The 136,308-nt window shown below is 44.2% G+C and overlaps 3 protein-coding genes across 4 annotated transcripts; 1 reads left to right on the top strand and 2 right to left on the bottom strand.

The window, feature by feature from the left end:
• Positions 1-3,363: 3,363 nt before the first annotated feature.
• Positions 3,364-5,300, bottom strand: ANKRD34B (ankyrin repeat domain 34B). The gene has a single exon (XM_063180038.1). The coding sequence runs from the start codon at positions 5,298-5,300 to the stop codon at positions 3,816-3,818; it is 1,485 nt and encodes a 494-aa protein (XP_063036108.1). The 3' UTR covers positions 3,364-3,815.
• Positions 5,301-19,948: 14,648 nt separating this feature from the next.
• On the bottom strand, positions 19,949-31,202 carry DHFR (dihydrofolate reductase). The gene is made up of 6 exons (XM_063179909.1): positions 31,080-31,202; positions 30,609-30,658; positions 29,078-29,183; positions 28,023-28,149; positions 21,754-21,869; positions 19,949-20,132 (listed from the first exon to the last, which is right to left on the bottom strand). Exons 1-6 carry the CDS (start codon positions 31,163-31,165, stop codon positions 20,045-20,047), a joined length of 573 nt encoding a protein of 190 aa, XP_063035979.1. The 5' UTR covers positions 31,166-31,202; the 3' UTR covers positions 19,949-20,044.
• A 71-nt stretch (positions 31,203-31,273) lies between these two features.
• On the top strand, positions 31,274-124,749 carry MSH3 (mutS homolog 3). 2 transcript variants are annotated; one of them, XM_063181035.1, is made up of 24 exons: positions 31,274-31,375; positions 33,551-33,674; positions 34,289-34,497; positions 36,840-37,052; positions 38,405-38,521; positions 39,265-39,384; positions 39,907-40,050; positions 41,044-41,210; positions 63,471-63,583; positions 65,213-65,327; positions 71,564-71,648; positions 72,213-72,322; positions 82,369-82,501; positions 91,910-92,097; positions 94,445-94,613; positions 97,200-97,264; positions 99,223-99,339; positions 100,884-100,991; positions 102,141-102,255; positions 104,704-104,861; positions 119,089-119,275; positions 120,798-120,927; positions 122,704-122,878; positions 124,350-124,749. In XM_063181035.1, the coding sequence occupies exons 1-24, from the start codon at positions 31,274-31,276 to the stop codon at positions 124,456-124,458; spliced, it is 3,273 nt and encodes a 1,090-aa protein (XP_063037105.1). In that variant the 3' UTR covers positions 124,459-124,749. The 2 variants fall into 2 exon arrangements, with proteins under 2 accessions (XP_063037105.1, XP_063037106.1); XM_063181036.1 differs by lacking the exon at positions 99,223-99,339.
• Positions 124,750-136,308: the final 11,559 nt, after the last annotated feature.

Below are 136,308 nucleotides of genomic sequence, written 5' to 3'. Positions count from 1 at the left end.
GTCATCAGTCCAGGAGACGCCTGGCTCAGGTAATGGGTGCTGCTGAGAAACAGGAATTTTGCATATTTATACATATACATATATATGTGTGTATATATATCTGTATGTTGGGAAGCTTTTTCACAGAAAAGGTCAACTTGTGTGCAGGAGTAAAAGAAGCATTGTCCTTCCAAGAGGGTTGACAGCTGGGTGTTTTATGGGAATATTTAGTGATGACAACTGTAATTTTATCCTTTTGACACTGAAACACCCCCACCCCCCAAGCTTTCTTAAGGTGTTTCATTATGAAACCTGATTTCCTTGAAGTTCTTGCAGTGGCAGTAGTACTTTACAGTGAAAATGTAAGAAAATCTGTAAATCCCTTGCTTTAGTTGGGAAAGTAGTTAGTTCTGCTGTATATGGCACGCAGAGAGATAAAGGTCTTACATGGGATTGATGAGAAGAAAAAAGAGAATTTAGTGTCTACTGTTTTTCTTGTATAGCTGCATCAAATTATGGCAATATTCTTTTGGAAGTGCTGTGTAGTTGTAAAAGACAAAGATCACAACAGAGCAATTACTCCCTAAAAGCAAAACCAAATTAAATGTGCAGGGAAAGATATTTTGAAGCCTATATTTTGAACATTGCACCTTAAACACAACCTGCTAGTTTACGACATTTTTGTGTAGTGACTTGCTGCTCTCAAATCTCTTAAACCAAAATAATGGGAGCTCTTATATAATCACTGCTTTTTGTGAAGCCTCCACTGTTTGTTTTGAAGTTACTTTCATGGTATGGTGGCACAGCATTTTCTGCAGAGAACACGGAGGGGAGAAGGGAGAAACGCGAAGCGTTTCCCAAGCCCTTCCCGAGGCGGCAGCGGGGTTTGAGGCGCTGCGGGCCCCGGGGTGCGCGGCCGTGGCTCGGGGCGGTGTCCCCGCAGCGCCTCGGGGCAGCCAGGGACACCCAAAGGCTTGTTTGTCAGCCAGGCTCTAACAGCAGGCTCCCGGGTCGCGCTGACCGCGCTCGGCTGAAAGGAACATCGGCGCGCCTGGGAAATGGCATGGACTCGGGCTCCAAAGACAACGCATCTCTGCTCCACAAGTGGAGCCGCAGGAAGCTTCCGGCAGCTGAGAGAGCCTCTCTCGCACCGCGCTCTGGACAAATTTAGCTGTATTGGATTAAATCGAAGTAACTGTTCCCATTTTCTTGTACAGAGGCAGCCTGAGAAACACTTCTGAATGAGTACCTTTTGCAATGACTCATCATTTCCTGAGTAGTGAATAAAAGCATGTGCTTATTTCCATGTTCCCTCTGAGGGGGAAAAATAACTTTTATTTATTCAGCATAACAACAGCAAGAGAACAAAGCTTTTTCCTTTGAAGGTCACTTGTAACAGTAACACAAACAATTATATCAACACTTCACGCTACTTTGCATCACAATTAATCACACAATACTGGTAATACTACCAAAAAACTTCCATTTTCAAGACACTTGCCACTTCCCTCCATTGTCTGAGCATTTAATAGAAAAATTAGGGTTTTATTTAAGGGAGCCATAGTCCCATATACATAATTAATTTTAAAATCAAAACAGCAGAAATTGGGCTTTATACCCTTATCAAAGCTACCGGTTGGCATACCTGGTGATAGGCAATTTCTTCTAAGAAATAATTTTTATTTTTTAAAGATCTATTTTCCCTTTCAAATATTTAACTTCACTATGAGATGGACAGTTGAGAACTTGGCATTTCCTTTTGTATTATCATAAAAACATTAGGAAAGTGTAATCAGTGTAGGGACTAATTTGTACTCAGTTAATACTGACATATGTTTTTCCATATAATTTCTGTATCTTAAAAATATGTCCACATAATCTTTTTTTGTACCTGGTGTACAGAGGGCCTGATCCAGGAAAATTTCCGGAAGGAAAAGGCAGAACCTGAATGGAAACAAATACTCCCAAAAAGTAATTTACAGAGAGTATATGTTGATAATCCCCTTTAAATGCTTTAATGTTTAGAATCCCCATTAAATTGTTTTATGGTGATGATCCCCATTAAATATTTGTATGTTTGTGATCCCCTTCTAATTGTTTTATGTCTCCGATCCTCCTTAAATTGGTTTGTTTAAGATCCCCTTACCACTGTTTTTTGGTTAAGATCCCCGTAACATTGTCTCCTACTAAGTGCAAAGCTAAATAACATCACAGGCTTCTTTTATGCAATGTCAGATTTGGTGAACTTTGACTGAAGCTGCAACATACCCACTGAGTATTTTCAGGAAATAAATACCTAATTTCCGTATATTGAATTTCACATTACACAGACACAATTTCAACACAACTAATTTCTGTAAATTACAACAAAACAGAACACATTCACTTTTTCTCAAAATTTAGAAGATGAGATCTAAATGCAATACCAGAATCCCAGCATCTATGGGATGCACACAAAGACAAGGGAGATACCTGGAATCACAAGACACCAAAGGAAAGAAAGATTTTTAGATAGAGATACTTCAAAATACACAGTAGCTCGGAGGCTGCAGAGGACTGCTTTCCACGTGTGGGAAATTCAGCCCTCTGTTTCAAATTAGGCAGATTGTGGGTTTCCATCTCCCAGGTGAGTTTGATAATTAGACTCACAGGATCACAGAGTGTTTTGGGTTGGAAACCATCTGAAGTAAAAGCCCATCTCACTGCAAGGCCCCTGCCATGGCAGGGACACCTTCCACTAGACCAGGCGGCTCCAAGCCCCTGGAATGGGGATGGGGCAGCCGCAGCTTCTCTGGGGAAGCTGTGCCAGGGCCTCCCCGTCCCTGAATCTGTCGGGTTGTGTGTTTTGGGTCTGTCTGAGCAGGGGGACAGAGCTCCTTCCCGCTCCCCAGCGTGTGTGTGTGCAGTGCCCCTGCCCGGGCAGACACCCCGGGTGTGTCCCGGTGTCCGTGCCCGGTGAGGAGCGCCGTCACTGGGGCGCATGGCCCCAGCCTGCCGGGCAGGTCTCCTTCTGGGGGCTCCACAACTGCGGGAGGCTACAGAGCCTGTTCCAGGTGCAGGCTCTGCCCCCCGCACCCTCGCTTCTCCCAAATAAAAGCGCTTTTCCTCGCTTTCCTGAATAAAAGAAATCCCTCTGGAGCGGATTCCAGAGGCTGCGGCCGCGGTGCCCGCGGTGCCCGGGACAGCCTGAGCGGGGCTGGCGTGTGGCACACCCCGGGCAGGGCGTGCTGGCTCCCGGCAGCGCTGCAGAGCCCCGGCGCTGCCACCGCCGGCTGCGGGGCCAGCCGGGCTCCGGGGCGCGCTGCCAGCCCTGCGACACCAGGGTCACCAGCGGCGACGTTCTGCGAGGCTGCCGCGGCCGGGAGGCACGGCGCGCCGCTGTCTGGGGGCTGTGTGCGTATATACAACCGGGACACGGGCACTCCGGTCCGGCATCGCAGTCAAACGCTCCGGGGGCCCACGCTCCGTGTGCAGCGCCGCTCTGGGTGCCGCAAGGGCGTGTGCTCGGGGAAAGCCTGGAGGGGTAGCATTTACAACCTGCAATGAGAACTGCAACACTTAAGGACTGCTGTGGGTTGTCCGTCACAGGCAAGCCGAAAACTTTACAAAACCAGCAAAATAAACACTGCTTAGATTGCAGAGGACAGCCTCATTAGATGTCTTTTCATTTAGTTTCTGGGCTGTACCACTACTCCTGAGGCAGACATTACTTTACATCACAGACCTGCTCTATTTTGTGATACATACCATTACAGTTAAGGACTGCAGTGAATATTTACATATCATTAAGATCCCCTTTGCTCTCCTGTTAAAGATTCAGTGACTGCTGAATCTGGTCAGACTGTGATCTGCTCATAGGGCCTCCTCCGCATCAGATTCGTCTCTTTGGTCCCCTTAGGGAAAGCAGATCCTGGGGGGGCTAAGTGAGTTTGTCCATAAGAAATCATTCCAGACACTGTGTTTATGACAGTGAGCTCTGGAACCGGGGGGCGGGGGCTCGCATTCAGTGGAGGCAGAAAACCTGGCCTCGTCGGATCCAGCACTGAGGCTCCTGAGGCCTCTTCCTCTAGAGGAGCCTGATTTCTGCCTCTTGGGGAAAGAGGAGGCATCTCTAGACCTCTTCTTGGACTTGGTAACAAAGTCTGGTACGTAGGAAGAATCTCTCTATTTCCTTTTGGTGACTTACTACCTTTGGTATCAGCAGCAGGAATTAGACTGTTGGTTAACTGAGAACCGGAGATGTTGTAATTTGCTTCTCCACTTCCTTTCTTGATAATATTGCCAAGGTTTGAAAGTAAGCTGATTTGTCCCAGACTGGCATCCATGCCCATGGGAATCTCACTGGGGTTGTGTTTCTCTTCAACAAAAGGAGGCTGATAGTTTATTGCATCACGTAGTGCTTTCCTTGACATGGTTTGATCAGAGGTTCTCAGTACCTGAGCAGTGTCCTTCCTGTCTCTACTTTCATGACTGGAGGCGACACTCTTGCATAAGTCAAGGCCACCGACTTTACAGGAGAGCTCTTCCATGGGACTGATACTCTGGAGTTCTTGTGGAGAAGCAAGTTTCCTCTGCTGGAACACTGCTGGGCAGCACTTTAGCCACGGGTCACACTGCAGCACCTGTGTCAGCTTGAACCGCGCTGGTGCGGAGCTGGATTTGGTCATCAGTGGCACTCTTTCAGAGGAGCTGTCCCCCTGCTGCCCACCATACAGCTCTTTAAAGCTGAATGGGTCTTCTGGACCCTCATCTGGTTCTATCTCTGACGGGGAGGTGCAGTCGGCTGGAGAAGCGCATTCCTCGAGGTCTGGAGGAGGCACGTTCAGGTACTGTTTTGTCTTCTGCCTGCCCGAGGCGGACTTGTCGGTGGTGATGATGATGACCTCTTTGCCTCGCGCCTTGCAGGCCTTCAGCAGCAGCTCCAGGGTGTCTCTGTCGGCAGCGTTGATGGCGTACACCAGCGCAGAGCAGTTGGAGTGGTCCGGCAGGCTGGGGTCAGCGCCGCTCAGCAGCAGCAGCGACACCACCTCGGGGCCTGCCTTCTCCAGGCAGGCGTGCATCAGCGCCGTCTTGCCCGACTTGTCCTGGATGTTGGGGTCAGCCTTGTTGTCCAGCAGGTACTTGACCATCCGGGCCTTGCTGGCGCTCTGCAGGTCGGCGTGCGGGGTCATGCAGGCCACCATGAGCGGGGTCTCGCCGCGGCTGTTGCTCTCGTTGACGTAGGCGCCGCCGTCGATGAGCAGCCGCGTCAGCCGCAGCCGCCGCTGGTACACGGCCTTGATGAGCGAGTAGCCCTCGGGCGGCACGTCCGCTGCCTCCATGGCCCTGCTCTGCCCTCGGCACCTGCCCTGCCCTCGCAGCCTCGCCGGGCTGCCCCAGAAAGCGCACGGTCCCCGGGGAAGGAGGAGGAAATGGGGAGAAAATAACAGAGGGTTTAACTGCGCTAATTGCGCCTGGAAACGCCCTTGTATTTTGTAAAAAAAATACGAAGGGAAGAAAAGAAGAAAGGTTTTCCCACCCTTTAGACTTACAACAAATGCGTTGAAAACTTAAAAAAACCCTTCAATATAATTAGAGTGTTTATATAAGATTAAAGCATGACTGTCACCTTCTTACTTTTTGACTGTCCTTTACGCAGTCCTCTGCCTGAGTAGACAGTATCAGCTCTACAACAAAAGAAACATGTGACAACATCAAAGAGAACCAGGAGGTTTCACACAAAAAATTAAGAGTTTAAATAACATTAAGCATAAATAACATACATAGCAATATACATTCGTAAATAACAATATACAGTCATATAAGAATGTATACCTCCAGACATGCAACCTAAAGTTCTTTGTCTTGTATGTGCTTGTTTACCTGTGTCTAGGAAAAACCTTTAGAGAGAAAAAAAAAAAAAAGTCTTTAATAATTGGCAGAGCAATATTACTCCAATACAAGTTTAGATATGCATTAAATTATTACATGAATTTATTTAAAATGTCTTTCTAGAGAAATAAAAATGTTTAACTGGTTTAACTGTAAAGGCAATTAATTAATCATTTTTATTCACCACTGAAAACACTAGTAATGGTGATTTACTGAAAAGCAGTAATTTAATTCTGTTTTACTGTGAATACCAAAATCGCAGGATGATCTCAATATACTTTGTTCCAAAAGTCCAACAAGCTAAAAAAATGAGAGTCAGATTTACTCCCTGGAAATCTGGGGAGGAAATCTGACTTTGACTGGTGGCTTGTTTTTTTCACCCCTCTATCTTGATAAAACATTTTTAAAAGGTAATTGCATTGAAATTACTTTAGGGATTCACTCCATTATAATAAAAGTACAGGACTCAGTACTGTCTATTCCAGCTTTCATTGAAGTGCAAATCATTATTATGATTTTCATGTGTACTTTTGACAAGTAATATATTCATGATTATTGTAAAGTCTTTTATAAATGTATCAAATCAATTTGTGCTTTTAGATTTCCAGAAGGAAACTGCAGAGAAATACCTGGTAGATAACACACATGTTGGAATTCTGGTTGTGTTCTCCCCTAGGTTTTGACCTACCTGGAAGTTGTTGGTGATTTTACATTTCTTTCCTATTTATCTAAAGCTCCTCTGATACTTAACTGCTCACTTTACTTAAGTGACCACATATAGCTTTTATTACATAAGCCTTTCCATCTGTAGAAATCCCTTGTATGACCAAAAGAACATTAAATATTAAACAGGCATGGAGAGAGAATAATGCTACCTGAAGTGGTGCAGCAGGTCAGGGCTGAAGGTGAGGCTGCCTCTGTGGCATCTCCTCTAACCCCTCCTGTTGCTGAAATTCGCTGTTTCTGCCGACTTCACCAGGTCTGAGGCGGGGAAGGCTGACCTAAGACAACAGCTGAAGTTGGAAAGTTACAGTAAATGGGGTTGGCAGGTATGAGCTTGCCTGGAGAAAGCCTGAGATGTTTCTGTGCAGAGAAAAGTGAAGATTCATGAAATGGGGAAGAGAACACACAAATTCTTCAGAATCAGATACTCTACCATCAAAAGAAAGTGTTACAGGTTCACAACTGGAACAACACAATGCAGAACACACTCCCGAGGGCTGGGTGACAGCCACAGCTTCGTCTGTTAATCATATCACACCTGGACTGGCTACAACCTGCTCCAAAACCCCCACAGCTGGCTTCTTGGAAGTGAAAGACCGCTGGCCAAGCAGATTCCCTAAAATAGTAATTCATTGGATAATTCATTGCAGATTGGGACTATACAGCATTCCTAAATTTAATTAACTGCCATGTCAGAGGCACTCCATGAGTTCCTGAGCTATCCGGACTGACACAGGTGCCTCTCACCCGTGGAGGTAAACTTTGAAAGCAGCTTCAAGCTTTAAAGCAGTTTGAGGAATGAGGAACTTAGGGAACTCAGTGTGTGACACTGAATCATGAGCTGGTCTGTCAAATCACCCACAAATTCCTCTTATTCTTGTGCAAATAATATTTCTGCACTGTGCTGTTTAGAAAGGGCTTAGCTTTGTTTTCAAACAGCAATATTGTCCTGGAAAGTACTCTGAGACAAAACAGCACCAGGCACCTCATAGTATGAAAACCTGGTTCTGAATCTAATAGTCTAATCACAGCACTGAGGAGGAAAGAGCCCATCGACTCTTTCCCCCTCATAACAAATAAACAAATGAAGGCAACAGTGTCATGAATGCGTGATAGGAATGAAGGAGTCCTTGCAAACTATTCCTCACCTGTTTAATGTGAGAGCCAGATTTCCCTCACTGCCCTCGGAGCCTCAGCACCCTTACTGTTAAACAAGCTCTCACAGATGTGTTTAGAGAGTCTAGAATCATTCCAGTGAAATTGTCATTGATTCTCATCTCGGAAAAAAGCTTTCACACTCAAAGACCATGAGGACTTCGGTATTTTTATGATTCTTCATATACACATTAAACCTGGCAAATTCAGTCAGGGTAGCAAAAACTTGTTTTGCTACTTTAAATTTACCACGTACGAGTTACTTTTGACTTACAAAAATTCCCATTCCAACGCTGCCAAAACTGCTCCGCCACCAGCACCCCAAAGTTTCCACCACAGCTCGCAACCCGACGGCTCTAAAGGGCTCCCCGAGCGGAGCCGGGAAAGAGCAGGGACCGCAAACTTCTCGGCAGCGACAAGCACACACAGCAGCAACAGGCAGACACCACGAGCACGAGAAGAAGGCTGCGAGAATTAGTTTAAATACTTTACCGCGCTGTCGGCGGCGAGGCGGCAGCGCCGTTCCCTGAGCGCTCGGCTCGGCTGCGGGCGGGCGGACGGGACGGAGCCGCCGCTCCTGGCGCTCCCGGCGGCGCCAGCGACACCGGGACACTCGGCAGCGCCGGGACACCGAGCACCGCCCCCGGCACCGCCCTCGGCCTCGGCGGGGCTGCGCTGCCCCTCCACAGCCGCTGCCCCGCGCAGCCCCCACCCCCGGGCCCACCCCCGCGGGCCCGCCCTGTGCCCCACGGCCGCTGCCCAGCCCCACAGCCGGCCCCACAGCCCCTCACACCCGGCTGCGCCCCGGCCCCAGAGCCGGCCCCACAGCCCCTCACACCCGGCTGTGCCCCGGCCCCAGAGCCCGACCCACAGCCCCTCACACCCGGCTGTGCCCCAGCCCCAGAGCCGGCCCCACAGCCCCTCACACCCGGCTGTGCCCCCTCACACCCGGCTGTGCCCCAGCCCCAGAGCCGGCCCCACAGCCCCTCACACCCGGCTGTGCCCCCTCACACCCGGCTGTGCCCCAGCCCCAGAGCCGGCCCCACAGCCCCTCACACCCGGCTGTGCCCCCTCACACCCGGCTGTGCCCCAGCCCCAGAGCCGGCCCCACAGCCCCTCACACCCGGCTGTGCCCCCTCACACCCGGCTGTGCCCCAGCCCCAGAGCCGGCCCCACAGCCCCTCACACCCGGCTGTGCCCCCTCACACCCGGCTGTGCCCCAGCCCCAGAGCCGGACCCACAGCCCCTCACACCCGGCTGTGCTCCCTCACACCCTCAGCACCCCACGGCTGCCCGCACCTGCTGCTCCTCAGCCCCCCCACATCCACACCTGAACACCCCAGACACCCCAGATACCCCTCACACCCCAAATATCCTTCACACCCCAGATACCCCTCTCACCCCTCACACCCCTCAGACGCCTTGAAACCTCTCCCATGCCAAATATCCTTCACAACCCCCCACACCACTCACACCCCTCACCTTCCTCGTCCCCCACACACCCCTCAGATCTGTCAGACGCCACACACCCCTCACACCCCTCACACCCCTCAAACCCACACATCCCTCAGACCCCATACACCGCTCAGATCTGTCAGACGCCACACACCCCTCACACCCCTCACTACCCTCAGACCCCACACACCCGTCAGCCCTGACAGACCCTACACACCCCACACCACCCTGCTCTTGCCCACCCCTCACCCCTCCTGTCACTCCCCACACCCTCACACCTGCACCCCCCATGCTCTCACATCATCCCACATCCCACAGCCCCACACACCCTGTCACCCCACAGCTCCTGACCCCCGGCCTGGTCCCCTGTCCGCCCCCAGCCCACAGCACCTCCGGGGATCACCCTGGCGCGGGTGGCTGCTCCGGACAGAGGGAGCACCAAAGGGTCCCTGGCCGTGCTTTGTGATCTCCTGTCAGTGCAGCCAATGGAGGAACGACACAGCAAACTACCTCCTCACCACCACACTGCTTCCAGCCACCCAGGCAGGATTTAACAGGGCTGAGAGGAAGCTGAGCCCAAGGAGAAGCTTCCCTCAGGTGTGACCAAGTTTGACTTTGAAGTAATTCCTGGTTAGTTTCACAGGCTAGAATCTTGTGAAATTTCAAAGCACAAAGACACTTCTTGGTTTCCAGGCAAGCTTAGGACACCTCCACAACAACACAGACTGGCTGAGGCTGGAGGGGATCTCTGGAGGTCATCCAGTCCAAGACTCCTGATCGCCCAGGAACACCCTGCCACCATTTGTTTAATGCCTCCAAGGGCAGAGACTCCACGGCCTTCCTGGGCAGCCTGTGCTGGTGCTCAACAACCCTCACAGGCTTCCCTGGGTTCAGAGCCTTAGCTCTGTGCCTGTTGGGTCTTTCCCTGTCACGCAGCACTGCTGGAAGGATGTAGCTCTGTGTGTGTGCATTCTCCTCTGGTGTACGGCAGTGAGACCCCTTCTGGGCATTGTTTCTTCCAGGCTATCCAGGAGCAGCTGCCTGAGCCTCTTAGCTTCTGACAGAGAGCCTGTGGGCATCTTCTGGGACACAGAGCAAGGATGTTCTCTGCAGAAATCCAGGCGGGCCCTGTCCACGCTTTCCTTGCTCATGGCAGGAGGTCTGCAGATCGCCCAAGCACGGCTGCCCGGGAGCAGCCAGCCTGACCCTTGCCATCCCTGTGCTGCGCTCTGCTCTCTGCAGTTGCTGTGTGCCTCTGGTGGTGCTCACGGTGTGTTCTCCCACGCATCCGTGCGCCACAGGCCCTGCTGATGGTCCCCAGAGGCTCCAGGGGGCTTTCCTTGGAGGGCACCTGGCAGAGCATCCTTGCTGCTCACATGGGCTGTGTGAGACCCCATGACAGCTCCCTCGCCGAGCTGTGCGAGCACAGGTGAGTGCAGCAGGGCAGGCGAGGGTGAGCTGGCAGCCAGAGGAGCCACCATGGCCGGACAACAAGCAGCTAGCCACAGCACCCAGCTGCACAGCACTGAGCTCAGCATCACAGGGAGAGAAGGTTCCAGGAGCAGTGTGAAGGGGATTTGTGCCTTGCTATTTTTTAAAAGTGCACGTCAGGATCAATGAGAAGCCGTCATGACTAAGAGCTGGATAAATGGTATGAATAAGCCACTAAGACAAACAACATTCCAAGGGCAGGTTCCTCAGTTGCTCTTTAACCTTCTCTTTCAAAAACTGAGTTGGGAGAATGTCCACAGATGTTTTGGGGCTTTTTCTGCCCATGGTAAGATTCTAACAATTGTTGTTTTCTTTTCTCCCCTACCTCATCCACATTCTTCATACTCAGTCTTTGCCATGCAGCCTCAGAAAAGCTTGTGTACTGAGCACCCACTCTTGAGGAGTTTACTGCTCTTCACAGTCCTGTTGTTGGGTTAGTTCTGTGAGATGGAGAGGCACTGTACACTTGTGTATATACCAGCACTCCTGCTGCTGAAACAGTACCACTTCTGTAGTTCTTGCAGCTCTAAATGTCCCCTGTCTTATTCTTCTTTCCATCCTTGCCTGCATTGTGCTGTTGAGCTTGATAGCCAACATGAATCATTGACCAAAAAAAACCCCAAAAACCCCCGTGTATCAAACCAGCTCTTGGAAGAACACTTTTATGAAGATAATTAGATTTTTTTCCTATAAACATCACCATGGATACTCTTGGTTGGATAGAAAAACAACTGTGGAATCAAGAAGTTCCTGCTAAAAATGAAGGAGACTGGAGAGCCAGAGCAGGCAACACATCCATGAAGCACAAATTTTATTATAAAACACAGAAGATGTTTGCATATGCACATGGCATATTTGTTTATCATACTTCTTGATAACCCTCTCCTGTATTTCACCAACAGTTGGGCTACCTGGATATGTACCAGGAGAAAGTTCCATGGTTGCAGAATTCTAATAACAATTTTAATTAACTAAAAATGTTTGTCACAAACAGATATTTTTAGGTTGCTCAAAGAATCACTGGAAAAGGTATTGCCAAATCAGGTTTAACATAAAAGTGAAGGTGCAGCACAGTTCATTGACATGTTTCACTCTCCTACTCATAGTTCAAGTGCAGAGAGTCAATCAATCTAAAATAAAAATCAAATGAAAGTGATATATGTGGAGGCTGAGAACAGGAGAAAGAGTAAGAATGGGAAAGGGTGAGGATGCAAAGGGATAAGGGGACCCTGTCACTGAGTCACAGGGTTCAGAATGGACCTCCCTGCAAAACGTAGCCTCAGACTTTACCCAAGATTTAGGCCTAAAGATTTAACAGCACTTAAACATAGTGGCACTGAATTAATACCCTAATTCAAAGAAATTAACAAAGGACTCTGTAGAATTTACTAGAAGGATGACAGTAACTCACAGGCCTGACTTACGGATCTAGTGCATTTAGGAATCAGAGAGCAACATTCCTACTCCATTTGCTGTAGCACATTCACCGTCACACACTCATGGAGCCAGAGCCTGCTCAGGTGTGCACAATCCTTGAACCTACAGGTTCATCCTTGTGGGAAACGCCCCCCAGCTCAGGGAAGGACTCACTTAGGACCAACGTTTGTAGGGTCACAATGTCAGGACCAATCTTTGTAGGTTCACAGTGTCAGTCACAGTAACGTCCCGTCCAGATTGCAATTCTGCTCGGCAACTTTCTCGGAATGTTCAACAAGGAAAATGTTCATCCACTTGCACTTGCTCATCAGCCAGCACCAGACCCTGGGAGCAGGCAGTGTCTCTGGTAGCTCAGGAGGAGCTCAGCCCCTGAGGTGCTGCTCGTCAAGGCCACAACCTGATGAGCATTTCTGAGATCACAGCATGGCCCCAGGTGGATGATTCTGGATTAACTGTGCCCAAATATGGGGAGGTAGGCAGGAAAATGACATATTTAGTTTTCTGGATGCCAGTTGCCAGCAAGCTGCAGGAAGCCCAGTGCTGGACTGCAGCCTGGAGCCCAGGAGCGTGCTTTGGGAAGGCAGTCTCAGAGCTGAAAGGGCTGGCTTGGCACCTGGCAGTCAAGGCACACCTGTGGGGCCCAAGTGTCATCAGCCACAGTCGGGCCTTTCCTGTGTCTTGGGGATCCTGGCAATCAGCCAAGTCAGCTGCTCCACTTTGTTCACAGGAAGATAAAAGAAAGGAAAGGAATGGAAATAGTTAAATTCAATCTGACATCCTCACCCCCTGCCCTAGTTTTGGATTTTGCTTCCCATGAGAAATTGTAAACACTCTATCGTGTCTGTTTGGTACTGGCCAGCCTCAGCCTACACCAGCAAGAACTCATTCAAGGGAAGGAGCCATGATTGCTTACATATGTAATGACTTATATATTATTTCATTGCCCTGTAAATTGTTGAACCTGATATGATGTAACATACACCATTCTAGTAATTCAGTTACTTTATTAGGTATTAGTGCATAGAATTATTTTCAAAATGGTGAATGAATGGAAAAATATAGAAGCCAAATTAACTTGGTTTAGTTGGGATGACTGAAAAAAACCCCAGAACCTGAAACCATTTTTATTATATACTAATTTGGTATATCATAAAAATAAATGCATTAAATACTTAAATACATTCTAAACCATTGGGTACAGAGGCAGATGTTTATTGTAGTAGAACTGTTTGCTGAGAGGAACGTGCTTATGTTGTAAACAACAGTGTTCTTAAAAATATATAAAAAATGTAACAGGCACAGCTGCTTGCTTGTTCAAATTCTTGAAAGGGGATTATGGTAGTGATGTAGAGACATCATTTGAGAGGTCTAAGAGAGAAGTGGAGTGCTATGTTTTGTGCTTCAAAAATAATGACCAAAACCAAACAGAAGGAATTAGGAGTCTATGAAGTGTCTCACAAAAGCCCCATGTGTGCGGTGTAAAATCTGGAGAAGAGCCTTGTTATGTTATTGGTTTGTTTCCCAGGCAATCTGGAGGCACACGTGGCACTGCACTATCCCTGCTCCGTGGGCCCGCCAGGCTCTGGTGTGACCCTCTGCCTCCAGCAGATCATGCCAGTGCCCAGGTATCTCCTGGTTTCCATCAAGCATGCTTTGATTAGCTATTTAGGACGTGGAGCTTTCTGCCTGGATAAATAATCTCTCTGAAGTGTTTGGTGGTTTATTGCCAAGTACTTCGATTAAAAAACTGAGCGTGTGTGGGAACTGCACTTGTGACACTTGCAGGAATAATTGTGGCTGGTGACGGAAGCAGGGCTCCCTCTAACAGCTTTAGAGAATATATTGCAATAAATGTCTTGTTCCACAGGCACCAGCCTTTGCAAGGCTGCACAATTCAAGTGCTACCTTCCTGTCTGCTATAAATCAGCAGGCTCAGGGGATAACTATCTTTTGCCAGCTCCCACAGTCTGTGAACATCCTTAGAGCAGAACCTTTCTCATGCATACGTTTATAAATGGTTGTTTAGATTGCAGCAGAACGTCGGCTGTACTTCTATGTCTGGAGCAGTTTCTAAAAGAATCTGAATTTCATACTACAAAAGAAATATAGTGAACTGTGCAGAAAAAAAGGTGAAACTGGTCTGCAACAAAAGGAACAGAATTTACAAGATTCCATTGGAAAGATAACCATAATGTCATGAGAGCCACTGAGAATCAACACTAAAGAAATCAATTTTGACTGGCCTGAAATAGCAATATGCACAAAAATACTCAGTGAGTAAAGAACTCCAGTCAAATGCATTGCCTTTTACCATGATAAACAACTGAACAGACACGAGAAAAAAAGGATTTAAAATTAATTAGAAAAAAAAAATTCTAAACTTAGATATGTTATATTAATGAGGTTTTCCACCTAGGACTGCTGATGGGACCAGATCTAAATTTTAATCTTTTTAAGCAAAACCTACCAAGAGGAGGTATAGTGATTAAAAGTGCTCTTGTGAAAATGAAGCTCTTTTTCCAGCTGTTTTCACAAGAAATAATTTCCAGGAGCTTTTTTGGACATGTTCAATGAGCTACTGATACAGAACTAAAAAGACTAAATGCTTCTAAAGTGCTCCTTAGTACAACTGAACAAGCTTTACTGCAATTAAGTGGCCCAATCCATTTTAAGTTATTGAGGTGAAGCAGGGATGTCCAGAGAAGGGCTGGTAATCCATCCACTGGGACAGCTGTCCAAAACCAATGTGAGTATTCCCAGCAGGGTTTTGTGTGGAAAACTCCATTTGGAGGAAGCATGAACCTCAAAATATTCTGTTTTTATGCAAGTGTCCATCTCAATTAAATCAATTCCATAATTTATAAATGATTTTGTGGCTTTGAATAATGGCTTGCTTACTGAAGAAGATTCTGCTTGGTGTTAGGAACTTGTTAAACTGAACTATTCAAGGAAGGAAAAGAGATTGATTTAGGGCTCCATGGGTAATGGTGTATCATTCATTTCTTGCCCTCTCAGGTTCTGTTTATTCTGCATTTACTTTTCCTTTTTTTTTTCCACAGCAGACATCACTTAACAAAAAATTTATTTTCATACCTACAGCTTTGTTAGCTTAGGCAAATATAAGTCCCAATTAAAAAAAAAAAAAAACACTTCACCACCACTTAATCAGAAATAAGCACATACTTAAGAGACATCTATTTGAAATACCTAGGTCTCTTGATCAACTCAATTCTCTGAATTTCTGTAAATTTTCAATGCAGCATCCAATGGGACAACTGAAGAGATAAGGAACGGAATGGTGAGGACTACAGCTCAGGGACTGAAGAGGATATAGAAATGCTGTAGCTAAACCATCAAATGATAAAAAGAGCAAAACAACATATATGAGAAAAGATAATCTACTTTAACCCATGCAATTTAATTGGAGATGAACAGACAACTTTTGCAATGTAACCCGTTGTCTAAGTCACTCGAAAAAAAGTCCTGAAAATGTAATCAGAATAGACCTCTGCTTAAAAGCTCATCTATTCTTTTTCCAACCATGTCAATTAATCTAACAAAAGGCTTCTTTATATGAATTTTGCTTTGAGATTAGAGAAAGGAGACACAACGATCTGCAGAAAGCAGAGAGCAGAGTAACCCAGGATCACCCCAAAGCCAGCCAAAAACAAGTGAATGCAGGGAAAAGAGCAGGTTTGGCACATGCAGTCCCAGAAGCGACGGAAGCAGAAGAGCACGGGGCTGGGCACAGCGACGGCCCCTGGGCACGGGAGGCTCTGGCACGGGACTCTTGCTCCCGGGTGCACGGCAGGCACCTCCGGAGAGCAGCTCCGGATGAGGATTTCTGTGGAGCTGACAAAGGCAGCCACACAAACGCCCAAATCCTGAAAATCCCTCTCTAGTGACATTCTTTGTCACAGCATCTTCAAGGCGCTAAACCCCGCAGCACTCTTAAAGTGTTTTCTTAGTAATTATAGCTACAGGGCAAACTAACACCATAAACCATGAATCCTTCTAAGAAACATCAATTTCCTCTTCTCAGCTCTCTTTCTCCTCTTCCACTTTTCTGTTTCAGGACCTGGCTCTTCAGATTTTTCAGCCAGCCTTACCCTAACTTGGTTGGCTTTATTCCTACAGCCCTCCAGGGCAAGCAGAAACAGCTAATGCACACCTGAATAACAAGGGAGGCATCTCCCAGTTTTGTACTTTACCAGGCTTTGTCACCTCATCTGTCACCGAAAATTTTCTATCCTGATTAAAGAACAATCCTTCCCTCCAAGTCAGCTGCTGCCTCTGCCTGCTCCCACCGTCTTCTGCTAGCAACATTTTCTAAGTATGGCTAAGTTTGGGTTTAGGTTTAAGTCCCCAGCAAATTAGCTGTTGTCAGATGAAGTCAACACAATTGTCTGTTCCCCATTAAGATGTCAAGTCAAGTGCTACCAGTGCTCTCCTCAGATAACCTGAATAAGGTAATCATTGCCATTCTCCCCTTCCTGTTTTTCCCCTGCTCTTCTGTATAAATACTAATAGTATTTTATTTGCTAAATTAGCTAACTTATTTTTCAGAGCGTACCTTTCTTTTCCACGGATTGCTGTCCACAATAGAGATTTGTTGTTGGTATGTTCCCAGCTCTGACCTTGAATACACCGTGGCTCTAACACTACTGAAAACACCAGCTTTCTACAGCCAAATGGAAATCGCTGTCCACTGTCAGATAAGAGATAATGAGTAATAGACAAGCAATAAAAACATTTATGTTTGTTTTTGACTTTTTATGCAAACCCTCTGGTTTTAGCTATCTTGTTAAATCTAGTATTATCTTTGAAAATTAAGATTTTAATATGTTTGGAACAGTTTGTTCCTGGTAAAGCATGAATGAGGGGGATTAAATTATACCTGTATAGACTTTTCTTGGTGATTGGTAATTACACTGTCACTCATGATGCTGTTCATTGCACTTAGCTGCATGCAACTGGGTAAAAACATGACATTTCCCCCTGTACTGGACATAATGAGAATCTATGGCTTTTCAAGGAATCATTCATCAATGAGGTGGAGTAAACAAAACATGGGGAAGACGCATTTGGAACACAGGTTTTTTTCTCTTCAAGCCACAGTATGAGGGACTTATTTTTACCCTGGGCAAGTAACAGGGGCCAAGTAACCACCCTCACAATACAGCGAGAGCAAACAGCATGCATGTTCTTGCTGAGCACACAGGCTCACACCCTTCTGCCCACCCACCCTGAGAGAGCAAGCCTTTCACCGTGGTGTGGGTACAGAGTGGTGCCTGGGCTCTCCGTCTGTGGGGTGAACATGATTTTGGGTTCAGCTTCACTGCAGTCAAATGCATCCTCCTAGCTCTCGACAGGGCTCTGTATATTGAAAAGCTGTGGTACAAAGGGTGCTGTCCCAATGCAGTGCTTCTGCTGAAAATCACACCAAACAAAAACGGATCTTTGTGGCAGAGAGCCACACTAAATGAACAGCATTATGTTCTGAAAAGTTTCAAGTAGGAGACAGAAGTTCGCATTTCCACGAAACGTCAATTAACTTAATTTGTTGTTGTATCTGACAAAGGACATGGTTAAATCTGGAGAGGACTGAGTGAGTCCACAAAGAATCAAGAGTAACCACTTATGTTCTCAGCAGGCTTGTTTTTGCACCCAAGGTAAAAGTTCTTTGAAATGATGCTACAAAACATCCTGGCCTCAGTGAACCCTATCTCTGCACTTAGGCACAAAGTTTCTAATGTATGTTGGCCTCAGCCAACATTGCATGAAGTCTTTTCTCCCACTTTTAATAAATGTCAGCTGTCCTAAACACAGTACTTTGCAAACTGTCAGAGCTTTTAACACTGACCTATAACAGGTATGTTTTAAACACTTTCGGGAGGTTATTCTCTTGCCAGGGTCACTGTGACTCGTATTTTAAAAAAAACAAATGACATCTCCCTGGCAGCAGTCTCTTTCCTCCCCTTCAACAATGTGCTGTCAATTTCAAACTCTGGAGACTACTTGCTGCATTATGTAAGCATAAACATGTTTTTATCGATTGATGTAACATCAGCACATGGAACAAGAACATCAATACAGGGAAGTGCTTACAGTTTCAAAGGAAACAGAGAAAACTGAGACAACTCAGAGCAGGTGCTGCAACAAATAGGTTTTTTATCAGCTAGGTGTTGTAGTAAAGTGCCATGGGAAATTCAAGGGGTGCTCACAGCTGATATTCTAAGGGAACATCACTGTATATTATACCAGTTTATTTAATATTTTCAGTATTTTTGTATTTAACTATATCTAATATTTAAAGATGAAAGAGAACTACTCCACTATTGCTCATACTCCACATTTGTCACATAGATCATTCAAAATTACACTGATAAACACACTGTATCTTTACTGTTAATGCTTGACAGGAACACAGGAACACAGATTTTTAAATCAATGTATATTTTCTTCCACTTTGAAGGGGCTGGAGTCAAACTGACAGTGACTTTTTCTGAGAGCAGCAAAGCTTTCACACAACTGTGAACCCAGGGAAATATTAAAGCATCTTTACCAGATTTTGCTGGGTTTGTGTGGCCAGGTGTGGGGAGCAGGGAGGCTGCAGGGGTGGCTGCTGTGAGAAGCTGCTGAAGCTTCTTTCCCCGTGTCCCGTGGGGCCAATGCCACTGGCTCCAGGGCAGAGCCAAGGCTGAGCCCACCTGTGGCACTGGCACCTTTGGGACAAGAGTTAAGGTGGTGGGGAAAACCCTGTGGGGAACAACAGCTGGGGCAAGAGGTGCTGGGAGGGGAGAGGAGAAGAGCCCTGCAGGGCATGTCAGGCTGCCCTCAGCCCACACTGCAGCAGCAGATGCAGCAAGGAGGCTGTGATCCCGTGGGCAGCCCCTGCTGCAGAGGCTCCTGGCAGGTAAAGGAGCCCACCTGGAGCAGGTTCGGCAGCAGGACAGGTGATCCTGTGGGACGCACCCTGGAGTGACAGTATAAGGATGAAATGTTTCTAAAATCATGGAATATTCAGGGGAGTTAGAAAGGAAGGACAGGCCTGGTAGGCCCTGGGAAAATGTTAGGCTGCACCTGTATAATCATTTAATGACTGTGATAAATGATATGATTGTTAGATGTGATGACTGTTTCTTAACTGGATATAATTATTGTTTAATCATAACAAAAATAATGAGAAATTATGTTGGGGGGGCTTGATGGAAATTACAGAATCCATGCTCAGATGAAATCAATGCATACAATAGAACAATATAAGCTGAATAATTAATATATAGTTATGTAATGATAAGGGCATAAAAACGCGTTCATCTCAAACCCACATCGGAGTCAGATTTGGGTCTGTACTCTGACACCCAGAGCTCTTCAATAAAAGCACCTGCCTATAATCATTCTGTGACTGTGTGCTCCTGAACACTAACAACAGGTCCTGGATCAGTGCACCCCTCAACTGCTGCATGAGACTTCCTGATCCCCCTTCCCCTGCTGGGCTTGCTTACCTTGACCCCTACACCAATAAGGCTGTTATCAATGTATACAGCACCCCAGTCAAACTTGGGAGGATTGGTGCTTTCTCAGTGCAGCATGTTTTCAACAAGGAAAGAGATACTAAAAGTCTTTGATTCAGCAAAAAAGCTTTAACACAGTCTAATGCCTTTCCTTATCTGTGGAATTGTCAGGGATGCTGCCATGGATTGCAGGATCAGTGCAAGGTCTCCTGCAACCTTTGTCACAGAATTGCTCAAACCCCCTTCTGCAGGGTGTACCTTCAAAGTGTGGGGTTTGGTTTTTGGAACCATTCACTACTGAGGTATTTTACCATCAGGCGTGATTTTCTTCAAAATTTTAATTTTAAATCTTTACACTCAGTACAACTTCATGGTTTAAAATACCTGCCCTTACACAGAAGTACAAAATGCCTCCCTTATTGTGCCATGACAGTTTTTTCATACACTTCAAATTTGTACTGGATCCCATTCTCTTCTTGGATATCAGCAGGGACACCTGGGTACCTAGGGAGAGAGGAGAAGAAAAAGCAAAAGCCAACAAGCAGGTAAGAATATCATCACGATTCACCTGTAATTTATCCAATCAACCAGAAAAGCAAGTTATTTGGAAAAAAAAAATGAAAACATTGCTTTTTAGAACAGGTACACCATTTTCAGGACTCATATTAACTACTATCCATGATTTATATGCACATCTTTTAGACCAAGAAGGCATACTCTGACACAAAACAACAACACCCCTATTTTTGGCTTAAAGAAATACCCAACATTTTTTATTAAAGCCTCCAGTATGTTATTCAAAATGTCAGCCAAGGAAGACAAGATTATGGAACATTTTGGTTTCTCTCCTTGCCTTGCTTTTCCTAGTTGGTTTAGAGGAAATGCTAAGGACAAGGCTTTTTACAAGTTTGCAAGAGATTACTAAACAGGTGACTGCTACCACAGAAAGAGTTCCTCTATATTCCAGGTTTTCTAAGCCACTTCTTATTAATAGATGCTTTCAAAAATCTTTTCATCTCCCCGCAAAAGAAGCAGGATTTTGTATGAGTAATACTGACTTTGAGGGAGAGATAATTTTAAATTTATTTGCTAAGGTTTGGCATCGTCAGGTTTCCACTTCAGTGAGGAAATTACCTGTTATTTTACAAAATCATGTTCTAACACCAATGTTCATTTCAGTACATTGGCCAAAAACAACGTATAGCTAGGAACAGCCGAGAGGGAGCGTTGGGGTCAGATCTCAGGACACTCAAATGAGCACAGAGTAGTTCACAATATATTGGAGCTGGAGAAGATGACTCATCCTCCCCACCCACCCTGTCTGTCCTGCATCCCTCTTCCCTGCCCCTGCCTATCCTCCCCCAGAGCTGTGCTAATCCATTCCTGTGCCCCCCGAGGAGAGGTTCACTCCTTGTACTTTCTATTTCTTCCATTGCTGCTCTGTAACCAGCGGACAGCCAAAACAGGAGCAGCAGGAGGAAAACAGGTCTGGTCCTTCTGGTTTTGAGGCAAAAATTCAGGGGTCTGAATTTTTGCTGCTCCTCAGTGCCTGTTGGGTGTAATCTTGTTGGAGAGAACATAAAAGCACAACAGAAAGATGACAAAGATAATATAGAAGAAACCACAGAGAATGGCAGAAATGGTAAGTTTTTGTACACCTTTTCCTACTGCATTTATTAGGAAGAAGGAATTTTCTCAAGAGGGAAGGAATAACCTTAGAAATACATAAACTCAAGCCTCTACGCCTAAGTCCATTTAATTTGTCTTTGGCAATTTTATAAAAGACATTCAGAGGCCAAATACAATTTACTAACAACATACTGAGAGTTACAAAGCTTAGTAAATATTTGAGTAATTCTAAACCAGGAAACAATATGAAAAAGCTATTTTTGCAGCAAACTGACATAGACTATTCTTTACTGTGAAGATCATAGGAAAGGTGAAAAACACAGCAAGTTCCAAGAGAACCAGTGTAGAGCGTGGTGCCATTCCAGGTTGTAAGTGAAGTATGATTCTGGGGAAAAATTCACCTCAAACTCAAACCAACATGGCCTTTAATATGACCCTTAAAACATTCAAATTAGATTACTCTGAAGACAAGCCTGGTACTCATTTTGGTACTTACTCTGTTAGAAGCTTGTAGTCTTTATGGTCAATTTCTGGAAAAAATGTGTCACTTTCAAACTCTTTCAAGATTCTTGTCACAAACAATCGATGATGAATTGGCTTCTCCATTGCTGCCTTTAGAAACAACACAAACTCAGTCACAATTTTATGTATCACAGGCTTTTAGCAAAGCCGCGGAAATTACACTCTGAATCTCCTCTTTTAGACTCTGCTGAAGAGCACTTTCTAAAGGGGTAATTTCACCCTGTGTCAGTTCCACCTGGTAAGTGGCAGCAATACCCTATTCTCGGAGCCTGGGGTATCTGACAGAAGTTAAGAACAAAATTTGAATAGCCCTGTGAGAAGAAAGGAACAGTAGGCCCAGTAGCAACAAGCAATTTCTGAATCACACCTCTTTGGGAGACAGGAAGGTTTAAGTGGTGAGAGATGCCCACACCACAAGGTAACTTGTTCTGATGCTTAATATCACTGCTAGGGATTTGTGCTGTATTTTTTGGAATTCCAGATATCAATCTACCCCTTGGTTTAACTCCAAAGTTGAATCTGTTGCTCTTCTCTGGAAATGCTGCAGCACCTCAAGGCCTTTCTTGCTGTGAGGGGCTTAAAACTGATGACAGCATTCGAGGTGCAGCATCTCTGGATATTTCCAGAGATATTTATATTTCCAAGGTCCTTGGATGAAAATGTTCTAAGATAATGTTTGTTAGGTGAGGCTTTCACCAACAAATTCAGAAGTTAGGAATATATATTTTGTTTTGAGATTGAAAATGGCAACTCTTTCAGACCTTGTGGGCATTACAATAACCCATGAAAAGCTACTCTAGGGCTGGTTACAATACATTTTTGAAAAGCTTGTAGCTGTTCCTCTCTTTCGAGCAGTGCTTTTTGTGGAAGATGACTCACCATGCAGCAGGCTATTAGCTACTACTTCAACAAGCACAGGAACCAAGTAATAACAAATGGAATCCAATAAAATTAATTAACCACTGTTGAGAGGCTAATTTGTAGAAAAGCTGCTCTACTAGAGAACAGTTAGAAATGAAAGAGCTAAGTCACAGCACACAAGCATCGAACAGCACTGAACTGGTGTCCATCCAGTTTGTACACATATACTAGTATTTTTCTTTGTTTAGGGATAGGGAGGTAAGAAGAGTCACACTCGCAAAATGACAGAACAATAATCTGTTTCACAAATAAAAACAGGTGTTCTGTAAACAGAGACACTTCTGCTTTGTAGTAGAAGAACAAACCAACTTCCTATCCAACCCTGTGGGGAATTCAGCTCTATCAAGAACTCTCTACCACCACAACAGGCCAGGGAGGAGCACAGGGAGGGACCGACCACAGGCGGTGCAAAGAAAGTTAAATTATCACAGCTTAACTGTAATTTAGAAGGCATTTTAAATTAAAAACCTGAAATTTCACAATGTGTTTTTGAAAAAGTGTAACTGAGAAATTTATATAAGATAAAGACACAATCTATAAACTAAATCACTATAATAGATGACTAAACACATATAATCAAGAAATAAGATGTAGATTTTGATTTGAATTTCAGAACGTTAATATTTCATTCAACAAAACCAGCTGAAAAGCCAATATTCTCACATAATCACCCGCAGGCCAGACCCTGCCCCATGGACCTGTCCCACCACCCTGAGCCCTGCCACTCCAGTTACTGCCCATGGGGACAGCTCCTGTTCCCTTGGGAACACCTGCTCCCCCCTGTTCTCCAGAGACAACTTCAGAGAAATAAATTCTGTGTCAAACACGAAGCTTTCCACAGGTGGAGCCTCCAAAGGAGCCTGTTCAGGGAGGCCTGGATTCTGACACTGCCTCAGTGAAATACTGCTGAGGACATGGCAGGGTGGCAAAGGAGTTTTGTCATAGTTCTGTCCGTTCCACAAGGAATAAAATAGGTCCTCACTGATATTCAATTCTGTCTTGCCCTGTCCAGCCCACTCCATCGGTTTCACCATTTTTTTGGGACCAAATAGAAATTAGAGGAGGCACAGAGCTGAGCTGCTGGAATGCTGATATACTCACTCAACATCATAAAACCATACCATACACATAAAGAAATTGACACTCACGTCTGTTGGTTTTTGTGGATTTGTATGTGTGTGTTTTTGTTGTTGTTGGTTTTGTTTGTTTTCTTAACATCCTATTTAATATTTAAGGATGTGATGGACTTACAAGTCTTACTCCCAGCAAAACCTCAATGTTGTTTTTGACCCACACAGTTTAAATGTAGTTACAAGAGACTGATACAATTCATACTGAGTGGACTCAGAGTAATCTAGTCCAGTGGAAGGTGTCCACGCCCATGACAAGAGGTTTGGAATGACAAGGGCCTTTAAACCCTTTCCAGCCTGAACCCTTCCGTGGGCCTCTGACCCGCCCAGGGTGTGCAGAGAGCACTGTTTTTCAGAGTCGAGGCCAAGACCTGAGCCTCTCAAGAGACAGTATCTCCACAGAGGTGCAGCAGCGTCTTGACTCAGAACAGAAACCTGGTTTTGAAATCACAGGACTGTAGAATCTCCAAGGTTGGAAGAGACTTCCAAGACCACTGAGCCCAACTGCTACTGATTCTTCCAACTCTCCCCACTCACCATGCTTGAGGTGTAGGTGGGAGCAGCTTTGATATCCACGAATGAAATGTCTAGGGGATGAAGCAGAGCCAGAAGCTGTGCTCCAGTACATCTGATGACCTCTAACAGCTGTGGGGGACTCCAGGGCCAGCACCAAAGAGTGAGCCAGCACCACAAGCCCCCAGCACACAAGAAGCACTCACAAGCCAGCACACAGCCCTCCAAACATGAAGTGCTCACACAAAATCACAGAGCGCCTTCCATGAGGTGTAACAGCTTCACAACTGCTGTAACCTACTGCTGGGCTCCTCCTTCCTCATCCAGGCAAACAACAGCAACCCCAGCTCCTCCTGGAGCTCAGGAGATCCACAACAGTGCACAGGGGATCCAGACAGCATTGCACTAATATCCAAGCAAATTTACCAGGTAAGCCTGTGCTGTCAGAAGGCCAAAAGCTTCCCTGGGGGCATTGCTACTGCCCTGCAGCTACATTAGGAGATAATAAACCTGATGAGGGATCAGTGTCCGGTCAAATTCAAGAAGATGACACCCACATGAGTTTTCCTGAACCATCACCGAACTGACAGAGCTGTTTTCAATCTTTCCTGATCTCACTTGCCAATACCAACACCGCATCCAGCCTCTCCCTGTCCCCACTGCTCCCCCTTTCCCTGCTGCAGAGGTCAGGTCAGTTTCCAGACTGTGTGAGCACAGCATCAGTGTGACCTACATGAGGGCTTGGATGGCCACCACAGCTCACAGAGGGCCTGAGGCAGCTGATGCCAATCCTCCCATGCCCTGGAGAGAACCGTGTCCTTGAGAACCTAGGAGCAGTGGGAGAGATGGCCAGAACCAACAGAGGGATGCTCTGTGTCCTTGCAAGTGTTCACAGCTTTGGCCCTCTCTCTCCTGCGGTCTGAGGAGGAAAAGGACGTGAACAGCAGCAAACCCCTCCCTCCATCCCACTCCTGACAGGCAGCATCCTCTCCCAAAATGCCATCCTGGAGCACATGCTGTAGTACCTTGGCTTGGCTCAGTTCCTAAAGGCTGGGCAGGGCACTGCAGCCACCTGCACCTGAGACTGAGTGGACACCCGTGTCCCAAAGGTGCGCTCAGACAGCCGGGCAGCTGAGGCCCCTTGGCCCAGCCCCATGCATGAGGGCAGGCCGGGCTGGTGCTCCAGCACGGGGTCTGGGCCGAGCAGAGGCCACTGCAGCCCAGACATCCTCAACAGCCCAGGGCACCCCCAGGGGTGCGGCAAACAGAAACCAGCAGGCCCTGGAAGGTCATGGCACACTCCCTGCTCACACCATCCACACAAACAGGCCTGCAGCATTGTTCCCAGAGCTTGGCTACAACAGCTCTGATGGGGTGGAGCTCCCCAAGGCAAACTGATTGACTGATGATACTGTGCTATGGCTAGGAGCTGTGTTAAAAAGCTCCACAGGACAGTAAGCCATTGTCTGAAATAACGATGTGGGACGATGTGGGACCTGGAGGCGCTGTCTGGCAATGGCAAAGCTGACATCCTCACATCCTGTGCACTCTGTGTCAGCTTCCTGCTCCCCGGAATCCCACTCCAATGGAATGCCACCAGACTGAGCTCATGGCCCAGGAGCACAGGCCAACCTGGGCACAGCAGCTGCAGTGCTGTCCTGAGGATTCCTACATCTTCCTTCTCCTCCTCGGGCACGCACAGCAGCCCTGACAGGCTGTCAGAGCACACGGCTGCCTGTGGTTCCACTCCATAGCGATCCTGATGGAAAACCACTGTGCCCCAAGGAGTTAGCAACCCACAGAACAATTACCCTGCTCACACCATGCTCCTTGCACACAACATGGCAGGGTCACGCAGAAAACCATTACCAGAGAGCCTGGAGGCAGATCCCACTGGGAACCTGTAAATCTGCCACCTGCAAGAGCTTCCCCTGGTCTAAAAGGGCAGCAAGGAACCCCCATGGGAACATTCTTCCTGTTTTGACGGTAGAAAGCATAAACAGACTTGGTTTTCTCCTGTAAGAGAGTCCTGTCACAGCCCGAACAATCAAAATGGGGTAGGTCTTTCTATGGACAAGAACAGACTGTATTAATGAACAAAAGCAGGTCTCAACCTTTGAGCCACACCAACTAGTGAAATCAAAGTAACGCTTTAAAACCAAATACCTACAACTACTGAGCAAAATTATTCTCTTTAATTACCAATTGCTATTTTATTTCCCACACATTTCTACACAGTATAACGGAAATATTCCTGTAAAATCCTTTGTGCATCTTTAATACAGGCACTAAAAATATTACTTGTAGGGAGCCTTCCCTTCTTCACGCTGGACATTCCCATCTCTCTCAATGCTTGTCCATGTCCAGGATAGCCAGGTCTCCTATTACTTTGCACATTCCCTTGTACTGATCAGTACAAATAGTACTTTCCAATTTATTCTCGATCAAAACTGCCAATTTATAATGTGAGTATTGGTGAGTCACGGTCTAAAAAAAGGCATTATTTTCTCCCGAATATCAGAAGCCTCCAGGACAGATGCTCTTGGAAGAAGCAGCAGAAGCAACAAGTCTTTACAGCTGAGCCTGTGGCAGGGAAGGGGCCAGTGCTGCTGCTCACAGCTGGCTGTGGCTCTGCCCTCTGTGAGGAGAAGCCCTCTCCAGAAACCCTCTGCATGGCACAGGCACTGTCACGGCAGAGAGCCAAGGACATTTCTCCTGTAGGATAACATCTGGTTATAGGCTGAATGCATCTGCACAGGGAGCACACGGTGGACTTCACCACGAGGAACAACAGTGCTACTTCACCTCATCTTACAATCTTAGCAATCCCTAACTACTTCATTCCTTTACTGTCAAAGATGCATTTCCTCAGTCACAGAGGTTCATGAAAAGCACACAAGGCAAGAAGTACCAGAAAAATGCATTTTCCTACCCTGTACACAGGGCACAGTATCAGCCCTGACTCCCCACCAGGTGCATTATGGCACTGTCACCACACATCTCACGTCTGAGTGCCCAGCAACAACTGCAGTCCATCTCCCAGCATGCCTGTAATGACTACAGGGCAGCAGCACTGTTCCTTTTACTGTTAAACAGAATTTGCTTCACAATTCTTGACCCAGGGACTGGGAGCAGCAGGAACACTGCTGGATGGGAAAGCAGAGTGAGTGCGACCTTTTGTTGTGTGGTTATCTCCTGTTATTGCAACACCATGACCTGTCAGCTCTCTCTAAATCCTATTTGCTTCTCCATTTACATGTACAAAGTGTCATACTCTGGGCTAAACACGCTGGAGCACTTTTCCTTTTTTCGTCTTTTCATACCCTTTGCAGGGTCAGTCAGCAATCTCAGTAAAATAAACACAAAAACACGGGCTCAGTAAAATAAACATAATAATATGGGCTTTTTCTGAAGAATCCAGCAATTTAGGTATTTATGAAAAGCTCTCAAAAGCACAATAACAGTGTGACACTTGCCCACTGGCAAGAGCAATGTTCAGCTTCTAGACAGGTATTCTGAGCTTGAGAGTTGAGATCCTACTCTCTGAGACCTGTTCTGTGGCAATCTCTGCAGTTTGCTGGGAATGTGAAGGGAAAGCACCCCCTAAAGCAGCAGTAACAGGAACTTCATCCTCATCCCATCACAGAAAATGAGTAATTTAGGAGGAGGCTAAATGTACCTTGTACACTGAAGTGCCTCCCACGATCCAAACCATGTCTACTTTACTTTTCAGCTCTGGTGAATCCAAAAGAGCTAGAGCATCATCCAGACTTTTGGAAAGATAATGTGCTCCTTTTGGGGCTTCCCTAGAAAAAACAAAGCTCTGTTACTAAATACATCAAGGACAATTGATCATGATCATCAATACACTCTAGACACAAAATGTGCTTTGCTGAATTAACAAATAACCACATGCAGCATGTCAGTTAATTATTTTGAAGTGCCTGTTATTGCTGAATTATGTTTGAAGTCTCATCTGACTGTGGGATTGCTCAACAGATCACAGCATAACTGTAATTTAGAAGGCATTCTAAATAAAGAATCTGGAATTTCACAGCATATTTCTGAAAAAGTGTGACTGAGAAATTTACATATCTGTAAGATAAAGACAATCTATAAATTAAACATAGATCATTCAATACAGATAATCAAGAAATAAAATGTAGATTTTGAACTGAATTTCAGAACGTTAATATTTCATTCAACAAAACCAGCTGAAAAGCCAATATTCTCACATAACCACCTGCAAATCAACCTACATCCTCCAAAGCAATAAAGCACTACAAATGGACATTTGTGTTTAAAAATATTTGTGTGACTGTGGGTGATGCATTCAAGAAGTGAGTTCTGAAAAAGGACAGTTCATCTCATCCACAAATCCTAATAAAAATGAACTTCAAAAAATGAACTCTGGGCCACCAGTATATGCAGGGACTAGAGAAATACAGTTAAATACATGAGTCAGAAATACTACTGAAAATTGTCAAATGGTTTGTGAGTAGAGTGAAAAGCAGTACTCATGAAGCAAAGTAATGACAATTACCTTGTGAATGAATTTTTAAATATTCAAAATTAAGAGTAAGGTAGTCATAACACTCAGAAACAACAGCAGAAATGCTTTCTAAACAGCTATCAAAAATGCTACATTTGGGACTACTGTATGGTGTAGCACTACAGACATTTTTTGGTGCAGGTTTTTATTTGTTTTACGGGGCCCTTATTTATCATACTTACTTGAGCTCCCTGCTGAGCACGATATTAATCCTGTCTTTTAAAGGACGGTTCTTCTCCGGGATGGAGAACCACGTCTTTTTACCCATTATCACGGCATTCTGTTTACCTGAGCAGGAGAGAATGAATTTGAAATGTTTAGAGACACCGATGGACTTCCCCTGCCTTTCCAAGCCCCTCTGCAGCAGTTAGCAAAAGCACAAGCTCAGGCCCCAGTTCTCAAATGAGAACTGATTTATAAAGCCACAACAATTTCCAGCAGAAGAACCACTCAAATTAAACCCAAAGCCAAAGTGCTACAGGTGATCAATCATACCCTAATATTCACACATAAATATGATTTCTGACCAAACCCAAACATTCATAACCTGATTACCTCTCATATGTAAAACTGCTAAGGAAAAAAATATTTCTCTTCATGAGGAAAAGGAGTTATCAGACAAAAAAACCCACAATGCCAACATGGTCACTCTTTCCATGTTGTTTCCAGGATGAGACACAACAGAGGCAAAGGTGACATCCCTGGTGTGAAGATTTATGGCAGCACAATCCATTGAGAAGTCTGGTTATGAAGCACTTTACCTGCCCAGCATCTGAGATCGCAGCTTATCAAAAGATCTGCAGGCAGGACAGAGCAAAATGTTTCTTTGTAATTATATTTCAAACATCTTTTTTCTTGATCACAGCTTATTTCTGCCAGGTAAGATGCAACTTGCAGACATCTAAAAAGACTGACAACTGTCGGTGGTGTTCTGCCCTTTTTTAGTACGCACAGGGTTGCAAAGGGTTGAACCAGGTCCTCTAAACATACGTAAAGTTTTTCACTCAGTACTGTTTCAAAATGAGATCAGGGATTCCTTGTGGATTATGGAACATTCGAATCAGACAATTTGAGTAAGTCTCCTAATCAAAACAGACTTTCAAGGCAGAAAATGGAGTATGGCACATAATCAAAATATAGGAATATACGAAGCTGACCAAAAGTGAGTTTTTACCAAACAAGTGAATTTTAACAGCATTAAAAAACGCCTAAACAAACCATGAAAAAGTGACCGTGTTGACAAACAACTGAAGTATTTCTGCTCTGTGGTTTGGACTTTATGGTGCGTGGATTTGGCTCAGCACTCAGAAAACTCAGCAAAATTAGACACAAGGGTCAGAAGGGTGGGTCCAATGGCCAAGGCTGAGCCACAGCAAACCAGCGAGATAAGCTAATGCGGACTGAAAAAAACCAAACCACCTGTGCTAATTAAGCAACTTGTGAAAACCTTCCCATTTTAACTTGGAGTTTCATGTAAAGGTTTGTTAGATAAACTTTAGATGAAGTTTTCTATTCTTCTGGTGAAAGAAGGGACTTGAAAATTGCTCCCTAAGAGGACCAATCTGAAACTCCTCTGAAATACCTGCTTCATCCTCTTTCCTCACCTAGCCCGGGCGATTGAAAGGGTTGAAATACAGGCGGGACTTGTGAGGGCAGGCAGGGCAGAGGGCCGAGGCAGGGAAAGGCCGGAGCACCACACGCCCAACACCTTACCTTCCACACAGGCCGTGCTCGTCATTCTCTGGAAGTACTTGTACTCATTCCTGCCGAGGAAGCACGGACTGCGTTACAACGTGCCTTAAGAATAAGTTCTCTAATTTATATATATTTCTTTTCTGCAAGTTCTTTAATTTCAATGAAAAATCCCCCCGTGATGGATGTGTTGCTGGAGGCCGGGGAGAGGCGGTTGGGCAGAGCTGACGAGACCTTTGTCCCCCAGCTGTGCTTGCTCGCATGAGCGATAACCTGCGGCCACCGCATGAGAGAGAGCCCACGCAAAAAACAGCCCCACAGTCGCGCTCCGGCCACGCCGCCGTTTCCCCGCCTCACACAGCATCCCCTCAAGCACTACAGCTCCCAGCGAGCCCCGCGCGGCCCCGCCGCGCCCGCCCGCTGCCGCGCGGCGCGGGGCACACTGGGGGCTGTAGTGCGGGCGGGGGGCGCAGCGGCGGCGGGCCGCGGTACCTGAGCGGCGGCCAGGGTAGCCGCCCGTCCTTGCCGATGCCCATGTTCTGGCTGACGGCCACGATGGAGTTGAGCGAGCGCGCCATGGCCGGGCCGCTCCGCGCCGCGCCGGGGCCGTGCCGTGCTGGGGCGGGCCGGGGCGGGCCGAGCGGGCGCATCCGGCGGGAGGCGGTGCCGCGGCGCGGGGCCCGGCCATGCCGCGGGGCCGGCGGGGCGCCGGGGCCGCGGGGCAGCCGGTGCTGAGCAGGTTCTTCGGGGCGGCGGCGAGCGGCGGCGAGAGCGGGCCCCGCTACACGGTGCGCGGGGCGGGTTGGGGCGGGCTCGGCCCGCTATCCCGGTGTCCATCCCGGTGTCCATCCCGGTGTCCATCCCGGTGTCCCTGACCGCGCCACGGACACTGCAGGACAGGCTGCCAGCTCCCAGCTCTACGATCTGTGTGGGCACCGGTGCCCGGGTCCTCAGGGCCAGCCGGGCAGGAAGGACACAGAGCTGCTGGACAGGGCCCAGGGCAGGCCCCAGAGAGGATTTGAGCTGTGCAGCATCTGTGGGGTGGGCAGAGCCTGCGGGAGCTGGGCTGGGCAGGCTGCAGAAGGGAACGCTGCCAGGGATGCCATCAACGCGGCCCAACATGTGCTGGGGCTGCCAGAGCACGGGCCGGGCTCTGCTCGGCGCTGCCAGTGCCAGCAGCAGCAGCAGCGGCCATCGAAGAAAGGGCAGCGAGGGGCAGGGCAGCAGGAGGGAGAACTTGTGTGCATGGAGGGACAGCAGAGCCCTGGAACAGCTGCCCAGGGAGGGCCGGGAGTGTCCCTGTGTGGAGCCATCCCAGCCCCAGCTGGGCACCTTCCTGTGGGATGCACCGGGGCGCCCTGCCTGGCCAGGGCTGGGCTGGGGGCTCCAGAGGGACATTTCTGCCCCAAATCCCCTGGGATTCTGTAATACAGGATGTGCCTGTTATAGGGGAGCTGGGGCTTGGCCCAGGTTTGGTGATCTGGGCAAGGCCAGCATGTTGGTCCATGCCACTGTTGCTTCACACCAGTGTTGAACCCCTGTGCCTTCCAGTTTTGCAAAGTGTGGAATAATATCAAGGTTATCATAAGTCAGGATGTTCTCTGGGGTTTGATCTTTGTGTACTTTGAAGCCTGATCGGCCAGAAATGAGACCTGACCAGTGGGACAGGCAGCAGCTGCATCCCTTAGTCTAGGGCTCCTGCAATTAGCAAGTTTTAGGGATGTAAATGAGGATGTCGGTGTAGGTCCCTGCATGCCCGGCAGACTCGGGGAAGGCTCGGGGCCCCGTGTGCCGCAGCTGCCCCCGCTCAGGGCAGTGCCAGGCTCAGCCCTGCGCTCACACACACCCGGCTGGGCTCACCCGCCCCGGTGCCCCTGGGGCTGTTCCAGCACGGCCCTGCCCCGGCCCGCGGGGCAATCGGGGCACCGCGGGGCAGGGCTGGGGCAGCCCCGGCTCCGTGCGTGCGTGTGAGGAACGGCAGGGATGGCACGGAGAGGGCAGGGCTGTGCTGGGACAGCCCGGGGCACCCAGGCCTGCCCAGCCCCATGGGGGTCTCTCTCTGCACGGTGTCACTGGCACGCTGAGGAATGAATCCCATTTTTGGGCAGCTCTGGCGTGCAGTGAGGGAGCTGTGCTCCTGTCCCAGGTGCTGGAGCTCAGGTGACTTGGGGCCTGAGCGCTGGTAGGTGCAAGGCCAAAAGAGCCTGCAGTGATGCAGATACTCCCTGTGTCACCACTGGGGAAAAGGGGCTGTGTCTCTGCAGGTGGATTTCATTCTGGGTTTGTATTTTCCAGTCTCCCTGTAGTTACTGTTTCCAGCCCCTTCTGGCCCTGGAAGGGTGTTTGCCTTTTTTACCTGTGACTCAAGTCAGCTACTTGGGTTGCCTTTGGTCCAAATATATGTTAAAAGGTGTGGTTACGTCTTTCTGCCCTTGTAGAATAAGCTTCCTAATTAGTGTTAATTTGGTGGTATTTTACAGTGGGCTTGAAAACTGCTACTCATGTGGGCTGTGGTTATATGGAGGTTTTGGGTTTAGTTGGTGAGGTTGTAGTTCCTGCTTAGTTCCAAGGAAATTTAAATTCCATGGTTAAACCATCTGAGGTCACGATATGAAATGTGGATGCAAGCTGCTGAAAGCACCTGTTGTGTGCTTCTGTGAGAAGTGTTTATGTTCTGCTGGATTTACAAGTTACTTCTTCATATTTAGTAAAGGTTCTTGCAAAAGGTCAATGATGAAGCAGCAAAATTGGTGAATTTTCTGTTTACATAGTGTTCTAAATGCATGTTTCAAAATACGTCTAAGGAGCAGGATGCTCCAAGCTCCTCCAATCTGGCCTTGAGCAATACCAGGGATGGGAGGTTGGACAATTTTGCCTTAACTTATTGTGAAGCTGTTTGTTCTCTTTCAGAGAAGAGCAAACAGAAAAGGTAACTGAACTTATTAGCTTAATTTGCTTTTCAGGCTTCTAAATGTGGCACAAAAAGGAGCACATCTACTGAAAGCAATGAACCATGTGAAAAGAAGACCAAGGCACGGCAGATTACTCTGGAAGAGATCTGTAACCCACTGAAGACTCAGGATAAAAGTGAGTTGACTGTTATCAAACCCTCAAGCGTTGGCAGCCAGTAAATAAGTTTTTCATTGTCAGCTGCTCTGTTGCCTCAGAAATGCCTGAGTTCCATCTGGCTTTGAGCAGAGAATTTAATAAGGTAATGCTGGTATGAAAACCAGTGAATGTAAAGTTCATTACGTTTCAATAGGAAGAATTAGCCTCTTGAGTTTCAAAGTGGGAATGGTATTAAATTTGTTGGTGTGATGCTTTGAAGTATCACTAGTACACCCTCAAGAGGCAATACTGTCTGCGTAAAGAAGCGTGTGGAAAGAAAATCTGCTTGATTCCCAGTCTTCTTAGCTAACTTTATGGCTGTGCAGTTGTCAGTCCTAAAAATAATCTCTTCCCACTTACAGAGAAGCACACATGTGAGGAATATTGGTTTTCCAGGGAAGGTAACCAAGCTGTTTAAGTGCATGGTTCTGTCAGGCTGGCAGAAATACTGCAGTGGGAGAGGAGAGGGAGCACAGGGAAAAGAGATGTGGAGCAAAATGGTTGTGTCTCTGCTTACTGATGTTCTTCTAATAGATGTTCTCTTTTATAAAATAAGTTGCCAATGTGTTTTTGTTGTGAATTTTCACCAAAAGAAGAATCTCAGAAGTGTGAGAAGTCCCGTATCTGTTTGGAAACTCTGGGCAGGCTGAGAGAGTTCTGCAGTGATTCGAACCAGCAGTGCACCAGTCTCCGGGAGGATGGCTTTCAGGAGAAAGAGAAATGTCCCAGTGTTACTGGGAGGAGCTCAGAACTGAAAAATCCTCTCCCATCTTGGGACAGTGGCCCAAAGGTGGCACAGAAGGTATGCAGAGCTTTGCCCCTGTGGGGCGTGTGGATTGCTTGTTATGAGTTAAACCAGCAAACTCTGGCACAGGCTGCCCTTTGTGCTCCTGTGCTGTGATGTGGAATGGTGCAGCAGAACCCCACAGACCTGTATTTGTGTGCAGATGTCTTTCTGAAGCTCCTTGCATGCTGAGCAGGTTGGCTGCTCTGGCTCCTCAGTGATACCATTGCACAGCAGCATCCTGAGGGAACAGAAGCCCTGTTGGTGTCACCTGTGCCTGTGAAGGGAGCTGTAACACCTAACAATTAACACATGTTCAGAGAGGCACTTTGCTCAGCTTCCTTTCAGTTCCAGGTTTGGGCTCTTAAACTTCCAGCAGGCATTCTTTGCAGAAACATCGTGTAGGGTTGTCACTGAGATGTGGCTTAATCTAGTTGCTGGTAAATCTAACTAGTAAAGGTATCACTGCTTTTTCATCTGCAGAAGGTGGGGGTAGCTCACACAAAAAATTGTCATGATGATATCTGTGGTGCAAGTGAAGAGACTTGAATGGAGTAATGGTATTTTGCCCTTCACTTATGGGAGTAGTTAACATTAGTTAATTGGGGGGTTTGGGGGTCAGCTGCTCAGGTCCTAGAATGCATCTCATGGCTTACTGTGGTGGCTGCTCTTTGGTGGAGTTCTCCATCTGGCTTTGTGGGGGAAGGAGCTTGTATGAAAAGCTGATTTTAACCTTCCCTGTCTGAGGGCTGTGGCCTTTACCTGGGAGGGGTTCTGCTTTGTGTGGATGTGGGGTCCAAATGCTGAAGTGAACAGCTTGTGGCAAGATAATTCTGCTGTGGTAAGGGCTTGAGGTTCTGGGGATGTGGTCAGTTGGAGAACCGAGAAAACTTGATTTTCCTTGCCTTCCTTGGAAGGGATCCTTTTAGCTGCTTGTGTCCTGCTTTTCACTTTGTAATCTTCCTCCAGCTGGTAACTTAGACCGTCTCACCAAGTCGGCTTTTGTGTTTGTTTCTACTCCTCTTGCCTGGTTCCATGCCCTTATTTCACATGGTTTGTCATGACAGTTTCCTGTAAAATGAGACGAGGTCACCCTGTTTGGCTGGCACAGACCTTGGGCCAAAGAGTGCTGAGTTTGTGAGCTGAGGATTTTGCAGCAGGGACATCTGAGCTCCTGAGGCCACCCAAGTTCTGGGTGCAGGGCAGCTTTATTTGAGCTAGGCTGGGTTCTCTTACTTAGTGGTGTGCAGTTGTGAGGATTTTGCAGTTACAGCTAAGTCTAAGTGCTGTTTTTCCCCACTTGTTCTCTGACTGCACACTTTGTACATTCCCATGACCCAAAATATATAAGATTTAAGCCATCTGTTTCTTTTTTTTGTTTGTTTTTGTTTGTTTGTTTTTTTCTGAATTACCATTGCTGCTAAACAGTCTGTTCACTTTGTTTCTTGTAATCTGAATGGGACCCTTGGTAGAAATGGAAGTTTATTTGATTTGTTTGCAGATGCAGAAGTTTATAGCACAACCTGATTGTGTTTTGAATAGTCATATGCTTTAAAAAATTCTGGAGGGTTGTCTTTGTATTTTTTAAACCAATACTATCTGTATTTGATCTTGTGGTGTAAGTGAGGAGGAATTTTGCTGTAAGTGAAAGACTTCTCAGCATTTTTCTCTGCACTTCTGAACCCATCACTGCTGACAATACAGAACAGCTCAGCATGGTAGAGCTGAAGTTGCTTGGCAAGAATAGGCTACATAATGTCATTGCAAATGATAAACTGCAGACAGAGTGAGCTCAAAGCATTTCACATTTGAGGTTTTAGAAACTGTAGTGCTGATTTTCTGTGTTTAAGTTGTTGTGAGAGGTTTGCTGAACTGGAGGAAGTGCGAACTGGAGAAGGAGTACGATTATGGTGGCTGAGACAGGGAACTGAGACTCAGATTGGTTTGTTCCTTGGTTTACTGTGGATGTTTGGAACATCATTTATCTCTTCGTGCTGGAGTTTCTCACCTCTAAACTGGAGCAGCAACTCATCCTTATTTCAATATATGGGCCTGTTTGGACTGCCCAGTCTCTGCAGCCTGCATTGTCTTGGTCTGTGCTTTGGGAGCTTATGATACAATAGGGTTCTGATTTCCCCCCAGGTGTCTGAGGACTAACTAACTTTGACTTTCAGGACTTTTTAATTAATTTTCATTCCAAATATACTGTGTTCTGTACATCCTGCTGCAATAGTTGTGCTGCAGCTTGGGGCTCTTCAATGCAAGAGCAATCTTTTCCTCTGTGGTCAGTGCAAACAAAGGAGGGGCAACTGATTTGTTTGATGATTCATAATTTCCACTTTCCCACCTTTTATTTACAGGAGGAGTTTCAATGTAATCTTAGTCAGTTTTCTGCGTCTCTTAAGTCCTATGAAAATTCTCAAAATTCTTCAGAGACAAATCTTAATAAAAGAACCAAAAGCATTTACACTCCACTAGAGCTCCAGTTTATAGAAATGAAGAAAAAGTATAAAGATGCTGTTTTGTGTGTGGAATGTGGATACAAATACCGGTTCTTTGGACAAGATGCAGAGGTAATTTTTTCCAAGATTATGGAAAGATACTTGGATTATGCTGGTGTCATCCTGGGTCTGGGGCCAGTTCTGGAAAGGAGATTTCATTGGGGGCATAAGAGGGTGTTTTGTTTTGTTTTGTTACTTGAAATCAGGTTGAAAAATCTCTGTGCCCTGTAATTCAAAACTATCCATTATGCACACCTTTTTTTTTGTTTTGGGTCAAAATTGCATTTATTACTTTGTAATCACGTGGTAGTGCTTGCTGTCTTGTATATTAAGAATTTAAAGTGAGTTCCTAGAATAATGTTTTGTGAGAGTTAAAGTTGAAAAACTTTCTGAGATGAATTGCATGTCATGGCTCAGAACTCTACTGTAATATATATATATAATACATAACTGTAGTGTTATGTATGACATTAGGAATCTTTCAGACGGAAAGGCAATGGAGCAAGTGGTGTTAGAAAAGATGAATATAGCAGGTATAGCCTGGGTGCAGAGAGTACCCTGAATGCATGCCTGGATGTGACACCTACACATGGCAGATCTGCAGGAACTGGAAAGGACTATATAACAAACATAATGTTAAAGTGGTGGTTTGTAAATGTTTCATAATGTTTTCTCTTGTGAGCTGTCCCAAAGTCGTTGCTACCAGCCTTTGTTTGGTGCTGTTTTCACACTTGAGACCAGTGAGAAATGTTGCTTGGTTACTGGGAATTCATTTTCCCCATCATATTTGTGCTGTGTAATTTGTCTGCTCATTTGCTGGTGTACTTACAGCCCAGAAATAGAAATATGCAGTTCAGATAGACAGGTCAGTGTTTGCCTGCAGGTCCTGCCTAGCACCCCATCCTCTGCTCAGTGAACACCTGGGGCAAGAAGACCATTCAAATCACACACGATAATGTCGCATTTTAGTTAGTGTTGTTACTTTTTTTTATTAAGTATTTAGTTTCCACTGCTGTTCAATATTGATTTTTCAGTATTTTGGTTGATTGGCCGGGTTAATCCCATCTTTATGACCACAGACTAAATGCTTCCATTCCTGCTGCGTTTCTGGTGGCGTGAAAATCGTTTGACCTTTTGCTGAGCTGTGTTTCAGACCCTGTGTGTGCAGTGTGGGTGGTTTACCTCACAGTGGTAAAGATCAAGGTGCAGCCTTAAAACCTGACACCTGCAGCCTGTGATAGTGAATCCCCTGTTTATGGCAATGCTGGGACAGGGAGGTGGAGGGGCCCCTCCAGGCTTTCTCCTGGAATGTTTTCCCTTTGTCACCGAGCTTTTAATTGCAGTTGTGCATCACTGTTGTCATAGAGATAAGCTCCTTACCTTCTTATATTACTTTGTGACCCTTTGGCTGACTCTTGTTGCAGATTGCAGCTAAGGAGCTGAACATTTACTGTCACCTGGACCACAACTTCATGACCGCCAGCATCCCCAGCCACCGGCTCTTCGTCCACGTGCGCCGCCTCGTAGCCAAGGGACACAAGGTTGCCCCTGACTCCTGCTAATTGAGTACAGACCAGCCCTGAGAGAACTTGCACTGCTTGTACCAGCCCCTGGTTTCAGCTGAGAAGTGGGCAGCTTGTTATCTACTGGCTCCCGCAGTAGAAACGGCCAACTTCCCTTTGTTTCAGTTTCTCTGTGCTGGGGGTGTCATGAGCCATTAGCAGATTCAGAGAAGTATCTTCATTTTTTCACGAACAGTTCCAGAACAATTATTTTTCTCAGTGTTTTTGCATTTAATAAGGAGAAATGTACATATCCTCTCTCTGTTTTATTATTCCTCACATCCTTGTTTTTCTTATCCCAGCCCACTGTTTTTTTCTCTGTTCCTTCCTGTTCTGCATCCCTGTAATTCTGTGGCTTTCTGGTGATAGCCTCTTTTTCTGCCTCCATTTCCAAGAAAAAGACTTGTTGATTCTAAACTGGACGCAAGCAACCATTCTCTAATAAGCAGTGATGTCCAGCTAAATTGTTTCAAAATAGGATGAGAAGCACAGGTACAGAAGTTGAGAGGGCAGTCAGGAGTAGGAAAAGGGTCAGGAAAAGCACTGCTTTATAATCTCATTAGTAGGATTGACGTGAGAGCCCTTTCTGTTGATCATGTATTCCAGCTTGAAATATGCATTTGTTGTTTGCACATCTTAAAAGATTACCAGATATACAGAATAATAAAAACAATAATTTATTGCCAGAGATCTAACTTTGTTTCTTGTTTGTCTGCCTGTAGGTTGGAGTAATAAAACAAATGGAAACTGCAGCACTGAAAGCTGCTGGAGAAAATAAAAGCTCTCTGTTCAGCCGTAAGCTGACTGCCCTCTACACTAAGTCTACACTTATTGGAGAAGATATCCTTTTCAAATAAACTTGGTTTCAGACTAACCTTTGGGAGGCCTTGATTCTGGTGTTATCACCAGGATGGAACATGGGCAGCTAGTGGCTGACATAAGAGTGCCAGCAGGAAATAAAGTTCCTTTAATTTTATGTTGTGGTAAAACGTACCACATGTCTTTACAAGCAGTCCAGTCTCTCCAGGGCTAGCTGCGGGTTTGTTGTGTTTACTGTAGTTGCTTTCTGAGGTCATGGAGTGGACTTAGCAAATCTGCAGTGTCCTGCAGGTCTTGCCTAAAAAATGTTAAAATAAGAGAGAAACAGCTTTTAACCAATGAATTTATTTCTTCAGTTTTTTGTTTTGCTCTATCCGGTCTTGTCTACCTCATGCTTTTAATTTAATTTCTCAAACAAACTTAATAGATACCAGGAGCTAAAAAGATTGTTAGATTAATGTCTGAGAGTACAAGACTTAGGTCTGGAAAGACCTGTGAACAGTCCACCCAAATCCGTGTAGTATTTTTTTGAACATTTGTTACATGTGAACCCTTTGTTGAAGCTGGATGATTCTGTAGATGTTGAAGAGGTAACAGCAGATGTCCCCGATAGCTACCTCCTCTGCATCTGTGAAAATGGGGACCACCTGAAGGACAGGAAGAAAGGTGACATTGTCACAGGCATTATGGTAAGTTAGTTTCTCAGGAGCCAGTATTTTAGGGTCTGTGTGGGGTTGTTTTGTTGTGCATTTTGTTTTTTTTCTGGGGAGGTGGGTGGCTACCTTGTTAAATTCATGACTGTTCTGTCTTTCAGATTTTATTTTGCGGGGGAGTAGGAATTGATTTTTTTTTTTTTTTTGGTAAAAAGAGGCACTTTAGGTAAGATATCTGTGTGTGAACTGTGATGGCTTTATATTTGAAAACTTCAGAAAAGGTATGGAGTGGATAGTTGAACATTTATCAAACTGGTTTTGCTCCTGTTTCACTTGAAAACATATTAGTATTTTAACCAAATACATTAGGGAAATAATTTGTTCAGATGCTTTACAAATTTCAATGTTTAAACATTTTTAGGGTTAATATTTTAAAGCTTGAGAGCACTTTTTTCATCTACAAAATACTATTCTTTAGAGGAAGAGACTTTCGAGTTACACTTCAGATTTGTATTGGTGAAGATTAAACCCAGTCCTGTTCAACCAGCAAAACACACAGCAAAGCCCAGTCAGCTGGTGATGAATTAATTAAAAAATGTCTTGATTGTGTTTCTGTTTGAATGTCATACTGCTGCTGGGAGAGAACAACAGAAGCAAGTGTTCAAATTCCAGTTCGAATTACATGTGCATTTCATGGACTTCAGTTCGTAGGTTTGTCTGGTATTAAAACTTGAGCAGTGGTGGACTGCTAACAACAAAAGCACATTTACATTTTAAGGTATTGTAAGTTATTGTTGCCACTGCCCAGGACAAAGCTGTGCTGTGTTAGTGTTTTGAGGTTATTGTTGTGTCATGGGTTTGAAAAAAAGCACATTCAGGTTTTTGGATCTGCCGCTTTCACTGCGTGTGGGGGTGCTGTATGATTTTACAGCATAGATTTTGTTTCCAGTTAACAGTTTGAGCCTCTGAAGCAGTCCCTGAAAATGTGAATATCCGCTGGATATATGTGTGCACATTTTTGTTTGGCAGGCAATCCAGCCAACTACAGGAGAGGTGATTTTTGACAGTTTTCGGGACGGTGCTTCCCGCTCGGAGCTGGAGAGTCGGGTTCTGCGCCTGCAGCCAGTTGAGATAATTCTTCCATCCAGGCTGTCAGATCCATCTGAAAAGCTCATCCACAGTATAACCTCCGTGAGGTGAGTTCTGTGGGGTTCTCTTTCCCAGAGCCAGCGTGGAGCTGAGATCCAGGAGCAGGTATGGATTTGTAGTTCTGTCATGGCCCTTTCCAGAGTGGCTGCAGTTTGCTGCTGGGTTCAGAGCTTACCAGATCCCACCAAGTTCTGGGCACTTGCTCCTGAGTTGTGTTTAGGCTGAAGTTCATGGCTTCTGACTGGCCTGTGAAAGATTTGTGCACTTAAACATTGTCTTTGTCATGGTCCTGCCACCACACTCCTGATCACAGGATCTGCTGGAATAATTTCCAAGCTCAGTAATTTACTTTTCAGATCTGAAAGAGGTCCTATTTGGCTTTTTTCCCCTGTTTGTCATAGTTTTGAGGTCTCTAAAAGACACAAGATTCCTTTTCTATTACTGTAGGTAGGTGTATAAAACCTTTGCAACTGATATTTGGTACTGTTTGTCCTTTTACACCATCTTGGACTGGGGTACAGACACCTGCAAGTATTGTGACTGATCATCTCTTTGCTTTGAGTTCTCTTGCCATGTTTCTAGAGGAAATTTGTTACCTGCTTTCTGCATCACTTTTTCTGTGTAGTAAAGCCAGAGTAGGATGTAACTTTTAGGGTGATAGATGAAAGATGGAGCAGTGTTCTGAGCAGTGTGGATGAAATCTTGCAGTTGCATTTTTTTGAGGAAATTTCAGTTTTCCACTTTTTTGTTTTTAACCATGCGGTTTGGGGCTGTAGAGAGCTGGTTTAGAGCTTAGCATTTCAGTTTTGAATGAAGTAGTCATTCTGGTATGAATTTGGGAGAGTGGTTGTGATTTTTTTTCCTTTGTGTTTTTTTGGTTGTGCACAGTAGAGAATGTTAATGAGTGACTTCTCATTTTAATGAAGACAAAAAATGCTACCCATTAGCTGATTTTGTGAACAGGCATTAGTTTGTAGTTTTTTCACCTTTCTGGTAATTTGCTACGCAGCTTTCCAGCCCAAATGCCCTTAATTACGTGAGAGTGACAAAAATAGAGCACATTATTGCCATACACCTCAGTGGCCTTATTTTAAAAACAATTCTTTGTGGATTTTTTCTCATACCAGAGATTAAACCACTAGAGGGCCCTGAAGTATTTCATAGTAATTTAAGTGATTTCAATATGCTGCTTTCTTGTGCTTTTAATTAGGTTTGGTTTTGTACAGCAGTAATTTCATTTTAATGCATACTGAGATGTCTGTAGTATTTAGGTTTGGTTATTGGCCCAGTATCTGGTGATTTCATCTTTTAGCAGCTTTTTTCTAAAACCTGTGGTTGAGAATCTTCCATGAGCTGTAAAAAGTTTAATTTCCATAATTTTTTTAAGAACTAAAGCAGTGGGAACCAGATCTTGTGGTTCAAGAAGGGTCTTCATCTCTTTGTGTGTTAGGGATGCAGCAGAAAAACACTGGGATGATGAAAATGGGGGGTAGAGATGGGAGAGAAAAGTAGTCCCAGGAGACTAGAGGTTGGGAGAGAGAAGAGAGAAGAGAAGAGAGAAGAGAAGGTCTTTCTACTCTTCCAGTGTAGTGTGGAAGTTGCAGGAGATTTGGTGCTGGATGCTGTGTACCAGAGCTTGGCACTGAGTGAGCAAGGTGATGCGGCCAGCACAGAGAGTGTGCTTATGGTTACCAAAATAATGAAATAAAATCTTGAGCTAAGGTAAAGTGCTGCAGCTTTGTGAGAGCAGCCTTAATTTGGTTCAGTGCCCCTTTACGCTGACAAGAGTCAAAACTCTCTGTGCTTCCCTTCAATTTCTGTCAGGGTTTTTTTTATTCTTTGCTTTTCTAGGGTGGATTTAATGACTAGAAAATACTATTCAAGCACACTGAGCTGGGGGCCAGTGAAGACCCTTCCCTCAAAAGCAATGCTTATTTTAAAAATAGGTTACAAAAAGTGGTTTAAGACAAACTGTTCTGGTGAGTACTGTGCTGTTCCCAAACTGTTAGTAACATCTGTTTGCAAGTGCTGACCTGCCTGGAGCAAAATCTTGTCATGGTTTTGATTTCCTTCTTTCTAGAAAGCAGAGAAAAAGTCTTGCCTTCAGAAAATACTTTCATTTTTTTCCTAAGAACACAGTGTTTTGTACTCCCAGTTCTTTCTAGTCAAGGGTCTGCGCCACCCTCCTGAACATGTTGTCTGCTTTAAAACCTAGCCTGTATTGGTCTCCTCACATTGTATTTGAGGCTCCTTTGGGATATTTTTGCTCCTCTCATGTTGGCCCTTCCTTGTTTTGTTGAAAAATTCAGTGCATTTTCAGCGTGCTCCATTCTTCCTCTTTTTTCCATTAGTCATTTTTTTGCAGTGTTTCATTCTGTAGCATTCTTGGACGCTCTGTGGAAACACACTGCTCACAAGCAGCTTTACCCCACAGCGTTTCCCCCAGGTCTGCTCTGTTTGCTTGAGGCTGCAGGTGGTCTGCAGCTTGTTGCCTGTGATAACCCCAAGGTTCTGAGTATGGGGTTCAGGTTTCTGCTCTCTCCTGGTGCTGCAGTAGTCTTTGGCTTGGAGTTGGTTCCCTGTAATTCCCTTGTCCTTTAGACCCATTGGGAACTAAACCTCATCCTCCCTCTCCAGGCATGGTGGAATCCCTCGAGTAGCTGAACCTCCATCATTATGTTCAACACAAGCTTTTTTAATTTGTGTTTCAGGACCTCTGCAAACATAATTTCAAGCTCTTTCTGCTAAGTGCAGTGCTAATGGCCCTCTGGTTTAGCAGTGGCCTCTGCTTTTAACTGTATTGTGTGAGGTCTCTGCAGGTTTGTTCCTCTCCAGTTTCTGTCATGGTCTCTTAGAGCGAGCTGTAGTGGATTTATTATGTTTGGTCAATGGTGCTGTTCATTGCTAATTGCTCTCATGGACAGAGTTATGGATTTATGTCGTCAGTCAAGTAGAAACTCAGCTGGAATGAACTCTTGACTTGTAACTCTTGACTTGTAACATTTTGTGTACAAAACGCTTTTAATTTTGTGGTCTTTATATGTGACTGCTGGTTGTTCAGATCAGAGGATGCATTCATGTAGTTAACACTGAGGTTTTTTGGGTGGTTTTTTTTTTTTTTGTGAAGGGCATGTCCATTTATTTACATAGCTCAGCTCCTGAGCTTTGCAGGTCAGCAAGGACAGGAAGGGTTGTAGTGGCAAAAACAAGACCCCGAAGGGTTACAGTGGGAGTAAACAGTGCTGCACATTCAGTGGTGGAACAGAGGAGTGGAGAGTGTTTAAAGGGCTGGTGATGATAAAAAGCAGTGGTTTCATGGTTTGTATAGCTTGTAATGTTCCCATGGACTGTTAAGTGAAAGGCAAGCTGTGACAACCATCTTGAGAATGTTTTGTGTCAATGGAAGCTGCAAGCAGTTAAATTTGCAGCAGGGAGGAAAAAAAGCACCTGAAGTGCAAAACCAGCATGTGAACTGTTTTCTGCAAATACAAACGCCAAAAGCATCAGTGAACAGATATTTACTGACCAGAGAGGTGTTTTGCCCTGCTGAGAGTCCAGCCCATGGTCTGTGCAGCCAGCTGCTTGAGGTGGTCATGTCAGAGCCTTCCCCTTTTGAATGGACAGGGGAAAAAAATTCCCCTGCCGTGTTCTCACCTCTTGCAGTGGCCTGGAAGAGTTGATGGATGGTGTTTTTTGGCAGTTTGATCCTGTCTCAGTCAGGACATGCTGCTGTTCTCATTCATTATTTCCTGTGGCACTGCAGGTGAGGGAAGTGTGGGGCTTGCATTTTGTTTAACAAATTCCTCAAGAGTTTAGGTGTATTTTTTCACCACGCCTGCCTGACTGCCTCCCACAGCTTAGGATGTTCTCCAGGTGGAATTACTGTCCCCCCCACACACATGGAGGTGTTGCTGCAGTTGAAGAGGCAATTGCAAAGCCCTATGTCAGAATGCAGTGCACTGTTCTTACCTGGATGATAAATTAGATTAAAAATGTTAGCAGTGCTTTTTACAGCCACAGCAGGCCTTTGCAGGCCCTGCCTTGCCCAGCCCTTGTGTTTTTGTAAGCTTCTCCTCAGGCCAAAGCTCTGATGAGCTTCCCCAGACTCACACCTGGCTCAAAGGTGCATTATTTCCCGTGTGGCTGCAAAGCATGGAAAACATGCTGTGTTCAGCAGCTGCATTTGTGGCATTATTGCACCGATTAATAATATTCGTGGGTGTGGACTTTTTTTCCCTCCCCTCCATTTGAGGTAGAAATTATTAAATGAAGAACAATTAAGTCTTGAGCCTTGATGCTTGTCCAGTTTCTGGGTGTGAAGAAGTTAACTTTTACATAGGGAAAAACCCCTTACCTTATAAACAGAAGCAGGAAAAATAAAACTGCAAAGCCTTTGTTAGCATGTTTTGGCAACTGTTTGATTTATTTTTACAGGACAGATCAGAAACTCTAGGAGGTGACAAGTAAATTGTGGTATTTTTTTTTTTTTTTTTGTCTGCTCTGGTTGTTTCTTGTTTTTTCTTTCAGTATATATTCATATGCTGTGATTTTTCACATATTCAAATGGAGAATGAGTCTTAAGCTCTTAAAACTGGTGTGCAAGTTTAAATCTTTTTTAGCAGTCTATGAATGTTGGCATATTTGTTGAAGTCCTAGTGTTTTGTTTTAACAAGGACTGCTTTTTCATAATTTATTCAGCTTTGAAGGTGACTTGGGACATAATTCCTTTCCTGTGAAGCAGTGCCATTGAGAATACCTTGGATGTGTAAACTTCTCAAACATTACTTCTTCCCCCATTTCCTCATTGTTAGGAGTTAGAAATTGCCAGGAATTAGAAATTCAGCATTTTTAATCACGGCACTGATGTCAATGAGACTGTGGGAGAGAGGAAGGCTGAGGCTGCCTGCGTGTCTGACATGCAGGCAGCAGTGATGTGGAGTGAGGAGAGTAAAGCTCTTGCAGTCCTGGTTCCCAGCCCCTCCTGAGCTGGGCAAGAGAGAAAGGCCATGAATTTTTTTTATTTTTAATAAACCCAGAATGTAATGGTTTTCCTAATTTTGAAGAGAATGAAACTGCAGTGGGTTTTTAAGTGCCATCAATCTGCTGAACTGCAGAAAAGAACAAGATTAATCTTTTGGGCAGTCTTTAGCAGTTTAATTCTGTGCTTGACTGAGAACGTTTGTCTCTTTTACTAGGTGTTCTTTCCTATGTATGGCAGAGATAAGAGGCTTTTGGAAAATTAGATTCCTGAGCAGTGTGCTTTAGGCATGGAGTCTTCCTCTGGGAATTTGGAAGAGTACAAATGACTGTTAGATGTTCAAAATTCATGTGAATGTCTTCTAGGTTCTCAGTAGAGAATTTGGAATCCCTACTACTGTAATTAACTATGTATTGCATAGCAGCACAGTGTTCTTTTAAGCAAAAAGATTTTGTGTAAAAAAAACAGCTTTCAGCTTATGTGAAAGAATTTCTACAGAGGGAGATAGATGTACTTAAGAACATTTCCTAGCAAATATATTTGAGTGTATTCCTATTTTTTGTTGTGTCTGTCTGGCTTCTGTCAGGTGGAAGATAGCTGTTTGCCCCTCCATCCCTCATGCCTGGTGTTTTACAGCTGTGCTCCTCTTTCTGGAGTCTTTGTCACCTCCTCCTGCCTCTGCCCTTCTGTTTATGTGTCTTGGGTGTCCCTGTCCCCATTCCCAGCCAGATTCCAGGTATTCCTGGCTGCCTGGCACTGTCCTGCTCCTGCAGCCCCCTCTGCAGAGCTGAGGCTGGACCATGGGGAGGGTGCAAGTGGCACCCCTCCAACCTGCCTCATCTGTCACATGCCCTGGGCACTGCAGAGGTACGGAAAGGAAGGATAACTCTCCTGAGCAGCTTCCTGGACAGCCACCTGCCCTCTCACTGCATGCCTTTCATTGCTTTGTGGCTGTGCCTCTTCCTTTTTACTGAGCAGGTCTTGTCAGGGCTAGAGGAGGAACCAGGAGAGCACTGTGAAGAGCAAGTGGTGCTCATGTAATCATAGAAGGCTTGGGTTGGAAGGGGCTTTTACAGGTCATCCAGACCAACCCCCTGCTGCAGGGCAGACCAGGTGGGTCAGAGTCCTGTCCAGCCTGGCCTTGAATGTCTGCAGGGCAGCATGTGCCAGGGCCTCACCACCCTCGTGGTGAAATACTCCTTCCTCATATCCAGTCTGAATCTGCTCTCTTTGAGTTTAAAAGCACCCTGCCATGTCTCAACAGACCTGCTGGAAATTCTGTCCCCATCTTCCTTATGGGCCCCTGTAAGCACGGAAAGGCCACCCCGAGCTCGGGCCAAAGCTTCTGGTGCCCGGGTGAGCGATGGCAGCCGTGGCGGCCTTTGCTGCCGGCAGAGCTGCTCCATCCCCGTGCCCGTGCCGGAGCCTCCTCTGGCCCGGCTGCGGCAGCTGCGGCTCCTTGCTGGGCCGGCCCGGGGCTGGGGCAGCTCTGCAGGTGGGCTCTGCCTGAGGGGCAGAGGGGCAGAATGGCCCCGGCCCTGCTGCCCCCGCTGGGCTGGGCCGGGCTCGGGGCTCGGGGCTCTGGGCTCGGGGCTCTGGGCTCGGGGCTCTGGGCTCTGGGCTCTGGGCTCTGGGCTCTGGGCTCTGGGCTCTGGGCTCGGGGCTCTGGGCCCGGCTCTGGGCTCTGGGCTCGGGGCTCTGGGCCCGGGGCTCTGGGCTCTGGGCCGGGCTCGGGGCTCGGGGCTCTGGGCTCGGGGCTCGGGGCTCTGGGCTCGGGGCTCTGGGCCCGGCTCGGGGCTCTGGGCTCGGGGCTCTGGGCTCGGGGCTCGGGGCTCTGGGCTCTGGGCTCTGGGCTCGGGGCTCGGGGCTCTGGGCTCTGGGCTCTGGGCTCTGGGCTCGGGGCTCTGGGCTCTGGGCTCTGGGCTCTGGGCTCTGGGCCCGGCTCTGGGCTCTGGGCTCGGGGCTCGGGGCTCTGGGCTCGGGACGGGGCTCGGGGCTCTGGGCCCGGCTCGGGGCTCGGGACGGGGCTCGGGGCTCTGGGTTCGGGACGGGGCTCTGGGCTCTGGGCCGGGCACGGGCTTTGGGGTCCCAGCCAGGCCCCACAGCAGCCCCAGGGCTCCTCCAGGGCTGCTCCCTCTGCTCAGCCTGTGCTGGAGCCAGCCCTGACCTGGGGGCAGGTCACTGATGCCCCCTGGGACTCAGCCTTTGACCACTGCCTCTGGATGTGCACAACCAGCTGATTCCTGAACAGTCCATCCATCAAACCATTCCCAGGGCAGTGCTGGGTTTTTTTTTGTTGCTAGACTAACAAACAAACAAACAAAACCCCCAAAACCACCAGAAAACAACAACAAAAGAACCACACACAAAAGACCTCAAAGCTAAAACAAAAGGGAAAAAACCCCACCTCTCCCCCCAAAAAAACCAAACAAAAAAAACCAAACCCAAAAGATAAACATATTCATTTGACAGAAAGGAAGCTAGGAAGAGGGGTGAAAAGCCTTTAATTTAAGGGAAACAGTGGGTAGCTGTCAGAAATCCATACTTAGAGTATTAATTGCTTTGTGAAGCTGTTTTAATTGTCTGAAAAGATAGCACATGAATTTGCATCTTGAAATGGAGAAGTTCAGCCTCCCCATAAAGCATCCTGTGTATATTGCCAATACAGTGCACTTGTTATTCCTGATGGCTTTGAGAAGAACCCAGCTTGTTTTGTCTGTGAAAGGTAACACTGGGATTGGTGCTTTGAGTTAATCTAGGTTGAAATAGCGCTCTGGATGTGAGAAATTACACATGGCCCAGCTCTTGGACCCAGCCAGAGTCAGAGCACAGACCTGACCTGGCACCAGAATCCGAATGCCAGTGCCCTTGGGCTGCCTAAACAAGGAAATGCTTTCATAAATATAATCAAATGTGCTTGTGATTAACTCCAATTAACTTGTGTTTTGGAATGCTTGTTTTGGAATCTGCTGTTCAGTACTCAAAGCCATAATGTAATTTTTGAGCCATGGCAGAGGGGAAGCCATGCACTCTATCAATTAATCATCCCGTGGTGTATAATTAGCACACTATCAGATGTTATTAATTGCAGAGTAACACGTTTGGTTTTTAATGTACTGAGGAAAGGAGCCCCAGAATGGAGTATCAGCAGCAGCTCTGGAGTGCTGCTGGTGGGTTAAGGAGTTGTGTTCCCACAGCCCCTTTTGATCTGATCATGGCAAAAGTTGTTGTGGCATCATAGAGAGCTGCGGCAGGAAATGGAGACCCACAAACACCAAGAAACCTCTTTCTTTTAACATAACCCTTTTTTCTGTTTGTTTTTTAAAGAAAGAGATCTTGTCCTGAGTGTGACCACGTTGAGAGTAGTACATCTACAGGCACAGGAACGATTTCAGAAACATGAAGGAATTAATGTGTATTAATAGGGATGTGTTTTCAGATACTTCTGGCTCATCACTGACCATGAGCAGAATCTAGACCAGGGCCCTTCATGTCAGGCTGACTGAAAGGAATTCTTGGGATTTTGTTGGGAACATTCTTTATAGACAGATTATGCCAACAACTTCTTGTATTTTAAAACAACTACATACAACTTCAAGTTTAATATAACTTCCTGTAGGTTGACAGACAGGTATTGAACAAATAGAAGGTTGTGTGTCTTGTGAACGTAAGTACTTTATCTGACAAAAAAATGCAGTTTCACTTAGTAGTTTTATGCCTCTACTCCCAATATTGTAACCATTTAATTTGTTGGTAATAATAGAGGATTTATTACTCAGTTTCCTTAGGTCTTGAGTTACAAAATCTAATAAGTTGGAGTAAGTATCCATTGTCCGTAGAATTATGATGCTGGTTTTTTTTCTCCAATTTTTGACTTATTGGAAAAGCCCCAGGCGGAACAAAGACAAAAGTCTGCTACCTTTGTTTTCAGCTCACTTCTCCAGAGATGATGTGCAGCCTTGTGACACTTAAAACTGTATTTTGAGCTGAACCATTGCCAGCCCCCAAAGCATAAACATTAGATAAGTTGACTTTCAATTTAGAATTCTTTCTTGGGTTTTTTTTTTTTTCCTTAAAAGCATACCACTTGGCCCAAGCTGCTTTCACCTTCTTCCTCAAAATTTTTTTTTTTTTTTTTTTTTTTTTTTTCCATTTGTAAAATAATTTAAGTGGCTTTTTGCAGTCGGCTCCTTAATGGTAAATCCTTGGAAAGAAAGAAAAGAACTGCCTTTGCTTTTTTTCTTGTATTAGCTTTTCAGAGAACAGGAAATCAAGGTAAATAACAATTTCTGATGAAAACATCCCACTCTTGGATTACAGGAATGTGGAGTAAGACGAAAATATTTTATGTAGGGAGCATAATTGATAACACTCTACTTGTATTTATTCTGTTAGAGACGTGGCTGTGTTTAAGCATCTTTGTACATCTCACAGGAAAGCCTGAAATGATTTGTTGAAAAATTAACAAGTTCAGTTCATCACATTTGATGGACTCTTAAATCATCTGATCAAAGGAGACATTAATTGCAAGTGTAATTGACCAGCCAGATGTATCCCGTTCTCTGTCCAGCAGCCTCTATTAAACCATTACAAAACATTCAAAGCTCTTTATCTGAGGGAGATGAGAAGTTGCCTGTGCCAAATTCTGCTTTAGCAGAGGGATTTCCGTGGTGTTTTTTGGGCTGAGGCTGAGCAGATGTTCCTGCATGGGCAGAGTGTTTTGTCCTGTGGTTTTACAAAGTTGGCTGCGAGCTTGGACAGGGCTGTCCCCGGGTGCCAGGAGGGCTCCATTTGCAGGACTCTTTTTTTTAAATTTAATTAGATGTATGAGAAGCATGTTTGTGTTTGAGGTAGAATTATTAAAAACAGCATACCATTAATGCACATTCCCAAAACCCTGAAGCCTCTTCTGGTTTTTGAGTGCAGACTGAAAGCAGTATTAATTGCCAGGTTAACACATATAACAATAAAGGCTCCTGGTCTTTTGTGTCTTCTCTTGCTTTCATTCAGATTACTTCCTAAGGAGTTTCTTTCTCACTTCAGACTGGGATTTATTGTTATATTCACCTCCCTGCTCACATCTTAAAAGTTTTGTTCCAAGTGCTGCCATGGTTTGGTAGCATTGAAGGAGAATAAGTCCAGTAATTGCAAAGAAGAAAGGAGTGGGGCTAGAGTAGAACTTTGCCTCTTGTGTTTGTATTTGAAGGTGTCTTTGTGAGCTTGGAATTGGGAGTCTTTTTATTTTAATCACAGGTGGAGAACTCAGATGGAGACATTACTGGAAGAAAACCAGGGGTAATACAATTTTCCAGCCTCCTTTGGCTGTGAGGTCATTAGGGACAATGCACTGAAGCATCACGCAACTGGATCTTTCTTGGAAAAGTGTGAAAAGTCTTTGCAAGGTCCAGGCCATGTACAAAGGCAAATTTATATTGGTTTTTGAAATGTCTTCTGAAGAGTGGGTTTGATTTTTAGGATGGAGCTGTTTAATACTTGGGGTTTTTCATGGTCTCTGATGACGTCTGTAATTGCAAATGCTGACGTCTGGAAAGTCATGTTGTGGCTTTAAAATTTTTATTTCTGTAGAGTAGAGAGTACTTGAATGTGCTAGTGTCCCAAATGCTGAGCCTCCAAATCGAGGAGAAAAAAAGGGAAGGATGAAGTAGTTACATAATCTATCATATCCTTTCAGCTGGAGTTGGTTCAAGTGGTTCTGTCAGTGGTGTGAGAGGAGAATGAAATGTGAGCCACGAGTTACACATGCCAAAAACCAAAAAAAGAGAGGCTTTTGCCACAGTGTGGTTGGATATTTGGCTTGAATGGTACATCCTCCAGTTCCTTGCCCATTGATAAGGGAATAAGAACACATGTCTTACCTTGTAGGTGGGTGAAGTTCTCTACAGGAGCACATGCTATGGGAATTCCTGCATGGAAAATCCTTTTGTTTTCTGAGTCTGTCCTCATCTGACATATGCTGTAGCCCCCTAACAATGGAATGCAATCACCATGCTGGTTTTCTTTTCCTCTACAGCCTGAATGAATGTATTTTTCACTTTTTTTTTTTTTTTTAATGAAGGCTAATACCCAGAGGAGCAGGTATCCAGAGTTTTCAGATTTGGATACAGATCATGTACTTGTTTTCAATATAGTTACTTATCAAAGATAATAATTCAGAATATCTGTGAAAAAAATATCTGGATAAAATTATCAAAATCCTGAAAATATAGTTTTGATTTTTTTCTCCTTTTTTATTATAACTTCTTAGAGTAAAGAATGAAAGAACAATTGCAGGACTTCTGCCTGCATGCCATGGGTAATAACCCACCAGCATAACTTAAAAACACAGTAATGTGTACACTTTCCTTCCATGTTTAAACTAAAATGAGGTGTTATGGCCTAATTCTGATTTTACTTTTTCTGATTAAGTTGGTCTGTAATCTTACATGATGCCTGAGCATTTACCACCGGTGTTCAGCGGGGTGGACTTTTATCTTGACTTGTTTTGTTTAGTTTATGTGGGTTTTGTTTGGGTTTTTGTTGGGTTTTTTTTGTTTGTTTGTTTGGGGTTTTTTTCCTTGGGGTTTTTTTTCTTAGTTTTTTTAACTTTTTTTGTGGGTTTTTTGGTGGGTTTTTTTTGGTCTTTTTTTTTTGTTTAGTTTTGTGTTGTTGCTGTTGTTGTTTGGTTTGGTTTGTGTTTAGTGGATTTTTTTTGGTGTTTTTTGGTGTTTTTTTTTTTGGTTTTTTTTTGGTTTGTTTGTGTGTTTGGGGTTTTTTTTTCCTTTGTTTTTTTTTGTGGGGTTTTTTTTGTGGGTTTTTTTTTCTTTAGTTTTGTGTTGTTGCTGTTGTTGTTTGGTTTGGTTTGTGTTTAGTGGATTTTTTTTTGGTTTTTTTTGTTTTTTTTTGTTTGTGTGTTTGGGGTTTTTTTCTTTGGGGTTTTTTTCTTTGTTTTTTTATTTTGTGGTTTTTTTTCGTGGTTTTTTTTTTGGTGTTTTTTTTGTTTAGTTTTGTGTTGTTGCTGTTGTTTGGTTTGTGTTTAGTGGGTTTTTTTTTGTTTTTTGTGGGTTTTTTGTGGGTTTTTTTTGTCTTTTTTTTTGTTTAGTTTTGTGTTGTTGCTGTTTGGTTTGGTTTGTGTTTAGTGGGTTTTTTTTTGTTTTTTGGGAGTTTTTTTTTTTTTTGTTTTTTTTTTTTTTTTTTGTTTTTTGTTTTTTGTTTTTTGTTTTTTTGCTGTGTTTCTATCACCCAGGGTTCTGAGCCTCTCTCTCAGGCAGCACAGCCAGGCACTCTGTACGTCTGCAGCCCAAAGCAAGGGCACCTGGATCCCCCCTGGGTATGAACCTGAATCCCCTGGACTGGCATCATTGCATTGCCGTGATGGGTGCGAGATCCAGGTGTGGCCTTGCAGAGGCAGTGCGCTTTCTCACTGAGGTCTGTGTTGGGCGTTCAGTGCTCCTTGTAAATTTCCACAGCAGTTCTTGTGATTAAAGAACAGGAATTATGTTTCTGACGGTTCTTGGCAGGTAGAGTAGTGGCAGCAGTGTGGGAGATTAGCTCAGAGTGATTTAAAACAGAGACATGGATGGACCCTGTCTGTCACCATCTCAGTCATTTCTTATATAATCATTAGAAATGATGTTTCATAAGCTGGTGGTGACTCCCATTCAACTTCCTAGTGATGTTTTTAGTCTGTGTAGAGTATCTTTCTGGCAGCCCCTGCAGATGTTGGGGTGCATTGATGGCATCCCTGGCAGCGTTCCCTTGTGCAGCCTGCCCAGCCCAGAGATGCTGCATAGCCCAAATCCTCTCTGTGCTTCCCCTGGAGCCTCTGCAGCAGCTCCTGGTGTCTTTCTAACCATTGTGGATTTTCTGTGGCTGATACATCCTTTCAGCTTTCAGCTTTGTTTTGAGGTTCTCTTCAATCCTTATTGAAAAAGCCATTAACTGGAATTTAAGATTCTTCCCAGAAGTGTGCTGTGTTGTAGCTGTCTGCTTCTAGTTTTTAATTGAACAGCCTCGCCTAGGAAACGCATTTGTTTTTTGGACAAAGCACTGTGTGTTTTGCATATGTATGTGTATGACCCACGTAACTTCCACTGTTTTGAGGGCCAGTGCAGTTTCAAATATGTTGAAATTAAAATGCCTGGGAGATTTTTCTGCTCACTCACAGCATAACGGAAGGGGGGATAATTAAAATAGTTGGGAAATATCATTAAGCATTGAGCTTGGCTTTGTTCAAGCTGAATTTAGACTGTTGCTTCTGCTGCTGGAGAAGATGGGTCTTTGAATAAGATGTTTTCTCCTGGCTGTTTCCTCCATCAGCTTGATGCTAGAGAGGGGTTGTGATGGAGAGTGCTGATGGCAGTAGGCAGAGATTTGACAGAAGCACAATGGGTACGTCTTCACTGAGAGATCTGGTAGGTGGGGAGCCTTTGCAAAAATATTACAGGAGAGACAGAGGAAAGTGCTTTGTGCTCAGAAGTTTCTGCTGCTGACAATGAGAACGTTTCGTGTTCCTGTCAGCCGGGACAAGCATGATCAGACGGCACGTGTCCCTGTGGAACAAAGAGCTGTGCAGTCACTTGGGGAGGCTGTGTGCCTCAGGCTGCTGGGGCTTCTCAAGAGCTAGTGGAAGTGTTGCTGTTTAGAGCAAGGTGGTAGTCCACGCTTTTGTGTTAGAATCTCAAAACTAGTTCTTTCAAGGCTATTCTGTCATCTTTTCCTTTGCTCTGCCTCTCCAAAACTTCTTGGTTTCTTTTGGTCATATTCTTCTTATTATCTAATTTATTGGTAATATTTTTTAAGCACTTCAAAGTCTTTTTTTTTCCTAAGTGATGCAAGGTAAAGTGGTAACAATCTTGAGTTATATAATGTGTAATACAGAACTCAACTGTACTGTCTGCCAACCTATTGTCTGGTGCTGTAGACTTGCTTTTTTCCCCTTTTGCTAAAAAAGCCTTCTAAAAGGCTTGGTAACTCAAAAAGAAACCAAAATAGTATTAAGTGGTGTCCTGAGTGAGTGTGCTTGAGCTTGCTCAAAAAATCACCAGCAAGGGTGTGAGCAAGAGCCAGATTGAGCATTAAGCTACAAAGTGGTAATGTGAAGAGTGGAGAATCAGAGAGGGGTGCTGTGGCAGGCAGGAGGTGCAGTGATGTAAGGACGCAGAGCTGCAGCTGCACAGCCGTTGAGACAAGACACAATAGTAAGAGATAGTGTAGAATTAAATGAGTAAATACTCCCTTTTTGTTGTTTGCTTGCCCAGCTGTACGTTGTTGTGTGAAGTTTAAGGCCCACACTGAAAGAAAATACAGTGAATGATCCCACCTGATGGGAAAGAACGCAGATCATTAACATTTTATTTACGACTTGGCACAAACTTGGGTGACATAGGGATATGAAATGCTCCATCCTTGAGGACAGAAAAGGGGGGTTGGGATTTGGAAATGATCCCAAAAGCACGATGAAGGGCTCATGTTTCATGGCCTGTCAGTGAGGTGCAAGAAAGAGAGATGGGGAGAGCCTTCCGCACCTGATTTTAGGATATACAGCAGAAATGTGCAGTTTCATTCCTGTGCGTTTTTCATCTTTGCTGTACAGATACACAGATATGCAGATATGTAGAAATACCTGTATTTATCCTTAGGGATAATCCCAAGGTGTTGTGAGAAGATGATTGGCTCTGTGTCTTCTCCCCTTCCTCGCTCCCACTTTGATTGAGAAACAGCTGTTGGTATAACAGAAAGAGTATTATTTATTCAGTGTGCATGTAGTATGGCAGATCCTGGGCAGGGTTTTCCTGTGCTTTACTTTGTGGTGTTCTTGTTGCCTTGGTTTGTTTGCTTGTTTGAGGTTGGTTTTTGTTGCTGTTTGATTTTGTTTCATTGTAGTTGGTTTGTTGTTGATTTGGTTTGGTGTGTTGTTTTTTTTTTGGTTTTTTTTTTTTTTTTTTTTTTTGTTGTTTTGTTTTGTTTTGTTTTGTTTAATTTGTTTGAAGTCCTGTGAGTAGAGGGACTTCTGCTTGGCATAATCCTGACTGGAGGAACTGCTGATTTTGGGGACACCCTTGTGCAGCTGGCTTACCAGCCGATTTACGTGGAAAGAGGAAAATTATATTCTACAAATGTTAATTTAAAGGTATTAGTACATTCAGGTTAGTTTTTGAGTGCCAAAAGTTGCTTTATTGCTGGAAGTGCACCATTCATTGTTTCTGGAATGCCTTGTCCAAAGCAGGCAGATTGATAGAGCAGAGATTTTAAGATCTCATTCTAGCTCTCTGGAAGCTGGCTTTTAAAAAAGTAAAGGAGGACCTGCCTAGGTATCTGAATTTTGTTTTCCCCTTTTGTAAATTCTACTGTGATGAAGCTCAGTAAAATGTAAGACAATGGATCAATGCCTGATTCATTTCCTAGCATAAGGCACATCTCTGTCAGGCTGCAGGGGGAAGGGGCAGTGGGACAAGCACAGGGCAGATTGGTCCAGGCTTCTGCTGAGACCAGACCAGTGTGAGCTGCATCCTCCCAACACCCATCGTGTTCTGTGCAGCTTCTGCAAAACACCTTTTAACTGCAGACACAAGTTCAGCTTACCTCCCAAAATGTCTTTTCAGTGGCAGCCTCCCCACGTCTTGGATAAAAGCAATCTGAGCTAAGAACAGAGAGCCACCAGTATCATATCAGGTAGATCATAATGAACAGACAGCTGGGCATACCAGAAAATAAACACTGGCCTTAGCTGAGTGTTCCTGTACACATTTGAAATATACAAATATGTATCTGTATATATAAAGGAAAGTGAATATTGCAGGAGCTGAGGGCTCTGCTGGCTCTGCCGAGCTGTGTGATGTGATAGCTGCACATCCTGTTAAGCAGTGCTGGTCACTGGCTAGGAGCTGCCCTGTGCTGGCACTGTGATGGGACTGGTTGGATGATCTGCTTGATAAATTGAGCCTTGCACCGTGGTAGAAAGAGATTTTAAAGATAGGGGTGTTATACTGATTGTCATCAATCATGTGAAAACTAGCGTGTCACTATAGGACAGGAAATGACACAGAATGGACATGCAGCTTTCTCAAGGTAAAAAAGAGGGAAGTTTAATTTCCGACTCCAGCATTTATAGGTTTCCAAAAGGGGCAGGGGATTGGAGGGTGACAGTGCCACCTCTCCAATGACACTGGACAAATTACCAATCCATCACATTTCTCTTCCTCCATCAAAGAATGCAAAACAATGAGTGATTTACATAAAGTGAGAAAGTTTGTTACAAGAATGTAAACATCAGAAGACTTAGAAAAACTCTAAAAAACCAGGGCGACGCTAGTAAACTCTGCAAGCTTGGGGTATCGAATGGAAAGAACTTCTACATCAGAGGTTAGGGTTTAATTTGTCCCTCCCTGTGCTTGTTCACAGCCCTACACGACGGAGAGAATGAGTGCATTTCAGGGGTTTCTCTGCCACGCAGTGAGCTGGTTTTTGTGACGCTGTTTGAGGCTGCACGTTTGAGTGGGCTGGAGCTGCGCTCTGTGGGCCTGCCCAGAGCGAGTGCCCGCGGGGCAGCGCTGAGCTCACAGCACTCACCCCACCTCGCAGGGCTCGGCCCGAGAGCTGCTCTCCAGCCGGCTCTCTGAGAGCTCCTGCCTGTGAATCATGCTCTGCACATCGCTCTGAGGACGCGTGGAGCTGGCAAATAGCCTCCCTAAGATCAGGCAGGTACAGCATCTGCGTCTCCTCTGCAATTGAGGGAAATTAAAGTGACGCGGTGGGATTGTCTGGGTTCGGCCTTGACTATTGCTCATCCTGGCTGTTCATAGGTGCTAATAATAAATAGTTTCCTGGCAGTTGTTGATCCTTTCTACTTTCCAAGACATGAGTGCAATGTGTCTCATCCCGTTCTTGAGACAGGCAGATGGAAGAAGCCTGAAGAAGATTTCTCTGTGTGGGTGCAGAAGCTGCTGGAAGTGCAGCTGTGCTTGTGTTTTGTCCTGTGCTCCTAGTTCTGCCCTGACAGAAGGGATGTACTCTCATGCACAGCCCTTTGCTTTTCTCTATCTTGCTTACTCCACTTCTTTGGCAGCTCCTGCCTCTGAGTTACTAAAGCTAAAAGAATATTTTCTTAGAATTCCTTGGTTCCAGGCTTCAGGCTTGTCAGTGTGGTTGGAGTTCTTTTCAGATGTAGTTCTTCCTGAGAAAATCAGAAAATGTGTTGAGAAATGTTGGTAGTTTGGATGGAAAAAGGCAAGCAAGGAGTTTTTCCCAAGTTTTTCTCTGTGTGTGTTTATATATTTGTAGGTGTACGTGCATGTGAGTAAGCAGATACACATATGTGTGTGTATGTCTATTGAAGTGTGTCAGAGTTGCTTCTGGGCTTTTCAGCACCTTCTGGCATTCAGGAGGGGTCTGGATGGGGCATTTTAGAAGCTGGAGGTGCTGTGTTGTATGTAACATACTGACAACACCATGTGGTGATTTCTGTTTGGTTTTCATGGACAGCAGCCATTTGTGTCAGATACTCAGAAAAGGTGACTGTGCTGCTGTTTTTCCGCAACAGCAGTCTCCATCTCTGGCATCTGAAAGCTGCTCAGAGCAAACGTGGGGAAACACTTGACTCTGCCTGCAGAAAAAGCTGTGCTTCTAAAAATGTGTGTGCTCGGTGCCAAAACAACAACTGCTTGGAAATGTCCCTGAGGCTTTGCCAGAGAAGCTGCTGCAGCTCTGTGCCAAGGCTCACCCAAAAAGGGAGGATGGTTGCTCTCCATTTCCACAGACACACTCAGAACTGAGCCCCCTTGATGCCTCAGGTTTTAGCTTTGATATTTTTCAGGTTCTGTGCTGCTTTAGTGTGCGGGTCTGGGCTCCATATCAGGGGATGGTGAGCTCTGTGCACAGAGCAGGGAGACAAAACAATTCCTGCTCCAGCTGGGGAACAAATGACCCAAATCTCAGCCCAAGAGCACAAACACCGTGGGCTGGAGAGAGAAAAACAAGCAGGGTGGGACTGCAGGGGCTAAAGCTGGAATGGGACAATGAACTGCAAGGTGCAAATGGAGCAGAACTGATCCCAGTGACAGACCCTGTGCCCGGCCGTGCATTTTGGGGCCATTTTGGGTTCATTTTGTGACCATTTTGGGTTCATTTTGTGACCATTTTGGGTTCATTTTGTGACCATTTTGGTTCATTTTGGGTGCAGCCCTGGCTGGGCTCTGGTGCTGCCCAAGGTGCATCCTTGGAGGAGACCCTTGTAATAAATCCAGGCTTTATTCTGGAACTCTGTCCAGCATCACCCTGATAAAGCATCACCCTGAGCTAGGAGAGGCTGGATAACAAAGGTAATCCAGTGGTGACAAGCGAAGGAAAGTCAGTTTCTGCCTCGTGGAATCTCTGCTGCTCACAGTGACCCTGACATGTGTTAGAAAGTCTCTGTTCCCAGCCCAGCACTTGAAGAAGCAGTCAGAGCTCTTCATTTCTCGGTCTCAAGGTTGTTTGTTGTTCCTTATCTATAAAATTCTTTCTCCTGCCCTGCCCAGGTCCCTCCAGCAGGACAGTCAGAGGCACTCTGCCTGCCCCAGGGCAGTGTTACCTTTTTATACTAAAAACTACGTGTGCAATATTTACAGTTACTGCCCAATACCCATCACCTGTGTTAGACACTGAGCTCCTACTCTAAACCAATCCCAAAGTGCCAACATCACCCAGAAGATGGAGGCCAAGAGGAAGAAGAAGGAGAAAGGCTGGACACGCCCAGATTCCTCCATCTTGCCCCCTGAACCCCCATTCTAAAATCCCCAAAAAGATTTTTCCACTCTGTGATAAATTCACTGTCATTCGACATAAACTTTTGTGGCTTGTAATTCTTCATGTAAAGGTTGGTAATTGTTTTTTTCCAAGGGCTAGATCAAAGGCACAGGGGTCTTGGGCTCTGTGCCAGGGTCTCTGAGGCCCCTGACAGAAGCTCCAGCCCTCCAGGGCAGCCAGAGGGATTTCCTGCGTTCCCACATCTGCCAAGCATGGTGATAAGGGAAGGTGACACGGTGTGCTTGGATTTCTGAAAGGACTAATGCGTCCAGGCTGTCTTGCCTTGCTGGGCAGTGCTGGCACTTTTTCCCTGCAGTGACAGACTGGTCATCCCAGCAGAGTGGGGATGACCTGTCTGAACAAGTCTTGAAGAAGTTGTACAGGAAAAACTGAATAAATCATTTGTGCTTTACAGGTCTGTGCTTAGCATCAGAAGTAAAAATTTTATACTAAATTTAGGAGCAGACACCTTCCCAAATTCTGCATCATTGGTGTGCTTGTGTTGTGATACAGGGATGTGCAGGGAAATTTTGGTCTGTGCACCCCTGCATTTGAATGCACTAAATCAAAATGGGCATGGCAGAATAAAGGTAAAATTCTGCAGTTACTTGTTTTCCTTAGGAGGACTTACTGAGCTTTAAGGAAACTGAGTTTGGAAGTGTCTGTTTTGCAGTAAGTCTTTATTCACTTTATGCCTGTTTAATTGTGAATTGTAGAGCAACAATGAAGTGGTTCCTGCTTTATGTAGCAAACTGCAGTTAGCTCTTGTGCTTAAACCAAGCTCATTCCTAATAAAAGATTTTGTTATTTTTTAGATACCTTGAGTCAGTTTCTGTAAATTAGTTTTATTTATGTTGTTTCCTTTTAGCTTCTAGCATTTTCATAAATGTTTTTCTTAAGAGATCTTTCTGTCAAAGTGAGAGTACTCTTTATATTTTTCCTACAGCACTTGTTAAGCAACAAATTTTAGGTTGATGCATTGAATTGTCAGATAAATAGAGGAATTAAACCCAGCAGTGCTGATCCTTTTTCACTTTGCCAGCAGGGTGACAGATAAATCAGTCCCTCCAGTAACAGGAGTAGGTTAGGATGCACATGTCATGTTATACATGTTACTGCATTACAAAGGAAAATGGCCTTTGGTGATCATCTTGCTGCACATGAAAACCTTTGCAGCAAACTTTTTTTTCATGCCTCTTGTTAAAAATTTAGGTTTTTTTCACGCATTGAATCTGTAACTTTCCAATTTTTTTTACTTTATCTAAAACATCAGGTGCATACTCTTCAGTCAGAATGTCATATATATTTGATGTTGCTGTATCTACAATACAAATATTAAAATATTTGAAGATCATTGCAGATCACTGAGTTAGTAATTTTAAGTTAGTGAATAATTGTGAATGTTTCTCCTTCGCTGAGTTGGCAAACAAAAATATTGTCAGAAGTCACTGAACATATATTGATTGTAACTATCATATTCCAGAGTTTATGCTAAGGAGTTGGATACATTTGGTTATAAAAGGGAAGAAAATCAAATGAATCAATTCCCCCCTTTCCTAGGAAATAAGTAAATTCTTTTACTTAATGAAAACTTTCACAACAGTAAGTGTCTTTTAGTGCTTCACTATGTGCTTTTGACAAAGATGTTAGTATAGCTATTTGTTGTAGGATTTTTTAGTTTTAAATTAACAATATAATAGATAATTTTAAACTTACTCTAATTAATAGTAGTAAAACTACAATGGGGTGGCACAACTAATTAAAGATTTTATTTGCAGTTGGTGACTATTTAAAGATCACATTTAATAATTTTAACAAAATTACATATACAGAGATTAGAATGCTGGATCATGGTTAGATGATTTGTTTGAAGGATGGCGTTTTGCACCTTGGCTAAAGGAACTTTGCAAAATAGGTTTGTATGCATTGATTGTTATCGTGGCATTGTTAGTGGTAGTGCCTTGTGTGCTTCACTGTGCACAGCAAATGATGAACAAGGCCATCAAAGGAGTTTTTTCTGACAAGAGGCAGGGGGAAATGTGGGAAATGGATTTATAGAGAGTTCTCAGGGCCTGGCAGAAGGCTCACACAGTGTGCAAACCTTGAGACAAGAAATGCTGGCTTAGAAATGCCCTGGAATGGTCAGACATTGCCGAGAGAGAAATGGAGCCAGAAACAAGTTACAAAGGATGGCCTTGTAAATAAGACTGGATACTGTGGGGAAACAGAACTGTGAAAGATGCACTGTAGTGGGACCCACAAGGGGTAATTTTAGATAATTGGCTTTAAGGCATCTACAGCACAGTGTGGCTAAAGCTGACAGGCTAAGAAACTCTTACAGAGTACTGCAATTAACAAATAGTTAACTTCTGATTGTGATGGAATGAATTATAACATCTGCACTGTCTCACCCTTCAAATGAGACTGGAAATTGAATAAAAATTTTGAAAACACCTCTCAAGTTGTCCCATCTCTGGGTTGTGAAAAGGTATTGTCCAACACAAGGGGAGAAAGGCAAGGAGGAAAACAGCTGACTGGGGTTGGTGTTTTCCTTTGCTTGAAGGATGTTTGCTCTTCCTGAGAAGGGTTGGGGAGAGGGGACTCCAGAGAGTGTGAAGACTGAAAACTTAATTTGATCAGTCAGTTGAAGGCAGAGCAGGATCACTGAGCATGTGCTGGGACAAGTCAGGTTAGTGGGACACGTGTTGTGGAAATTAACTCTCCTTTTTGAGAGCTGGATATATTGATCCTTTCAGGTGGGGGTATGTGGAATGTGAGGCAGCAAACCTGTCTGTTTTTCCCTGTGAAGTTGGAAAGCCCTGCTGAAAGGGTATTGATTAACTGGTTTTTAACCAGCATTATGTGTTCAGTGCTTATCAACACTGTTTAAATTGCCATGATAAGGCAGCGAACAATCTTAGTTCCAGCCGCCAGTTAGGGAAAACAGGCAGTGGGGAAATGCTGCATCTTGTAAAGTTTGGTGTGTTTGGTGGTGCTGTTAAAGTGGGAGGGGCTGCTGATACAACTGATATGATTGATATAACTGCTGGCAGGAGAGGGTTATCAGCAATAATCCATCCTTGGCTGCCTAGACTGCAGTAAGGCTAAAAGAAATCCAGCCCTTTAGTTCTACAGCATGGAAAAAAAATCTTCCAAAGGATAATTAAATATGGAATGGGATAGGATAATAGCTTAAGTTTGATCCTCAGAAGTCTTTAAGAAGAGATAAAGCAATTACTTGCTATGATTGGTGAAGATGTGTTAGTATGTACCTTGCAGGTGTGTTACACCACCTCTTGCTGTCTCTCTTTTGGCTGTGCTTGCTGCTGTTTGGGTTTGCTTTATTTGCACTTTCACAGAGGTTAGAAGAAACATTAAAAAAAACACACCATGCTTGGAAATGTTTTCAACCTACTTTAATAGCTCATTTCTTAATTCCTTACCCATTCAACTCCTAACAACGCAAAGACAAAAGAAAGTGCACTTTTGTAACCTCCTTCATGAAGGGAGTGTAAAAACCTGAAAGTAATTTTTTTTTCCTTTACAGGTTACAAGATGACAGAATTAGGTTAGAAAGGATGGAAAACCACAATTTTGAGTACAGCCATGCTTTTCAGAGGGTTACTGACTTCTATGCAAAAGAGGTGCCTGGTACTGCAGGTATGTTCACTCAGATTTTTATGCAAAAGAAGTGCCTGACATTACAGGTCTTTCATTCCAAATATCTTTGAAGCATGCACCCTGTTAGCCTTTACAGTCACACAGACTTTTGGCCACCTTTGCTTCATTCTCTACACAGTGGGATGTCATTTTGAGCTTGGTGGAAAAGGAACATTATTTAAATAGAAATGAAGCAGGGCCACCATTACTTTTTCTCATAGCTTGAAGGTGTGTTTTTAGACAGATTTAAATTTAAACATACATAACAGTTGAGGGGGATTACTCAACATCTGAAATATTCCTCAAGTTCACAGAATCCTGGGATGTTTGGGGCTGGGATGGCTCCACACAGGGACACTCCCGGCCCTCCCTGGGCAGCTGTTCCAGGGCTCTGCTGTCCCTCCATGCACACAAGTTCTCCCTCCTGCTGCCCTTTCTTCGATGGCCGCTGCTGCTGGCACTGGCACCATTGAAAAGAGTCTTTGACACCCCTTTGAGGTATTTATATGGATTGATGGGATCCCCTCTCAGCCTGCTCTTCTTTAGACTAATCAGGCTCAGCTCCCAGTCTCTCCTCATGAGAGGTGCTCCAGCCTCATAATCATCTTTATGGCCTCCACTGGAGCCTCTACAGCAACTCCTCGTCTTTCTGGAATCTGGAGTCCAGAACTGAGCACAGCATTCCAGATGTGGCCTCACCTGGGCAGGATCCCCTCCCTGACCTCCTGATGCATTGCAGGATCCCACTGCCCTCCTGGTCCCCAGGACACTGTCAGATAATGGTCAATTTGCCACCCACCAGCAAGCCCAGGCCCTTCTCCACAGAGCTGCTCTCTTGTGGGTCACTCCCAATGCGTTCTGGTACTTGGGGTTGTTCCTCCCAAGCACCTGTGGTTGCCCTTCCTTGCTGAACCTCCTTAGGTTTCTCCCTGCCCAGCTCTCTGAAGCACAGTGTCCCCTTGGTGAGCACAGCGTCCCCAGCCCCTGCTGGCCACTCCTGGTGACCTTTTTTGGTGCATTATTGGTGATGCCCTGCAGAGCCCCCTGTCCCATCACCTTCCCAGGGGTGGCTCCTGGGAGTGTCCTGGGCCCTCCTTCTTGCCCTTTTTGAAGACTGGCGTGACAGCCTTGTTAACTAAGTTCTGAAGTTGTTGCAGGTGTTACCTGAGAACAGCTTTGAAAACATCCCTGAAAGAAGCTGAACTCTGTGGGTTTTAAAAAGTACTTTTTTTGTGCTGTGGTATCGTGGAGTGGGTTTTCCTGTTGCTGCAGCTGGAGCAGGCACTGTAGTAGAGTGCTGTGCACAAAAATGAAGATGTTAGAATTCCATTCTTAGTCTGTATATTTAGAAGTTTGTTATGCCAACAGTTAGTGATTTTTTATGAAGGAAAACCCATGAGTCAAATGTTTTCTGTTTCATCATGTGTTTACACTGTTGCAATGTGTCTGCATTATTTGGAATTGTAAGTGTTATTTTGGGGCCTTGCATTATGTTGATTTATAGATGTCATAAAACACTGTATATACATGACAGATTTCTATTAGAATAAATTGAAAAGCAGATTATCCTTTTTCTACAAAGTGGATTAACCAGAAAATAAGCATTTAACAAGAAAAATTATTTTTTAGGTCCTCAAAACCTATCTGTAATACTAAGCTTGGATAAGCCTGTTATTTGCTCTCTGGCCGCAGTAATTACATATCTCAAAGAATTTAATTTGGAAAAGATGCTTTACAATCCAAGGTAAGTTGCCTTACATCAATTTCCAATTCAAAGCACCACTTCTTGCAAGTTTTAGCAGACAGTGTCCCTGATTGTAATGAAAAACTTGCTAGTGATAAACACAGTCTTTGTAAAAATTACACCTTCCATTTGATTTCCAAATCAGAACTCAAAGAATCAAGTGGTTCCTTTGAGTGGTGTTTCAGGAGAACCTTTGTGAAGTTTGTGTAGACATTACTGCCAGTGATGTGAATGAGCCTGTACTGCTGCCAGGTTTGAAAACAAACAAGGTGCAAAAACTGTTTGATACTATGGAAGAAATTTTATAGTTTGTTGGTATCAGCTGTTGCATCTCAGCCACAGTTTTACTGTGTAACCAAAATGTGGGGCTTTTCTGGGCAGGTAAAAAAAAAAAGTTGCTGTTGCCACATAGCTTTGTGGACGTCATTGCAGTTTGCCAGCAGTGTGTAAATAATGTTTTCTTTCTGTAGCTCTGGAGGCAGGTATAAACTCTGTGTTGTTTCAGCTGCTGAATGTAATTATCAGTTTTAGGGAAGACTGTTTAACACATCCTGACTTTCTGGGAAGTCCCTTGGCTGGACTCAGGGGTGAGCAGGAGTGGGGAGAAGGGTCATGGCAAAAGCTGTTGCTAGAGGACAACCATTTGTGCAAAGTTTCTGCAAAACCACACTGACATGGTTGTGACCTTGTCACCTCTTAAGTAGCCCAGCACCTGGGTTTATTAGATATGCTGAGATGAGAACTCAAGATTTGTGACAGGCTTATGCAGGTGGAATCAAGTGAAAATTGTCACTGCTGTCACTGTTAAAGCTTCTCTTATCCTGTCTTGCATGAGTATAAATCATTGCTGTCCTACCTGGCTTAGCTTTGGAAATATCACTGAGGCTTATTAAATAGAACAGCTTTACCTGTCGTGGATCCTCTGCAAAATATTCTCCCAGTTGTCTCAGTATTCCTCTGTCCCATAAGTATGCAGGATTTAATAAAGTCAGTCTGGCTGCAGAGTGGAAACTTAGAAATATGTCATGTCATTTGTAAATCATTCACATGTTGTGTGGGATTCTGAGAGTTTGACGGCCAGTTTTGAAGGGCTCCCTGCATTACCAATTCAGGTTACCATCTGCATTTAAAACATCAACTGCAGGTGCCAGCTTTACACACTGCTGAAACACATTCCCAGGTGTCCACCAAAATATTTGGAAATTGTATGTGTTCTGAATTTTGGGATGGATTTCTTTCCTTAAGTTGCCCTTCTCTCCAGGTTGTACTTGAATGTTATCAAAAGGTTTGATGTGCTTATGGAACTGATGGGGAGAGAGTTCTTGTGCAGTCTTCCCTGGTGATCCATCAAGATGTGTGTGATCTGTGGTGCTCTGGCACTGTGGTGTGCCTGCTTATCTTCTTTGGCTGCCTTTTTAAAAAAAAAAATTTTTTTTTTAATATACTGACATAGGTGGAGAAATCTTGTAGAACTTCTGAGGAAGAAAATGAATGCCAAGGAAATGCCATTTCATGGTCAGCTCATGGGTCACTGCTGTCACAGTGCCCTGTGTGCAATCACACAGGAGGTGAATGTTCTTTCAGCTGGAGAAAATGTGAAATCCATCTTTTATGTAGAAGTAATTCTGTTGCAGAGGACAAATATAATTACGTGGAGGCTTATGTGGCAGCAGTCAGTCGCATTTGTAACAGCTGCATCCTAAAATCAAGTACATTATAGACTGGGAAGGAAAAGCACTAAATATTAGCATTGGCATTTGCCTGCTGAAGGTTGCTCTAATGGATTTCTGGGGACTGTATGAGCATCTGAGGGAAAAGGCAAAGAAATGCTTAATGTCTTGGTGAAGTTCTGTGAAGAAATACAATAACATTTCTTGAGAGAACTTTGTGGTCAGGAGCTTGGATTCTGCTGTGTTTGTTTCTAAATCCTTTGTGCTCCAACTGCCCAAGTTCCACTTGCTGCTTGTAGTGTGTCATGGGGATCAACAAATAGCCAAATATTGAGAAAAACTCAACTTCAGTATTTTTTCCTAATGCCAGTGAAATACTACCTAAATACTGAACAGTGAAAGACTTTTATGCAAATGATGTCTGGCTCATTAATGTCCTGAATTAGGAAATAGAAGAGAAATAACTTCCATTGCATTGTCAAGGAAGCTGAAATTCCCAGAAGAATTCAGGTCAGTGAGCATGTACAGATGAGTCAGAGAGCATGAAGTGGGAGTTGTGAGGTGGTTTTCAGTTTGTTAACGTGTCACAGGTCTGGATGAAGAAGACCTGTTTGATAGGAAGAATGACAGAAAAATCCATTTCACCTCTGTTCCTCCTTCGGACAAACACTGTTCTCCCAGCTGAAAAAAAGTTTCCATTTCAGTTTAGGAGGAAGAGTCATGAGTTACCTTGTGAGTCAAGGAATTGGTGGGGTGAAGCAAGTTTTGCTCTCATATTTCGATGAAGCTTTTAAATCTACTTTTAAGATCCTAAAAACAAGCGAAACGTTACAAAGAAATTAAGATTTCTGCCACAGCAGGACCCCAAGCTTGGCTTGGTTGCTTTAGACTTCCAGCAGCAAGTAAAAATACATTTAATAGTGAATGGTAAAAGTTTTTGTTAATCAGTGTGTTCTAATACCTTTGCATACTGAGAGGCCTTTATTAAAGGCTTTTGTCAAGAAGTTAGTACACAGGTAGGAGAGGTTTTCAAGCACATTTGAGTATCCAATTTTGTTTGAAAAAATAATCATTGGCATAGCAGTTGCTGAGGAAGTGTGTCGTGGTGTGTTTCAGTTTTACCTCTGTGTTTTCCAGCATGTTGGATATGGAGGAGAGAGACTTTGTAGGTAGTGGTTTGTAAGTTTGGAACAGTGATGGATGTACTTCAAGAAATCATACACAAAACAAAAAGTGATTCAGATCAAAAATTCTAGCCCTGTGGAAATACTCACTAATGAGTTTAAACCTGGTTAATGAAACACAAAACATAGTCTTGGGCTTGACATGCTTTGCTACACAGATTGTGGTAAATGTCTTTGTTATGGAACCTAAGGAAAACTAGTCCTTCTGAAAAATGGAGAGACTTGTTTTTACTTCTTAAAGCTTTTAGGGATTCCTGCTTTTATTGTCTGTGTTAGTTTATTTAGTGGTTTGTTCACCGCTAGAGATCTCAAAGACAAAGACCCTGGAGCTCTGTAAAAGGTAATTGAGCAAAGAAAATCTGTTGCTTTCAGGATGCCTTGCAGCTGCACTCAGAAGCATTAGAGATTTGGAAAATTAAAGTACTTGAAAGTTCCTGATCTAAATAACATGCATTCACTTAGGCTGAGATACCGAGTATGAAATTATATGTACTATCTCACGTGGAGGAAATAAGGAACACAGCACATTAAAACCACCTTTCACTGCAGGCTTCTCGAGAGGCACAATCACAGAACCCCACACTGATTGGAATCAGAAGGCACTTTCAAGTTTCCCCTGCCATGGCAGGGACACCTTCCCCTGTCCCAGTGTCCAGCCTGGCCTCGGGCAGTGCCAGGGGTGCAGGGGCAGCCCCAGCTGCTCTGGGCACCCTGTGCCAGGGCCTGCCCACCCTGCCAGGGAACAATTCCTTCATGAAACTAAAGCTCCCCTACCCTAGTTTAAAGCTGTTCTCCCTTGTCCTAACTGCCTGTGTAGAAAGTTGCTCTCCTCTTTTTTATAAACCCCTTAAGTACTGAAAAAATGACACAGATGATCCAGTTTCTCCAGTTACAATAATAACTGAAGTCTGGGGATATGCTGAATCAGAACAGTAACCTTTTCATACTCATCATCGTGTGGTCCTGCTCTGAAAAAGTAATTTTATGGGCAGGAACCTCATTCTCACGAGCGTTCCCTGTAAGATTCCTAAATCTCCCTGGAAGCCTCTGTTTGTTTACTCTTCTCCTTGCCCTAAGCCCAGAGATGGCTTGACCCTGCCCTGCCACGCCGCTGCTGTGGGTTTCCCAGCTGGGCTGTGGATTTTGCGCTGGGCGTTGTGCTGCTGGGGTGCTCGGAGAGCTGGGGGCTGCGCTTTGAAGCTGGGGTCACAGAGTCACCTGCAGGAGGAGTTCTGGCCCCGCGATGCTGCCCAGTGATCTCTGGCAGGTCAGCAGTGCAGGGAGGGCTGGCAGCAGCACACCAGGCTGGTGCTGAGACCTCTGCTGCAAAACCAGCCCTGACTCAATGGTTACCTGCAACCTTCTCCTGCCATCTGGTCTCTAAATACCTTATAAAGAATATGGGGTTTTTTTTTCATGTTTTTATCAAGTTCTGATCCCAAGCTGAGGGAAGATGAGTGGGTGGAAGCAAAACATGTTCTGTGCTGTGACATGTGGAATTGTTGGTTGGGCATATCCTGCAGTTGATCTTGGCTGTTACTCATGTACTCTAAACTCTCAATTACCACGATTAATAGCAGGGTGAAGTAACTCAGATGAAGAAAACACCTGGGTAATGTGAGACACACATAATTTATGCTGTGAAAACAGCTTGTCTGATCTGAAAGAACTGTAAATACACTGTGAAAGAGGAGTAAATCCACAGTGCAGTGGAGCAGAGCGAGTTGCCTTGAGGCGCTCCTGAGCAGCCCTGCTGCGAGCAGAGCGTGTCCTGTGCTAGCTGCTCTAAAGCCAGGGCCAGAAAACCCCACAGTCCTGGAGCTCTGATGGGACAGCAGCATCCTCCTGGCTCTGGGGAGCAGCTGCGAGGGCTTGGCTCTCACCCAGCTGAGTTTGAGGGACCAGAGGCTGGGGCAGGGGCAAACTGAGGAGCTGCATTGGTCCTGGGTGCAGAAAGGTGCCTTTGGGACAGCAGGTGGGATTTGCTGCCTCACGCAGGGAGTGGGAGCCCGGCAGAAATCATTCCTGATTAATTTTTGCCAGCATCAGCAGTTGTGGCTGAGGATAATAAAAAGAAGTACTGTTTTGTTGCTTACAATGTCGTGTAATTCGGAAAGTGTTGCTGGTTTTGCCTCCAGTGTTTTCTTTTGCTGGTCAACTTCCTTGGTTTCTGAAATAGCGCACAAAGCAGAATAATTACGACTGTGGGTACAGTTCTGAGTCAGCTGTACTTCCAAGCTGTCATTAAACTTCTTGAGGGCCCTGAGTTGAATCTGCTTTTTTTACAATTCTGTGGAAAATACTTCTAATTTGACCCATTATTTAGGAACAAATTTGGTAGCAGGCCCAAGCACCTGCATATGACATAAATATATAAGATTAGTCTCTGAATATTTCATATTTCTGAAAGTTTTGGTGCTGTTCTTGTTTCTAGTGTAGCAGCAATGCAGCTGTGTGTCTAAGAGGAAAAGGTAGAGCATTCAAGTACTTTTCCAGAGGGTTTAAAATCGAATGCACTGAAAAACTTTTTGTGAGTCAAAAAAGTCAAGAGAACTGTTTTAAATCTTGCCCAGCAAGTGGTTCTGCTTAGTCTAGGACAGCAAAGAGTGTCCTAGATTCTGAGCAAAGGGCAGTCAGCAGGATGATTAACCCAGACAATCATGACTTGATTTGTCAGAAGCGTTTAGGGAGGATTTTGCACTCCACAGTCCTGACTACTGCGTGTGTGCCTGAAATGATTGTCAGGCCTAATGTGACTGCACAGCTAATACCAGTGTTTTATTAATGGTGATTCTAAAGCAACACAGCCTTTGGGTTGGCCTCATCCAGTTCTGCTAAGGACTATCAAAAAGTCAGGTAATTTTGGTTATTTCATATTAAACCAAAATAAAATATTTTCAGTTTCCCCTATTTCTGTTTTCCTACATAATGGCACTTGCAGGCTGTTTAAATTTGCAGTAGTAATGAAAATAAATATGTATTTTGATACAATATTTTGATGATGAGTCGTGTTAAAAATTTGTTCCATTCTTGAAGTATTAATTGTTAGTCCTGTCATTGCTAAATTGTAAAGTGAATAAATTAACCACTTAGTGGAAAAGGGTTAGATAACAGAAGGGCTGGATTTTGTTCTGAGCTTTGTTAGTGTCATTGTAGGAAATGAGGAAGTCTGTCTGAAATTTTATTTTCCCAAGCAGAAAGTTAAAATCAGTTACTAGTGTTCAGTTCTTTTATTTATGTGAAGAGATTTTAATTTCTTGCTTGACTTTTAAAAATTTATTTGCGAAGCTGTTGAATTCCCTAATGTGAGAAACCCGAGAGTGTTTCAGTGTTCTGCCCATGCCCACATTTAAGATAAAACATCTGAAATTCCTCTCCCCAGCAATTTCAAACGGTTGTCCAGTGAAACGGAATACATGACAATTAATGGGACAACAATGAAAAATCTTGAAATTTTACAGAATCAGGTAAGGACAAATGTAACAATTTTTAATAAATGCTGAGATTTTCATGGCTGTTTGACTTACTTTTCCCAGTGAAGTTCATCAGATATGCAGATCTGACCCATAAGTCTTAAATTCTTTTAAATGGGATTAGACTGAAGGGAGATAACATTTTCAGAGGCATAAATGAAGTTAATCTCTACTAGCTTTTAGTATGAGTTAGGAACTGTGCTGCACTTTAACTAACAAAGAACTTTCCTGAAATGTAATTTCTTCAGCAACTGCAGTTGTGTTTGCAGTAGAGCTTGTTTTTGTGCTCCTGCTCAGAGCTTTATGCACAGACTTATTTTAACTGTTTAATTGATCCTGGTTATTTCCTAAAAAACATTTTCTAGCCAAAGGAAAAGCATACTTAAATATATTACTGCTCCTGGAGGTTCTTCATGTAAGGCATTGTTGAATAAAATTGATAATAAATGTACAGTTGCCATATCTTAAAGCCCAAACACAATGTTTTGAATCATGTGAAGGTCCTCCCACTGCAAAACCGAGCAGGAGAAAATAATTAAGTTATTTTTGTTATTTCAGACCGACATGAAAACAAAAGGAAGCCTGCTCTGGGTGTTGGATCACACCAGAACTTCGTTTGGACGTCGAAGGTTGAGGAAATGGGTGACCCAGCCCCTGCTGAAACTGAGGTGAGGTGGTTCCTTATGCTGGGCTCAGCCTCTGTTTTCTGCTTGTGGTACTGAGTGTACCCAGGGAATTTCATTGTCCAGAATACCTGAGATCCACAGCAGAGTGATGGGTGTTGTGTTGAGGTTTGCAGGAGTTAAACCATTCTTTTGGGCTCAGATAAACAGTAATGAGTTTGGACCAAGTTAGAAATTCCTCTGCAGAAATCAGAGTGGGCACCATTCTAATTCTGTACCCTTTTCCAGAAAATGAACGAGGATGGCCTGGGATTGGAGGTTGTTTTGTTCTTAAACTTGCCAGTTAATGTTGGATGTCTTCCTTGCTTCACAAGTATTTACATTTACACAAGTATTTACATTTAATGTGTTTAATTTTTTCTGAAGTAGCTGTGGATGCCTTTGTTACCCCTGTACACAATGTATTGCACAGGAGAGGGTTCCTTTCCATTAATCCTGAAAGGTGATGATTATTTGGCCGCTCCAGTATTTTGACCTGCGATTTAGAAATGTTGTGTTTTGTAGCAGTACTGTGCTGGTTCTGACTTGTCTCAGTTTTGAAATGGAGTCCACCTTTTCTGATTTCTCTTGGCAGACTCGATTTGAGTGCTGTGGTTGAATGTGTGGTAAATAGCAGTGTTGAGTCCATGGGCTGCTTTTGCCCACAGTTTGAGTTTTTGGATCCATTCATTTGAGTAGGTGTTTCCTGAGCATTGTCAATGCAGAGTTCATTGAAGTTGTCACTTTGTTCCTTTCACTTGTAGCATACAGGAGATGATCTTTTAACTTGGTTATCCACAGTAATTTTCCGCTCTGTTTTACTGTTGAAAATAAATTAAGCAGTTTTAATTTTCATTACTTTTTTTTTGGCAGTTTAAATAGTGAGATATACCATCGTTTTAGCATCTTGCTCTTGCTGGTAATTTACAACTGTTTCTTGAGAAGCATTTTTTTTTCCTTGACCAAATCTAGTATGTTAAAGTACTAGAAGCTGTACTTCTGCAGCATCACTGCTTAATTTTCTTATTAGCCCCTTTCTAATAAGTTAATTTCAGTGGCCCTTTTTTTTTTTTTTTTATTTTTAATTCTTCTGATAATAGCTTTCATGCATCTTTCCCACTCCCAAAGGCTTTTGATGTGTCCATCCTAAGCAGCATGGGAGTTAACCAGGGCATTGTGTCATGGAAAGCATTTAGGTGGAGTTTCGGGGCTGCTTTGCAGGGACAAATGCAAGTACATGAGTTTGTTTCCCTGCCTGCCCCGGAGCCGTGCCGGGTGTGTGTGTGCAGCTGTCAGTGGAGGGAGCCAGAGCACTGAGGATGGCCCTGGGCAGGAGCTGGCCGGGCTCCTCCCGAGTGACCGCAGCGAGTGACCGCAGCGAGTGACCGCAGCGAGTGACCGCAGCAGCTCAGCCGCCCCTCCGCAGGGAAATGGAGCCCAGCAGGCACAAACTGCTTCCCCAGCACTCCAGGCCCTCTTTGTTAACCCATATGTTTAGTTTAAATTCTCCCTTGTCTCAGCGCAGAGCCAGCCCCACAGGTTTGTGGTGTTGTTTCCTCCTCTCACCCCTCTTTCCTTCCTCCTCGTGCTTGGCATTTTCAGGCTGCCGTGGCTGGAGGTGATGGTGGTGCTCAGTACTACTTGAGGCTAAAAAAGCTGTTTTGCTCTGTGTGCTTCTCCTTTTCTGACTCTCGAGTTGTAATTTTACATAGTTAGTGCATGAGGCATCTGGCAATATTGTTCCCAGTAATGCACACAAATGCACTCAGAGAACATTCCATAATTGCAATTCACCTGTGCCTCCTGGAGTGACATTCTCAGAGGAAGTAAGGCTCCTGTACTGCATCTTTTCCAGTCAGTGAGTAGGTGTATCAAGAAGTGAGAGGGTGTAATTACTGCTTTATGCCTTAGAGTTGAAAATCACTTGGGATGATGACTAAATTTCCTGTGAAGAAACCATACATTAGGATGAATAAAGATGGAATGTGTACAGACTCATTTGGGCTAACTTGAAGATACTCTCTAAATCATCAGTGATGTAGAGACAAGATGTGTACATTTGGGGAAAAAAGGAATGGCAGAAAAAAGTTTAACCAGGAGGTGTGTAATGTCCTCAGTTACTCACCTGGGTACACAAAGATAATGAGATAAAAGCGTATCAGTGTCTAGCAACTGAGCTTTTCAGGAGGAACGAGGAAGGTTGTTTTTCTGCAGAAGTTAGGTATTTGTGGGTCATAGAAGTGTTATCTTACCTCTGAAATCCAAGTTCCATCGAGTGCCTTTCTCACCTGGTGTCTGTAGGTGGAAGAGAAGGGGATGATGGCCTGGAGCATCTGTGGGTGAGGGAAAGCTGCTGTCCCCACTCAGGCAGAGGGGTTCCAGCAGGAGAGGGGCCAGAGCAGCCAGGGGGCTCAGGACAGCTCTCAGCATCCAGGGTTGTGTGCAGTGCTGGAAGCTGAAATGCAGGGAGCTCTCAGAACCCTGGGCCTGTCAGCCACAGCTTGTAATTAAACCCAGGATTTGATCTGAGACCTTGGGAAAGGCTCCCAAACTCATGTGCTGGAAGTGAAAATGAGGGTTTATAGTTTAAAGCAGAGACACACTGAGCTAAGTAAAGGAAAGTTTAGAGTTTTAGAGTTTAAGATATAGAAAAAATAAAAGTACTTACAGAGGTAAACAAGAAGTTAGGATGCAGCACTGTAGGTTTGTGTGCCATTAACATGAGTTAATGTTAATGGCACGCAAACCTACAGTGCACCTTGGCTAAGAAAACGTGCACTGTAGTATGGGTCCATAAGACAAAATATTTAAGAATTGGGTCAAAAGCATAAATATCCTTGTTGGCAGTGTTTTATTGGTTTAAGAAATCCTTCAAAGGTCTTGTAACTAAGGGTCTTCTGACCTTCTGAGCCATGTGGTGAGGATATGAGCTGAACTCACCCTTCCTGCCCATGTAAAAGATAGGAAAAATAAACCACATCAAGATAAACAATTCAAAGATTCCATCTCAAATTCTTTCCAAAACTCCCCACAAGTGAATTATCACAGTGGCACAGTTACAAATAATTTCTTTCCTAGTGGGAAATAGATCTCAGAGCCCTTGAGGCTGATGTCAAAGTCCCTGCTTCTTCAGTGCCTACATGAGGAGGACAAATGTAAGGTTCACATGGGCCTGGCTGAACAAAGCTGGCTCTGGTTTTAATCTCTTGTTGTGCTGTTTATTTTGGATGTTGTCCTGTACAGACGCTGCCCTGAACATGACCAATCTGAAACCTGACCTCTGCAGAATGTGTCCTTCCCTGTCTCTGTGTTATCCATGGTTACTCACTGCCTCCCTCCTTCCCTTGCAGAATCTTCTTTGCCTTTCCCTCCTTCCCCAGGTGTCAGGATTGCCCATCTGCAGTGCAAACAGACCAATAAACACTGCATCCTTTCCCTGGATGGGCATTAATTTGAGTCTGTGCCTTGCTCAGATGCTCATTCTTGCACAATTTCTTGGAAATCTGCATTTTGGATATATCAAACACACAGCCTTGTCAAGGCTGGCTGGAGTTGAACAAGAGCAGGGATTTCTGGTGCCAGGGAAGAGGGAGAGATCTTGCTGTGGAGCTGGGGAGAATCTGGCTGCTGTTGGCCTCTGCTGCAAAAGTGCTTCCTTTGAGTTAAAAGGATTTCCAGTGCAAAATTAAAAAAGCTTAGGGATGTGTGTGAGATAAACTGGAAGGGTGTGAGATATGGACATACCAGTTTTCACAGTAATCTCTCTCTTTGGGTGTTCTCCACAGGTTTTTGAGTGTTTTTGTGTTTGAAGTAGTTTAAGCAGACTGAGTGACCCACAAGTGCCTGGATTGTATTTCTTTTATATTCTTTTGTCTCTGTTGGATTTTTGGTGTTACGTATGATGTGCCTGCATTTATCTGTAGCCAAGATCACCTGCTCTTTTTTTACTTAAAGCTGATGTTTAAGAAAGGAGAAAAGGAGTAAATTGTCAAGAAAGGAGAAAATTGTATCTGTTTAGACAGTTGCCAAAAACATGTCAACCTTTGCTTTGTGCTTCAGAGAAACAAAAATTTTAATGACTTCTCAAGAGCTGTATTTCCATTTTTTCCCAGGGATTCCAGCATACTTTGTCCCCTGTTTCTTCCAGTTCTGGACAAGATGATGCTTTTGTGACACTAAAGCCTTGCAGGATGGCACTGATAATTATTGTTAGTCTGAATATGCTTTGTCCACAGGAGCTCAGAATGACTGGCAGTGTAGCAAATTCAGAACTGCAGAGTTCAGGACTACAGACAGTTCCTTGTCTCCTCCTGAAGAAGAGGAACTGTAAATTGGCATTACTAATGCAGCATGACTTGCTTGGAGGATACAAACTGTAGAACTGGGAAGAGGAGGGTCCCTTTACAGTGGGATAGGCAATGACATGTGTTTTGTAATATAAAATAATGTCTTGCTCTGCATTTTCTCACTTTGAATGTACTGAGTGCTGCTTTATTTATACTTCTATACACAAAGTATAATTCTAAAGGAAAGTCTTTCAAGTTTGATTTTGTCCTTGTTCTCATAATTAAAGTATAAGGGCAGTAAAACAAAGTGTCTAAATGACCTTGTCCCATCTTATTTTGGAGTTAAACTGGTTCCCATTTGATACCATCTTCATCCAGAGCAGGATTAGAAGATATATTTTTTTCCCCAGCAGTTATTTATGAATAAAATCCACTGATCCTACAGCAGGGCTAAATTTTCCTCCTAAGAATAACAATTTTATGGAATCAGTTCCAGTATAAAATGCACAAATGCAGGTTACGGCATATGCCTGAGATCTCAAAATTGTTGTAGGAAAGAAAAAGATTGCAGCATCATCACTTGTATTGATTCATTTTTGCTTAGCTGTGTTTTGGTCCCTTTGCTGTGTCTAATTCCTTATAAATGGAGCAATCAGGCATTCATTCATGTTGGCTAAAGTAGCTATATGTTCCCTTTTTAGGCACAAATAGCTGAAATACGTTGTGTATGAACATAAACAAAAGTGTTTGATTGCCATTTGCATATTTTGGACGTTCTTTTAACAGATGTGAAGCTAAAGTTTAGGGTGCTTGTGTACTGCTGCTCAGTATTTGAGATCCATTCAGGGAGGTGGTCCTCTCCTCTTGGACCTCTCTGGAGACATCAGGACTTTTGGGAGTAAATTACTTAAAAAACAAGAGAACAGACCCAGAAGGATGCTTAATTTTTTTAGGTTTCACTTAGATTTCACTGTACTATTTATAACTACTCTTGTTTGTGCTATTTCCTTGGTGCTAATGGGTAAAATTCCAGCGGTCACACCAAAATTTAACAAATTTATCCCATAACTGAGCCAGTTTCTAGCTCAGCCAGCACTTAGGCAAAAAGGCAGAGGAAAGGGGGGCATCCCAGAGCAGCCAGGATGGGCAGGGGCTCGTGGTGAAGGGAAGGACGGAGGGTCCACAGAAGGGCACAAATCTTCATTAGTAGTTAGGAATCTTTGTGAATAATCTTCTGTGACCGTGTTCACAGGGGTCCCAGGATGAGGGGAGAGACCAGGATCTGACTCCACGTTTCAGAAGGCTGATTTATTATTTTATGGTATATATTACATTAAAACTATACTAAAAGAATAGAAGAAAGGATTTCATCAGAAGGCTGGCTAAGCTAAGAATAGAATCAGTAAGAATGATAACAAAGGTTTGTGGCTTGGGCCCCATTTCCAAACCAGCTGACTGTGATTGGCCATTAATTAGAAACAACCACATGAGACCAATCACAGATGCACCTGTTGCATCCCACAGCAGCAGATAACCATTGTTTGCATTTTGTTCCTGAGGCCTCTCAGATTCTCGGGGAAAAATCCTAAGGAAGAGGATTTTCATAAAAGATATCTTTCATCCTTCAATACCTAATTTCATTTCTCAGCAAACCTACAGTTTATTTGTAAAGGCAAATCTCTTTTTCCATTCATCAATCAATGGACTCCTTCCCATGGTTTCTTTCTCTCCCAATGCTGGTTTTATCCACCAGCAGACCCACAGCTTGTCTGTAAAGACAAATCCACCATCACTCTCAGGAGGACATCCTGAGTTTACGGACTGCACAGTGGTAATTCTGCCTGGGCTGTGGTGGCATTAATTGCCTGTATGAAAGGGAGTGGTCTCAAGCAGGGGACGCTCTGTGCCATTTAGCATGGTCTTTAACTTAATCAGCTCATCCAAAGTCTTCCTTTGTCAGCCATGGTCTGAGGGGAGGTCAGGAAAAGCCCCATAATACATAAGTGAGTAATTTAAATGGTACATTTTCATTCTTTACAGCACTGCAGTTAGGAGGCTGTTAGGCTTTGATTTAGATACCATAGCCCATGGAAAGCAATGTTTGCTGTTTCATACCCTTAATTGTGGGTTTTTTTAGGAACTGAGTTTCTGTGACTGACAGTTTTGTACATCAGTGGTGTCCTAGAATGGATTTAATAAGATAATCTTAATTGTGTACACTGTTTTTGAATTATGTCCTTAGCATGATGAATGAATTCATACTGTGCGCATTTAGCATAGGTTAAGAGATTTCTGATAAATTTATTTACCTTGTGTTTAAATAATACCTTACATTAATGAAAATGTCCTTGGTTCTTATACAGCAGTTACATTATCAATTTTACTTTATTTAAATGTAAAGATATATTATCACATCTAAAAAAGTCAGGTTTGTTTTGCTGCAGGGGAGACCAGCAGATCTCTGTTACCACACCAGCAATCCTGTTTAGGCTGCTCAGATGTTAATTCAGTGCAGTGCTTTAGTGTCTGCAGCCTTCTGCTTTGTCAAAATAATTTTTAGTTCAGGATTCAAACATCTTCTTCGCATTTTCTAATTTTCTGTATTGTTCACTATTTGGCAGCAGAATAATGCAGGGGAGTATCTCATTATTTCACTTCAAGTAGTTCTTTTAAATGACTGCAATAACAATTCTGCAGTTAGATTTTGTTATGTTTAAATACACTGAAAAGTGATTTTAGTATTGTATTAATGATGCTATTCTTAGATGGAGGGTATGGCAGAAGTAAGAGTATTGCTTTTAGTCAACTGAATTATGTTACATTATTCCACAGAAGATTGCTTGGAAAATTGGATAAAGCTCAGATTGCTGACATGGTTTATACAGATGAGAAAGAACAGGCTAATATTGCACCTCAGTGCAGCATGAAGTAGTAGCCAGTTCAGCTGGCTGTTGGGTTTCTTTGCATAATGTTAGATCCAGGTTTTCTGGTAGTGGAATTCTTTTCCAGAGCACTCAGAGATTGGCAGCCCTAAACTGTGCAGTGCAGAACAAATTCCTTCTGAGATGGCTTAGCAACTGGCCGGTGCAATGCATACATTTATACATTGGCGCTCGATAAAATGTTTGTTAATTTAAATATTTATATTTTAAATATCTAAATATTTGACGTTTAAAAGCATACTTTGAAATTCGTCATCTGTTTTTATGGTATCTCGTTCCAGTCCTTCCTTCCTGATGGGTATATGGTGTTTTAGACAATTGTGAGCTGTACTTTCTGAATTTTGAAATAGGAATCCCACTGTGTTTTCTTTACAGGTGGAAAAAAAGGGGTCACTTGGTACTGAAAGCCATTTTCCTGACCCTTTCTTATTTGTGGGATTAAAGCAGAAAACCCGTGTGGGTGCTTAGTTTTAGATTACTGGAGCTCCACTAACTCAGCCATATGTGAGGATGATTAAAGTGCAGATTAAGCTTTGGAGGGAGGGGTTTTTCAAATATCTGCATCTATTTTACATATTACTGCCAGTTTCCAATTGGCCACATAATAATGCTGTTAGGCCACAGTAATAGTGCTGTTTAAAGTAACTAACAGAGTTCTGCTGCTTACAGTGCCTTTAATAATGAAAAATAAAGGTTTTTATCTTCTTTAAGGTACATATGTGTATAATTTAATATATATACACATATTTACATATATACATAGGTGTATAAATTTAGTTCAGTACTCCCTCATGTGGAGGGGAGGTGTTCCAGAGTTTCACTTACAGCACACACCAGTAATTCTCCATGAAGATGGGATTGTGGGTGGTGACACTGACCCCTCAGAACATCACTGCAGTGTCACCATGATATTTTCTGGAAAATCCTCTTTGCCCAGCATCTTCTCCTGGCAAGCTGAGAGGCCTCAGAAAGAATGAAAGCAATAATTATCTGTTAATTGTAATTGTATCGTCAATTGCTTTGGAATGTGGTGTGGACACTGTTTACCAACAGATGCATCTTTGATTGCTTTCATGTGAATTGTTTTTAATTAATGACCAATCACAGCCAGCTGTGTCGGACACTCTGAGTCAGTCATGAGCTTTCATTATCATTCCTGTTAAGCATCTGATGTATCCTTTCTCTTTTTCTTTAGTATAGGAATGGAATGGAATGGAATGGAATGGAATGGAATGGAATGGAATGGAATGGAATAGAATAGAATAGAATAGAATAGAATAGAATAGAATAGAATAGAATAGAATAGAATAGAATAGAATAGAATAGAATAGAATAATAAATAAGCCTTCTGAGAACATGAAGTCAGATTCTCCTCTCCCGCCTCCTCCTGGGGACCCCACGCCACCACAGTGCAGCTGTTTGGTGGCATTGTGTGCTCAGGGTGTTCCGTGGCTCTGCCCTGCTCAGGTTCCTCCCTGTGACCCTGCTGTCAGTGGGAGCTGCTTCCAGGGTGCCTGGCTGCCCACAGGAATGGGGCAGATCTGTAAAATGTGCTGTTAGATTTGTGTTTAGCTGAGTGCACACCCAGGCATGATTTCCCCTTTCACATGGAGTGCAGTAAAATTTCAAGGACTCTGAGATTCAGCTGTCTTCAGGGCCAGAGGCCTCTGGCTGCTGGACTGTTGTAACGTCTGCAGCCTCTGGAGGTGCCTGATTCCTTTGATTTCCTCATGGACACTATTTATGAGCAGCCACACTGGCAACTGGCCTGAAACCTCTGCAGTAAAGGATATGGGCATGCAGGCAATCTTCCAAAAATGTTAAGTTTGGATTACATCCTTAGTTCCCATCCCTCTGTGCTGGCTGAGCTCTGAGCATCCCACTGGTCCCTGGGAACGGGAGCTGGGCTGCTTTTGGACACACTTGTCTGGGATGTGGAGTGTGTGCATCAAAGCACTGATTTCTCCTTGGACTGCCTGGGTGGGAGGGCTTTGGGTACACCCATGGGCCCCCACTCTCAGTACCTCCCTAAAAGCAGCAGGAAGGCAATTTGTTTGCATAGAAAGCAGAAATGGAGTTACCTCTGCAACCTGCAGCCAGTCCATGGACATGTTGGAAGGATAGAGAGGAGAAAACTCTCTGAAAACTTGGGTGAAAATTGGTGGTAATTGTCCATTTCTGCTGCCCTTTGCTTTTAACAAAATGATTGTAAGGAGCCTGCCAAGAGCTATGGAATCACCTCTTCTCATTAAAAAAGTGTCACCTCACTTCAGGAGGATGTTTCTGTGACTTCAGTCCTGAAATAGGGAGATAAACGTTACAGGTTTTAGCAAAAAAAAAAGAAAGAAGGTAGAAAAAAAACAATGCAGTGCTGATCCAGGTATTTACCAGTCACTGGTCAGGAGCAGACAGGGGGGCAAAATGGTGAGGTTGTAGTTCTACAACCTACTGGGGTGAAGTGTGGTACGTGGGGTTCAGTGTGAGCTCCAAGCCCTCTGCCCATCCTCCTGCACTTGTACCTGTGGGGTGGAATACTCGGGGTTCAGTGCTGCTGCCACCAGGAACACACGCAGAATTGGGCACTGAGGTGTGTCTTGTGAGCACAGACAGGGCAGAAAGAGCCCATGGCCAGGATCTGGCTTGCATTTGGAATGAAATCCCAAGATTCTCTGCATTCCTCAGTTCTTCTGCTACTCATGAGGATGTGGCATTAGTCAAAGATTGAAACAAATCAACCCAAAACAAACCTCAGGAAGATGTTTACTACCTCCCCCTTCCCCTCAGAGAAACACAAGTTTTAATTATTGATCTTCTTCTTTTGCAGTGAAATAAATGCCCGGCTTGATGCTGTGTCTGAAATTCTGCTGTCAGAATCCAGCGTGTTTGGTCAGATTCAAAATCTTCTTTGTAAGCTGCCAGATTTAGAGAGAGGCCTCTGCAGTGTTTTCCACAAGAAGGTACACCCATCATTACACTAATTGATTGTTTTCTGAACAGCATCATTCTGTCTTGGTGTGCTTCCATTGGTTTGCATGTTTGTTTAAAAATGTTTTCTACTTAGCAGGACTGAGGCTGACCTATTAAAGGGACGTGGGTTTATAAAAATCAGATGTGGTGAAATCTTGCTTTGTGATCAGCAATGTGCTGAGAGAAGAAATGCCTGGGTAGGGTTCTGAAGCACATGCTTTGGACTGCTAATGATAACAGGCAAACATGTGCAGTACTCATGATTTAGTGTCTGGATTCAGGGAGGAGGGATGGTGCAATAGACCCTTCTGCCTTGAACTGTTGTTTGCCTTTTAAACCAAAGCTTTGCATTCCGTATGCTTCTCTAAAATCAGACGTGCAAGTGGAACCACTTGGCTGCTGCTGGCTGTTTGCAAATGAATGTTGGTTTGCTTGCAAATTCTCCAGTTTGGACCTCAGGTCCACGTTTTAATAAGAGTCACTTATGAGAGATGAGACGCTGACAATTCTTAGTTGAAGCACATTAATGTGCCAATGGCACCTGTGGAGTACATCATGTTCTTTCATTTCACTGCTCTGCTTAGAGGTTTTGACAGGTGTTTTTCCAATAAAGGAATAGGTGGGTAGAATGAGAGCAAAGTTGAAATTTTTTTGGATGGTACAGAATAATGTTTTCCTGTGTATGAAAAACTGAAACCCAGTTTTTATACGATTTTCCAAGCCCTGCAGTGTTTGGCTCTTGGAAGGGCTTGTGTGTTTCAGGGAATGGATACAGAGGTCCAGCTATAACAAAGGTTGTGAAAAGAGGAGTGTGCACCACTTTACCCATCCCCTGGAGTGTACCACATTCACATGATAAAGTTGTTGGGTTTCTTTGTCCAAACAACTGCCCAGGAATGACATAATTCACTTTTTAATGGTTTAACTCATTTCAGGTTTCATACACAGTACTGTTTCTAGGAATACGTCTGCATTTCACAATATCCTGGAACTGCTCTGCTGCTGCCCTGTGGGGTTTTTGCTTTGGTTTGGTTTTGTTTTATTTTCTGTAGGTACTTATTTCTTCAGATGTCCCTCCCTGCTGTAGAGCTGCTAGCCTTTTTCAGCTTTTAGCTCACTTTTAGGTGGAGCCATGCAGAGACCCTGGATTGTCGTGTGGTTTTTGGGATGAGGTGACAATGCAGATTGTCTGAACAACAGCCACTGCAGCACGAAGATGGGTTTAGTGAGTCAGATGTTGGAAAGAAGCTGCAGGAGAGGAGAAATGCTCCAGCTGACTCCCTAAGAAGGGTAAATGATGGGGGAAGCTCTAAGCACACACTTCTAATGTGATGGATTTCCTTCCCCTGGTAAAGGCCTGGGTTGTGCAGGGCACTCTGGAGAGCACCTGAAGCACTGAATGCCTGTAGGGCTTTGAGGACATGGCAGTGTCCCTGAGAGACAGGGTGTGTTTCCAGTAAAGAATCAAAAGCAAACTCTGGGGAGCTGATTCTGAAGCATAGCTGATGAATGTGGAGCCTGAAGAGAGGTCCCAGCAAAGCAGATATGTATCCAAGAACATGGAGTGACTGGGTTTCATGGATTTTTTTGTGTTTCCCCCCAGAGAATGCTGCCATTTCAGTTCCTACTACAGAACTCTTTCCAGCTCCGTTAATTCCAGATGTTCCACATGCTCAAAGTGATGTTCAGTACGATTTCATTCTATTAAGGGATCCCAGACTCCGAGTGGAACACTCCGATGGCTTCACTGAAGGAATGTGCTTGTTAGTTCAGTGTCAGCTGCAGGAAAAATAGGTGAATGTGACAAGCATTTCCTCCTCCAGGCCCTTTATACTTCAGTGAAGTCATTATTTGAGGAGGCATGCTGTACAAGGAGACTCTGAGGTGTCCAGAGATGGCTGGGGTGTCTCAGTCATTTCAAACATTCTTTGGAATGTTTTTTACATTCAGGTTAGCCACAGCAGGAATTGTCTTGTGCACAGGCCTGTGCACCAGTAACCTCTGGAGAAGACAGAAGGCAATGAAGGCAGAACAATGGTCTGCAAGGCAAAGCATCCTGATGGGAACTCTTGTGGTCAAGGACATCACTGTCTGTTCTCCTGGTCTCAATTACTCCTTTTTTTTTTATTTGAAAACCTGCTAATAAGTAATATCTGATGGCATAATTCAAGCTGGGAATTGTTAACCTGGCCCTTCACGAGTTCCCATTGCCTCAAACCACCAAATCCAGAATCTCCAAACCACCACAACCAATACACTGTTTCTGCCTTGCCGCAGGTACATCCACTCTGGAATTAGAACAGTGTTTTTACGGTGGGAATTAGGTCTTGCCTGGCAGGTTACAGTTCAGCTGTGGTTCTGTCCCAGCCTGGAAGAGGACTGAGGGAGTGGTTAAGGAGGCAAGAGCAATATTGCAGTTGCCATGGAGAGAGGAGTTGCTCCACAAGGACTGGTTGGTGTTCTCACTTTGTGCAGGCCCAGCAGTTGACACCTCGCCAGGCAGGAATGCTCTCCACTCCCCACTTTCCTCTCTGTGGGAAAAGAAGGGTGGCTTGGAGATGGAATGGGTGAGCACTTCTGGGCAGCACTCAGAGGCTGACTGCAGAGGAATCTGAGAGACAGGGAATTTTGAATTTTAACCTTGAGTTTTGTCTCAGCTGGTGCGGAATCACCGTAGTGGCAGAGGTGGTGCTTGGAGGAGAATCACCAAATCACCCAGCACAATTTGCACCACAGGCATTTCCTTCTGGCATCAGTGGGAGATGCAAATGGCAGGACCCTCCTTTTTTTGCCTCAGTTAAAGTGGAGACTTTTATTGCCCTGGAGTGTGGCAGAAGAGGGTCAGTGACCGATGTTTGAGCAGGTTTTACAAGCAGTACAGAGTAAACATGCCATTTGCACTTTTAGAAATGTGTCCTGCAGGGCCAACCTGATGTTTCTTGCTGTTTTCATGCCTGTGTTTTCACTGTGTTTCAGAAGATAAATATTTACACAGGCTCAACCCATAAGTGTTTATCTTATTTGTACCCTTCACTCAACAAACATTTTTTTCTGACTAAAGCACAGTCACCAAAGGAATTATCATAACAATTGGCCATTAGATGAACAAAACAGATTAAAGGGGAGCTGTTTACCTAAGGAGGGAGAGCAATAATCAAACCTTACTGTGGTATTTTCAGGGTCCCCCTTGGCAGGAAGGAAATGATGAATCTGACTCCATGTTCTTAGAAGGCTAATTTATTATTTATGGTATTATATTATATTAAAGAATGCTATACTAAACTATACTAAAGAATACAGAAAGGACGCTTACAGAAGGCTTAACAAGATAATAATGAAAACTTGTGACTCTCCAGAGTCCAACACAGCTGGACTGTGATTGGTCATTAAGTTAAAACAACTCAGCAGAATCCAGTGAAACAATCACCCGTTGGATAAACAGTCTCCAAACACATTCCAAAGCAGCAAACACAGGAGAAGCAAATGAGATAATTGTTTTCCTTTTTCTCTAAGGCTTCTCAGCTTCCCAGGAGAAGAAATCCTGGGCGAGGGGAATTTTCCAGAAAATATGACAGTGACATGACTTCAGCTTAAACATACCTTGAATTTTTACTTTTTCTTACTATGGCAATATCATGCACATCTTGCTTATACTACACTTTTAATCATTTAAAGAGTCTGCATCACAGATATTTTTGGGTTTGCAGTGCTATATGCTGATTTGAGCAAACTTTTCCCTGTTAAGATGATTAATATAAAGTCATAACAAGGGGACTTAATAATCTTAAAATTAAGTACCTCATTTCTCCCAAACCAAAGTCTGCTCCCTATGCTAAAGAGATAAAGGTGGGAATTACAATTTAAAGGAGTGATAAATGTATAGTGCATTTAGACACCCATATTTTTTTTAATTTGAAATGCTTTTAACTTGGAGTTAAAAGTGGTTAGTGGCTGCTAGCTGTGGGTCTGTTGGAAACAATTTCAGTAATGCAAACAGGGCTGAATTGCTGTCAGTGTTGCTGAGAGGGTGTTAGATCTCTGTGATCTTTCCTGCATCCATTTTCAGGACAGTTTGATAAACTGCTGGTTGAAACTATTGTTTGGCATCACTGTCAACTCTGAGGTTATTTCTCCAGTGCCAGAGAAGTTATGGCTATCATTGCTGTCCTCTCAAAAGCAGGCTTCAAAAATAGCATTGGATCAGTTCGTGAGAATATTCTGTGAATTCAAGACAGTTAATCCTGCTTCATGTAAGCAATTTTTACTGTATTTTAAAGCTTCTAATTTATAACACAGTGTGTATGTTTGTGAGGTTACCTTGGATTTGAATGGAATCAGTGCCACTGCAATGGGGCCCAGATTGTCAGAGTTATTTGAATGTGTCTGTTCCAAGTTGTCTGTTTGCTTAGTGAATGATTTCTGCATTAAATTTTACATGCAAAGTCCTGCAGTGCTCCTAGCATGGACCCAGGGGGAACAGGGACACTGAATTAGCACAGAAGAGCTGTGTTCACCCCATTCTTGGGGACACTGTTCAACAAGGCAGTTTGCAGTAAAGCATGGTGAATTTCCCTTTCTCTAAAGGTCTGTAGTCACAGAATCAAATGGGTTTTAACTCATTGGGTGACTCCTACAGTGTCCTGTGGGCCTTCAGAGTTGCTGTGAGGAACTTGAGAGTGTTTACTAAGCATCTTCTGACAAACCTCATAACTTTAAGAGTTGTTTTAGGTACCTTGAAATGCAGCTTTCTCCTCTTAGTGAAGCCTGAGCTTCAGCAGCCTCACCAGCTGTCTTGGTTTGGAAAGACAGGAGTCTGCTAAGGAAAGCAGGAGCCTCCCCTGAAATGGAGACTGTAAACCCTCCCCACCCCTCCCAATTGCTATAAATTTTAAATTAAGGGGCTCTCAGGCAAAAATATGGGAGCAGGAAATAACAGTTCTTGAATAGGGAAAGGAAACAAATAAAAGGATAAAATGAACAATGCAGTACACTAGAGCAACACTGCCAGAGTCAGAACCCAACCTGACTCCCTGTGGGTCAGGGTGTTGGTGGCAGTCCCATTGGAAACGTGGCTCAGCCCTCCTCCAGTGCCAGGGGTGGTTCTGCTGGAGCAGGGGTGTAGAGAAGGATGTATTCTTCCTCTGAAGATCCAGTGGGAGAAGAGACAGCTGCTGTTCCTCTGGGGAATCCCTTGCAGAAAGCTGTGCTGGTGTCTCAAAAACCTCTGGATTATATCTGGGTAGCAATGCTTGGCCCCTCCCTCTGGATTGTATCTGGGCAGCAATGCTTGGCTCCTCCCCCTGGATTATATCTGGACAGCAATGCTTGGCCCCTCCCCCTGGATTATATCTGGGCAGCAATGCTTGGCTCCTCCCCCTGGATTATATCTGGGCAGCAATGCTTGGCTCCTCCCCCTGGATTATATCTGGGTAGCAATGCTTGGCTCCTCCCCCTGGGTTATATCTGGGCAGCAATGCTTGGCTCCTCCCCCTGGATTATATCTGGGTAGCAATGCTTTGCTCCTCCCTCTGGATTATATCTGGGCAGCAATGCTTGGCCCTTCCCTCTGGATTATATCTGGGCAGCAATGCTTGGCTCCTCCCCCTGTATTATATCTGGGCAGCAATGCTTGGCTCCTCCCCCTGGGTTATATCTGGGCAGCAATGCTTGGCTCCTCCCTCTGGATTATATCTGGGTAGCAATGCTTGGCTCCTCCCCCTGGGTTATATCTGGGCAGCAATGCTTGGCTCCTCCCCCTGTATTATATCTGGGCAGCAATGCTTGGCTCCTCCCTCTGGATTATATCTGGGCAGCAATGCTTGGCTCCTCCCCCTGGATTATATCTGGGTAGCAATGCTTGGCTCCTCCCCCTGGATTATATCTGGGCAGCAATGCTTGGCTCCTCCCCCTGGATTATATCCGGGCAGCAATGCTTGGCTCCTCCCCCTGGATTATATCTGGGCAGCAATGCTTGGCTCCTCCCCCTGGATTATATCTGGGTAGCAATGCTTGGCTCCTCCCCCTGGGTTATATCTGGGCAGCAATGCTTGGCTCCTCCCTCTGGGCTCACATCTCCCAATGGGATGTTATAGTTCTTATCAGCCATGCAGGGACATTCAATAGTCTGTTATCAGCAATGTCCCCTCCCAGGGAGGTGTGAATGTGGTCACTCAAAGAGAGAGATAAAGCAGACTGCCCAATTGACAAAGGTAATCTGCGGTACAGATGGTAATGGAAAACATCTTGCATTGCAGTCTTCAACACCAGCCTTGTTGCAGACACCTCAGCCAGATGTTCTCACCAAGATCTGCCTTTCCCAGCACTCCTACAGGTGTGCACTGATCAGGGCCCTTTATTTCCTTCTTTAAAAAAAGAACAACTGCAGTCCCCACCCCGATGGCTCCCCTGAGGATCTGAGGCATTTCTGGGTGTGCACATCTGCCCATTCTCCCGTCCTGTGCATCATCCTGCTGCCTCCAGGGACCTCCTGGGCACACTCTGGAGAAGCCTGGCAGGATTTGATCCCTCATCCTCACGGGTGTGCTTGGGGATGGTGATGCACTCAGGCAGAAAGTGTTTTATGTGACTTGGAGTCCAAGCTGGGATTTATCATTTGTTTACAGGTTTGGGCCTTTCCTCTGTGCTTTGACTTCAAACGCCGTTGGTTCACATATTTACTCCTTTATTATTTTGTTTAATTTTGTTATCAGATAGAGGCAGTCAGTCCCAGATTATCAGAAAGATGATGATAAATTGCAGCCAGTGCAGAGGAGACCCAAAGTTTTCATGAGGAAGAATAATGGATCGTTTATGAAGCAAGACTAAAAACCTTTTTATTTTTTTGTTAAATTGATGATTAAAGGAGAACGGAAGGCTTAGAGGTGTTTGAAGGGTGTTAACAGCAAAGAAACACTGCAGTTAGTGTAATACAAAGGAGTACAACTGGAGATATTTGGAATAATTTAATGGAAAGGAAAATTGTGCTGTCTGATAACACTTTCACATGATGATATTGTTGCATTATGGGTTAGTGGTAAGCACACAAATATATAGGCCTGAGAGCAGGGAAAAAGCAAATAACACAGAAAAACGGGAGCATTTGCAGGAAAACCTCCTAATGGGTGTCCTTTGTCCCACAGAACTCTGTGGTTCTGCGAAATAGAGGAGCTTAGGTTCTCCAGAAATATTCAGAGTGCAGTGTCTGTGGCCCTCCTCAATTCCTAAATGTGGTTAAATTGCATTTTGACTAATACTTGTTTCTGCATTTGGGTACAGACATTCCTTGGGAATAACTGCAGTGTCATAAATGAGACAATTGCCGTAGTTCTTGCATTTGAGTGTGGCAAGGATGATAAAGAAAAATTTACTTTAGGGAAGAAATTGAAAGACAAAGGATGACAAAATAAAATTGTAGATGTGTTCTATGAAATAGTGATTCACTGTATCCTGCCTCTTCTGTGAGCAGTGTTGTGCTGGTTTTCATACAGCCCTGTCCAGAAATTAAATTCTACATTGCTGTGGTAGAAGAGAAAAAAAAAAAGTTGGAACAGTAAGATATGGCAGACAAAATATATTATATATCGTACTGCCTTCCTTGCATCCCCAGGTGAGGAAAGTAAACTGGTTTTCTTTCAGTGTTGTCTGTTGCCTAATGGGAGATAATTTCAGAAGGCTAAAGGAGGAATGTTTATACCAATCAGTAAAATATGAAGAAATACCAGCCTACTTATTTATAGACAGCCTTTTTCAAACTTTCTGAGACTGGAATGTCCTGGGCGTGTGGCTGGATGCAGCGAGGTTTGGGAGCCCTGGTGCTGACAGGGCTGGGTGTCCCTGTGCTGTGCAGCCGAGGGGCAGCACAAGTGCAACCCCAGGGAGCCCTGCACTGCCCCTGGGGGCATGGCCTGTGTGCAGCAGGGCTGGGACTGCCCAGAAAGCCCTTCCTGAACAGCACTGCCCAGCCGGGGGTTATTTACAGACCACAAACAGGACAGGGCTGTTGGGAGCTGCCTTGAGCTGTTTGATTTTCCAGCATCACTCTCACTCCATGGCTATGGCAATGGAAGGTGCCAGCAGCTCACATCCCAGGCAGCAGACACAGAACTCAATGTCACAACTCACTTTATGAGTTTTGTGACCAACCACACAAAGCAAAAGCATACTGACAGTATTTATATCTGTATAGTGTATATTCTATATTGACAGTAGTTCTGTCCAACCACGATGAGCACAGGTACCTTTGGTTAAACAGTGCTGGCTTATTTCAAATGCAATACCTGCTTGTGAGCGTTCAAACACAATGCACACAGCTCCATTATTAAGCTTCAACCTTCCTAATACCTTGCTAGATAAACTTTTCTGCAGCTTAGGGAGTTATTCTAGACAAGCATTAATACACAGATTATTGCTCTATTTGCCCTTGCTTTTCTACAGTTTAAATAATTTTTCTGCTGCCCAATCTCATGGCTGCTGCTTGGCTCCCATCACAGTTCTGCTGTCTCTGGGGCCTGCCTTTTTCAGCTTTCCCAAACCCCTCTGATTCTGTGGTTTCCCACACCTGAACAGGATCTGAAGGTGACAAACTGTGCTGGCTCTGGGGAGCAGCCAGAACCCTACAGCAAAGTGCTGAGCCACAGCACAGGTGGCTCAGGAAGGGAGAGGAGGCTCTCTTGCAGAGCTGGTGCTGCAGGTGAGGAGCTGCTTTAGGGAGGCAGCTCCTGCCCTGTGGGTGTCACACAGGAGGCTCTGGCAGGGCTGTGTGTGCTTGGCCCCAGGGTGGGATGCTCCCTTCTGCAGGATGCCCTGGGTGGGTGCCCGGGCGAGGTGGGAGAATCTTCCCTTGTGCCGAGAGGAGGATGAGGAGTGGGCTGGTGTGTCCCCTGTCCCTCCAGGCAGGGCTGGCAGAGCCCAAGCTGTCAGTAGCTTCAAGCACTTTAAACAGGGTGCTGGGTTTCCCTTTCTCTGTGTTTTTTCTTCTCCTCCCTTTGTTCTTTTTCCCAGTCTCTCCCTGCCTGTGCCTGATCTTGCCTTTCAGACCCTGCCCTGCCAGGGCAGCCCTGGGGTGCACGGGGCCCTGTGGACAAGGTGTGGTGCTGCTGACATCACCCAACCTGCCTTTTTTGCTGTTTGCACCTTACTGCTCCTTTTCCTGCCTTTTTGTGCACATCTGCCCCCAGCAACAGAAGCAGTGGAGATCAGCTCTTGACACAATCCCAAGGAGAAGGGATTGGGGCAATTGGTATGGTTAATTAGCCCCCCTAATCAGTGGGGCAGGATGGTGCAGCTCTGTTGCTGTCCATACATTTTATTTGCATGCTGTCACATTGTGAAAAAGCAGAAGAACCTGTAAGTGAAAATGCAATGGACTGTAATGATTCAGACATTCCTTCCCTTCTCAGTGCTCTACCCAGGAGTTCTTCTTGATAGTCAGCACCCTGTCTCGTCTGGACCTGGAAATTCAAGCTTTTGTCCCAGTCATACAGTCCCATGTGAGATCTCCTCTGTTAAAAGATGCACTGTTGGAAATCCCAGACCTTCTCTCCCCAGTAAAACAGTATTTAAAGATCCTTAATGAAGAAGCAGCCAAGTAAGTAGAGAAAATAACCTGATTCTTATATGCCTCATAGCCTTTCTGAGTAAATGTGTTCAGTTATGCAAATTATGCCTCTTGGTTTAATGCACCTCAGTTTTATATTTTTTATTTCGTATTCATGTGGGTACAGTTCCTTTTGTAAAGTTAAACAAGGTGAGGCAGGATTTTGCCTAGAGGGTGTCTGCCTCAGGCTGAATGAGTTTTGGAAAGTTTCTCACCTGTTTTGGGAGATTAATTTACAGGAAAATATGTTTTGCGTTATGTTAATTGGTTTAACAGCTTTTTAATTAATTTTTTTTAAGAGGAGCTACTCCTTTTGAAGAGAGGCTTGACCTTCAGCGGAGGGGCAGCTCTGCTGTCAGCAAAATGTTTTCCACTGTTTTTGTGAGAATTCATCAAAGCTGTCTGCACTTTTTTGTCTTGTTTATGTCCATTGTTGGTCCATGAGGAAAAAAAGACGGAGGAGGAAGATGCTGGGTTGGAATTAATACACATTAAATTGGAGAATACCCCTAAATAATTTGCTTTGTACTGTTCTGAAGCCCTGCTGCCTCCACTGTCATCCCTGGATTCTTTGCTGAGGTTGTGGCAGAAAGTTTAGTGTGTTGTTATATGGGGGCAGCACAGTCTTAACTTTTACATCGAGAACAGACTAAAAATCCACTTTATTTATAAAACACCTTTTATCTTTTCCAAACTGAGATTGAAAAATAAATCTGAGAATCGAAGCCTAGAACTTTATTTTATTTGCTTCTGATTTAGAGGTGGACCCAAGGAGTTTAAATTTAGAAGTTGAGAGGGGCAGAAGGATTTCCTCTGCCCAATGGCAAGGTGGGATTATGAGATTTCTGCTGATGCCTGGTGCCCAATTATAGTTGTGACAGTTTGTGCCAAAACAGACTGTATCTAAATCATACCAAGCTAAATTACACCAGATTTAGTGTAGGTAGTTTCAAAACATGGGGTGTTTTCTTCTGTCACTGTACTAACAATGGCTAGAATAGTATACAAGATATAAATGATCTGTAGAATGGGTATATTGTATTTACATTTATTCAGAATGATTAAGCCAATTTACTTTCTGGCCTTTATATATCTCAAAGGTGTGTGGTAGTATTATTTTTACTCAGAAACATTTCTTTCATCAAAATCTTGGCTTCTGCTCACATCCATCCATGCACACACAGAGTTGAGCACAGACTATGTCACATGTTATTATTGTTATGAGGTGTGGATAAAATCCTGTAATTGTTCTGAAAAGTATCCCTTTCTCCAGGTTTTGAGGTTTTTTAGCAGCTGCTGGCTACTAGGGATCTTTTTTTTTTTTTTTTTTTGCCTTGCATTCCCATGGAAACTAGTCTAATTAGCACGAATTCGTTTCTAAAAATTAGTATTGTACTTTAAAATGGCATCTTCACTGTCACTTATGTAATCCCAGTGAGGAAGGAGTGCACAGCCCAAGCTCAGCTCTGTGCTGCCTGCCTTGCCACTGGCTCCAGCTGTAGCTCCATTTGCAGGCCAAGGGGCAGTGGAGTAAGTAGAATATTAGATTTTTTTATTGCTTCCATGTTGTAGTACTTTCAGTTGGATAATTACTTGCTCTCCACATATTAGTTTTCAAGGTAATTATATAATTAACTTGCAGAGTTCTGTATTGGCTCTAGAATGAAAAGTTATATTGCAATTAACTTAGGGCTGATCACAGTGCTTTTTTATTGTTTGCCTGATACTTACTTTTTGTTATTTTTGTTGACAGCTGTAATTTTAATTGCTAGTTCAGCTTCCCAGTTTTAACCATTGGAATGGCATTGCTTGTTTCAGGTTTCAATCCTGACCTGAGCTAGTGCTGCCAAAACAGTTCTGTCATTTTTTCTGGCACTGCAATTAGAAAAGGGCATTGTTTTGCATGTGCTTACAAGTATTCTGGGTAATCCTTTCTGGACAAAAGGAGGAAGCTGCTCTGGGAAAGTACTGATGGCATTCTGCTTCCATGAGGGCCTTGAGGGGGGGATTTTTCCATGCAATCCTTACAAAAATGTGCCCAAATTTGGCCAGATTCTAAATGTGTTGAAAATCTGTGTTTGTGGCATGCAGAAATCACCTGAAGTTTCATGTTTAACTGCAGCACAGGTGTTGTCAGCAGTTGGGGTGCCTTTCTGCTCCTCTCCTGAGCACAGCATCTTTCAGTAAATGGGCTCTGCTGTGACCAAGCACCTGAAAATCTGTACTCAGAAGGGAATTGAGCCAATGTTCCAACAAACAAAATAAGGATGCAGCTGGTAGAACTGAGGTACATCTCTCCCTTTTTACCATTATTTTACCTTGCATTTCTTACGGGTAGGACTGGAGATAAAACCCAGTTGTTCAAGGACCTGACAGACTTCCCTGCCATCCGAGAGAAGAAGGAGGAGATCCAGGATGTGCTGTCTAAAATCCAATTGCATCTGCCGGATATTCGTAAACAGATTAAGAACCCTTCTGCAGAGTATGTTGCAGTTTCGGGTCAAGAGGTACTGTGGGGTTTGTTATGTATGACTGTACCCATCCTTGCCTGGAAAATAGCTTAAAAGCGGGACCTAGCTGGAACTCTGTTCCCTGAGTGTGGTGCTTCATGAGGGCATTTGACTATAATCTTTTGTATAACTTTGAAGAGCAGCTTTCTTGCCGTGTGACTCCTTTATTTGTTAAGTCAGTCACTTCAGTGACTTAAATAATAGAAGCACATTAGTGCAGTTGAATTTGGTTCAGTAATGCTTTGCTTTTCTGTCTGTGTAAAAACACATACTTCCAAGGTTAATTGTATGGCTATTAAGTACTGGAATACTCTCAGAGAACCAGGAAGCACAGCATTTGGTTAATTTGAAGAATGGTGAAAGGATTTCTGAGTACTGAGTCAGACTGTAATTTGAAAGATGGGAGAGGAGAGGGAACAGCATTAAAGAGTGATAAGTGTTGTTTTAGTTCCAATTCTCAGAAATGGTGTTCTGGACTGGAACTTTTCCTCGTGGATGCTGCACGAGTGTGGGCAGGATGTGATCCAGCCCGCTGAGAGGGTCTGTGGTGAAAAACAGAGACAGCAGACCCTGCCACGTTTGTGGGGAAACTGAAGGGAGCAGTCGGGTAGCTCTGCTCAGCGTTCTCCTCTGGAACTGAGAGTAGGAAGCTGGGAAAAGCTCTGAAACAAAAAATTGGGGAAAGAAGGGAGTTAGGAAACAGAATGAACAGAAGAGAGAAGTGGGTGAGGACAGGGAGGGAAGGGGCTGGAATTGGCCTGTGGGGCACTTTGGAAGCTGAGAAAGATCCAAAAGACACAGGAGGGAGGAAATAGACACTGCTGAGAATGAGGGAAGGGATGTATTAGAGGCAGCAGCCTTTGATAAAGACCTGAAGTTGGATGTTCCTGTTGAGGGTGAAGCTGAGAACAGGAAACGCACGGCCCAAGAGTTGGGTGGGCTGTCAGCACAGAGGCTGAAATCCAAAGGAAAAGTGGAAAAGTGTGTTTGAGTATTGTCTGAGGCGGGGAAGAGCAGGATCTGAAAGGTTTCTCTCAGGGAAGCTGTGTTAATAGCTGCCATCTGTGTGAAGTAAAGGAAGAGAGAGGAGCTGATCAAAGAGAGGAGAGCATCAGAGGAGGTACTGAAAAGTGGTTCCAGAGGCAGCAGTCACTGCACACATTTCAGAGAGGAGGCCTTTGCAGCAGGGCAGAAACCTCTGCAGACGGAGATATGTCTGGGGGCCTTGATGAAAGGAGCTGCAGAGGCTGGGGATTGCTCTTATTTCATGACATCTGGTGTGAGTGTTTAACAGACACCAAAAGAGGCAGCAGAGGGGGGTCAGAGAATATGGTCAGTGCGAAAAAGAGAGATGCCAGAGGAGTAGAAGTAATTTAAACAAAGTTGTACTGGAGGAATAGAACACAGGACTAGAATAGGAATTTATTTGATTTGAGCTCCTTCTTCCTCAGATCTGTATGTTCTATTCTTCCTGTGTTCTTGTAACACCATGATAGATGTGAAATTCAAATGCTCTTTCACTACTGAGAAAAACCTTGGAAGTGCTTTGGGTGAATCAACATTTAGTGCACCCTGTCCTTGCTCTATTCCTGTGTTAGGATTGTTATCCTTGTTTGTTCTTGGGGATGACTGCTGGCTCCTCTGGAAGTTTCTATCTAAATCCCATTAGCCACAATGGAGAAGTTTTGCCAGACATGGCTCTTGTGGCTTTCTGTAAACGTGGCCAGGTTCTGTGTTAACCTAATCTCTGCAGGAAATCTGTTTTCCAGCTGAATTCTGTGATGTGAGACTGCCTCAACTCTCTGACACCCAGGACCTCAGGCAGTGGTTACAGAGATAACTGGCATGAATCGTGTGAAACGAGCACGCAGATCTCAGTGCTCTGAGCACCCTGGCCCTGCTGCTGCTGGTCCCTGTCTGACCCCGAGCCCGCTCCAGCCTGCAGCAAACTTGTGCAGGTGCACCAGGGGATGGATATGTGTCATCACCCCAGCTGCTTCTGCGCAGGGAAAGGCTTTTCCTTCTGGGCTGCTCCCTCTCTTCAGGCTGAGCATGGTTTCTATTGTATTGGCAGGGAATGTCCCAGCACAGGACAGGAAAGATGGATCTGACTCCATGTTCTCAGAAGGCTGATTTATTGCTGTATAATACTATATTATATTAAAGAATACTATACTAACTATACTAAAGAATACAGCAAGGATACTTACAGAATGCTGAAAAGATAACAATGAAAACTCGTGACTCTCTCCAGAGTCCCGACACAGCTTGGCACTGATTGGCCAAAGAGTGAAAACAACTCACAGCAGGATCCAATGGAACAATCACCTGTGGGTAAACAATCTCCAAACACATTCCACACAGGCAAAACACAGGAGAAGCAAATGAGATAAGAATTGTTTTCATTTTCTCTGAGGCTTCTCAGCCTCCCAGGAGAGAAATCCTGGATGCAGGGATTTTTTCAGACAATGTGAATGCCACAGTTTTCCTCTGGTGCTTGCAGGTTCTGGATAAATGATGATTCTGTTCCCCTGGTCTTCCTGACTTCCCGTGGTGTGTAACATCACATTTCTGTTGTTTCAGTTTTTGATAGAAGTCAAGAATTCCCATAAATCATCTGTGCCATCTGACTGGGTGATGGTTAGTAGGTATGTAAAATGTCTTTGAAGTTTGGTTCTGGTTTAATTTAGAGGAAAAAACAAGATATTTTCGTATTACAATTCATTACATACCTATTCTCATTGTTCCATGTGTTAAGGTTTGTTAGGGGTTTTTTTAAGCTGAAAACCCAACCAAACTGTAAATCTATTGCTTAAAAGAAAAAAAAAACCCAAACAAAACAGAGAAAAATTGATTTCTTACAACATCTGTTTTCACACAGTGCATCCTCAAAGCACAGAATTACTCATTCAATCCTTCAAGGTGCATGTGCTGGTGTCAGATCTCTGGCCTTGATTCAGTTGTGCTTGTAGCTTGCACATGCAAATCTGTCATACAGTTTTGATTGTTCTTGTTTTATTCAGAAAGATTAAAGTGGCTGTGCCAACATCTGCTTATACATCTTGGTAAATTCAATGCATTTAAAATATAATTTTATTTACTCATACAGCCCAGTTCTTCTTGCTTTGGCACTTGTTCTAATGTAAGCTTGATTTTGGATAATTTTCCAGCAGGTGAAACAGAGATGGATTGATTTATGTAGTTGGCTTTTTTTCTTTTCAGTAATTTGATTTATGATTTGAATTTATGGTTTGAATACCTGAAACTTAAAATGTCCATGTAAATACTGAATTCTCTGCAAGCCCAAAGTGTAATGTGTGAGCACAAACATCTCTCCCTAAGCTGAACTCTGTTGTGATGCTCTATTCAGTTATGCAAGAATTAACACTCAATTCTCTTTTAATTAAACTTCTTTTAATACTGAGAAGTGCACAGATCAGACAGAATTAACATGGTGAACAAATTGCAGCTAATCTGGATTCTGTAAAAGAATGCCTGGATGTGCCAAATTGAGTCCTTAATAAAAACACACAAATAAATAGCAAGTGAAAACTAGCAAGGCAGTCTGTATTAACTGTGTTTATGTCAGGCTTATGATGGAGTTTTCCTCTTCACAGTGGATTTGTTTCTGTCTGGCTGGGTGTGCATCAGCCAGCCGTGCACTCGGGCAGCTGTTGCTGTTGAGCAGTTTTGTGGAGAGCGTGCTCTGGGGTGATGGTGGCACGCTGTGCAGAGCATTCCAGAGCCTCCTGAGTGGGCAGCAGTGCCACTTCACTCCCAATGGAGGTCACTGCCACCGCCGGGAGAGCCTTCCTTCAGCACATCCATTGCGGGGGCTGCTGGCGCACACGAAGGGAATGAGTCCCATTTGGCAATTTGGCATGTGGATGGTGCGGGTGATTGCTGGGTGTGAGAAACGCCAGTCACTTGTTTTTAAAATTTTAAAAGGTTTAAAGTTTTTAAAATTTTAAAAGTTTAATAGTAATGAAATGGTTATAAAAATAGTAATACAATTAGAGTGATAATAATTGGACAATTTGAATTAGGACAATATGAGACAATAGAAACAAAGAGTTACGGATGATCCGGGTACCTTTTCTGGGCAAAATAAGCCCGAAAAAGGACCCATGTTAACAAAGGATTAACCCTTAAAAGCAACAGCCTGTTGCATATTCATACACCTCAGACATGATGCATGAATTCCATTCAAACACAGGATTCTGTCTGGTCAGTGTCAACTTCTTCTGAATCCTAGCAGTGCCTTTGAGGTGGGAAGAAGTTCATTTCTTCTGATAATGGAGCAATAAATTCTCTTTCTCTGAAAGATTCAGGTGTCCTGTGGCTGCTGTCTCACTGCAAGCCCTTTCTTTATTAAAAATATCTTACATAGCATAGTTTCTATTTGAACATTTTGTTATAACCTAAAACTATATTTAACACACTACTTAAGAGAATTAACACAGCATCACTTTCTACCACAGCACATATGACATTAATTTGAACATTAATGTGAATACAATACGAATATTTGCGAAAAGCCGGTCGTAAAAGACATGCATTTTTCACTCTGGGTGAGCGCTGTGTGTGTCTGTCTCCCCCCGTGCAGCACCAAAGCCGTGAGCCGCTTCCACTCGCCGCTGGTCACGGAGAGCTACCGGCTCCTGCAGCGGCTCCGCGAGCAGCTGGCCCTGCTCTGCACCTCGGGCTGGCTCTGCTTCCTGGAGTGAGTGTCCCCCCGCCGGGCCCTGCTGTGGGACAGCAGGGACAGGAAAACGCTGGTGTCGCCAATAGAGGCGGTAACGGGCGCACAGAGCAACCTGGCCGCTAGTCAGTTCAGCGCTCTTCTTCCTTTAGACCATTTAAACTGGTTCAGGACTGAGCCCCATTCCTGACACCAGCAGTGGGGTCTCTGCCTTTTAAAGTTCTGGTGGAAACACACAGTTAAGTATGCAAGATGTTTCCCAAACTCTGAGAAATAATACCACAGCGTTAAAAGTCTGAAAGTACAGCTGACTCTAAGTGGAACTGAGCCTAGTGGGTTTCATTGGTTTTATTATATTACTTATTAATATTACACAGTAGTTTTATTGTTTTTTATGTCTTGTATGCTACCTTGACCATGAGAGTTTGTTAGAAGGTGGTGGGAGTTTCATTGTCCCTCACGTCTGGCATGTGTGTTTGTGTGAGATCAGAGTTTTCAGTGGGGTTATTTGCCTGTATAGGCAAAGGATCTTCAAAATGGGAGTTTAAAAATACTTCCTGAACTTCTGAATGCCTCTGCTATTTTTTACTTGTATGAATTGCAGAACTGCTGAAATTGTTCCTCCTGTCATGCAGTGATAGCTTGCAAGACCTTAACAAGTCCCTGCTCAAATTGTCTCACTGGATTTGCTTCCCATTAGGAGCCCAGAAATTCTGAAAACTGAGTAGAAACTGGAAAGTCATTCCAATTGACACTTCTCGAGTTGTGTTTCCTTTGCAGTGCTATAAAAGAGTTGTCTCCATGTTCACTTGTCTGTTCTCAGCAGTGCTTGTAGGAGAGCAGTGGACAAAAAGGAAAGACCTGTGTGTAGGAAAGTGCTCTTCTTTCCCACCCCTCCATTTATTTGTGTCTTTGTTTATTAAATTTTGCTCCCCTGCTGGTTTTATATTCCATATTGTGGCTTTGAGACTAGGAGGGAGGAAAAAAGAAATTCCAGAGGACTAAGAGAATGAATTCCACTGAAAACTCTGTTCTCCTGATAATGGCCTTATTGTGCTGGGGAAGCAGCACCATAAATTGAAAATGAATTCTTGAATTTTCCGTTGTAGATACCACAATTCATTGAAATTTTAGACAACTCTTGTGTTCAGAGACTCTTAGTTTGGTTCTCCTTTGACTGTAACTTACAGCTGAATCAACAGCTGAGGCTGAATCAACAGCTGGATCCAGCTGCTGGTATTCTGTATAAATTCTGATAAATTGTGGCCTTTTTGTACACCTCATTTAGGCAGCAGGGATCAACGTTTATCAGCTATCTAATGAATTTAATTGTGCCTGATTTTCTGTGCTTGAAAACTAATTCGCTGTTAGAATGGGAGGTGAAGTCCACCTTGGTCCTCATGTTCTGTCTGATGCTGTGCTGGGAGATTTGGATTCAGAGTGACTTAAAGAGCACAGGAGCCCTGTGAGGAGCTTGCATGGGGTGCATTTTGACAATCCTTTTGTGTTTGTGCGGAATTGTTTCTTTCCCTGTTTTTGTGTAACTTTTCCCCGTTCTGATGCAGCCGTTTCAGTGAACATTATCACCCCGTGTCTAAAGCCATTTGTCACCTAGCAACTGTGGACTGCCTGTTCTCATTGGCCCAGGTGGCCAAACAAGGAGACTACTGCAGGTAATCAATTTTTAATTTTTAATTTTTTTACGTAGGATTGCATACGGAATTATAAGAGCGTACTTAAAATAAATTATGTTTTAATATGTACGCTGTGATAAAAATCACTACTAAAATTGTTTACAGTAGTTTCAACTTAATCTGATTTTGCAGAGCAGCACTTCTGGACTTAATGCAAATTTGTAAACATTGCAGTTCCAATTTGACATCCTAATGTTTGTTGTTTGACCTGAGTCTAGTAGGTTATATCTTACTTACACGTACATAAATGCTGGACTTTTTTTATGTCTTTCTGTAAAAAATTACTGTTTTTTTATTCTCAGAGAGGTCTGATTTTATGCTATCTTTCTAACACCTTAGAGTCTGTGGTATCTGAGGTGTGTTTGAAAGGTGTATCTCAGGTAATTAATAGTAAATATTAGCTGTAGCTTGCAGAGCAGTGGTGATGCCTCAGCTGGGCTCATGTGTAAGAGCTGAGCTGCTGCTTCTGCCCCAGACCACAGACAGGTAGGGGGGTGACCAGAAATCCACTTGCAAATACTTCTGCTTTGATACATCATTAAAGATAATATTGATCACTTCTGGGCTCTTGGGATTTTGTGTGTCTCTCTATCAAAATCTCTTTGAAAATAATTGCTCACTTATTTCGGTGTACTGAGATGGGAAAACAAACCGAAATCTGATTAATTCACTGTGCAGAATGTAAATAATTCACTGAATTTCAGAGTGGCTTCATAAACTAGCAGGAAGGAGACTTCTCAGTGAAACCTCAGCTGCAGGGAAGGTGTCAATAATTAATTCTGGAGGGCTGCTGAAGGAAAGACTGGACTTTAGTGTTACTTTGGAGGGATGTGTTGTGGTTTGTGGGGATTTCAGTCCTAAAATTCTGTGGCTTTATTTTTCTCAGAGAAAGTATTCTTCAGAAAGTGTTTTCCTTAGCAATACTTGGTGGCAGTAATTAATTTTTGTAATTTGTATCTTTTTCCACAAAAACTTACATCACAGGTGTCAGTCCTGCTTCAGGCTTCAGTTACAGTAGTTTTACATATATGATATGATATGATATGATACGATATGATATGATATGATATGATATTATTACATACAGTTACAAAGAACACTGAGATTAATACCTTTCCTCCTTTGCAGGCCAACTGTGCAGGACAGTCGTCGTGAAATAATCATAAAAAATGGGAGGCACCCTGTGATTGATGTTCTGCTGGGAGAGCAGGACCAGTACGTCCCAAACACCACCAGCCTTTCAGTGAGTACCCGGAACTGGCTGAGCTTCCAAACCTTCCAGGGCCGGAGTGAGGGCTGGGCTGAGCTCCTGGGGCAGTGAGGGGGAATGGGTGGTTTAAACCACGCTGGGCTGCATTTCAGAGAGGTGCTGCTAGATGTCACCACATCTGTTCTGTCCCTCTGCTGATTCCTTGCTGCCAGGTGCTCTCCTCACAGCCCTGTTCAGTCAGTCTCAAGGCATGAAGAAAAGGAAGGTAATCTCAAAGTTAGGGAAATGAGGGTTTCAATCAAATGGTGATTTTCAAAAAACAAGTGAATAATTACAGGGTTTTTAACAGTGTCAGTGTAGGGAGTCTGCATTTTGACAAACTCTTATCTAGTTCTTGGTATCTTTTAATATGCAAAATACAAACTATAGGTTCAATTTTTCAGATTAATTCTAAGATTTCTTGTATTTTTAAATGTGTTTTTCTACAGTTTCCCTTCTCTATGGAAATATTAGTGTCATACAGTCTTTTTTTCCTGATAAACTAAAATCTGTCTTTTAAATTACATGCCTGTTTGAAGCTTTTCGTTAAATATTTATCTCTCCACATACTTTTATAAATATTAAATAGCTGTTCTTAATGAATATAAAAGATATCCTCACAACTTCTCTGTTCCTCTTTATGCAGTAAATGTAGGAAAGGTATGAAACAGCTGCCGGAGTGGGACATTGCTGTAAAAACAGCATTCAGATTTTTGTGTATTTCTTGGGGAACATTTTAAAGTGCTGTTCTGTACTGAACAATGCTACAGATATTTTGCAATACATCAGAGAATGTTTTCAAAATTATTTGTCAACTCCAAACAAGTGACAGATGGCACTTCCAAAAAAATTCAGCATGTCATTCAGGAATCATCATGCACTTTTCCCTCTTTAGTCCCATTCTTATGCTGGCTTTCTAAATACTGAATATTACAAAACCAAGTGATCACGGCAGAATCACTTTTGCTTCTACAGTTCTTTGAGTTCTCTTTTTCTTGAGAGAGGTGGGTGGGAACCAGTTTATTAAGGCATCTCCAGTTTTCAACTGATGTGTTTGAATCAGCAGGAAAATACATCTCCTGTCATGTTGTCAGCTGAAATGTTGTCAAATATCTAACTTGAGGAAAAGCTTTTTTTTTTCCTTAATCCCCTGAAATAAACAGCTTATTTTTCCATTCCCCCTGTTCTCCTCAAACATTTGGGGGTTGTTTTAGAATTGTTTTCTTCAGCCGTGGATTCCGGTGGGATTTTGGCTGTGAGGACAGAGGGGTCCTGTGGTCTGGTGCTGCAGCAGATGGTGAGAACCAGAGCCCTGGCAGGGCAGCATCAGCCCCACAGCACGGCTGGAGGGAGCCTGGACAGACACCAGACACATGCCAAAAATTCATGGATCCTAGCATTCTGGGTTGGAGTATCTGTAAATTCTGTTGTGCTGAGCCCTGGCAAAGTCTTGAGTTACACTTTGGAGGCTGGAATGTTTCGAAATTTGTTCTCATGTAGTCATGTGCACTTCATTACATGCAATCTTTTATTCCCAATAATGGCATTGTTTAGATTTTGACTGCATTGTGACTTCTGTATGGTTGAGGATTTTTTTTTTTTGCAAAAGCAGATCAGCTTTTTGCATGATATAAATACTGATGTCCTGTGTCTTCTCCGATACCTGATTTATAACATAAATGACAGTGCTGGCTGTGTTTTGTGTGTGTTCCTGTGAACAGAATGAGAGCCCAGTCTGAAACCCAAGTCTGTGAGGATTCTGAGACCTGCTGCATGGAGATTTGTTGGTTGCTGTAACCACAGTGCCTGATCAGTGCCAAGCTCCCCACGTGGTGTGACTAATGTCATTGTGCACAGCTTGTCCTGTCTCCTTGTCTCTCCCACGGGGCAGTGCAGACTGCTGGCTTCCCTTCAGATCATCTCTTGGTGCATTTCATCAGATGCACCCCTGGGATACTCTAGCTGCTTGATGTCCTTGCATAACTCAAGCTCTTGGTCTCGACTCGGGCTGTGAGAAAGCTTTACAGGTTCATTGACAAGTTTTAATTTTGTATCAGCAGTTGTCTTGCACTTGAGGAACACAATTTCATTGTGGAGCTGCAGACGCATAGCAGTACTGTGGGCAGTCTCACAGCTGAGTTCTTGCATCTGATCTCATTTGCTTGGGTCTGGTTTTAATGATGAGAGACACTGATGGAGTTTGGGCATGGTCTGCTCACAGCATCTGTGTTGCAGTCAAATACTGCCAGACTCAGGAATGTCTTGATGCCTTCTTGTAGCCACTCAGAATGCCCTTCTGTCATACCCAGCCAGACAGTTATGAGTATAAAATCCAGATCTTCCCATTTGACAGTGAGAGCTCAGACTGGAGAGCACACCATACTTCCTGATAGAAGCACCATGTGCAGGGCAGTGTATTTCACCACTGTTTTGTGTTTCCAGGGAGATGGTGAAAGGGTCATGATAATAACTGGGCCCAACATGGGAGGGAAGAGCTCCTACATCAAGCAAGTGGCACTGATCACAGTCATGGCACAGATTGGCTCTTTTGTTCCTGCAGAAGAGGCCTCAATTGGCATTGTGGATGGAATTTTTACCAGGTAACCTCTCAAAACTGGAAATGCTGCTGTGGCAGAGGGTGTGTGTATCAAAGTATAACTTAGTTTTTCATTTACAACTTGAAAATTTATGCCTGAAGTTTCCTTTTTTTTTTTTTTTTCATTTTAGAGGCACTTTAGGTTCATTGCTAGGTTTTGATTTCAGTTATTTGGTGAGCTATGGTACTTGTTTTGTAATCTTTGAATCTTCAAGGGGTAAAAATTTTAATGTGTCTGTCTTGATTAACATCCAGGTATCTAGCTTACCTGCCTGAATGGATATTTCAGCCACATTTATGCTGCTGGGCGGTGGCCAAATGTTTCCCCTAAAATGAATGTTGTCAGCTTTTAAAATCATGTCACAATTTCTGCTCTGAAGCTCTGTTGTATACACTCACAATATTACAGACTGAAAATTTTGGGCTGCATATATTTCACACCTAATCTCCTTCCTGTACTATCAGTCCTAAACACACTTACTCCTCACTTGATGTCCTTTTAAGAATGAATAATGACAGTTTATTTCACTATCTCATTCTTGAGACATTGCTGAGTAATTTGTAAAAATTATCTGTAGAGTCACAACTCTGTATATTATAATCTAATATTGCTGGGGTTTATTGCCTGATTTCCCCCCTTTTTCTTCAGAAATTACTTTAATTAGTCAAAGTCTTGTGTTAGCAGTGGTATTTGAGGTGGATTATCATGCGTGGTTATAAGTTTCACAGCAATCAGGTGCCTAAGGTGGAATTTCTGGAAATTCCTGTTCTGTGATGCCGGCGTGCATTCCAGAGGTAACTTTTAATCAATCTGAGGTGCTACTCACCTGCAATTGCTTCATCCTACAAAAGTGTTGTGTTTGTACTTTCCGCTGTGTCACGACAAAACCAAACGAAGATCCCACCTTGGTGCAGGTCTGTGCCAAGCACAGCAGCAAACCATTTGTGTCCTCTTCCCAGAAGTGACTCGAGGTGAGAATTCAAAATGCTTCACTTTTTTCCCCACCCTGTGTTGGAAGTAATGAGCTGGTTGGTGGGGTGAGCATTTCTTGTGGGGACACAGAGATGCACAGGACCTGGTTTGTGGTACAGGAGGGGCATTACAGCACCACTGAGAATTTGGGCATTATTTTTGTCTTCCTCTGGGGTTTGTAGCTGGACATGGAGTACTTCACTTGGATTCTCACTGCCTTAAATTCTAATAATGCACACACTCAAGCTGAGTGTCTGCTTTCCTCTGCTTTTCCTAGACTGTCATTGCAAAAGAATGATTTCTGCAAAAAATACTAAGAAATATGACACAGTCATTGGGAGAAATGTTTTGTTTTGGGCCTGCTTGAAAGAGAATAAATTGGATTTTTATCTGTGTTCCACTTGTTCCCCAGTGTATTTGCCTGATTCTACTTAACTTCTCTCTGTATTAGAATAAAACCCAAGTACTTTTCTCATAGTGTGGGCAAAGGCAAAACTTCTGCTTTCAGACTTAGAGGTAAGCAGTCACAGTGTGTTTTTTACTCTGTGAGGTTTCAGACCATTTAATTTGTAGCCCAGTCACATATTAACACAAGGGATAGGTTTTTTTTTCCCTTGGCTATATTACGTTTGGAAGTTCAGCTGGATGTGCCATTCCCCATTTAATGTGATATGTGTCAAATATGTGGAAGAATTACTGAAATTCTTGTAATTACACCAGCAATTAAGAGTAAACTAATTGATTAAATATTAATCAGGAAAAAATTGATAATAATTTTTAAGATAGAAGTAGTCGTGCATCAGTTAAAAGGAAACGAGGAAAAAAAAGGAGAAAAGGAATGGGGTAGAAGATTCTGCTCAAGGTATAGAGAGATCATTCAAGGAGGCACCTCACTTTTGGTTGGTTTGGGGTTTTTTTTGGGGTAGGTTTTGGTTTTTTTCGGGGTTCTGGCAGAGGTCCTAAACTATCTAAGTCTGTCAGGCAGGTTAATGTGGTGTTGCATTCAGGGAATTTCTCAGCCATATGAAGTTACCCTTGAAATAGTTTTTAATGCCTGGTTTAAGGAAAGAATCAATAAACCAACTGCCACAAAAAGCTTGAGGTTTGATGCTTTTTTCTAAAGCCTCAGCTTTTGCTCTGTCCTCTCCTCTGGTAGAGAATGACCTGGAAGAGATCAGAGACTTTCTCTTAACTCCCACCCAATTTTGGGGTTTTTTTTTTGGCTTCACCTGCTGTGCTTCGTTTTGCGGGTTAATTTTGTTTGGATTTTTTTTTATTGTTAGGCTTTAATTTTTTTTTATGATAACAGCTATGTAGACCTCCTTTCTGCACTGCCACCCCAGGCCACAAGGTCTCGCTGGAAAAAAGTGCGAATTTCCATTTTGTTGCTGATAACTTCACTTTTATTACTTCATTTTAAAACTGCATTTTTAATACTTCAAAACCTTACCATGGGAAGGTGTCAGTCTCCAAGGTGCTTGCATCGCTGCTGTGGTGGTGTTTTGGGGGATGCTGTTGGTGTGGTACCCCTGCAGGAGAGAGAGTGAGGGATGCTCAGGGATGCAGGGAAGGATGCAGGGAGGGATCAGCCAGTGATGCTGTACAGGCTGGCTCTGTGAGGGATTCTTTGCACCAGGGTGAGCAAGAGTTCATGATAAACCTTTCTCCAGTGCCTCTTTTGGTTTGTAGACTGCATCTTCCAAGAGTGAATTTGTATAGGTTTAAGGGATTTGTATCCCCAGGATTTGTGTCTTGTTTTCCAAGTAGGGTTTCCATGGAAATTGAAAGGTTGCTACTATGGTTATTCCTTGTGATATATTGTGCTTATATGGGATAGCATCTCTAAATTGACTTTACATACTGGATTACACCAAATGTTTTGAAAGATGCAAGAGGAATTGCAAAAGATGGAGTGGATCTTTCTTCACTACTGGGTAGGTAAGACAGGAACAGTTCTGAGCCTAGCCCAAATTAGGGGGAGGAACCAGGATTTTGAGGATGTTGGCTGGTTAGTATTTTCTTTTTTTTCCCTTCTCCAAAGGGGATAATGTTTTCTTGTAATCTTTTCTTAAAGAATTTCAACCTAATCAGTGGCATTATATTTAAAAAATTTAGAAGGGTTTTGAAGAGGTTGACATCCCATCTATATTAACTTTTAATGGGATTTGGATATTTGATTCTCTGATGTTGGAAAATTCCCATCCAAGTTTCTACTTGCAGTAAACAGGCTCGTTTTCCACTCTACAACCAACCCTCAGTTTTTGTTAGCTCTAATACAGTCAATCAGACACTGGAATTATTATGCTCTGTGTGTGTGTGAGCAGGGAGACCAAGCAAGGGTGGACATCCATGTGTGGAGGAATTAATGACAGGAGTTCTGCTGGCCTAATCATGCCCTGGGGAGGGGTGGTTGAATAAAGCTGACCTCTGCAGAGGTCCCTCTTCTAATCAATTATTGATAGAATTTCCCACTGCTAGGAGGCTTTGTCCTCTTTCCTGTGGGCCAACAGTAGCTGTTCATGGGAGTCCATGTTCCAAATTGGGAGGGAGAGGGAGAATGCTACAGCACTTTGAAGGCAAGATGTCTTCAAATAAACAAGATAATTAGCAGTTCAGGTTACCAAGTGCCTTCCAGACTTTAAGAATCAATTTTTGGACATCACAGGCTGCCATCAGAAAGAATCGTGTCAAGGAGAGCAACCCCTGCCAGCGCCAGGTGATGGTACAGGGACAGAGTAATTTCCTTCCTAGAGCACTTACCTGCCTGGATTTCTCTTCCTGTGTTGAAATAAGAACTATTTTCACTTATTCCAGGGAGCTGGCACAGTCACTACAGTGACCCACACCTTGCAGTGAGGTTTCATCCCCGCCAGGCTGGAAATGCTGTTAAAGCATTGACTTTAATCCTCATGGTATCCAACACACCTGGAATTGTCTGTAGTCTATGTAGAGAAGGCAGGGATGGAGGGGGCTGACAGTGCAGGATGGTTCCTTCACATCACAGGATCTGTATTCAGGTGTAAAGAACTTTCTTCTGCATTTTCTCCTTGTAACAGATGATTTAGATGTATTTTTAGCTTGGAGGGACGTCTTTAATTGCTGAGTCTGCAATGGAGGTGCTTGCTTGTTTCAGATTCCTTTATATATATGAAAAAGTTGTGTAAGCAGATGGTGATTGCTCACCTTGGCTAGGGAGGGATGTTTTTTAATTGTAGCTTGTATTACACATCTGTATACAGAGTCCCTCGGACAGACATGGCCACGATGGAATCCTGGGTCTGTCTGTCCCAGCTCTGAAGTTACATCACCGTTTTGGTATTTTATAATCCGTTGTTCTTGTATAATGATGTAGAACATGTGTAAAAGCAGTCTGTTCAATTAAAACCAGAGCACAGAAATCTTTGGGCAGCTGAGCACTGAAATAGTGGAGGAGTTTCATCCCCTTCACCAATGGCCTTAGTTGGGTCACATAAATTCCAGCCACCAAGGGCCAGTCCCACCTTGTGCCTTGGAGTGGCTTTTCTGAGTTAGTTTATGGGTTCAGTACAGGGAGGGGATTTTGATCACTTCAAGGAACAACAGAACTGAGAGCCGTTCCAAGTGAAAGTCCTGTTCAAAACTGCGTTTGAGGTCTATGGGAGTGTCAGCTGTGTCCTCCCAGCTGTGACTGAGGTGACACAGCTCAGGTGGTGAACACACCTGTCACAGACATTTTTATGGAAAATCCCTTCCTTAGGATTTTCCCTCCTGAGAAGCTGAGGCTTTAGGAACAAAATGTAAACATTGATTATCTGCTGCTGTGGGATGCAACAGGTGCATCTGTGATTGGGCTCATGTGGTTGTTTATAATTAATGGCCAATCACAGCCCAGCTGTCTTGGAGAGAGAGCCCCAGCCACAAACCTTTGTTATCATTTCCTTCCTTTTCTATTCTTAGCCAGCCTTCTGATGAAACCTTTTGTATTCTTTTAGTCTAGTTTTAATGTAATATATATCATAAAATACTAAATCAGCCTTCTGAAACATGGAGTCAGATCCTGCTCTCTTACCTCATCCAAGAGGCCCTGTGAACTCGGTCACACACACCCAGAAGTGCCCATGAGATAATCCTTTTCCAAGAGGCAGAACTGGTGTGAGGAAAGCACTCTTCTCCTGCCCTCCCCAGTGTTTGGACAGAGTGACCATGCATGTTTTATCCCTACTGTTCATTCCAGGTTAAAGAAAAAATGGTATTATATCACCAGCCAGGGTCTCTGCACAAACCACAAACAGGACAGGGCTGTTGGGAACTGCCTTGAGCTGTTTGATTTTCCAGCATCACTCTCACTCCATGGCCATGGCAATGGAAGGTGCCAGCAGCTCACATCCCAGGCAGCAGACACAGAACTCAATGTCACAACTCACTTTATGAGTTTTGTGACCAATCACACAAAGCAAAAGCACACTGACAGTATTTATATCTGTACAGTGTATATTCCATATTGACAGTAGTTCTGTCCAACCACTATGAGCACAGGTACCTTTGGTTAAACAATGCTTGCTTATTTCAAATGCAATACCTGCTTGTGAGCCTTCAAACACAATGCACACAGCTCCATTATTAAGCTTCAACCTTCCTAATATCTTGCTAGATAAACTTTTCTGTAGCTTGGGGAGTTATTCTAGACAAGCATTAATACACAGACCATTGCTCTATTTGCCCTTGCTTTTCTACTTTTTAAATAATTTTCCTGCTGCCCAATCTCATGGCGGCTGCTTGGCTCCCATCACAGTTCTGCTGTCTCTGGGGCCTGCCTTTTGCAGCTTTCCCAAACCCCTCTGATTCTGTGGTTCCCACAGTATTACTTATACGTACACCTGGCTGAACGTGGTGACACTGATGAGATTCAGTCTCTTTCTATCTTTGGGAAGCCGCTGGAGCAGCCAGGACATTTCCTCAGAGTCCCTCTAGGAGGGAACGCGGTGCTGTTCTGCCAGCTGGGGGCTGTGCTTCCCTTGCTGTGCCGCTGCTCGGGTGGGATGTTCAGCCGGTCTCAAACCCACTCAGACCAGGTGTGGCCCGTTCCACTGAGGTTTGTGAGCGCTGCACAAACCTCACGGGGTATAAACCTCACAAAACCCACGTGGAAGACAGCATAATGGCATTAAAAGCAAAATCAGTGTTTGAATGCCTGCTCGAGTGGTGTGCCTGGCACTGCTCATCTCCATCATCCTGTGAGCAGAGAGGCACAACAGTCACATGCATTTGGGCTCACAGAGGTGGAAGGGGAAGGGGCATTTGTGTCCCAAAGTGACATTTCTGGCATGATTCGCCTACAGGCATTGTGGATCCTCTCACAATTTTTTCCTGTGCCCTGACTGTTGTCACCTGAAAGAGATTTATGGGGCAGAAACTAAGGGAGTGTTTGTGGCTGTGTCCCTGTAGGATTGTGCAGGGTGAATGGAGCCCTCAGCCTCTTCCCCATAGCTGGAAAGAATTGCTTTTAGAGCTTAGAGGACAGTTTAGAGATGGAGGACTTCTTCAAAGGAAACTGGAAAGAACCCAAGGAAACTCTGTCCTCATTACTCCAGACTTCTGGAGAGGCCATGTACCAAACAAGCCATAGTATTTTCTACTTTATGGTTTATTAAAATGTCTGTTTTTCTGATCTGTAAGTGGTGGAATTACTCTCAAAAAGGTCAGGCCTTATAATAGATGTATTGTGAGTGTTACCTCCCTGAATACATTTACAGCTATTTAATTCTGACAACTTGACAAAGTCCTATTGCTGTTTCACAAGTGTGTGGAGCTGAAAGAAACAAGTAGACAAACATTTCATTTTAACTGGATGAAATGTGCATACCTATGGCATTATCACAAATTTCAGTAAGGTTTGAAATCATGATGGAAAGCAAATATTGTGTGAATACCTGCAAGCTGACTTGGGATGCTTGTATTTCATTTTTTCTTTTATTTTTTCTTTTCTTCATTGAAGTCTGAAAGGTACTTAAAAAATGGCTTACTTTAGATTGCTTTTAGATTTACTTTGAGGTTAAAATGTTTCAGGGCTTGCTAAGAGTATATTTTGTAAGAATTCCTGAGAAAATCAGAAAGCACAGGATGGAGTGGGTACGTGAAGCAGGGAAAAGAACGTTCTGTCAAACTGGAAACTGTGTGGAAGATGTTGTCCAAGTGGTTTGTGCAACACATTGAGGCACATCACCTAAGAACAAAAGCAAAATAATACTCCTAAGTGTTAATGGATGTGACTGTTCCATTGATGCAACCTTTCAGGGAAAAGGAATTCTCAACTTTTTGTAACTAGGCAAACCACGTTATACTTAATTTCATTCAGCCAGTTTCATTGGCTTATCAGAAGGGAGCTGCACAAGAGAAGCACAGAGGGGGAAATAGTTGTATTTAAAATAATAAGTAAATAACAAGCTCCAATATTAGAAATCATCCTAATTGCATAGGAATAGGCAAATATTGCTTCTCATTTTTATACCACTTGTGAATTTTTCTGGTTTAAACTCTAAAGACCAGAGTCTACATTTGAAAAAATCCTTGTTTCCATTTATTTCTTTATTAAGCTTTAATGATTTATTTGAAGCTTACAGGGCAAGGTAATGAAGATAATTTTTCCTAGAAATACCAGTTAAAATCACAACACCTCAGACAAACGAAGGCTTTCATCTAGACTGCTTCTTCATAATCAGAAAAATCTAGGCTGTGAAACCAGTGGGGAGGTGACAGCAGTGTTTGGCAGGTTTTGCAGGTGTGTACAGAAAGCACCAGGAGATTGATCGCTGAGTCAAAACTGTGGAGGAGTTTATCTCAGCTGAACAACTTGTTTGTACAGAACCTGGTTTTGACCAGAACTTTGGGGATTTTTAAAAAGTTCTTTAAACCTGAAAATAAATGTTTAAATCATTCAGATCTTCCTTTGGAAAAAAAAAAAATTAGAACAAATAGAAGAAAGTCTCTCAATTTGCCTGAGTAGTTAGACTCTGAAAGATAATGGTCAGGAAATTAAAAAATCAAAGGTACTTTTCCAGGTCTTTGTTTATTTTATATATATGTGGTGAAGCTTAGTGGTTCTGCCATGCACATTGATTTATTTATTGTGCAGAAAAGAAGGGAGCTGTTCTCACAAAGCAATCCCAAGTGAATGGCAAGTCCACATGAGAATGTTACATACTGACATGCCAAGAAAGTATTGTTTGTATTGAAAGCACAATGAGTCAGACCAACAGAACTTTTAGCTGTCAATAACCCCGAAGTAATTTTCAGAAATGTTACTTCTTTATGGCACAGTAATTTGCTTCATTTTGTTCCTCCTTAATTGTATTTTTGTTTACTGCCAGAGTAACAAGAATTACTTAAGCCTTTCATTTATGCTCACAATCAATCATGTAATTGCACCTCTGGGGTAAATTGTTCCCATCTTTTGGGGAAGAACAGGGTGCAGTATTAAGTACATTGCACCATTTTTTATCATGTGGAGATAGCTTTGGTTTGGATTTAAAAAAATAAAAGGAATAAGCTAAAGTTGTAGTTAGTGTTGTTAAACTGAAGAATTATTTTGTTCTGTTTTTTCTAGAAAAGTTGTGTCTTGGACGTACCACAGTGCATTTGAGCTGTAATTGCTTCTGACAGTGTTCTGTGGCTCTGTAGGAACAAGTTAAGGCTGGCTGTGCATGTATCTGTAGCTAATTTGGTTTCATGTCTCTGCTCATTTCACAGAAACATGCCTCTGCAGTGTGAGGTTTGCATCTTTTCTACATGGAGCACTGCCGTGTTGCGCCAGGCAGACAGCCTCTGGGGTGCCTGCATGCTGTTGGGTGAAGCGTGGCTGCAGGCAGCGCTTGGTGTGCCGGGGCTGAGATGTGCCCTGGAGATGCACCTGAGGCAGAGCAGGGCGCTGTTCACACCCAGGGCACTCACAGGGCTGCAGCTGCAGGGCCGGGGCGAGGAACCGTGCCTGCCGAGCTGACCAGCTGCTCACAGTGGGCTTGTATCGCCCTTTCCCAAACTCTCCTGTCCTACGGCTTGACCCAGTCACAGGTGGAATTGGATTGGCCTTGCTGCCCACAGGTCTAAAGGGGAAAAGTTCACGATTGTGCCGAGTGCTTCAGCCATTGTCCCTACTCTGTTGCTATAGTTCCTGCCCTTTAATCCCCCCTGGCCTCAATCCTTCAGCTACAAATGCACATTAACTTAATTACCTTGAGTTCCCTCCCTGGTGTCCCAAGCAGTGAGTGCAAACCTGTGCATATTTGAAGATGTTGATTTGTCTCTGTTTTTTCACCTTCTTTAAGCTAATAGTGTTGACTCTCAAAGAAACACCTTGATTTGACTATCTGTTCTATAATTTATCCTTCAGCAAAATGTTTGCCCTCACAAGCTGGTCTTTCTCTTGACCACCAGTAACATTTTCACTGATAATTTAAAAGTCAGTGATGTATTTGCCCCAAGCAATGTAACAAGTATTTTTACCGAGTCCAAATGTTACTGAGAGTATCACTGCTGAATTTCAGAAAGCAAATTTACTGGGTGTTCCTCCCTAGGTAGCATGACATAAACTTTTGTAGTACCCGAGTTTCTGTTAGTCCATGAAGTGAGGGATGAGGGGTGCTGGTGGCTTCTGGTCCCTCAGGGCCTGCATTGACTCACAGGGATTCTGTCCTACCTGTCCTGTCAGTCCAGCTGAAGCTTTTGAAAAGATAGAGTGGGTGTTCTTCTTCCCTCTGGCTTTCAGGAAAAAAAAAATAAAATCAATGCACTTCACATCTTGAAAGTTAATCCTGTTAGAAATGTTTCTTTTAAAAGGCAGGCGTGCTGGTGTGTGCAGCATTCCCCTGTGGGCCAGCCCTAGAAGGAAAGGAGGATTTCAGTCATTATTTATTCTGGCTGCTTCAGTTACCTACTGATACTGAGAAGGGGGAAAAAAGATTTAGAAACCACTATGAAACTGAGTATTGAAATCACTTTAGACTCGCTTTTCTTTCTAGGATAATACAAAGTTTTTATCCCTCAGAGTCATTTAATATCTTCATTAATCTCTCCGTGACCGAGAGCATCACATATCTACAATAACGTGCAAAAGAAAAATGTATTTTACATTGCTTGCATTCTGTCAGGCTTCTCAACAGCTGTTCTCCTTAATTATGTAACATACCATTGGTATTTCTTCATTTAAATTTGCAGATAAGCAGTTGTAGAGATGGTTGAGCACGTGTGGATGTAGACTGGAAACAGGTTTATGTGATGAGCATCCTTTGATTCCCTGTCATCATCCATGTAACTTGGCACGCTTCTTAGAAGTCACCCATGAATAATGCAAAAATAATAACTATCCTGATAGCCATGCTTCATCATACTTCTTTTTTTTTTTTTTCCTAATTCTGTAATTACAGCCTCTGTAAATTATTTTTCTTTCTGTCAGTTTTTGGTCTGCATCAGTGGGATCTTGATGGAAACGAAGATGATGATGTACCAGTAGGTTGTGGGGGAGTGTGAAGCATTATTTTCTTGCCAGTGAGCTGTTACAAATTTGCACATGCAATCTCCTGAGGAATTGCTTAATACATCTGCAGTGTCCTGCCCATCCCTGGTGGGCTGCCTGTGCCCACTGCCCTGGCCACACTGCTCTGCTGGGCACGGACAGGCTGTGGAGAGCAGGCCCCTGCCAGGAAAAGGGTGGGATGCAAGGCAGCAGCACGTCTAGACCTCCCTTCTTGTAAACTGGGTATTTTAATTTAAATTACTCCTGTGCGAATGCAGTGATCTTTGAAATGACATTTCAGAGGGGTTTGTGTGAGGGAGTGAGTGGAATTGTAAAGTTACATTATAAATTTATTTTATTCATGGGGTTCTCAGTGTTATCTTTGAATCACGGAAAGGGATTTTTGTTGGTGCTGAGAGTGTTCTACACCTTATTCCTGGAGAAAAGAGTAATTTTCTTTTCATGTTAATTGTTCTTGACTTAGGTTTATTCTTCTGCAAAAGGTTCAATTTTTGCAGTAAGTATTTTAGGTGAGCTTCTAAACTCAGATGAATATTACTAAAATCAATGGGAAAATGTAGTTAAAGTTTGGGGTTTTTCCCCAGCATTAAGTATTCTATAGAGTAGGAATAAGTAAGTAGCACTGGGCTGTTGGCAGATGTTTGAAAATAAGGCTGTAGAGAATGGCTTTGCAGTCTTGTTTTCTGGGATTCACGCGGTGGAATGTTTCCACTGTGAGCTCCTGGGCTGCCTGTTCATTTCCACAAACTGAGAGAGAGATGCACAGTGAAATAAGAGAGGAGTGAACTTCCTGGGGCCCTCACTGTGATCTCAAACCCAAGCCAGCTCTAAGAGCATGTGGGATAACTTCTTTTGAGAGACAGTGCAGTTATATCTTACCCTCTGCAAATTAAATTACAGAACATTGCCTCTCTGCTGTTTTTTTCTGAGGCTTTTGACAGGAATCTTTGCTACTTGAACTGAGCACTGAAAACAGAAAATCCATCCCCCCCTTTTTTTTTTTTTTTTTAGTTTGCATAATAAATGGGTTGAACACCGTAAGATGAAGAGCTTTTAATTTTGCAGGATTCGGTTGGCTGTCAAAGAGACATTAAAACAAGTGTTTTCCAGCCAAATTGCATCTGCTGAGGAGTGATGGATCCAAAGAGACGCTGCTCATGCTGCCTGTCTGCATGTTCCTTGTGGGCAGGACTGGAGAAGAAAAATTTAATGTTTTCATGTATAAAAACATTTAGGAGGAGATCTGCATTAAAATGTGGATTCCAAGGCACTGAGGAGTTCTGGAGAAGTTTGGTGGGGTTTATTATGGCTGTTTTAAATGTGAAAATAAACCCAAAAAAGGGTTGTTTAAGCAGTAGTTTTTGTGACTCAACAACTTTACTGTATCAGGAATAATAGAGCACAAAGTTAGGAGCAATGCCTTGCTACAAATTATCTGTTACTTTTATAAATGCAGTCATCCACACTAAAACAATTATTCCTGCTTATTTCTTGGATAACAGTGCTCAGTATGTATGTTCAAAAAACAAGTATAATTCTTCTACGGTAAAGGATAGAGGCAGAAAGAACAATTTTATCAATTTTCAAAAGATAACATTTAAGAGGTTTTATGTAATTTAAAAATGCACTGTTTTTTTAATCTGTAGTTAAGCCTGAGTTGGATTTGAATATTTTCAAATGCTGGAAAGAAAGACTTCTTCTCCAGCTGTCTCTAACAACAAGGGAAAGATAATACTAATTTCTCTTTGTATCTTGAGCATTTAGTGAGGAAGTTCAGGAAATTATTTTTGTGAATGCAAATTAGATACAAAGCAGGCTAAAATATTTTGTGGGCTCTGTGGAAATGATGCAATCCCAGAGAAAAATGGAAGCTCTGTGTGTAATCATCACGGGCACACAACAGACAGCCTGTGAGATGCTGTCCCTGTAAGGAAAAGCCAAGCAAGAAGTGAGGAAATAATAACGCCTGTAATTGTGAGGTTGGAGGCTAACACTGAAGTTGTTCATTAAGGAGCCAGAGATTGTTCAAACATAAAAAGTATTTGTCATTCTGATTAATATATTTGCAGTTAACGGTGTTAAAAAAGGTCTAAGTTATCCTGTTCTCTGTGGATCTGTGCAGTAAGGGGGATTGTTTGATTTTACAGCAGGGCCTGGTGCCTGACCCAAGCTGGGAAAGGGGCACAGGGGTGGTGGGGGGCACTGTGGGAAATTCACCAAAATCATCCCTAACCCAGCATTTGAAAGGATTACAGCAGTAAGTGGCTTAATGAAATGTTAATTTCACAAAACCTTATTATCCTGAGTTATACACTTAATTCAGAGAAAAATAATGTACAGTTGAATTAGCTTATGGCCAGAATCACCTGGTTTTTGGGGTATGTGTAATTTGTGTGTGTGTGTGTTTAAGCACACACTCAATAAAACAAAAACTCACTTTTCTCATATGCCCATCTCCAACCAAAGTAGTTAATTTATAACTGAAGATTTGCTTATTGTGCAGTTATGCATGATACCACGACAGATTTTCAGGGCAGGGACCAGAGAACATATACAAATCATAGTTATACTGGGTCCAGCCTGCTTGGTTTTAGTCAAATGCTCTTAGTCATCCTCATAAAATTATTTGTATCTTGGTGGTGCCTCAGGAAGTCACAGAAGCAATTACAATAGAGATAAATCCAGCAAAAGACAGAGAAAGAAACCACTATATTGGGCTTCTCTTTAAAGGTTCTGATTGGCTCTAACTACTGTTGTGGCCAGCTGTTAAATTTGGAAATATAATATACTAAACCCATGAGTTAGTTTTCCTTGAATCAGTGTGGCTTGTATGTAATTATATATTGGCTGATAAGAGTGAATAAATCCAGTTTTACGTCTCTCCTCAGTGGCATGCTTGTGATGACCTGTCTCAGAAGGGATGCTCTAATGTGATTAATGTAATTCAAAAGCAGAAATGCAAAAAAGAAATGCTTTTTCTTCAGTATAGAATGGGTATTACTTGCCCAGGTAAGGAAAGCTGCAGGAAAGGGGAAAACCAGGGTGTACTAACAACAGCTTTCTCACATGTAGACCACAAATTCACAATTTGAGATAGGGTTTGAGGGCTGCATGGATCTGAATGAAAGCTAGAGAAATTTGGAGGATTTTGTGTGTGGAGCTCACCTGCCTGCAGGCTGCTAAGAGTTGTATTTCAACGGAATGAGGAGAGAACTCTTAAAATACCTTTAAATCTTGTTTAAGGACGCTGGTTAAGATTGTGTACCTGTGCAATTAGGGGAACTAATGGCTATTTTGTTAGTGCCTGAAGGAGGTGGCTGCTGTGCTGTTTGGAGGCACAAACACCTGGTTCACAGGAGCTTCCACTCTGTGTGGGAATGCCATATTGGATCCTTTTGGGTATTGTTAGCATTAGAAACCCCTATGAACAGAGGGCTGAACTAAACCAAAGGAGTAAAATTCACCTTCACAGCTACCTCTGATGGAATTCTTGTGAGCTGACTGGTCTGAAGTGCCAGGGTTCCCCCCTTTTTGGGGGGAAAAGAAGGCTGCCTTGTGCTGTTTGTGAAGGTGGGAGAAGTGTGAGCTAGGAGACTGTTCTGGAAGATGAGTGTTCTGCCTGCATTCTTCTCCTCTGTTTGTAGCAAACAACCAAAGATCATAATAGAATGGTTTCATGCCCATGATTATTTATTTTCCAGCATTAGCCGACATTTGTGATAAGTTTTTGTGTTCTGTGTGCTGGTGCAGAATGGGTGCTGCAGACAACATCTACAAAGGCCGGAGCACCTTCATGGAGGAGCTGACAGACACTGCTGAGATCATCAGAAAAGCCACCTCGAGGTCTCTGGTGATCCTGGACGAGCTGGGCCGAGGGACGAGCACACACGACGGCATTGCCATTGCTTATGCCACCCTGGAGCATTTCATCAGAGATGTAAGTGCCTGAGTATGGGAATAATTACCAATATAGCCAGACAGGATGTGCCTTGGCTTGTCTGGCCCTTGCTGCTGAACCAAACAGCAGCACTGTGGTGTTTCACCCCGCAGACACCTTTGGCTGCTGGGTGTGTGGTGTTTCACCCCACAGACACCTTTGGCTGGTGGGTGTGTGGTGTTTCACCCCACAGACACCTTTGGCTGGTGGGTGTGTGGTGTTTCACCCCACAGACACCTTTGGCTGTGGGTGTGTGGTGTTTCACCCCACAGACACCTTTGGCTGGTGGGTGTGTGGTGTTTCACCCCACAGACACCTTTGGCTGCTGGGTGTGTGGTGTTTCACCCCACAGACACCTTTGGCTGGTGGGTGTGTGGTGTTTCACCCCACAGACACCTTTGGCTGGTGGGTGTGTGGTGTTTTAGCCCACAGACACCTTTGGCTGGTGGGTGTGTGGTGTTTCACCCCACAGACACCTTTGGCTGGTGGGTGTGTGGTGTTTCACCCCGCAGACACCTTTGGCTGCTGGGTGTGTGGTGTTTCACCCCACAGACACCTTTGGCTGGTGGGTGTGTGGTGTTTCACCCCACAGACACCTTTGGCTGTGGGTGTGTGGTGTTTCACCCCACAGACACCTTTGGCTGGTGGGTGTGTGGTGTTTCACCCCACAGACACCTTTGGCTGGTGGGTGTGTGGTGTTTTAGCCCACAGACACCTTTGGCTGGTGGGTGTGTGGTGTTTCACCCCACAGACACCTTTGGCTGTGGGTGTGTGGTGTTTCACCCCACAGACACCTTTGGCTGGTGGGTGTGTGGTGTTTCACCCCACAGACACCTTTGGCTGTGGGTGTGTGGTGTTTCACCCCACAGACACCTTTGGCTGGTGGGTGTGTGGTGTTTCACCCCACAGACACCTGGCTGGCTGGATGCTGCAGCTGAGCACGTGGAGACAAGTCCAGGCTTGAGGAGCTCTGGTTTCCCTTGGTGGAGAAGCTTTAAGGCGATGGTGAAGGAAAGGAGTCGGTTCTGATGGAGGGTTTGGATCCAGAGCTTTATTCTGGCCCACAGGCCTCTGAATGCAGCACCAGCTCCAGCAGAACTCCCTGAGCCCGTGGTTGCTGCTCCTTTAACCCTGGGCAGAGGGGCAGGGAAGGGGCAGGGAGCCACCAAGCAGGGACAGGAGGGGAGGGACAAAGGGACAAAGGACACCTGGATGGCCCAACGTCCTCCAGGGGTGGAGGGCATCTTTGGAATTCAACGCCCGTCTGGAACGCCAGGAGTGACAGACAGTGCTGGGAGGGGGCAAGGGAAAGGAGAGCCTGACACACCTGGCTGGGAATCGTCATGGGAGGAACGGGGTTTGTGAGGTAAATCCTGAAGTCACACCGCAACACTCGAGGCACACTGTGGGGCGGGTAGGCCACGCCATTTCCCCTCAGGGGTGTGGGGAAAGGACAGCAGGTCGGCGAGGCTGAGCCCAGGGCGCACGGGTGAGGCCCAGGCGTGCTGTGTGTGTGCTGCAGGTGCAGGCCCTGACGCTGTTTGTCACCCATTACCCGTCGGTGTGCGAGCTGCAGCGGCTGTACCCCTGCGCCGTGGGCAACTACCACATGGCCTTCCTGCTCAGCGAGGAGGACAGCACACAGCACACAGGTCAGTGCCAGGAAAATAACCCACAAACACCAGAGGTTTATGCCCAAAAAGGAGACACAGGAGTCCTTTACTTTATTGGAATAAAGGGAGACCCCATTCCCTTGGGGTGTCTCACATTTTTGGAGGATGCAGCCTCCTTTTTATCCCAATTTCCCAGCCACATTTCCCATCTCTCTTTCCCCACTGGCTGAGGCACTTGAGAGGTTCAGACTTCCTGGAATGCCTGATCCCAAAGATTTCCCTCTAATGCACAACCCTCCCTTTTCATTTTTAATTCTTATGGAATTCAGGGGTTTTTCTTCCCCACTCTTTCTTTCACCTTTCAATGCCTAATTTCATTTATCAGCCATCCTAAAGTTTATTTGTAAAAGCAAATCTATTTTCCATTCATCCATCTGTGGAATCCTTCCCATTGTTTCTTTTCTCTCCCAGTGCTGGTTTTATCCACCAGCAGACCCACAGCTTGTCTGTGAAGGCAAATTTCTCATTCCTCTCATCAGCCACAAAGTAACTCTGATGTTCATGCCTTTTTGGACTAACTAGCCAGACTTCTAAAAAGCTGTTCCTAGCCATTTTCCTACTCAGACCTTGCCAAATGCTTTTTCTTGCCCTCCCAGCCTGAGCAGTCCCCAGTGGCTGCTGCCAGCAGTTTGAGGGATCCCTCCGTGCTATTGATGCTTTTGGGGCTACCTAAAAACAGGGGCCAGACAAAGTGAAGGGAATAAAAAGCAGTAATATTCATTAAAGGGCCTTCATTTACATTTTGGGCAGGCAAACCCTCCCGCAGGGGCTACACCCAAAAATGGACAACAGGCCATGGGTTTTCACACTTTTATGTTTGATCCATTTGCATATTTGGGCTAATCTAACAATTCCAGCCTCAGCTAATGAAGTCATTTACCCCAAGTTTGCTCACCCAACTCACTTTTGTTTGCATTTCTGGGCCCTGGGGCAGTGAGGTGCCCTTGGTTGCCAGGCCTGGAGAGGAATTGTGGTGTCTGCCCAGAATGGGACAGCAGCAGCTGACACTGAATGTGGAGTTTGGAGTTACATACTAAAGAACTGTAGGATGACAAATACATGGAAATTATAAAAGCTACAATCCTAGGATGTCAGTGTGACGATTTACACCTCACCTGAATGTGATACACTCCAGTCACACATTTAGGGGTGTTGAAAAGTGGACATGCATTCCTTCACGTGTTTCAGGAGGATATCTGAGCTGGGGTAGGGAAAGATTCACCTATCCCACCATCCAACTTCCCACAGCAGCCAAACACAAAGGATTAGGGACGAGGGATTAGGGATCAAACATATGGCAGCTCCTTCTCTGAAAGATCTCACTGTCTGGAAACACCTGCTATTTATGGGGCTTCACGAGCACGATGTGTTTTGTAGCTCCCATGGATTTCATTTCAGCTGGGCTCCATAATTTAATACCGTGTACTTTCAGTGCCCTCGTCCTACTGTGTCAAGCAGCTCCAAAATTTAGCGCTCTATGGAGTGAAAAAATGCATCTGATTGTTTTGAAACTGTTTTGAAACGTGATGGCCCCAGTTCTTGAATTATAAGAGGCATCAGAAAGGCCTATTCATGGAATAATTGCAAAAATTTTAATGTGTTTCTTTAATGACTTCCCATTGCTTTTTGCCATTAACCTTTCCCCTAAATAATTCTTCATATTGTATTATCTGCTTACCTTGTAAGCTGATCAGGACAGGGGACTTAAGTATTTGCCACAAAGAGGAGGTTTTGATTTTGGTTTTATGTTTCTAGGATCTGAAGTGGAAGAGAATCCTGAATTTATCACTTTCCTTTATCAAATAACTAAAGGAGTCTCTGCAAGGAGTTATGGGCTAAATGTTGCCAAACTGGCAGATATTCCTGAAGAAATCTTGAAGAAAGCAGCTTCCAAATCAAAGGAGTTGGAGAGAATAGTGAACATGAAAAGGTCAGAACAAATGCGATTTTTTTTCTTTCATTATTTCCTTCTATAATACCTACTTATGTTCTCATCGGTGATAGTGAAAATACTAATGACTTTAATTTAGAAAGTATTTATTACTTACTTTGGAACTAGAAATTGTCTTTGCATACCAAAGTGTAGAAGAACATTCTTCTTCTGGTTTAACTTGAAAATAAATATTTGTGAATTATTTTGATTGCCCCCACAAACACTCAGAATTTTATTGAAACGTCTTGGGATTTTAATATTTCCCTGATATCCAGTTTTCATTCAGGGGTGTTGGTACCTTATATATTAGAGTAGTTATGAAAATTCCTGTGTGTATCAAGTGGCATAATGGATTTGTAAATCCTGCAACACTGTGTGCACAGTTTAGATATTCATAACTGTTTTCACTGTTTCTTTTTTTTTCTTCTGCTGTTATTTTCCGTGGCAGTCCTATGAGCAAAATTCAAATAGCCCTATAGGAACATAATGAATCAAGATCTTAGTTGTCTGATGGCTGTACCTAATCCTGACAGGATAATTTTACATGAGAACATTTTGACTACTAATTATTTATAGGTGCAAACTTTGGAACTCAGCAGCGCTCGGCGCTTAACGATGCTTTTTTATCCCCTCTTAATAAAGCAAAAGAGAAACTTTAGAAGGAACTTGACAGTTTACAGGAAAAATAATGCAGTGGCTTATGCTAATTGGAAATATCAGTCTGTAATTGGCAAAAGTTAAAAAAAACCCAATCTGGAGCAGGGTCCTAACTGTGCTGTTCAGAGGGTGGGTCTGGTCTGTGAGGTGGGAGCAGGAGACCAGGGGAACCACACCTGGACCTGCGGGTGGCACTGCCCTTGTCACAACACCCACGGGCCAGATGCCTGGTCTTGTTTTTTTAAATCACCCTCATATTATTTAAGAAAATCCACTGGGTAACTTCATCCAGTTTTGACTTTTGACATTTGACAATTGACATTGTCGTCAGCAATGTGCTTTAACCCATTTTAAATGTCTTGTAATTTGTCACAGCTCTTACAAATCAAAAAATGCTGAGAAGACACGGGAAGGATGTGTGCACTCATTTGTATTGAAAATGTGTTTTCCTGTTATGGTCCTACAAATACAAATTTGTACACACCGAATGATCAAAATTAAACAGGGCTGACTACAATGCTGTTTATTTCCTTTAACAAGTAGTTCTTCCATTTGTTTATATCGTTTTGTCAGTGCTGCTGGTGCTGTAAGTTAGTTATGAAATTAATTTAGTGGCTGACCTACAGCAGAAACATGAATCTTAGAAAATATTAACTGGCTGTTTGAAGATCACATAACATTTTGGGCTGTGCTATTTTGGATGGCATATAAAATTTTGCAGATGACTGTAGGACTTTCAGGGTTTGATGTGCTTCACTTAAAAATGTGTCTGTATTTTGATTAGGTTTTTTTTTTCTTTTTTCTCCCACAGGAAAAAAATGAAGTCCTTTGCTGAAGCGTGGAAGATAAATGATTCTCAGGAACTACAGAAATGGAAAAATATGTATGAGCCTGAGGATGAAAGAAAGGACAGTTTTTAATCCTCAAATCATGGTTAAAGATGGAAGATACTGGAGGTGCAAAATACATGTCTGGAGCTTAATGGATTTTATCAGGGTGTAGTTCCAGGTGCACTGAGTTGACTTTTTTGCTTTCTGAGAGATCACAGATGCTGCATCATGTGTAATTTCCTCACTCCACATCCCTTCCTTTTCACCCTTTTCCTTAAATGCAAACTGCCTAATGGGGATTGGTTCTAATTTGTTTTAAAAACATGAAAAATTATTGATAAATTATAAGGTAACTTTTTATAAATAAAACAGTGTGTTTCACCTTTATTGTATTTATTTCTAAAGATATATTTGTGTGTGTTGGGAAAATGTAGTTGAGTGTCAACACTGACAACTGCTGACAGCGGTTACTATAGAGAGACTTTTCCCCTTGTTCCCATAATAATGCATTAAAAATTAACTGGTTTTTTACAGCACCCTTTCTTCCTGATCTTTCCCCTGTCTGGCACAGTCTGGAGAAAGACTTGAATCCAAAAATAATGTTGGGGTATTGTAAGGGTGAGTGAAAGGGGCGATTCAGAGTGTGCAGCTGGCATCCCCAGTGCTCTGTCAAATGCAAAGTGAAGCTAAAAAATTCAGAAGGGCTTCTCAATTTTTAAATTTCCAGTTACCACGGCCACATTTCGTATGGGGAATACAATATCCAAATGGGTTTTCCCTGCAAGTAACCCTACTAAACACATTGCTGTGAAGATGTACAGTGATGCTGACATGCCTAAACCTCAGCACATAATCTGAAGCATTGTGAAAATAATGCAGTGGTGTTGTGGGCCTCACTGCCCTGCAGCCCAGAGGAGCCTCTGCCTTAGCAGGGAGCCCTGAGGGGGCTGTGGTCCCCTGGCAAGCCCCAGGAGCAGCTTGGTGGCAGGGTTTGTCCCTGAAGGTTTGTCCCTTTGTTTCATCCAGGGTTTGAGCCCCTTCCTGAAGGACTGCAGAAAAGGGGGTGATTTTTTACATGTCAGAGGCAGCTGCTAACTTTAAACAAACAATTCTCTCCAGGTGTCAGGACATCAGGGAAACACTGTGCCATTCTGACAGCAGGGATCAGTGGGAGCCTCTCCTCCCAGACTCTGCAGTGCACTGCCCTGAGCTGGAGGAGCTGAAGAGGGAAATTAATCTTGCCAGGTGTGACTGCAGGTGTGTGTTTATCTATGAAGCATTATGAACCCAGTGCTCTGCTGTGGGTCTGAAAACCTCTGACCATTGCCATCAGGGAGAATTAATGAATGAGCCATTACCAAATTCCTGCTGGTGCCAGGTGCACTCTTAGTCTGCACCCTCGAGGGAGCATTCAGACTGTGCTCTGACAAGGAAGGGAAAAAAGACCTGGATGCAGTGGAAGAAAAGAACTGCAGTGAAGCCTGGGGAAGTGGGTTTGGTATTACTGGGCTGCTGGTGCTGTCCAGAACAACCTCAGCAGGCTGTAATGCTTGTGGTCACAGTGCAGACAGATAGTGATGGTGAGCCCTGCTCTGTCAACAGAGGAGCTTTTCTGCCTGTCCGTGTGAGGCTTCTTGTACTCATGCCAGATAATCACTGTTTTATTCACTGCTGTTTAATTCCTGGAGAACAGGTGAAGTGCGTGAGGATGGGAGCATGCAGAGTGCTGCTGCTGCTGGGTTTGCTGCTGGTGTTGGGGCACATTTGGTGACAAGGCACAGCAGGGATAGTGCAGCTGTGTCTGGGCCAGGATCTGCTGATGCCGAGCAGGAACGCAGGGCGTGCCTGGGAGCATTTGTGCAGCAGGAGATTATCCAGAAAGACAGGCCCTCCTCAGCCTTGGGAGAGTGGGGTGTAAAGAAACAAAAACTTACTGGAAAACAGGGAAAAGCCTTACTTTTGTAAGATACTTTTGTCTTCAGTCCTTCTGCTGTGGGTTGGGGGTTCTCTGTCATAGCAGAAGTCCTTCTCAAAGAGAGCTGAGAAGCTGCTCTTGTGGTTTTTTGTTAATTTTTTTTTGAGAGCCCGTGGATGAAGACAGGGAGGGAGGGAGGGAGAGGCTGCAGTCCCTGCCTCCTCGTGTTTGTGGTTATTTTAAAAAGTAACTGCAGAATGTGCAAAGCAAAACACCTTACCAGGAGCAATCACCTCTGCTGCTGCCAGACAACATCTTTCAGTGAGGGAATTCTCCAGAGGAACTCTCTTTGTGTTGCATAGCTTTCCAGAGGTATTTATAGAAGTGACATGAATTTGCTAACACAAAAGTTCACAAGGTGTGTAAATCAATTTGGGGATCACTGAAATGCCAGCTGAGTCAGGTATAACAAAAATCATGTTTCCTGCAATGAAGTTAATGTTTGCTATTGATAGGTATCTAAAAGTAAATTATCCAGATATTTCCACTCTATGTTAAAATACTGCTAATTTCCTGAAATTATTTTAGTAGAACTATTGCAGTAGTTTTGACATAAATTAATTTTTTTTTAGGTAAATAAAGTTTTTGTGGATTGAGCACAGAGAGGTAGTGGGACTTCCTCAATTACATTACATTCTATAGAGATTTTTTCCCCTGCCTAGACTTAGGGACAAGTAGAAAGCAAAGGATATTTTCTTAACGTCCTAACAATCTTTAACACTTTCTGAAACAGTCACCTTGATTTGAGATGCAAGTCCTTGCAGGCCAGGCTGTTCACTGTGAGGGACTCTCTGAAACTGGACTGGTTCAGCCATAAGTGAACTGTAGAGAGAGACTTCTAACATTTATAGTTTTCAAATATTTATGTTTTTTGCACTTGCAAAGAATCTGTTGGTTTTTTTTTATTGCCCTTTTCCAGGTGTTTCTGTAAGAGTAGGTAAAAGTGTTTTTTCAGGTGTTATAAAATGAGGTTGTTTTTATCTAAAATACTTGTAGCTGCTCCTAGTAACAATAATGAAAAATACTTCTGATGTTAATGGAGTTTTTAACCTTTTTATTTTTTAAGCAGTCAGTTTCTATGACTTTGCAATGTGCTATAGGAAGAAGGATGATTCTCGGGAAAGAAGGGATTGGAAAATACAACGCACAGCAAATTTCAAATGCACAATCAGCAATAAGTAAGCAGAAATCAATGTTGGGTTTTCTGAATCATAATAATCCCAATATCTAGGGTGAATTAAAACTCAAGAGTGTGCCATGAAGATTACTAGATATAATTATCTCTCTCTTATGTAACACCAAATAAAAGTTCCAGTCGAGTGCTGAGCTTTTCCCTCTGCCTACATTTCAAGTTATTCCTCTCTGCATTTTGCTCTCTGCAGAATGCTGTAGGAATTGAGGTTTTTTGTCCTAGTTTAAGCCAGCCGAACCACAAAGTGCCCTGCCAGGGAGTGATGCACCTTATTATTCGGATTTTTTGTCCCCAAATGGGTGTCAAATTAATTAAGACGTAGTAATGCTAGGTGGAGAACACCAAGGAGCCCTGAGCAGCCTTCCCAAGACCATTCCCAAGGAGGCAAGGACAGCGTTCCTGGTGTCAGGAAAATCTACCACGAACAGCAGAGGTTTATGTCCAAAAAGGAGACAGAAGAGTCCTTTGGCTTTATTCCAATAAAGGGAGAGGCCATGGGGCATCCCCTGGGGTCCCTCACATTTTTGGAGGACTCAGCCTCCTTTGTATCCCAATTTCCCAGCCACATTTCCCTTCTCTCTTTCGTCATTTCTGAGGCACTTGAGAGGTTCAGACTTCCCAGAACACCTGATCCCAAAGATTTTTCTCTAATGTATGACCCTCCCTTTTAATTTTTAATTCTTATGGAATTCAGGGGTTTTCCTTCCCCATTGTTTCTTTCACCTTTCAATGTCCAATTTCATTTCTCAGCAAACCCAAAGTACATTTGTAAAAGCAAATCTCTTTTTCCATTCATCCATCAGTGGAATCCTTCCCATGGTTTCTTTTCTCTCCCGGAGCTGTTTTATCTACCAGCAGACCCACAGCTTGCCTGGAAAGACAATTGCACCATTCCTGTCACTGGGACCACCCTGCTGCCCACAGCTCTGTCCTCCTTGGTGTCCTGTGCCCACCCTGAGCTCACCTTGCCTCTGCATAAATTGAGATGCTGCCTGTATTTGCAGTACTTTGCCTAAGCAAAGGCTCTATTAATGCAATTAAGTAGCTATGTTAAATGAGCTGATCTTCTAGGTAAGTTCCTACTCTTAATAGCTTGCGCATAGAAAAAGAAAACTTCGCTAATCCTTTAATTAAATTGCAAACTAAATCTGTGTAAGCCTTTTGACACATTTTTTTGAGCAGCAATTAAGGCTTAGAAGGGATCTGTGGCTGATGATACCTTTGGTCTGTCCCACAAGCCATCAGGCAGCTTTCCTTCTCCCCTTTTCCCCAGCAGCAAGGCAAAAATCTCCACCTGATTTCCTCAGGATTTACCTTCCCTCCCCTTTATAACTGTTACAAAATGTTTTGTTTTCTGTTCTTCACTTCCAGTGCTGTGTGCCCCACCCATCTCATCTACAATTGCCTTTTTCTTCCTCCAGATAAAAAAAGAGGCTGCTCAACAGAAAAGAGATATTTTTAAAAAGCCCCTAGATCCTATAATTTAAAGGATTTCAATTTAAACTTTATATAAATAAAAATATAAATAAATGCCAACTTTCCCCTCTACAGCAGCTCCTTGCAGCTAAGGGGAATCCCTCTCCTTCAGTGGAGGCTCCAGCAGTGCTCTGCAGTTTATATTCCCCCCACTTTGGTGTGAATCTGGGACATTCCCCGTGTGTGTTCTGCATTCTGCCTTGCCCGGGGTGGGCGCAGCCCCATCCTGGCTCACAGCAGCAGCTGAATCTTCAAAAGGATGGATCCCTTAAAAGTGTGCCCAGGACTTCAGCAAGGGTCTGTCTAGGCTCTGGGTTAGAGTCCCTGTTATTTATTTCCCTTGTGTTTCACCAACTCTCAGCTGACAGTTTCACCAACTCTGTGCTGCTCTTTGTAAGTTGTTACACATTTACTAATTTCTGTCTGCTGTATTTTTGAACTGTAGGCAAGAGAACAACAAGGGAAAGCATTTTGACTCTTTCCCACCTTTGCACACCAATCCTGGAATACCCTGCTGATCACCACAGTATTGCAATAAAGCAATAATAATCTGACATTTTTTCAAATAACAATAATCTGACATATTTTCAAATCTCAGTCTCTCTTGGTTTCTCAGGTTGAGGTCCCCAGAGTTTTGAGACAAGCTCGCAGCCAGTCTCCAGTGCTGCGTGTGAGTTTCCCTGAGCTCAGCAGATCTCCGTGGTCACCATCAGGGATTTCAGTCCTCCCCTTTTCTCTCCTGTGCCAGTTTCTTCCTGCATCACTGACAGCTGCCCTGCCAGGCACTGCAGGAGCTGGGCACAGCACTTGGGCTGGGCTTGCAAGTGAGGAAATGGAGCTTCTGACAGGACCCGAGGCAACACAACCTTTCCTTTGCTGGCAGCACGAGGCAGCAGTGTCAGAAGAGTTTATAATGCTCGCAACAGGGAGTGCAGAGGAATTATTTGCAAGAGCAAATCCTGGCTCTGCACCAGTGCCAAAGTGGTTTTGTCACACACGGGCTATGAGCTACACAGTGTGCTCCTGTGAGTGCTGGCCTTAAGGTTTACAAGCTATGGGAAAGGAAGTGCACAGAACTGCACTGAAAAGCGCATCTTTTGTTGCCTGGCCCTCTCTTTTTTCAGCATCCAAGGGCTGTACATGGTGCACACACCTCCTGAGTGTCCCAGCACAAGCCCTTCACTCACTTCAGCTCCACTTCTTGTTACACTCGCAAAGAAATTCATGCTTGGCTAGTTGGACCTCTACATGATTTGGAATTTATAGTTTTGTAGGATTGGAAGAGATTGTCCAAAAGGAAACGGGATCCCAAGTAAAACAAGGGTAGAGTCACGTTTATAAATGGTGAAACATTTTCAGCTGTTTTACTGAAAACAAAGCCATGAGAACGGAACTTGGTGTGGCAGCTCTGAGGGGTCTGTCCCACAGATGGGGCTGGGCATTTCCAGCCTTTCAGGGCTCTGAGCCTGTGCTCCCCCACAGGTGCTGGGACAGCCCCTGCTCCCCGGGCACGGGAGGGACCTGCTCACACAAATTTGAGCTGTCATATTCTCCAGATTTTGTGCTGCATCATAAATAACTCCGAACTCCATATAAAGTGTCAGCTGTTGTCCTCACAGCCCAGTCACACAGAACAATCCTTTTCCAGAACCAAGGACACCACTGCAGCTCCAGCCCCAAAAAGTGCAAACAGCAGGGAATGGAGGGGAGCAACCTGGGAGGGTGGGACTGCAGAACCTGGTGCCAGAATTGGGCAATTAACCCCAATATGGAAATGGACCAAAACTCATCAAAGTGTGAAAACTCGTGACTCAGAGTCCGTCTTGGGTCTATCTTGGGTGCACCTTGGGTGGAGCCACAGCTGGGCTCTTATAGTGGCCAAGGTGTGTCCTTTGAAGGTCTTTCAATGAATACCCACTTTATTCCTTTAACACTGTCTAGCTGTGCTCCAGGCAGCCTCTCCAGGCATCACAACCTCCCCTGTCTTGGTTTGAAAGAACAGGTATCTGCTAAGGAAGGCAGGAGCCACCCCTGAAATGGAAAATGCAAAACCCCTCCCTCTGATTTATTGTAATTTTGAAATTAAGGGTCTCTCAGGCAAAGACATGGGAGCAGGAATAACAGTTCTGTACCAGGAAAATTAACAATACAAATGCAATAGCACAGAACAGCCCGCAGCCAGAGTGCTCACAGTCCCTGCCCCTGAGTGCCAGGGGGTGTCCCAGCCCCATCCCACGGGGGCTCAGCCCTCCTGCAGCCCCAGCTGTGGCTCTGCTGCAGCAGGGACCCTGCACAAGGGGGGAGCTTTCCTCTGCAGCTCCAGGGCTGCTGCAGATGGGCCTGGGCTCCCTCTGGCCACGCAGGGCAGCAGAAAGCTGCTCCTCTGGCAGTGCAGGGGGCAGAGGCTGCTGGGGTGTCCCAAAGCTCAGATTGGATCCAGGCAGGAATGCTTGGCTCCTCCCCTGGGCGGGGCATCTCCCCGTGGGATGGTGCGATTGGCTCAGCCCTGCAGGGACACTCCCTGGCCATGGACAGGAGACGATTAATAATGAATGGCCCATGAACTGAGGCACAGTGGAAATTTTCCAGGGTAGAAATCCATTTTGATTTAGGTGAAATTATTAGACTTGATTTAGACTCATCTTTGAATCTGTGGCTGGAAAACACAGTTATGTAGCCTGACTGCAAAAGCCTAGGCTCAGGGAAACTGCTTCAGTGAAGGACAGAGAGAAGGGGGGAGACAGAGGGTGACAGAGAGAGACAGAGACTGCTGTGAGAGCAGGCCAGCCTGACCTAGGAATTCTTCCTGATAAAGAAGAACCAGCAGTGAATGTCACTGAAATTTGTAAAATGACTATGTATGAACCTATTGTGAAACTGTATGCAGATGTATTTGAGAGGAGGAGAAAAAGGGACCTGCAATTCTCAGAGGTACGCGTGTCATTTTAGGGGAACAATTCCCACATGCGTCCAGCGCTGTAATAAACATACTGGCTTTACAACTTTCACAAAGTTGTGGAGTTTTGATTTTCTCTGCAAAACAGAACAGCAGCGGTCTCCTGGAGGGAGCATTGGCTGTGGGAGAGATAAAGAACAGCTGCCCCACCTGGTTTTAACTGGTGATGGTAGAATCTGGCTTCATCGTGCATTGCAACCCTTGTGGTCACACCAACCCCAGCGCTGGCCTCCCCTCCCTGCCAGCCCTGCAGCCTTTCCTGGCCATGTCCCTGCTGTCCCTTGGAGCTGCTCCTGAGCAGGGGGGGATCCTGGGCTGGAAATGAGCCCAGAGAGCTGCTGGGGAGGGCTCTGAGCCCCCCTGCTCTGGGAGCCCAGCACCTGAGCCCCAGCAGCCTTGGGGATGGGGCTGAGGGGAGGCTCAGCTCTACCTGTGGTGGCTGGGCTGGGTCAGGAACCCTCCCTGGGGTCAGGAACCCTCCGTGGGGTGAGCTCTGTCCTGAGGGAGCACAGCTGTGTGTGGGTCAGGGTTAGGGTTAGATCACATGGCTCCAGCTGAGTCAAATTCTCTCTAAGGCAGCCAGGTGAAAATTCCCATTGGGTTTGAGAGGAATGGGGGATTTGTCTTTCCAAACAAGCTGTGGGTCTGCTGGTGGATAAAACCAGCACTGAGGGAGAAAAGAAACAATGGGAAGGATTCCACTGATGGATGAATGGAAAAAGATATTTGCCTTTACAAACAAGCTTAAGGTTTCCTGAGAAATGAAATTAGACATTGGAAGATGAAAGAAACAATGGGGGGAAACCCCCTAAATTCCATAAGGATGAAAAATGAAAAGGAAGGGTTGTGCATTAGAGGGAAATCTTTGGGATCAGGTGTTCTGGGAAGTCTGAACCTCTCAAGTGCCTCAGAAATGAGGAAAGAGAGAAGGGAAATGTGGCTGGGAAATTGGGATAAAAAGGAGGCTGCATCCTCCAAAAATGTGAGAGACCCCAGGGGATGCCCCATGGCCTCTCCCTTTATTGGAATAAAGCCAAAGGACTCTGTCTCCTTTTTGGACGTAAACCTCTGGTGGTTTTGGGTTAATTTTCCTGACAGATTGGATCCCTGGAAATGTCCCGGGCCAGGCTGGATGGGGCTGGAGCAGCCTGGGGCAGTGGGAGCTGTCCCTGCCATGGCAGGGGTGAAAGGGGATGGGCTGTAGGATCCCTGCAGCCTAAACTATTCTGGGGCTGATTCTCAGGCTCACTTGGGAGATGCAGCAGCATCAGCCTGGATGTTCTAACTTCCAGCAGCTGATTGTACCTGAGCCTCTTACCCAGGAGTAATCTACCAACAGCAAATCTCACTGAGAGACAGCTTGTCTATTTTGATTCCTACCAAGGCTTTTTTTTTTCCCTTCTTCACATTCACCAGGAATTCATATGTGCTGTAAACAAAATGTAGTTCAAGGATTTTTAATTTTTTTTTAAATTTTATTCTGAATGGAAGGCCATCTGATGCTACATGAAAAGCAAAAGCTTTCAAGAGGACAATTCATTACAACCTCTGTAGAAAACACAAAACTAATTCCTGCATCCCTCAGCTGAGGGTTGTTTATGTGCTGCAGCAGTGAACTGCTGGCGAAACCTTCACCTCACACACAAATAGGAGGCAACAGTCTGTCAGTCATGTCCTTTAGGAGCAGACATTGTTTGGATAGCACCAGCATCACTTTCACATTTGTGCAGTCCTGTCAAGGTAAATCCCTCTGAGAGGCATGGAAGGAGAGCTTTAACATTGCTATGGGCAGCAGCATTGCCCACTGCTCCCAGCTCCGGGCTGGGAAAATCCATATTCTGCCTGGGGACTGCTCCTGGCTGCTCATTCGGCTCCCAGAGGGGCAGGGCAGGTGTGATGTGGGAACCCAGAACATCCCTCTGGCTGTCCAGGATGGCCAGAACCCTGCCAGGGGGCTCAGAGACCCTGGCACAGAGCCCAAAATACCTCTGGGTTTGATTATGGCCCACGGAGCAAATTGCCAACCTTATATGAGGATCAGCAAGCCGCAACAGTTTAGATAGAATAATAGTATAGTTATCTCGGGGAAAAATGGATTTTGGGGTTTCTGGTATGGGGGTTCAGGAGGCAAGATGGAGGAATCTGGGCGTGTCCAGCCTTTCTCCTTCTTCCTCTTGGCCTCCATCTTCTGGGTGATGTTGGCACTTTGGGATTGGTTTAGAGTAGAAGCTCAGTGTCTAACACAGGTGATGGGTATTGGGCAGTAACTGTAAATATTGCACACGTAGTTTTTAGTATAAAAAGGTAACACTGCCCTGGGGCAGGCAGAGTGCCTCGGACTGTCCTGCTGGAGGGACCTGGGCAGGGCAGGAGAAAGAATTTTACAGATAAGGAATAATAAACACCAAAAATGAAGAGCCCTGACTCCTTCATCAAGTGCCAGGCTGGGAAAAGAGACTTTTTAACATTGTCGGGGTCGCAGTGATCCAAAAGACCCCAAGAGTGTGATGCAGGGGGCAGGGCAGGGGTGCTGAGTGTTTGGGTGCTGTTTGGGATGCGCCCCATGAGGAGCACAGGGGCAGCTCCTGGCGAGCACACAGAGGGGTCAGCCACTGCCTGCAGTGAGAGCCAGCCTGCAGGAAAACTCTGCACCACACAGCACTTGCCTGCCCCATTGCTCCTCATCACTTCTCATGGGCTGAGGGATAAACAGCAGGATTGCCCAAAGCACATGTTTTAGGCCAAAAATGCCCTCTGCACACAGAGCAGGACATAGAGGGAGAAAATGTCCAAACATGCCCTTTGGTCTTTGGGGGTCTGCTCTTGGACTCACAAAATCCCAGAAGGGTTTGGGTTGGGAGGGGCGCTAAATCCCACCCAGTGCCACCCCTGCCATGGCAGGGACACCTCCCACTGTCCCAGTGTCCAGCCCGGCCTCGGGCACTGCCAGGGACGCAGGGGCAGCCCCAGCTGCTCTGGGCACCCTGTGCCAGGGCCTGCCCTCATTGCCAAGATCCCATCCATGGCTGCCCTCTGGCACTGGGAGCCATTCCCTGGGTGCTGTCCCTGCAGGCCTTGTCCCCCGTCCCTCTGCAGCTCTCCTGGAGCCCCTCTGGGCACTCAGGTGGGAGCTCTTGGGTGTCCCTGGAACTTCTACAGGCTGAATCTTTCCTCTCTCTGCCTCTAAGTTCCCCTCTGCACAGTTAACTCTTCCTCTGCCAGCAGGTCCAGGAGCACTGTGTGCCCAGTCTGACAGCCCAGACACCCCACAGCTGCCTCCAAAAGCAGCTTTGCTCTCCCCCCAAACCAGTCACAGGTGGGGAATGCCACGTTAGCATGTGTGACATGTTAGCAGAAACCTCAGCTCTCACTCCCTGCCTTCAGATCCTGCCTTTTCTCTCTCTTTTTGAACTTATTTCTGGTCAGTTCTGAGGGCTGTGACAGTCACAGGCGCAGGGAATTCCCAAGTCCTTCCTTCAGGCTGCATCTTCCAAAAATGTGAGAGACATCAGGTGAATGCCCCATGGCCTCTCCCTTTATTGGAATAAAGTCAAAGGACTCCTCTGTCTCCTTTTTGCACATAAACCTCTGATGTTTGTGTATTAATTTTCCTGACAGATTGGATCCCTGGAAATGTTCCGGGCTGGGCTGGATGGGGCTGGGAGCAGCCTGGGGCAGTGGGAGCTGTCCCTGCTGGAACAGGACCCTCCGTGTGGTGCAAGGGGTCTGACAGGAGTCCGTGATACCTGGCAGGGAATTTTTGTGCTGAGTAATTTTTGTGTTGATAGCAATGCATGACAATGGACCAAAGAATGTGCAGGAAATCCAGTAGGGGCTGGGCACCAGCTGCATGCTGAGGGTGGGAGGTGGGACAGGTTCCTGTGCTCCTGCTCAAGCATCTCCCCTGGTGTGGGCAGATTGTTGGGAATGACCACCCCACACCACAGGTGACCCCTTGGACACCTGCTCTAGGTGACTGTCCTGGCTCAGAGCAAATTTGGGAGAGAACCCCCAAAGGGGTTCCTCTAGGAAAGCAGATTCAGTCGGCTTCTCACCCCAACCAGTCCGGGAGAAAACACCTCCTTAGAGAAAAGTGGAAAACATCTGTTTATTAAACAATAAACCCTAAACAATATTAACCAATAATACCCCTTGCTGCTCCAAAAGAGATGACAAACTGAGAACATCCCTCCCTGGGCTGCAGCTGAGCTCTTTCAGGCTCTGCTCAGTCCCTCAGTGCTGGAAATGTCGCAGGCCCAGGCCCGGCCTAGTGGGCCTCAGGTGTGAGCTGCCAGTGCTTCCCTGGGTGTTCAGTCCAGAGCAGGTTAAACAGGGCCAAAG

Source organism: Melospiza melodia, chromosome Z, assembly GCF_035770615.1.
Source record: "Melospiza melodia melodia isolate bMelMel2 chromosome Z, bMelMel2.pri, whole genome shotgun sequence".
Taxonomy (NCBI): domain Eukaryota; kingdom Metazoa; phylum Chordata; class Aves; order Passeriformes; family Passerellidae; genus Melospiza; species Melospiza melodia.
This window is presented reverse-complemented; position numbering and strand designations above follow the sequence as displayed.

Bases quoted from the DNA above. Each gene is read 5' to 3' on its own strand.
- ANKRD34B (XM_063180038.1), bottom strand. From the start codon at position 5,300: ATGGAGGCAGCGGACGTGCCGCCCGAGGGCTACTCGCTCATCAAGGCC.
- MSH3 (XM_063181035.1), top strand. From the start codon at position 31,274: ATGCCGCGGGGCCGGCGGGGCGCCGGGGCCGCGGGGCAGCCGGTGCTG. The intron at 34,498-36,839 runs GTATGCAGAGCT...TTTTATTTACAG, and splicing joins GCCCAAAGGTGGCACAGAAG to GAGGAGTTTCAATGTAATCT. The intron at 99,340-100,883 runs GTGAGTGTCCCC...GTTCTGATGCAG, and splicing joins GGCTGGCTCTGCTTCCTGGA to CCGTTTCAGTGAACATTATC.
- DHFR (XM_063179909.1), bottom strand. From the start codon at position 31,165: ATGGCGCGCTCGCTCAACTCCATCGTGGCCGTCAGCCAGAACATGGGC. The intron at 29,184-30,608 runs GTAAGGTGTTGG...TCTCCTGCTCAG, and splicing joins GAGCACGGCCTGTGTGGAAG to GTAAACAGAATGCCGTGATA. The intron at 20,133-21,753 runs GTAAGTACCAAA...CTCTCTCCCTAG, and splicing joins GACTACAAGCTTCTAACAGA to GTACCCAGGTGTCCCTGCTG.